The following is a 144,179-nucleotide window of genomic DNA, read 5'->3' on the forward strand; positions in this document are numbered from 1 at the left end:
CATATGTTTTTATTTTGCAAACTTGGAATAAAGTATTGTTAATTTCTGGGTTCTATGCCTCTGACCAGCTGACATAAAATCTAACACTGTAGAGCCTTTGAATGAGCGTATGGAAAGAGGCCCCTGATGCAGAGGGCAATGGGAAGTGACTAATGTTTTATGTGTTTGCCAGCGCTGGGACCAGCTTTTGCGTGAGCAGAGCCGAGCAAACTCAGGCAGGAGCAACACGAGACGGAGCCGCCACTAACTGTCCTCGGAAAACCCACACGGACAAGCCCGAGGAGGAGAAGAGGGTCATGAATCTGAAAAATTGCACTATTGTACTTTTTGTTGTTTGTTTTTCATTTTTTGGCTGAGACTGTTTTTTTTTAGTTGTTGCTTCAAGTTTTATTGTTGTTCTATTCTCATAAACAAAATGTTGCCTTTGCACAAACAAAATGTTGGTTTGACATTGCTTTGTATACTTGTTGGGAAAGGGTTGGCGAGTGTCGGGCAGCGTTTGCCCATCAAAGTGGGAAGGGGTGAACGGGAGGGAGGAATATTATTCTAGCGCCGTCGAGGTGGAGAGCCACGGAGATGCCAGTGTGCTTTGACATGATGCAGCGCTATGTTGAGCTCTCTGCGTTCAAAGGCAACAAACACACTCTCATCACGAAGAGCAGCTCCGCTGAATTTCCCCCTCAGGAGGTTTAAACGTTCTTCAGAAGAACAATGAACAGTGTGGTCGGAGAGAGAGAGAGAGAGAGAAAGAAAGAGAGAGAGAATCCTTTTGGCAGAAGCACAAAGACATCAAGATGATCCAAGACTAGGAGTGTAACATTATCGTGGACGACGAAAACAAGCTGTTGGGCTTTCTGAATGATGTTCATTTAAAAAAAAAGATAAAGCATTTTACGTGATAATTCCTGTAGTTCTGTTCTCTCTTAGATATGCTTGATCTTAAATGTCATTCATGGGAAGGCGTTGCATTTAAAGTATCATGCAATGGAAACTGCTACAAACTGTACATAATGCTTCAGAGTCCATTATTCAGTCTATAACTCTGTTGTTAAACACATCTGGCTGATGACATGTCTATGTTATATTTGTATGCATTGTTAATGTCATCTGTAAACAGACATTCTGTCTTCCAAGACAAACGAGAACAATTCTTCACTGTGTTTCGGTTCAAGTAAAGATGTTTAATCTTATTCGAGTGTGACATGTATTTATTTTTATTTATTTATTTCAGCATCCTTATTAAGAGGTTGCGAACTGCTCTGAAATCAAAACTGACCATTTTTACTTATTTAAGGTTAAAATGTGTCATTTCTACAACACATTTGGGAATTACAAAAAGACAATGACTGTTTTCAAGCGGGTTTCCTGACCTGAAAACTCCCCTCGTCTTCCTTTGGCCATTGGTCCCTGGATAGAGAGCAGACCTGGAGCCAGTCCAAACTAGATTTGTGAAGCATTCCTGCTGTCAGGGAAAGAGAGAGAGTCTCTGTTTATGCTTCTCGATGCTGCGGGTCAGTATAGGGCCCGTAATCTACAGTAATAGAGTCCTACAGACTCACTCCTGAGAGCTGCTGCTGACCCCACGTCCACCAGCACAGGTACAGACTGCGACAGAGCATGTTTAGTGCCCACAAATACCACAAAACATACTGTAAGAGAGTTTTAAAGAAACATGAAATGTATTTGATGCTACTTTTTGTAATGCATGTTCCTGCTCTTATTGTGCATGATTCATCAGTGCCCGTTATTCTATATAAAACGTATCTTTGTAGTCTTTACCATTTTTAAAGTTTAAAGTTGGCATCAAGGTAGTTGAAACAAAATGTTAACTGAATTAAAATAAAACCAAAAAAATATTTTTTTTTATTATTTTTATTTTATTTCAGCTAGCTGCCAAAGCAAAATTTCTCATTTTCTTTTAGTTTAACTTGAAGTACTAAAAACTAGTGCAAATTGATTAATCGCATCTAACATAAAAGTTTGTAATTTACATGCACACACACAGATATACACACACACACACACACACACATATATATATATATATATATATGTGTGTGTGTGTGTGTGTGTATATACAAATATTTAATATTAGATGATTAATTGTGATACTTAAACTAAATAAACTAAAACTGATTCATAAAAACTATTTAGATATATATATATATATATATATATATATTTAAAAAAAACAGTAAAAATGACACAAACACAACAAAATCAGTAAAACTTTAACTAGAATTCAAGTGAAAATATAAAAATAAATTCTATTTTAACATATTAACAAAAATAACAGCTTCAATGTATGACTATGAAAAGATATAAATCAATGAAATAACATTGGTTGGCATTAAATGAAATTCCACCCTCTAAATGCATGTTATTGATTTTACAGTGAACAAATCGTCCATGCAAATGTTTCAGTTTCTATTTATTCATTTATTTATTTATTGACCTCTTAATGTTTAATCAAAATATAAAATAGTTCTCTCTTGTGACTTATGCAGGACTTCCCCAATCATTTAGTCTCTGCAAGCTCATGTTCATCTTCCCCCATATTTCAACATCCAATCAATAACTGACACATAAAACCAAGTCCCCGCCCTACTTTTTTATAATAAACTGTAACACTCACATAACAATATGGAAGATAAGATCTGTCGCTACTTCCGTTTCATCGTATGACTTCCTCTGCCTGTTATATTATATTTTGTTAATATAAAATAATATATTTTAAAATATATTATAAATAAATAATATTAATTAATTATAAATTATATGGCTTGTTAATGGCTTTTGTGGTTGAGGTCGTGTCACACCTGTCCATGTTAGCTTTGATTGGATGCGTTGTTGATGTCAACAACATCAATCTTATGCATGATATATGGTTAGATGTATTATTCACAAATAGAAAGTTTTTTTCTTTTTCTTTTCCCTGCTGTCCTTGACTTTCTCAGAACAGACCTGCGACCCATGGTTTGAGAGCCACTGCTATAGGCAATCTATCCAGTGAGTGCTGACCCATGTTATGTCATGCTGTCGGATGCTGCTGGCCAAAGAAAAATTACTCTGCAACAAATTTATGTACGTGAAGGTTCGTCGTAATCACAGGCAGGGGGTTTATGGGAGAATTAACATGAAATGGATTATTTATTGTGACATAAATTGACCAGCCTGTCTTGGCTTGTGGATCTTATGGTAAGAGCCACTGTAACCGAGGCTAATGAAATGCTCCCACAATCAGTCTGTCCTGCTGCCCTCATATTTTAACTTGTTGAAATTATGCGACATGTGGGAGCCATCAAACAACATAGCGGCAATGTAAATCTCCTGTTTCCGTTTCTCTAGAGCTGCTGGGGGGGGGGGGGGGGGACGTCTCTGCTCATTCAGCATCTGGCCCTGCGTCAAACCGATGGCCAGTTTCCCCAAAACATATCACTGACTTCACAAAACAGGCCTGTAATGACTACCAGAGGAGCACTTCAATGAGGCCTGACTACAGTTTCTCCATTTAAAATCAGCTTACGCACCATTACTGAGCAGTTTGACATCCATTATTCATGAGAAGGGAAAGAATTGCTGATATATTCATTTTATGACGATGAGCAAAAGTGATCCCTCTAAGTTGATGATCTGATGTTGCTTCCATATAGACCAAAAGAAAATCTGACATTTTTTTTTTTTTTGTAAAATCTAGTTCTGAATGGATAGACAGGATTTAAATTCACTGTAAACCCTGATGTTCAAAATAATTATTTGGTTTGAGATGGGTAAACTTAAATTACACAAATTAGTTTAGTCAAATTAACTTTTATGAGTACTTAGAACTTTCTTCTTCTTTTGAGTTCACAAAACTGACACATTTTAGGTGATCTGAATTGTTTTATTGTTTTGAGTTTTATGAACTTGTTTATTTTAATTTAGACAAACTTAAACAGAACTGAAACTTGGCTTGGGTTTCTACAGTATTTCCCAGCATGCTTTGCCATGACACATTAAAGGGAGAGTAAATGCTAAAATTAAGTGTTATATAATGTTTTTTTTTGTGCAAGATTAATGTTAAGTTGGGAGATTAAGTAGGGGGAGGGGGGGGGGAGCATGAGTTTGGTTTGAGAACAGATATATATATATATATACATTCTATACTGAAGTACTCATTCAGCAATTGCTATGCTATGCTGCTATCAAAGCACTGTCACCAATTAGCAAGTTAGCATTTACTGAATTAGCAAGTAAAATATAGCCAAGTTTCCACTACTCAAAATATTTAAATTGAGATTACATGATAATTTTAGGTTAAATGTATGAATTTGCTTACTCTATACTCAAGTTAAGATCAATTAAAAGTACAAAATAAAATTCTACCAGTTCAGATTTTTTTTAACTTAAAAAATTGGATGTAACTGATTACCTCAATTTGTTTTGTTGAGTTTTGTCAACTTATTCGAGTTTACAGTGGACCATATTGCATTTTTATTTATTCTGAGTATAGAATTTAAGCTATGAGAAGTCTTATGTGGAGATACACAACACTTTGTGGCCCAAAACATACTCTACAAAACATACTCTACTCTATGCTTCTGGTTTTAACATATCGTTACTCGAGGGGGCGATAGAGCTACCTTCAAATGTTTACCATGTCTACCATTAAATATATGTGTATATATATATATATATATATATATATATATATATATATATATATATATATATATATAAAGAAACCAAATGAATGGTGGTAAGCATTTGCTTTCACATACTAAGCTGCGTAGAGAATGTTTTGGGTCTTATTCCAACACAAAATATTATTGTAACATATTATACAAATATAAATGCATTAACATTATATAAATCATTATAAGTAAAAATTATAAGAATATATAGATATTGTGTGTGTGTAATTATATATATATATATATATATGAAGATTTCAGATGCAAAAGTCTCTAAGTGCCATCTGAAATTTTCTATTTTCTTCTAGAATGATCATTTTTATCAAGCTTAATATTTAAGTGAAATTAGGCTACTTAACTTAAATATACAAGCTTTATAAAAATTATCATTCTAGAAGAAAATTTCAGATGGTACTTAGAGGCTTTTGCATCTGAACTCTTCATACATATATATATCATAGATATCATATCATCACATAGCCTTCACCATACCTAGAGATTGGCATGGGGTACTTTCCATAAGATCATCTCTCAATGCAAATCAAACTAGCTTTTAGGCTAACTGAAATAAAATCATGCCAATCTCTAGGTATGGTGAAGGCTATGTGATGATGTGGGGCTATTTTAATTCCAAAGGCCAAGGGAACTTTATCAGGATGCATAGTATCCTAAAAAAAAAAAAAAAAAAAATACTTAAAAATAAAAATCTGCCTGCCTCTATGGGAATTTAACATAGGGGTGTACTCACTTATGCACCATGTATTTTAAGGAAGAACATTTATTTATTTACGATACATTATTCATTCACAAAGAAAATTGGTGTCCTAAAAGGTTGGATTTTTCCTAATTTTTTAAATTAAGGCATTAAGTTCAATTTCCAAAATATGATTTTTTATTCCTCTTTTTAGTCAACTTTAGCATGGGTGTATTCACTTATGCATTGCACTGTATATATATATATATATATATATATATATATATATGTATAGTAGCAATAACTTAAAAAATAAGATCTCAGATATATACTATAGCCTATATTATGTTATACAAATATAAATAAAATACACAAATATTAAATACATAAAATTTTTCATATAATTAGTTGTTAAATAATACACATCTACACAATAATACATGAGTATATATATTTGAGATCTTTTTACAAAAGTTATTGCTCTGAAACTCTCCAAAAGTCTTTAGTTGGCACAGCACACACTGCTTGGGTCTGGTACTTAGAAGAGTACCAATAAAAATATGATTTGCTCAGCAAGAAAAAAAAAAAAAAAAAAAAAAAATTAGGGAACATTGCTGAGTAGAACAACTCTTAAAATTGATCTAGGCCTATTTGATGTGGGCAGTCTGTCCAGAACCGCTGACAATGAGAACTGTCCCTGGACCCTTCGACGGGACCTCCCTGCACTTCTGAATGGTGAGAAAGTATCAAAGACTTACTGACCTCCATATATCACACCATAAAGAACTGCTGACAAGAGAAACTGGCCTTTTGGGTCTCTTTTTCCCTTTTTAGACATTTCCTGTCACACCGTAGGGTCTGCATTCATGAATATGAACTGTGATCAGAAACACGTGTGTGAAAAATCTGGGAAATGTTTCAAATTTGAGTTGTGCAGTGCAGTCCAAGTCGCAATTACATGCTGATAATATTTCAAGGTCACGGTCATTCACATATAATGATAATTTTGTCCATTTAATGTGGAAATGAGTTACTGCCATACTAACTTAATATTTGTTATTCTACATTAAACCAAATTAACTGATTAACAAACATACCTTTTCATTCATTTTGTCATTCTATAAATCTGAAGTGTGTAATTTTTGGGATGTTAAATATTTTAATTGAAGCCAACGTCTGCATCATTCATATCTCATATGAGTGAACGTCATTATAATGGTATTAATCAAAAGTATTATTCATGCATTTATGTGTAAAACATTTTTAATGAGGAAAAAAAGTACTGAGTGCACCTTTAAACTGCTCCTTGATATTTTCTTCTGGTTTCTGTTTCTTCAGTGTTAACAGGGTAAAAGATATTCCAATGCTAATTAAGTTTTGCACGCAAAGGGAATGAAATGGGCACAGCAAAGCCAAGAGTCACTTAGCAATAACCTTTCTCAAACAAGGCAACAGTTATGCTTATACATAATTTGGACTTTTACAGCAGAGGAAACCCTTATTTTATATTTAACACATTTTGGGACTCAGTATCCCCTCTATATAATATATCTTTCAGACATTTGATGGCACAAAGTAGTTTTGAAAATATTAACATTTCTACTTTGAGATGATCCCTAGATTCTAATGTCTTCAGGCCTCTCAGTACTTCATATAGATTTAAGAAAAAGAAAAATTACTTTGGTGCCCTGACAGAAGGAAGAAGTTAATTTTACAAATGTAAAAAAGATTTCACACGTTCCTACTTCTGCCAGAAATTTCTGAAAACATTTTAAAAATCAGGCAAAATACAAAGTCAGCTGTCACTGAAGGTCCTCTTTGCTATTATTTCACCTGCTGTGAGAGAGTTTAACAACAGAACACAGACTTTGGTAAGTTTTGTTAAGTTTTTAATAGTAATTTGCTTTTATTTTATGTTATGAACATACAACTTCATCACACAATTAGTACGTTTGGGATTTTTTTTAGATACTGAGAAATTTTACCTCATTTGAAAGATAGGATGTAGATAGGATGCTAAAAAGCTGAGAGCTTTTTTCTATCTATCTATCTATCTATCTATCTATCTATCTATCTATCTATCTATCTATCTATCTATCTATCTATCTATCTATCTATCTATCTATCTATCTATCTATCTATCTATCTATCTTCATGAACTCAAAGCTAGTGGCTATTAGCTATTTTTTTAAACGATATGTCTCATTCAGACTTCTGTTTTCAATAGGAAATACATCAACACCACACTCTGGTTTGCTTGGCTCAATTATTCCCTGCTAGTCGAGGCTTGAACTTCACTGAGGTAAAAAGCATATAATATTCATAATTATTAAATAATTGCAAATATTTCATTATATTATCGGAGATTTATCAGATGGCCACCTGCAGATGAATGCTAATTATATCATGGGAAAGAAAACTGGACTCGTCAAGCCATTTCATGGGATATATTTAAATGTGGTAAATGTTATATACAGAGCTGAGAGGACTAAGTTACACTCTATTTGGTCTAGCTTAAAGCATGATAAAATTAGCCAGACTCTTTAATAAACAAACACACAAAGATATGGGTGTGTGTAGAAATTTGCCAGGAGTTCCAAATCTTTGGAAATCTGTGGAACTTTCTTTGGAGTTCTTATTCCATGTGGCCGTATAGATAACTGACTCAAAGCACTTTCATATGTGCCTGGACTGGAGCTCAGCTGTGTGATCGGCCTCGTTCTGATCACCCTTCTTTCGGGAACATGAATAGGCCTATTGCACAATGCAGCACTGCACTATTTTGTTGAAATCAAGCCTGTTGTTTCCACTTAAGCATCAAAAGAAATCCGTGACACAGAATCAGTAACACTTACTGTATGTTATCATTTATATTATGCACCCACACAGGTCTGTGTATATATGCGTGAGTCTCCTTCACAGGTGCGAAGCGGTGGATGATGAAGGGTTGTCTGAAGGCTAGAGATCCAGCTCAAATGCATTGCAGATGTCTGATTTAGCCTGCCTCACTGTTGCTGTTGCAGAACGTTAAAACATCTGTACCGCTCACATTTACGGCTTCTTTTCTTTGCCCTCTGCCACAGAAAAACAACTCTGCCCTTTAATGAGGCCAAAGACAAGTGGAGGCTTCCTGAGCCCCGTGTGGGCACTTACAGGAGAATGTCAAAACGTGAACAGCACCGATCTGGTGTGCGGACAGACTGCTATTTAGTCTTAAACGGTTAGTTCACAAACAGATGAACATTTTTGGTATCATTTACTCACCTTTGTGTTGTTCCAAACCTCTAGGACTTTATTGCTTTCGTGAAAACAAAAGGAGAAATTTTTTCATACAAATGCAATGAATGGAGAATTTTGAGCTTTACAGTGGACACAAATGCACCAAAACTACTACTCAAAATTGATTATTTTGTGGTATAGAAGAAAAAAGTCATCAGGTTTGAAACGGCATGAAGATAAGTAAATCAAAGTAAATAAAATAAATAATTATACAATTTTATAAAGATGAGTTAATACATTGATGTTTTTAACATGACTGTGGTATGAAGCAGGACGCGATTGCTAATGAGAGACAGATATCAGGATATAAAGGAATAAGGACATTTCATACCGAACTACCCGCAAGTGCTGAATAATACTCACACAGGTCAGTTTTTTTTTTTTTTCGCGTCTCTGTCAAGTCGAAGTTTGTCGCGGACTAGAGCTCTCGGCATCTCGAAAACGCCACGCTGGTACTGATCCTCGTTTTAGTTCTCCTTTTGTCCCAAAGTCTGCTTGCTATGGTCCTAATGTTTGAACGAAACAACAACAGCGTGAGCGTGCCGCTAGACGTAACGCAGTTGTCCACGTCTGTCACCATGGTTACTATGGCAGTGCGAGCGGAAACCAGGGATAACGCGGATATTACGTCATTGACAGGCGACAAGTGGGACAGGGCGACAGGGACGAGCCATTATTTTAAATTGGAATTTCTCTGAAATTAAAAATCTTTGGGAACTTTTGGGATATTGTAAGTACACAACTGCACGAAATATATCACACTGTGCAAGTGATTTTTGGATGTTTTATTACAACAATCTTACATATTGTAGCTTTAACTATGTAATATTATGCTATATATATATATTTAAAGTCTTGTGAGCCTTAAAGCCTTGTGAAGTCATGTGACAGCTTTGTGTGTAAAACAGACTGAAATTGAAATCATTATTCACTGATAACCATCCTCTAGTAAAGGGGTCTAACTCCCATGTCGAAAGGACTTTGTCATCGTTCGTGCAGCAGTGATTCTCGTCACACTAGATTCCCTCTGAGCACCACGTTCTCCATAACTTCCACAATTCCATTCTTCAGAGCTATTATGCTTTGTCTTGCGAACTTTGTGTACTAATTGATTCATTACTTGAAAAGATGCTTTTTTCCTCTCAAGGGAGAAGTCAATGCTAATTGCTCAAATACAACCTGCCGTGAGGTTTTGAGGACTGCATACGCTTACAGACGAATACGTTATGATAAGATCTCTGCAATGATAAGCAGCCGCATGCTGTTTTTGGATGGTCTGTAAAGCCAATCAGACGCACTGTAGAGCTGTTCACAAAGCCCCAATTATCACATTTACATTGTCTGGACAAATAGTTGCTTTACATGTTGGGCATTTTATTGACCTTATCATTAGCACCAAAGACTTCTTCACATCAAACAGAAGACACACACACACACAAAATTATTGGGTATATACCTGGTATATATTAGGCGTAATACCTGGTTTCACAGATACGATTGAAGCCTAGTCCCAGGCTAAAATGCATGTTTGAACTGTCTTATATTCTATTGTTTTGTCACAAGATGCAATCTAGTAATGTTTCTAATGCACGTTTAAAATAGCTATACTTAAATGTCCAATTTTACCTAAAGCCTACCCCTGGCTTAATGTAAGCCCTGCTGTGAAACCAGGCCTTAGAGTTCTTGTTTATTTCCCAAAGTGGAACATTCAGCTTTTAAAATGTTTTATTAATTTGGGCAAAAATTTAGCTTGTGGATCAGTGACCAATAAGAATGTCAAAGATATTTTAAAAAATGTAGTTTAAAACATGTACCATATATACTCTACTTTAAAATAGTTTAACAGTCAAGTCATATATTAAATATTAATGATAAAATATTTTCCTTGCACTTTGAATAAATATTACTTCACATCTTAACTACAAAGCATTTTGAGGTAAAACATAAACATCTTGAATTATGAATATATGAAAACCTGAACTAAATCTTTTTAAAATAATAATAATAATACGTTTTTAAATATTTAAAATCGTTTTAGGAAATAACGTCAAACTACTGTCAAAGTTTTTGACAATTTTTTTTTAAATCTGTGAAAAATTCTGTTTAAAATCTTTGTGAAGTCACACCCCCTAGACATTTTTACTTTAAAATATCACTAAAATATTAAAATGACTTTTAATTCAAGCATATTTACCATAACAGTGGTGCATTCATGTCCTTGTCTGTGTGAATTTCCGGAATACTATAACTTAGATGCAATAAATAAATAAAAATACGTATGATTGTAAATCAAGTCATCAACATCTACAAGACTTTCCCCTTGTCAGTATCTGCATCTGAATTTATAGTCATCAGGGAGATCTTTATAGTGGTTTTAGTTTGAGTTGTGCACCTGATGGAGAAAAACCATTACACTTGCCACTTGGGCTTCATAAAGCCTTTACCTCGATGTGTGCGAACGTCAACTGCATGAGACTACATGAACCGAAAGTCAATTAAAAAAAAAGAAAAAGAAAAAGTATTATTTTGGTGTGATATTTTAATTAAAAAAAGTATTAAATTATAATCAGGTTATAAATTTCACAACACATTTTTATGATTGTCCAAAATGACGTTGGTTTTTAAAAGCATATAGTGTGTGTTTTCCGTGAACTCTAGTGTTCCTCTCGTTAAAAACCACATTGTGGTTACAAGGTGCTACAACGCGCTGACGCCAGAACTGGGAAAAGCGCTGCCAGCTGAGAGAGCCTGTCCAGCGGCCCCAGGTGGGATTTTTCCACCTCAGAATGAAAGAAAATAAACACGTAGCGATCCCGCAGGGTCGCCCAGTTCCCCGGGAATCACCAGGGCAACCGCAGCTCTGGGAACACTGCCTCACCTGGGCAGGACGTTCACACGCTTCCCATGATTCCTTTCCAATGTTCTCTAATGGTCAAAATGACCTTGAACAATTATTACTGAACCTTGCTTTAATTTGGGGTGTGCTGCTTTTTTATGGGCTTCTCCCCACCCTGCGTGTTACCCATGATTTCATAAGCGCTGGATGGGACCCGTCGGTTAGGGGGGTACGGTGGGGTCACGCCGCTGAGGGATTTTCTTCCAGCGCCCGCATGCGAGAGGCCCGTGCGAGCTTTCATCCAAGGTAAGCAGCGTGTCCTTGGTGTCCGCGCGGGGGTGAGCCCTGTTCCAGCGCCCATGCCAGGACACACACTGCGCACTATGATGGGAGCTCCTCACACTGACAAGGGGAAGAAAAGAGTTTGATGTGTTGCCACAGCCCCTGGACATTTCATCCTCCGAACATCTGCCGCCAAGCCCTTTCTCTTCTCCCTTGCTAAAATGGAGGAAGTTCGGATGAACTTAGACCGGAGGCTGCGTCACGGGCTCGCACATGTCCCTGTAGAGATGGAAGAACAAATGGAGAGGTGCCGTTTTCAAGGTCTATAATACCTGGACAGAAATAACCCTTAGCATTCCCATTCCTTGTACAGTGCATGGCCTGCTTGATGCCATCTTTGCTCTTGTTCAGGCAGAGCCATCATGACTATACAGACACCGCAGACTAGCAACTACCATGAGCTAATAGCAAAGCCAGCAGACAGGGAAAAAAGAAAGTCCTCAGTCTAAAATTAATCAGGCACTGGCAAAACATTATTCACAACTCAATGTTTTTTGCTGAATATTTTTTCATCAGATTACATAGGTACTTTTGAATGGCTGCCAATGTCCACTTTAAACATTCTACTAACTATAAGTAACCTTGCAACTACCAGTCAGTAGAGAATTAGTACAGATTGCCTGCTTAATATCTGCTAACACTTTATTTTTATGGTCCCCATCTTATAGTTATTCTGTTTGTGAAGACTATAAGTAACTTTGCAACTACATGTCAACTATCATCAGTCATTAGAATATTAGTAGACTGTCTGCTTAATATCTGCCAACACTTTATTTTGATGGTTCCCAAACAGACATTCTACTGACTATAAGTAACTTAGCAAGTAAATGTCCACTAACCATAACCCAACAGTCTCTACTAATACTCTAATGCTGACATGTAGTTGCAGTTACTTATAGTTAGTAGAATGTCTAAACTGGACTATTGAAATAAAGTTAAATCATGAAAAAAATTGATTTTTGGCCCCATTATGCTGTAGGTGCAACATGTACCAGCTGACCATGCTAACCAGCCAAACCTTGAACCTGGTGCTCATTCATATCTTAATAAACCATTTACATAAATAAATGAACCACTTAATGGAATATGTGCAGATAGAAGGGGGATAAAGCTTGTATAATTCAAAGAGTTGGGACTTAAAACAATGGTTATAAAAACATTACTTTACTGGTAACATAAAGGGACCCACTTCACATACAACTTATTTTTAGAAATTAATTATTTAGCCATTTATCAGCAAATATTAGAAATATAGTTAATGTGTGCTATACAGAACTTGTTTAATTAAACCCCTATATTGAAAAACAACATTGTAACTCAGTCAAAACAGCCAGTAAAAAAATATCAGAAAGAACTATTTAACATAAACAGGGCATTGTGTCATGTTTATATAAGCTGTTGTTTCTACAAAACAATAGTGAATATCCCTCAATTCAATTCAATTCAATTCAACGGGCCTTTGAGAACTTGATGTTAAATCACTGCCTCCTAGTGGCCACCTGGAGAACATTCACACACCTTTAATAGAGAAATATCAGTAAACAAAGTTAAAATAACAACAACCAAAAAAAGTGTCTTCTACAAAGAATCTCTTCAAACAAATATAGCTGCTAGAAAATAAAATGGTTAAAAGAAGAACAAATAAAACAGACCATATCTATCGCCAGTGTAGTGATATGCTTTCTACAATAATTTGGTTTAACAACAAACTCCATGATAGTTCTAGAAGCACATTAAAATAAGTCTTCAAAAAAATTCAGAAATACCAAGTAAAATCAAACTCTCTTAAAATTCGTTACATTTTACCAGACCGTTTAATCACAGAAATCCAATAGAAAATGGAGAAGCTGTGAGAAAATACATCTATTGATACAGACTCTGTAAGGAAATGAAGACACTTTTTGACAGTACATTCATAGATTACAGAGGATCATAAATAATTGCACTGTGGTGACCTGTCCTTGAATCAGTAACACATTTAGAGGTGCATTTTGAATTCTGATTCGCTCCTCAAACCCTTCTCTGAAGCAGTCGAGGTGAGGTCCTTTCTACAGTCCATTTGGCAGTCAAAAACCTCAAACAAATCTCTCGCGCTCATCAAAGTGAGTTCATGAGTGTGCGTTTTCTCCCATCACTCTCACCATGCCACATACAACAGCTTCTGTGGATCGCAAGATGTGTCCTATAGTTCATCCTGTAGGGAAGGAATTGAAAAAGATGCTATGAATAAAAACGCTGCACGATTAATTGTACGTTCTTTTGAAATATGATTCTGGCTTTCAACGATTATGAAAACAGGATAATCGAGATAAAATTAGCTACATTTGTGTTGGGAAAAATCTGCTTATTCATTTGACACTGGACTTTTAATCACTTTACTTCCTGCCTAGAGGCTTGCTTCTCTGAATGGTGATTGGTCGAGCTCTCAAATGGGTGGGATTTTGTAACAAATGGCCAGTGATTGAAGGGGTAATGCATATAGTCAGTAGAAATGTGTTGTGATTTGGCATTTTAGTTGAACTCAATCAATATATTAATTTATTTTCTCACCCTTTACATTTATTTTTTAATTGTTTGTCAGTAAATCATATTTAAAGTTCAAGGAAATCCACTGTTAAAGTTTCTTTAAAAATCTTTTTTAATCAATGAGTAATCAGGTTCATTGTGATCTCAATACTGACCAAAATAATTGTGATTATGATTTGCCATAATCAGCAGCCCTATTTTGAATAATAATAATAATAACAATTATTATTGTTATTCAACATGAGGAGATTCATTTAAAAAATATTTTTGTGTGTTTTTCCATGTCAAATTATTCAGTTCGGATCATAGCAAAATTATTCCTAAACCAAAAGTAGTGAGAGCCAATAGGCAGCGAGTATCTTACTTTAAGTTTGGAGGACTTTCCCTGTGACGCTAGTTGCTTGAGTCTCTGTCGGAGAACGTCTGCGATGACGGTGGCATCTTTGCTGTTAATATGCTCTCCTCCATGATCTCGCTACAAGAGTTTGGGACACAAAGATAGAGAGGTTTGAGTAGGTACAGAAATAACCCAGAGAGCAACTGAAACAATACGATGGCCAGCGCTTGTGCCGTACCCGTGTGGTGCCCAGGTGGGGGTAGAAGCGGACAGTGGGGTAAGCCTTGATCCCAGCGCTCTGGCAGGTCTGGTAGTGTGCCTGGCAGTCCACTTTACCAGCTCGCACAGTTCCCTTCATCATCTGCAGACGGGAGGAATAGATGACTGATGCTTTGAATTATTCACGATCAGAGCACCTGCACTGATTGAAGCTAGTCAAGAGCCAGTGAAAATGTTCCTGTGCTGCATTTTTTAATTACAATTGCACTTTTTACTGCATTTTTAATTTTCTATTTGAGTGAAAAGTCTAAACTGAATCGGCCTTTTGCTTTAATGACTGCAGCACTGGAGCTGACATGAACAAAACCTGATGATCACGTTCTCCAGCATGATTTGAGAACGACAATCTTGAGATTACACAGTTACACAAAACTACAAAATAAGCAAGTGCAAACTTGGTTCAGGAAGTATCTTCCCCATAGGGATTTTAAAAAAAAGAAGCCATAAACCCAGCCAGCCATGTGGTGAATTACAATATTACAAACTTTGTCCATTTTTCAAATACTTTTTGCTTCAATCAAAGACAAAGGTAGAAGACGTGTACTTCAATCACATGAAGCGCTAAAAATAACAGTTTCAAATTAAAAATTGAGAAATAAAATGTGTGTGTGTGTGTGTGTGTGTATGTATGTGTGTGTATATATATATATATATATATATATATATATATATATATATATGTATGAAGAGTTCAGATGCAAAAAGTGCCATCTGAAATTTTCTTTTAGAATGATCATTTTTGTAAAACTTGTATATTTAAGTTCAGTAATTTCACTTAAATGACAATTAATAGGTAATTTGCATTGTCTTTTAAGTGAATTTACTGAACTTTAAATATACGAGCTTGATAAAAATGATCATTCTAGAAGAAAATTTCAGATGGCATTTAGAGGCTTTTGCATCTGAACTCTTCATATATATAAAAACTTTGTCAAACTTTAATCTTTCTTTAAAAACATTAAAAACAAACATAAGTATGAAGTTACAGATTGTATGTTAAGTTTTTATAGTTTAATTGTGAAAAGAAAAGCATACTATTTTAAATATGATTCTCACTTTGTGCGGAGTGTAAATGTTCTATATCAGATGTCTTCACAAATTAGTCTTACCCTGGCAAGAACTTCAAACTCAGGGGCAAATTGCTGGCATGGGCCACACCATGGGGCGTAGAAATCCAACACCCAGTGATCCTTCCCTCCCAAAACCTTTCTCTTAAAGTCCTCAGGTGACAGATCCACTGAGGCACGAGGCAGCGAGCTACGGACAGAAGACACCATGGGTTAGAGGTTATGTAATATAGCTCTGCCTACATAGACAGCTTTCTAACAGAAATGGAACCAAAAGTGACTGGTTTGTAACTCTGTATTAGGCAGCAACTTTAATTCAGCAGAGTTTTACGTTAGCATGTTGCTAAGGTAATGACACAATGCACTGCGTATAACAATAGCTAAGCTAATTAAAGGTGCTCTAAGCAATGTCACGTGTTTTTTAGGTTGTAAAGTTGTACTGAAATGAACTTAATCAAGTATCCCACATGCTTACCGAAAACTATCAATCAAATAGTATAAGCTGATTAAAACACTGGCGAATTTATGGATATTTTGTGATAATTAATCCAGCTCACCTCAAGGCCCAAGACTTGAGTGAAAAGGCATCCCGGTGCCATCCATTGTAGCTCCTGTTAACAATGGGAGAGAAACGCAGAACCTGTTGAACTGAGGTGTAATTGTATATGAGGTAGGGAATGTAAAGTACACTCACTGGTACTGGTCTCTGCGGTTGCTGTTCTGAGGGAACAGGCGGATCTCTGGGTAAGCTCGGACACTCTCGCTCTGGCAGAACGCGTGGTCTCTCTGGCAGTCGACTGTTCCCACGTTTACAATCCCACTCAGCATCTAGAACAGACACAGCAATAGGGTAGTTATGATCATGACATTTTTGCAAGCAATTACTTGTCAAATGACTGCAATAAATTGTCTTTTTTTTTATTCACGTGACGTGTAAGCTTAAAATGGATACATACACCTTAAGAAAAAGTCACACGGAACTTGGAAATATTAAAAATGACTACCTTTGAGGCTTTGCAAAACAAATATTGTACAGGTTAAAATTATATGAGTAATATTTCAAATACTAAATATATACAATTAAATATAATGCTTAAATCTAAATATTTCAAATATTTAAAACATTAAATAATAAAGAAAACAAAATATTTTAGGCAAATTTGACTTCTCAGATTTTTTAACCTAGTACAATTACAATTATTATTATTGGTTATACTGAACTTGAGAATAGTATTAAGCCAAGCTGATCTACTATTCAAACAGATGGAGTGCAGTTATAAAATCAAAGGGTACTTCAACTATAATAACTAATAATGTATTAGTTCAGGGGTGTGCATACTTATGCAGTTAGGTTATTATAAGTTTTTAGTTATTTGTTTAATATTTTAACATGGCAAAAACCAGCTATTTAACAGTGGTATGCAGACTAAATCATGTGCTTGATCAATATACAAGATATAACTATAATAATAAAACATAAGTATTACAATATAATAATAATATTAATGATTATGTTTTAATTGGTATAATAATATAGTTAATAATAGTAAACTAGATTTCATATGATCATTCAGGATCTTAAGACTGCTTTTAAACTTAAGATGAAGGAAGACCTTTTAGTTTTTGTTTGTATTTAAAAAAAAATTGTATTACCTTTTGGACAAAATCTCTGTGTCCTTTACACAGATCATTACACAAATGAGTGAAAGTGCACCCAAAATGCTTAATTACTTTCATGGCATTTCTAGTATTTGCATGAAATTTTGTGAAAATGTCAAAAATAAATGGCAAGAGCACAATGATTGTGGTTATCACAAATCACGATTAAATCGTGGACAGTTAAATTTGTGGACAAGTGCTTTAAAAGGGCTTTCACATCGAGATCACATACAACTGCAAAAAAAACGTAATAAAAAGTAAAAAAGTGTAATAGCCAGTATGATATTTGAGGGCAGATACCCGTGCCATTCTCCTCCACTCAGGCAGCAGGGCCTGGCAAGGGCCACACCACGGCGCGTAGAAATCCACCATCCATGTCTCTGAGGACTTGCGTCTCTTCACCAGCTCTTGGAATGACTCTGGGGTCAAAGTCACCACTACAGGGTTCACAAGGTCCTGCAATAGACACAATCTATTTCATCTAAACATATGCGTGTATGAATTATGAATGAGAGTATGAAGAAGTGTAACCGTAATCTGTGCCTCAGCCCTTTCTCACCTCTATGAACTCCAGGATGCCGTCTGCAGAGTGATGGCCCTCGTACTCATGAATGCTGGACTTGTTGAAGATTACAGTTGTTGGATATGCATGAATGTTGTACTGAAGAAGGGAAAGATGCAAGAGATGAGAACCGGCTGTCACCTGAACCTTCATACTCAGGTAAAATAAACATATTTATATACAATGAAAAGGTCTAAAATAATCATAAATGAAATATAAACAGTCAAAGGCAATGCGAGGCAGGAATATCTCAGGAAGTGCAGGAAGATAGGGAGTGTTTGAAACTGGTTCAAACAACAATTATAATAAAATTTAAATAAGTTATTATTACTAATTATAATTTATTATAATATATATAATATATTAATAATTACTAATATAATCAATAACAATAATGATAATAATACTAAATTATTATAAGTTAAATATTTTTGTAATTTTGCAACTTTACCGTATAAGAAACATTATTCATTTTTATAAAGTGTTTTGCGATTTAGCTGCTAGTGGCACAGAAATAGCACCCTTCACTTTTAAGCAATTTGAAGAGAAAGTAACACACAAGTCAAATGCTGTGGTTTCCTGAGGCAAAGATTCAACAGGTTTTACGATGATTCTATAAATAGATCTGTTAACTAAGACAGGAAGCCAATGAGAATCTCAATCCCTCAAACATGCTCTGCAAGAAACCACATTATTATGCTAGAAATACTGAGCACATAAGCCATCATGCCCAATCAACTGTCAAATTCTGCAATGTTTGAGCGAAGGCGAGTATCTCAGTACCATGTTGCAGAGCCCCTCGTGCACAGTACAGTCTAGAGTCCCAAACTTCAGCTGTCCAAAGAGCTGGACGGAGGCTTTTCTCAACTCAGGGAGAAGAGCTCGACATGGCGGACACCACTGTAGGACAGAATAATTGCGTGTAATAAAGAAGCGACATTTCAAACACAAATCCAAATGATGCTTTTAATGCATGAATTTCACACTGTGTCAGTAATGTTCACTGTGCTTGCCTCCGCAAAATCATTTCTCACCCTACTGGAGTTTGATGTATCAAGGAAGTTACCATGGTAATGTAAGTATGTGCTTAGCAGAAAATCAGTGTTCAGATGGAGGCTTCAGCAGAGGTTTAGATGTAATAACTCACAGGAGCGAAGAAATCAACCAGCCAGGGCTCCTTCTCATGGCTGGGGAAGTTCTCAGGCCTGAGGGTGGTGACGTGGGCATTCACGCTCTCTTTTGCAAAGGCCACAACGTTGTAAAGGGCATCCTTACCTGGAGATTTAACACAAAGTACAAAATATTTTAGACCAATACCAAACTAAATTTTTCCAATTTGGATGAATGTTTACAGGTTTTAATGTCTTTTAACCCTCTGATACAGGAAATCTTTAAAAGACAGTTTTAGCCATTCAGGAAGTGTAGTTACATATCCAAACCACCTTTGACCTTTACTAACTACATTACCATTTATGTTTGGGGGTTAGAATTTTTTAAAAGAAATTAATACTTTTATTCAGCAAGGATCAAAACTGACAGTTACAAAAAATTATATTTCAAATAAATGCTGATCTTTTGAACTTTCTATTCATCAAAGAATAAAAAAATAAAAAAATGTATCGCTGCTTCCACAAAAATATTAAGAATCACATCTTTTTTCAACACTGATGATAAATGTTTCTTAAGCAGCAAATCATTATAGTAGAATGATTTCTGAAGGATCATGTGACACTGAAGACTGGAGTAATGATGCCGAAAATTCAGCTTTGCATGGAAAAAATTACATTTTAAAATCTAGAAAACAGTTATTTTAAATTGGAATAATATTTCGCAATATTAGTGAACATAACGAGATGTCTTTCAAAAATATTTAAAAAAATATTATCCCAAAATTTTGAAAGGAAGTGTATATGATCGTCCTCTTCATGCGCCATTGTATATTTATGACAACAAATTCAACATGACTGCTCTCTTTCTCAATATCTGTGTGTGTGTGTGTGTGTGTGTGTGTGTGTGTAACTCAAAATACAAAAAGAGATTTGGAGTGATTATTTTTTTGTTTTAATGTATAAGCAAGCATTGAAATATTTGGTAACACTTTATTTTAAGGTGACATAGTTACACGTTACTACATGTACTTACTATAGTAAATTATGCATAATTACAAGTAACTAACCGTAACTGGTAAGTACATGTAGTTAAGTAATATTACTTACATATTACAGTATGTCACCTTAAAATAAAGTGTAACCCAATATTTACTTGAATAATTAATGCATCAGTGGGCTAAAACACACTTGTTTTTGTTATTTAGAACCAGAATATTAAGTCTTACTAAAACTCACCATGGTAAATCTCAAAATCATGAATTCCAACCCCTTTAAAAACAGCCACACAGGGCTTCTGTATATACAGAGAAGCACACAGCTCTAAATCTGAGACGCAGTCCACCTTCCCCACCTGTGCAAACAGATGAACGCAATGAATCCAACACAACAGCACCATATACCAGAACTCATGTGACCTATGTACTGCATAAAACAACAGTAAAAACAGCAAATGTTCTGTCACCATTTACTCGCTGCTCATGTTGTTCTAAACCTGTACGATTTTCTGCCTCAAAAAATGAGTGAAAGCACCATGAAAGTACTATATAGTAGTCCATACGACTTACCTAAAGTTGTTCAAAGCCATACGATAGCTTTATGTGAGAAACAGACTGAATCCTAGCTTCAAAACACTAGGATTATATTGCGCACAAGTCATACAAACGACTTTTATGGTGCTTTTGGGGTCCTTTTTGCAGCTTGATATGGTAACAAGCAGCATGACCACTCTTAAAAATTACTACTTTTATGGTTTGGAACAACATGAGCAGAAGAAATCATTTCATTTTTTAAGTTAACTCTAAATAAAATCATGAAAGTCAAGAAAAAAAAAGAAATCAAGAACCTGTATGTTAGAGTCCTTAAGAAGAGCTTTTAGTTTTTTATACTCGTGTGTTGCCAAATTGTTGTGTCCAAAGGAGAAACTGATGAGCCATCGATGATGAGCCAATTTATGCTGAAATTACAAAATCAGAAAAAAAAAAAACCCCTGATCATTAGTAGGGTATCTTTCATGACATTTCCAAACAGATGCACATAATTATGCCACGCAATCATATTTCATCGTTACTGTGTAAACAGTGATACGGCAGGTAGTTCAGGGTGCGGTACAGGACTACGTTCAGTTCAGTGCAAACAACTCTTCTCGTACAGCTTTCCCTTGTTCTTATGATCTTCATTAAAAATCACTTGCACACTTACCTCAAAGCTGCTCTTTGTAAGAATCTCCAGGTCAGGCAGATGCTGCAACACTTGTGCATATATATCTCTAGTATCCAAACTCTGGATAAACTGCAAAGTTAATAAAATCAAAATGAAAACCAGCCCATCAGATTGGCTCAATTAAGAACTACTACAACTGGACAGGATGCAATATTTAGGGTATGTTTACACAACAACAATGCAGTAAAAACGGAAACAAAAGTTTAGCGTACAGACGACAACGTTGTCAAAATGATCTCCGTCCACTCGGATCCACAAAAACGACTAAAAACACTGTATTATGCATGCCAGGTCAGTAGTTGGCAATGTCACTTTGTAAAGAAAAACTACACGGCTGCACACAGTTGCATTCTTCTACATAGCGGTGAATACAAGCAGTAAATCTACACTTTGCTGGAGAAGCGTTTATAAACCTCACTGAACATGTAATACACATGCGCGCATGACGTGACTGTTTTCACAAATTTGCGTTTTTGTAGTTTTAAACGGAGACAATAATGGTATTGTTTTCAAAAACGTGCACTTTGGAACCCGTTTTCATTTTCAGATCCCCAAAACTGTTGTTGTGTTAATGAATGGCCAAAAAGCATTAATATTTTTCTGTTTTTAGTTGAAAAGTGTCATGTAAACACCCCCTTAGAAAGAAGTTCCCTACCAATACACTGCCTTTCTGAGCAAGGGAACTGCCAGGGGGAAAGAGGACCGTTGTGCTAGTGGTGATCTCAAAGCTCTCACACAAATCTGCCTGTTTGGAGCAATCCATCCATCCTACATTGACCAGACCATCCTGCAGAGAGAAACATGTTCATTCGTGCTCACGAGACAAATGTTGATTGATACTTGAATTGAATCTGGTTAAACTTGATCAGCTCAACGCTTACCAACATTCCAGCTAGCTTCCGTCTTGTCTGAGGTTCCGGACAATCTATGAACATTTAATATTTTTTTAATTTTAGTGATATTTTAAGAAAACAAGGTTTTGAATTTGCATTTTTAACCTTAAGGTTTAGTAGCTGTCTCACCCCCAGTGTCTGCACAGAAACTTATCAACCAGCCGATTCTTTCAGCAAATGCCCGATCAAGCTCATTGGAAATGTTCCCTGAAAATGAAAATGAAAATTTTCAGCATAAATCAGTACAGGCAGTACAACATAAAAGACTAAACAAACCTAATGTTATATTAATACTTTATATAAAAATATAAGAGTTTTTTTTTTACATTACTGTAACAGGAATTGGGAGGAAACATGCTTACATTTTCATAAAAATAATTGCACAATGAAAAAAAAAATTATTTATACACAATATAATTTTTTTTAATTTTTTTTTATTTAAGGACAGACAGTAGTAAATACAGAGTGAAAAGGTATCTAAACACGCCAAATTGCACAAAAAGGAAAAGTATTAAAGGGGTCACGACATGGATTTTTAATAAATTATTTTAATGTGTTCCATGAGGTTCACTTATAATGTTAAGTTTTTTGCACAAAAAAACAAATATATAAAAGTGGGAAAACTATTATTTTCAACCCTCATTCTGACCCTGTTTGAAAGATCCATTTTTTAAAAGAATAGTTTTACTCACATAATTCCATAATTTCCCATAATTTCCTCACCCTCAAGCCATCCCATCTGACTTTCTTCTTTCAGCCGAATACAATCAGAATTATATTAAATAATATCCTGACTCTTCCCAGCTTTGTAATGGCATTTAATAGCGCACAAGTTTTTGAAGCTCCAAAAAGCTCATACATCCATCATAAAAGTAATCCATACCACTCCAGTGGGTTAATAAAAGCCTTCTGAAGCAAAGCGATGGGTTATTGTAAGAAAAATATCCATATTTAATACTTGGTTTTCACAGGAGGCATCTATTCTCACCTAAGCTTAAGCTATGCCTACGTCATACGTCGGGTCAAAGGTCACCCTTCCGTCGGGATTCGACTTTCTACTGAATGCGCATATGACCATTGCCAGAAGCCAGTGATTATAGTTTGTAAAGTTTCAAATATGGATATATTTCTCACAAAAATCCATCGCTTCACTTCAGAAGGCCTTTATTAACCCACTGAAGAATTACTTTTTTTGCATTACTGTAACAGGAATTGGAAGGAAACATGCTTACATTTTCGTAAAAATAATAATTTTCCACATAATTGGATACAGTGTATCTAGTGTCATTGATTATAATGGGTTCTATTTACTTTTGACATAACGCTCACATCCAGTGTAGGCAAATGTCAGTGACTGAATGCCAGTGGGCGGGGCCTATGGTGCGATGATGTATAAATATTCGTTGATGTCTTGCCCTGGAGGCAGGCATTCGCAAATGTATTTGTCCATGTGACGTCAAAATCCACAATATCCAAATGAGTCATTTTTGGAGACTGATTAAATAAATGCTTTGTTTATAATGAGGAGGATGCTTTAAAATTGCAGGATGTTTTAATGGAACAAAGAGCTCTTATTTGTCAAAAGATCAAAGGCAAATGTCATGACCCCTTTAACATACATTTATAATAATAAAAAATAAAAATAAAAGACCTTGCCATAGTTCCGTCACTTTGCTCTCCACAAACTGCATTGCAAATTTGGTGAGGCTTGATTTTGTTCTGTCGCCATAGTATTTCTCTGGATTCTGTTGGCATGATTACATTTATATTTCAGATTATACACATCTTATGTATCACATACTGATAGAGACAGAATGTCCTCACCATTCCCGTTCTGAACACATAGAGGCTGGGGTAGCTGCTGATGCCTTTGCTACGGCACAACATGCCATTATCACCGCAGTTCACGGCAGCGATCCGAATCACACCGTCCATTTCCTTAGCAAACTCCCGCCACTGTGGGGTGCGTTCACTTGTCAGTCAAATCAACTACAGTACCTAGAACAATTCTGAATTGTGTGCTCTGAGGAGGAAGTAGCTAAGAGGAGAAAATACAGTTACGCACCGTGGGGGCAAGCTCGTGACAGTGCGAGCAGCGTGGGAAATAGAAATTCACAAACCAGACCTCTCCAGAATTTACAGCTGCATCTGTGGAAAAAGACAAAACCGGTGTCACAACACTCTGCCATTTGCAAAAACAGGTTAGGCCTCTATTTGAATATCACAAGATCAGCTGAAAAGGGATTAAAAAAAAAACCTAACAAGAAATTTTCAGGTCATATCTCTCCCCAAATTCAAAATAAAAACAAATTTTGTATAAAGAAAATCTATTTTTAGCCTTTTCTGTATTATTTTCTTTATTATTATTTTAAACATAATACCTTTCCAATTCTTCAAGTAATAAAAAAACTCAAACTCATTAATACAATGTGAAATATAAATTAACAGCATTTAATTTGTGCTAAATTAAATACTTTTTCTGTAATACAGTATAAGATTATTAGTGATCTCTAGAGACTAATGACAATCACCATTCACCATTAACAATAATGAAAATTGCACAAATGAAAATATAAAGTAAATGTCTGAATGCATAATTTGAAAAACTGGGAAATGTCATGGAAATATTGTCACACTGCAGAAATTCACCAGAATATAACCGCATAATCAGCGTAATTTAAGATGATCACTTACCAAAGTCCCCTCTGTCTAGTGTAGTAATTTCTGGATCATCATCATAAATTCCTGAAAAACACAACTTTGTGGTTTTTCTCCAATGTAGAGACTAGTACGGCATATCTACACATTTACTTTTGTATTATAACACTATGAAATAACATCCACACAGAACATAACATAGAGAACTAAATTACCAAAATCATATCTGTAATAGTTCCAGCTTTCATATCTTCCTCCTTGCTGTTCATCTTGCAGGCCCTTCTCTCCATACTTGTCGTATTTCTTCCTCAAGTCCTCGTCCTTCAACACCTCATAGGCACGATTGATCTTCAAGAAATTGTCGTGGGCCGTTTCATCATTCTAAAAAGACAATAGCAGCGTTCTCAGAGTGTCACAAGAAAGGAGGACACAGTCTGGTTGGCATGCCATAATAAAACTACTCACAGGGTTTTTATCTGGATGCATTGTGAGAGCAAGCTTTTTGAAAGCCTGCCGAATCTCACGCGTACTGGCCTCTCTCGAGATACCTAACAACTTGTAGTAATCTTCATCGGAGGAAATGGAAACGAAAAGCCATACTGCGATGAAGGCAAACAGCAATGACTTCCTCGAAAGTCTCAAATGATTTTGGAATGACTCCATTGTTGAAAGTTGTTGTTGATGCAGATCTTCAGTGTTTCAAGGTGAACTGCTTACAGGAGTGTGATGATCATCCTGAATTGATAAGCCTTGTAAGTGAGAGTGAAGAAGAAAGAGAAAGAGAAGAGATCTCAAATGAACACGTAGCCTAGGTGTTTACAGAGGGCGGAGCCACTTTCTCATGCCATATGAAATAATTCACATCACTCTAACCATTCTTATATATATATATATATATATATATATATATATATATATATATATATATATATATATATATATATATATATATATATACATACATACCATAACTACATTATTAAATAAAATAATCTCAATCATCGTTACTGTAATAATAAAACATGATACAGTATATACATAATAATTAAAAGCAGTTCAATATAGACTTCAATGATCAATGATACAATACTTGTTTACAACTTAATACATACATATATACTTACAGTAGTCATGAAACATATATATATAAAACGTACATTACAAACATAATATTTTAATCGCCGTTGCCTGAAACTAATTTACAATCAGTAAATGAAAGCTTTAGGAGTGTGTAGTGATCAGCTCTGGTTAGGTGTGCAAAGTTAAAGCTGCAGACTAGTTTGAGACTAGTCGGTATAGTATAACAGTTCACATTTAGATCCATACTTAAATGGTTTTAATTCATTTATGTGTGTTAGTGAATGCTGATGTGAGATTACAGAGTCTGTTAGGTTGTATCAGCAGGCTAATTACCGCATTCCGGTCCTAAACTTTTGATCAAAAGCCACAAGTGACTCCTCGAGATAAATGTAAGTAACATTAGCACCTGTATTCCGATACGATGTGTATAGTCTCACCTGTTCTTAAATTCTCTTTATTACTCCACCAGTTCTGCCCTAATGCATGATCTTATTCGCCGAATCACCGGTGTGACTGCAGCAGTGTGAAGCAAGCGGCCGAAAGAGAACAACAAACCCCCGGAAGTACGTAATTTTTCAAAATAAAAGATGTTCTCAATTTCAGAATCAGAAAGAGCTTTGTTGCCAAGTGTGCTTGCACACATAAGGAATTTTTATTGGTACTGAAGCTTCCAGTGCACACATACAAATACAACAACAAGAAACATCGTAATAAAAAATAATAATACAATCTAAAAGTAAGACACAATCAGGTTTAATCATAATAAGATTATGAACATTACAATATTATGAATAATATGAATAAATATTAACTGAGTTTACAAAAATATTGCACTAAGCAGCAGGGTATGGCACTTACAGGCATTTTTCCTCGGGAGGCATTTAACTGTTTAAGAGGGAAATGGCCTGTGGGAAGAAGCTGTTCTTGTGCCCAGTGATCTGAATCACCATCCAGACGGCATCAGTTCAAACAGGTGGTGTTCAGGGGGAGTGGAGTCTGTGAGGATTTTACCTGCCCTCTTTCTCACTCTGGAAGAGTACAGGTCCTGGAGGGTGTGCACCAATAATCCTCTCAGCAGTCCAGACTGTCTGTTGTAGTCTCCGTATGTCTGATTTTGGTAGCTGAACCAAACCAGACAGTTATATCAGTGCATAACAGACTCAATGACAGCTGAGCTGAGAAGAACTGTGTCAGCAGCTCCTGTGGCAGGTTGAACTTCCTCAGCTGGCGAAGGAAGTACAACCTCTGCTGGGCCTTTTCACAATGGAGTCAATGGCTGAATCCGAAATCACCTAAATCCCCTAAATCCTCAATGTTAGTCCACTAATACAGTTCACTTGAAGGAGTGGATATCAAAACGAGTGAGTGAATTCGGACAGCCGTTGAGTGTGCATCGGCTGTACACACACTCGTTATTGTAGTGCAATGTGGGATAGAATGAGTGCATTCGATAACGTCCACTATATTTCGAACACCAATACAATTGGCTGTCCCCTAAAATAATACCCTATTTGAGGGTAAAGGGGGTGATTTCGGATTTAGCCAATGTGATTGTCTCGCTTCAGGTCCTGAGAGATGGTGGTGCCCAGGAACCTGAATGACTCCACTACTTCCACAGTGCTGCTCATAATGGTGAGTGCGTAATGCTGAGGTGTTTCTCACAATCATCTCCACAGTTTTGAGCATGTTCAGCTCTAGGTTATTATGACTGCACCAGACAGCCAGTTGTTTATCTAAAGGTTTTATGCTAAAATACTTTAAATTAGTTTTGAAGACGACTATAAACTGTGCCTATGTGTACATTTTACAATAACTAAAATCAGAATGGGTCATTTGGAGTGGATAGTTTAGAAAAAAATAAAAATATCCCAGGATGCACCTCATGAAATTGGTTGAGAGAATTAACACAATTTAAACACAGAGCTGGAATCTAGACAAAGAAGCTCAAATATAAGGCTATTTTTTTTTTAAAGAAACTTTATTGATCACAGCATATTCCCTAATCATCATATTCATCACATTTCACAGTTTTGATGACTTTACTATTATTCTAAACAATAATAAATAAAAGGGTATATATTAATAATAATGAATAAGTAGGAATGTGCAAACGTTTGACTAACGATGGATTATTATTTTAAATGACCAAACATAGATATTCCCGGCGAAATAATTTATTTAAGGCACTGTGGCATTGCAAAAGTCCCCCATATTGTATATTGATCTCTTTTTCTTTTTTTTCTTTTTTTAATTTTTAAGGCAATTTTAAAACAATTCAAGTGTAAATTTCCAGGATCATGCTGCATACCACTTGAAGGCACTGTATTTGTGCTGCAGTTTGTGAAGTATTTTTTAATATTTTTTAAATATTACAGTATTTACTTCAATTAAATTTTAGAAAATATTATTTAACATTGTTTGGCATGTGGGAAAGAATATTTCTCCATCAGAACTACACGTACAACACATTGGAGTTTAACAATTAACCAGACAGAGATATGCTTGGTTCAGTGATAACTTGGATGTAGGATTCTCTGTTTATCAGGCAGCCTTTGGGTCGTTTGAGCAAGTCTATAAAATGTTATGCACTCATAAAATGTAATCTTCATGAAATGCTAATGTATGTTGCCCTCTCTTTGGTACGGTATGTTCAATCAGCGTAATAGCTTATGAGTCTTTCTGCTTCTCTGATGCCTGTAATGTACGCTCCATGGGTCGTGGTGTAGAAGTTCACATGTGTAGCTTCACCAGCAAACAACACCTGAAGGTGCTTCAAAAACAGAGAGAAATAAAATCATTTTGTTGATAACTTCATCACTGCTTAATTTTGGAAAATGCAATCTGCAATCTTTTACACTATTGCAATTGACAGCAGAATATGTGGATATGAGTATTGTTAACTAAAGCTATAACTAAAGCTATACAATTAATATCACTTATTTACTTATTTTATTAACTAAAATAAAGTTGAAATAAAATAAAATATATATGTTACTAACTAACTGATGTAAAATAAGTTGAAGTACTAAAATTGCTCAAACTTAAACTAAAAATAAATGTATTACAAAAACTAATAAAATTGCTAAAAACAACAAAATTATTAAAATTTAAACTACTATTAAAATGAAAACTGAAAATATAAATATAAAAGCTAATTCAAAATATTAATAAATACAATTGTGGTATATAAACAATAGTAAAATAACACTGGCAGATACATAACAGTTTGTTTGTAAAGATAATGGTTATGAAAAACTTATGAGATATCAAACTCTACTTACAGTTTTGTTCTATATAGATAACAATTAAATATATGTATATACATAACCTAAATAATCGAACACTTATACAAGATATTAAGAGTTACCTTCCTGCCTCTGCATTTATTTTTAGGGGGAAGAGGTGACGCTAATGCCTTGTGTGCTTCCACTCCATTGACACCATCAGGAATAAATGTATAGGAGCCACGGACGTGGGAATCAGAACCCCATCTGGTGATCAGTGTCTTTGAGACTTCTGGCACTGACCAGCCTGTGAAAGACCTGAGCAACCTTTAAAGACAAAACAGAGTTTGTTATATATGACAGAGAGATATTTGACCATGGTAAAATGATCAAACATCATATATTCCATCATTTATGTCACCATACCTCACACAGATAGCTCCGATTTCACTGTCCTGAAGATTCTCCATATACAGAGCTTCTCTACCTGTGATCCAGCCACACAGAGCCGTGGGATGACGAGCCACTGTATCAAAACCAGTGATCTTCTTGAACCACGTCTTTTTCCAGGTTTCTCCTTCAGACAGAGACTCATAAACATCTTTATCTTCAGGCCCTTCTTTCCACACCAGCTGAACCCCGGAACAGTCGTCTGGCCAGAAACGTTCCTCAAAAAACAGGAAAATTTTGTCCACTATCCCAAAGCCAAGATTCTCAATTGCAGACAGCTTTTTTTCAGGTAAGGACGGTTCGAACATGGTTGTTGCTTTGTCTTTGAGAACCCCCAGAGATACGGTGACAATCACATGATCTGCCTCAAAGCTCTGTCCATTTTCACAGACGACCTTAACAGGATACCTTTGATCTTCACCACTACCTTTTTTGACCAAGTCCCATTGGATGCTCTTGACCGGTACACTACACTGGACAGTTCCCGAAGGCAGATCTTTCAGGAGAACATCCAATATTGCTTGATAACCACCAGGTCCCAATGTATTAAAAAATCCTCCCTCTAGAGCAGTGTAATGGCTAATCTGAGATGCAGAAAACTCATAGAGGCTAGAGCAAGCCTCATCTGTGCATTCCATTCTCTTGCACCATTCAAAAACTTGCCGGCCGTCTTCTGTCGCCGCTAAAGGAGCTTCACCAAAGGCATCATCCAGATAAGCACCTAGAGATAGTTTCCTGTGCCTGCTCTTGAGCTCATCATCAAAAGCTTTGTCGGTGAGCTTGCTGAAGCACGAAGTCACCTGATCTACAACTTTTGTGGAGACCTGCTTCCCATCTTCTTTGAAAAAGTAATCTTGAGGAGTTACAGAACGAGGCTGGCACATGTTTTTGCGTGCAGAAGGTCCCTCAGATAGCAGGTTCTCCTCTTTCGCAATCTTGAACAGGGGGTTTCCTTTCTGCCCGTGGATCCAGTTAGCTCCAACTTCAATGACATTCTCGCTGAACGGTTTAGTGGTGTGCACTCGACCTCCAACTCTTTCCTTTGCCTCAAGAACTAGGACATTTTCAAATCCTGCCTCCACTAACTTGGCGGCAGCAGCCAAACCTGCAAAACCTGAACCTACCACTACAACTTTGGCATTTTTTGGTCCCGAACAAGTACTCATTCTTGCTGCTTTGTTGAGCAGTTTAGAGAGAGAAAAGCAGGAAATGTAGTCACAAGAATTGAAAGCAACTCTTGCTTAGCAGTAAGTAGCAAATAACAGAGAGAACAGGTATATGAGTGTAGTGCACTATGCTAAAGGAGCTTCCTTTATGTGCCGGTGCTTAAACACCTGTAAAACCTGACCTTTGTAGTTAACTGAATCTTGAGATAAGGGACCAAACGTGTCCTACACACAAATGCCCTCTTTATGTTAAAAATGAAGAAGTTCATAAAATTAAAAATACTTAAAAGGTTACATCTAAAGGAAATATTTATGCTCAGGGCATTCGTTGCTATTTTTTAAATAAATTCCCTTAATTATCTCTCAAGAATCAGCGAGTCCATACAAATTTTTGTAGAGATCAGGCGGTCATGGGATATCCAATCAGATAAAGATGCAACATGACCTATCATCTCGTTTGCACTGAAACTACATGATACTAAAAAAAAAGAAGAAAAAAAAAGATTTATTTCCCAGTAAAACTACATGAACGAACATTCTTGTTTTCATAATGCTTCCTTGGTAATGACAGTGTGAAGACGGCGACATTAACGACGATGTTTTTTAAAACGAATTTCAAATTAAATGTCTTTGTAGAAAAATAAAACATAGAACTAAATATATTTTTAAAACGACACTTGGTCCAACCCCCAAACAAACAAAAATAAATTAATAAAATATTCATGACACATCCCCCATCTGCTCATGCAGAGATGGCGCTAGTAAACTATTCTTTTTGGCCACTTGTGCGTCTGGGGGTAAAGTGAAACCAAACTTAAGATCAACTGTTTATGAAATGACCTATATCAAAAACCTCCAAACAACGAATCCATATAGGCTACAACTCAAGCAGATAAACAAAAACGAGAAATAATCGAAGAAAAATATCCTTCACCAAATAATAATAATAACACGACGGGGTATATCGCTTATCCTCCTCACTCACATCGCCCTCTACAGTTTATTGCAGCTATTGCAATCATCTCAAGGTTTGTATTGTGTCTGTCTCTGCACTGTCTCGCGAATATACTTGAATCATACATTAGAAAAAATTATACGAATATTTAGTTATTAGAATTTATAATAGTAGCATTTATTCATAATCATTATGCTGTACCACGAGGTGTCTGAGTAACCTGTAGGCCTATGACTGCCTATGTTTTTCAAAGGCTTTTCAAGTTTGTTTAACGTGTCCCTGATAAAATCTTTGTGATAACTACAATCCTAGAACAACTTAAACCAGCCTAAGATCGTTTGCTGGTCTAGCTAGTTAGCTGGTATGATTTGCAGGTTTTAGAGAGGTTTTGGAGACCAGCAAACTATAGCATTGGGCCTTTTCTACCAGTTAGGATGACTAGCTTGAACATCTTTCCCGAGTAACTATAGGCTGCCATAATTTGCCTACCATTATCAAGCTTTTTTGATCTTTATGAACTGTGATGGATGCATACTATGGAGCTTAAAATATGACAATATGATTTGAATTGTGTAAATTTCAATTATTTACAAGTGAAATCTAACAAAATTGAATTTTAGGTGGTAGTTTAAATAGGTCTGAATTAGATTTTTTTTTAAACGAATATTGAGCATTTGAAATTTAACAAATTGCACTATACGTGTATTTTGGGACTCGACTGAAGTATGACTAAATCAGCGTCTTCACAGCAAGGGAAATGTTTGGAATAACAAGTACTGTGTGCGGCACAGCCTGCCCTTTATATTGTACAGCAGACCAATGTATGTATATACAGGTATGTATATTTCAGTTTGGAATGGATGGTTCCATTGTGATTATACTGTCTGGGTTTACAAAAGTTTATCAAATTAACAGCATTTGGAAACAAAGTTTGACTGATTGCAAGGCAAAGCAAGTTTATTTCTATAGCATATTTCATACACAATGGTAATTTAAAGTGCTTTACATAGAAAAGGATGTAAAATAATGATAAAATGATCACAACAGATGCATTAGAAAAAAATATCATATAATAATTAGGGCTGTCAAAAGATTAATTGCGATTAATCGCATCCAAAATAAAAGTTTGTGTTTAAATAATATATGTGAGTGTACTGTGTATAATTAAATTTGTATCTAGAAATACGCACACATGCATGTATATATTTAAGAAAAATGTGTTATTTATATATAAAAAAATTATATATATAATATAAATTATATATACAGTATACCGGTATGTATGCAAATATTTCTTAAATATATACATGCATGTGTGTGTATTTATATATACAAAATAATTATACACAGTACACACACATATATTATTTAAACACAAACTTTTATTTTGGATGTGATTAATCGCGATTAATCTTTGACAGCCCTAATAATAATATATAGCCTATTTTATAGCCTATATGATCCATACTATGGTCAATCCAAAGTGGTTTGGATAGTGGAACATCAAATGAGACTAAAAGAGGTGAAGAATATGAAAAATACAAAATGAGATTTGCTAATCACCTTTTTGACTGGGCTTATGTACACTTCCCCAAGCTGAAAGAGAAGGCAAATTTTGTCCTGTGTCATATTTGAGTCAGTCCCATCAACATGCACGGGCCGAGTGCCACGTATGGATCTATGCTGTCTGCAGAACACAATCTGGAGAGATACCAACCTCTGAACATTGCCAAGATCTTGATCACACCCATCAAGAACCTCTACCTGTCAGGTAATATTCCAAGTTTGAGTGTTTAGACATTAGATGAGCACAGCTATGTAGGAAATCAGCTGTCATTATTCAGAAATATTGGACTGCTTAATGCGGTGATAGACCAGTTATTCAGAGAACCTTACAATAATATTGCATATTTAATAGTGCATCAAAGGATTTAGACAGTCCCATGTTCTGTGTAATGTATTTATACATGTCTTTTCTTGTGTTTCATCTCAGGGCAATGTTTTTTCTGCTGGTTACCCTGGTGCTTTACATGGTGGTCTTCTCTGTGCTTCAAGTGTTGTACATTGTTTGTACATTGACCTTCTGCTCCTCTAAAAGAATCTGAAGAAGGCGGTCAAGACATTAGAGTGAGAAACTATGAAGTGAGTGGTTACTCCGATTAATGTATCAATTGTAAATCTATTTAATTCCCATTTTATTTTTTTTAAATAAAGCTGTGAATGATATACCATTCAAAAGGTGTTGTAAAATAATTTCATATTTGAGTTTCTCTGTTGCCCCCTCCTTTAAAAATGTACAAATGACCAGACAGCCATTGTTTGCCATTCTGTGTGCAATATGTGATCAGTAAATGGACTGTGGGCCTGCAATCTAAGACTGAGACTACTACATAAATGACTTTGTCAGCTGCCAGCTGCAAACACATTATTATAAACACATTTATTTAAATTAAATGTACTTAAGCCTTCCGAGACTAATTAATTATCTGCTATTTCATATCACCAGAACACAAAAGGAAGTCTACATATGCATAGGCCTGTAAAAATCTTGTTGTTTGATTTTTATGTTTATATTTTTATGTTTTATGATGTTTGGCGAAATAGGGTACAATAGGGCTAAAGGCACACCCTATGAAAAATTTGCTTTTCTGTATGATAGCAGAAAAAAAATGTTTTTATTGAACATTGATGTAGCAACAGATTTTATGTGAAAATAAATTATAAAAGTGGTTTATTTTGTTTAAAAATCTTATAAGTGTATGAGGTGGCGAGGTGGGCCTTTTAGCCCGCACATGGGGTAAAACCAGCATGGGGCAAAGGGCAAAGTATTGATACAAATATCATTGATTGTTCAAAATAATCACTTTAGCAAAGTTTGTACTATTTTTGGTTTATTTTGATAAATAAAATAATTAATTTTTGTTCAATAATTAGACTGTCATTAAAATGTCTGAAAGCATTGAATGAAATCCAATAATAATTTAATAAATCTTTACAGTAGTAACAAATATATTGTATTAAATTATATGATTAATATATTTTTATATAGTGGTTTCATTATAAATATGGTGATTATTTTTAAGGTGGATATCCAATTTGATATATTTTATATGAATCTAACCATGTCATGTGAACAAATGGAAAAGTCAGCCAGCTATTTATTATCATGTTAATTGTGCCTTTCACCCCAACAGCAGGGGTGCATTTTACCCCAAATACCAAATTTTACATATTCTTCCGTTATTGAAAACTGTCGCTTTAATTACCTTGAGCAAACCTGAAAATCATTAACAAGACCTGTGTCTCAAAATATAGACAATGTCGATTCTTGTTTGCTACATGAATATTACATTTTAATATTACATTACATTTTAAACATCAAATATTACATCAAATTAGTGCAGAATCAACTTTGCATTGCTGTCCACGATCGCGTCAAGGATCAGCAAAATTTCCAAGGGCATCATCAAAAACGTTTTTTAAGAAAAGTGCAGAGTTGAATTTTTGTGCCTAGTTGTTTAAAAGAGAATAATGTCAAATGCTTATTTTACCCTGGTAAGCCTTAAGCCTTACCTTATATTTTTGAGTGCCTAGTCAGGTCATAATGTGTTTTGATACCACCGACTCTGTGAATGACTCTCAACAACTAAATGCCATGAACTGGTATACCGGTAATTATGTAACCTAATTATGAAAGCCACATTGCAGATGTTATGGTGCTTTTGGTTTGCCCATCTCAGAGTTGATTATCAGTATGTGGAAGAGTCCGCTTTATAAGCATGATACTTGTCTTGCACTATCATCTCGGTCTCATTTTCCAAACAATTCAATGGTATCAGTTTATCTCCACAAACAATCAGGTCTTAAAATATGTTGAGTAAATCTAAGTAAATCAACAAACTGTTTGATCACCTATACAACTTACAAAAATTGATCTAAGTAAAGATGAAGTAACAATGAAGTAACATTAAAGAGACTGCATTAGAGTAAGCTTATAAGGAGGAAAACATTTCTCCATATCAATACAAAAGGTGGAGCTGATTTATTTAATTGACCAGATTATAAAAATACTTACATTCCCACATTGGTTCACATTTTATGCAAAACAGCAGTTAATAGTCATAAGCAACTAACTCAAAGCAATCAGTCTGCAAGTCTGATTGAATTAAGTGTCTTGTGGTGGCAACAATTTTCTATTACTGGATAAGAGACAAACATGTAGCAATTGTCTTTAAAGATTATTTATTCCCTTGCAAGGAAAGGTCAGCAACTAACTCAAAGTAATCAATCTGCAAGTCTGATTAAATCAAGTGTCTCCACCCACAATTTTGACTAATAAATAGGGCCCTAACTCAATCATCAGTACTAAACTGATGTCTGCAGTCTCTGGAAAGAGCTGTTGCTTCAGATTTTAATATCTTATAGAGGGTGAAATCTCCAGTGATCTCTCCAGAAACTGAAAACACCAGCTTCTCTTTTTCAGGATTTGAAGATGTGGTGGTTTCTGCTGTTTTTAGAATGGCTTGTGGACTGGGGTCGTGGTACGTTCTGGTATCTGTTTGGCAGGAGAAGTGGACTGTGCAAGGGGACTATCAGTCCTCCTGGTCCACTAGTTGTAGAGCAGAAGAAAAAGGACAGAGTGCTGCGGAAAGGTATGTAAACTTTAGAGGTGTTGCATGCTAGTGAAACAAGTTAATTGCGAATGACAGGTGTCCATTGGTAACTAATGTTACTTCTTGACCGACAGAATTTGATGAATTTGAAGTGCCCAGAAACTTGGACGTCATCGTGATTGGCAGTGGTATCGGTGGCTTGACTGCAGCTGCAGTTTTAGCCAAACTAGGAAAGAAAGTCCTGGTGTTGGAGCAAGACAAGCAGGCAGGAGGCCTGTGTAAGACCTTCACTGAGAAAGGCTTCGAGTTTGACTGTGGTAAGAACCTCAATGATGTTCATGGAGTTCTATGAGTTTTAAAATGGTGAATATCTCGACTTCTATCACTTACACAATGTGTATTTTGTCAAAGGCTTCCATTATCTTGGACAACTTCATGAGAACGGCTTCTTGAAAGTTGCATTGGATCTGATCACTGATGGCCAGGTGCATTTTGCTGAGCAAGGTTCCCATGTGGACACGGTTGTTATTGGTAAAGGAACACATTGTAAAAAATACACCATTTACAATGGCAAGAAGCAGATGGAGGCTCATCTTAAGAAGCAGTTTCCCAATGATACTAAAGCAGTAGAGGAGCTCTTTAAAATCATGAAGGTATTTGGTTGATGGTTCAACAGCTTATTTATCAGGCATTACGGAGTGATTTTGGTGTCACAAGTTGTCTCTTCCTTATAGATCTGTTCCAAGAAGATCCATCTGCTGTGTATGCTGAAGATGGTCCCACTCTGGTTTGCTCGCTTTATATTGTGGAGTGGAATCGCTGACTTGATCTCCCCAATTTTCCGTTACTCCCGCACCAGTACAACAGACATGGTCAAGTCTTTTACAAGCAACCGTGACCTCCTCACAGTGTTTTCTCAAATATTTTATGGTAAGAAACTTCTGGTGTTACCAATATTTGGCTTTTTAATGTATTTTAGAATAACTCATCGGTCCCACTTTATATTAAGTGGCTTTAAGTACTATGTACCTCCATTGAAAAATAAGTACAATGTACTTGTGTTCAGGTTGTATTATAAAACACTTCTGCTGCTATTGAGGTGTGACACAGGTAAGGTTAGAGACAGGTGTGGAGGTATGGGTAGGTTTAAGTGTGGGTTAAGGGGTAAAGGAAGGGTCAACGGTGTATTTCCAAATGTAATTACATGTAGGTATTTTCAAAATATAAGTACAATGTAAAAACGTGTACACAATGCGTCTATTGTATCAGATTATTAATTTCAGTGCAAGTACATAGTTCTTAAAGCCACTTAATATAAAGTGGGACCAATTCGTCTTTCTCTCTTGCTATTTCAAGGTGTCCCACCCAAGAACTCCAGCTGCATGATTGATGCCCTTTTCCTGCACCACTCCAAGCGTGGTGTTTACTATCCTAAGGGTGGTGCTAGTGAGATCCCATACCACATCATTCAGGTTTTGGAGAAGCATGGAGGAAAAGTCCTTGTCAATGCTCCTGTGTCCAGCATTCTAGTTGAAGGAAAACAAAATGCATATGGTGAGTTTTGAACTAGGGCCATGTCACATTGCTTTGTCTTGTTCTTATGGCAATAGGTTTCGTACTGAAAAAGGTGTCACAGATGTGGTGGCATCCATTACATATTTGGCTCCAGTAACTTTCAGATGTGTGAAACAAGGGCTATCTCTTTGCCTAGGAGTGGCTGTGAAGACGGGAGGTAAAGATGTTGAAATTCATGCTCCTGTAATCATCTCAAATGCTGGTATGTTTACCACCTTCAAGAAGCTTCTGACTCCAGAGATCCAGGCAAATCCAAGTAAGTGTCTTACTACAAGTGGTCTAATGTACTAATCTAATCAAGTGGTCATATGAAATGCTTGATTATTGGCCAGACTTTTTACTTACTTTTTTCTTTTTTTCTTCATCTGCACAGAGCTCCAGGATTATCTTCATACTCTAAAGCCAGGCAAAGGCTTTTTCCAGGTGTTTGCTGGGTTTAATGCCACTAATGAAGAACTGGGCATCTCCTCAACCAACATGCGACTCTATAAGAGCAACAACATGGATGAAGTGTAGGTGTCAGTCACTTTCTTCTTCAATGTTAAAAGCACATCTATACTCTCTATAAACTCAACTGACTTTCCTTAGCATGGAAGAGTACTTTGCTTCAGACAAGGAGGACGCACCTGACAGCATCCCCATGATGTACATTTCCTTCCCCTCTGCTAAGGATCCCACCTCATGCACTCGTTTCCCAGGTTAACTTCCTTTCTGTATTTAGTACACCCAGAACCATCAAAGTAAATTCACCAACTAAATTGTCATTTGTGGGTGGTTTGTTTTAGGGCAGTCACGCATGGTGATCCATACTATGGTCAATCCAAAGTGGTTTGGACAGTGGAACAATGTCAATGAGACTGAGAGAGGTGAAGAATATGAAAAATACAAGATGAGATTTGCTAATCATCTCTTTGACTGGGCTTGTGTCCATTTCCCCAAGCTGAAAGAGAAGGTACCTTTTTTTTTTTTTTTTTTTTTCTTCCGGTTTCATATTTGTGCTGCTTGATAATTAATAAAGTGACAAATGTAACTTGATTGTAACTTTTCCTGCCTTCCATAGGTGGCGCTGTTGCATGCAGTCAGTCCCATCAACATGCACGGGCTGGGTGCCACATCTGGATCTATGTTGTCTGCAGAACACTCTCTGGAGAGATACCAACCTCTGAACATTGCCAAGATCAGGTGCAACACACCCATCAAGAACCTCTACCTGTCAGGTAATATTCTGTATAACTTTGTTTAAAAGTAATTACTTTTGGTAGCTATGTTGGCCCATTACAGGCACGTCAGTTGTGTTGGTCTTGACTAATTTCCTATATGAAAATCTGTTTTGTTTTTTAAGGACAAGATGTGTTTTCTGCTGGTTACTCCGGTGCTCTGCATGGTGGTCTTCTCTGTGCTTCAAGTGTTGTGGATCACTGTCTGTATGTTGACCTTCTACTCCAACAAAAGAAACTTAAGGGCAAGGCAGTCAAGAAACTAGAGTGAGAATATATTACCTATATCTATACAGGACAAGTTTGTCTAATGGTAATATAATTTTCATACTGTTGTATCTTGTTTTGCTGCTCATTTGTCCCCTCTGCTGCAACTCTTAATAAAGCGGTGACCACTGCACAATGTGTTCCTGGTAGTTTTGCAGAAAACAATGTGTCAAATAATACTGCTACCTTGTACACTTCAAAGTTCTTAATTTACTAATTGGTTGGTAACTGTTCATGGTCTGTCACGATGGCAGCATTTTAAACTTTAGTTTGTTGAAAGGAGTTTCAGCCAACCAGACACCAGTTCCTGACTTTCACTTGTGAATGGGATGGGTATTTTCATTAGCAAGTGTACACCACATAGACTGCAGAATGACAATGATTACACACTTTTGGGCTGTTCATCCCTTCATTTTAATTGGGTGTTGTGAACTAATTTAGATTCAGTTTTTGTATTTCAAGGAACATCCTTTATCATATCTAAACCAAAATGGTGAGGGTTTTTTTTTTTTTTTTTTACATCAAAGAGCACTTTATTTAATGCCACTTACTATAGCTTAAAATACTATTTAAAAGTTGCAATATTCTGCAGAAAACACTTCTGGTGGACCTGGTGACTGAGTCTATAATTTGGAGCTCAAGTCTCATATTAAACAGCACTACAAAATCCAGTCATTTAAGTCTTCCTTGCATAAGAGTATGGCTGTTCATAATTGCAATGCTAACTTAGCCTACTATTATGCAATTGCATGTATCTGTGATTATAATATTGCCTGTGCTCACCATAGATATTCCCAGTGTAACAATTTATTTTAAACAAGGCAGAGTCTCATTGCAAAAGTCCTTTTTATATTGAGCAACTTTTCCACAAATTCAAGGCAATTTTTAGAAGAATTTATTGTGTAAATTTCCAGGATCATGCTGCATACCCCCCAAGGGTACTGTATATATCTCAATTTTGAGAACCACTAATTCATTAATATATTTGAATAAAAAAAAATAAAAAAAATTGAAAATGATTTAACATTGTTTGGTGTGTGGGAAATATTTCTCCATCATATAACACGGTTTAACAAATGACCAGAATTAACAAATGTTGGAGTAATAACATTTAACCAGACAGAGATATGCATAGAATGTGATCAGTTGGATGTAAGCATTTGGATTTATGCTGTTTGTCAGGCAGTTATAAACTACCTATGGGTCATTTAAACAAAACCTGTGGAAGGCTATAGGGTGTGAGAAGTCTATAAAATGTTATATGATCGTAAAATGTTATCTTCATGAAACCAAAGTGCATGTTCAATCAGCGTAATGGCTTATGAGTCTTTCTGCTTCTCTGACGCCTGTGAGGTACGCTCCATGGGTCGTGGTGTAGAATTTATCATGTGTAGCTTCACCAGCAAACAACACCTGAAGGTGCTTCAAAAACAGAGAAATAAAATCATTTTGTTAATCATTTTTAAAAATTAAAAATGATTTATCTTCATTGAAATAAAGTTGTAATAAAATAAAGGGAAATGAAACTAATTGATGTTAGTGATTTTAGAACTTAAAGTTATTTTACATGTAAAATGACAAAAAATATTAAAAAAAAACTAATAAAAATTATTTTAAAAAAAACTGAAACATTCATATAAAAGTTAATTATTACATTTTACAAATACAATGATGTATATAAATAATACTAAAATAACACTGGCTCATACTATATACTGTATATGCATAACCTAAATAATCGAATACTTATACAAGATATTAAGAGTTACCTTCCTGCCTCTGCATTTATATTTAGGGGGAAGAGGTGACGCTAATGCCTTGTGTGCTTCCACTCCATTGACACCATCAGGAATAAATGTATAGGAGCCACGGACGTGGGAATCAGAACCCCATCTGGTGATCAGTGTCTTTGAGACTTCTGGCACTGACCAGCCTGTGAAAGACCTGAGCAACCTTTAAAGACAAAACAGAGTTTGTTATATATGACAGAGAGATATTTGACCATGGTAAAATGATCAAACATCATATATTCCATCATTTATGTCACCATACCTCACACAGATAGCTCCGATTTCACTGTCCTGAAGATTCTCCATATACAGAGCTTCTCTACCTGTGATCCAGCCACACAGAGCCGTGGGATGACGAGCTACTGTATCAAAACCAGTGATCTTCTTGAACCACGTCTTTTTCCAGGTTTCTCCTTCAGACAGAGACTCATAAACATCTTTATCTTCAGGCCCTTCTTTCCACACCAGCTGAACCCCGGAACAGTCGTCTGGCCAGAAACGTTCCTCAAAAAACAGGAAAATTTTGTCCACTATCCCAAAGCCAAGATTCTCAATTGCAGACAGCTTTTTTTCCGGTAAGGACGGTTCGAACATGGTTGTCGCTTTGTCTTTGAGAACCCCCAGAGATACGGTGACAATCACATGATCTGCCTCAAAGCTCTGTCCATTTTCACAGACGACCTTAACAGGATACCTTTGATCTTCACCACTACCTTTTTTGACCAAGTCCCATTGGATGCTCTTGACCGGTACACTACACTGGACAGTTCCTGAAGGCAGATCTTTCCAGAGAACATCCAAAACTGCTCGATAGCCACCAGGTCCCAATGTATTAAAAAACTCTCCCTCTAGAGCAGTGTAATTGCTAATCTGAGATGCAGAAACTTCATAGAGGCTAGAGCAAGCCTCATCTGTACATTCATTCCTCTTGCACCATTCAAAAACTTGCCGGCCGTCTTCTGTCGCCGCTAAAGGAGCTTCACCAAAGGCATCATCCAGATAAGCACCTAGAGATAGTTTCCTGTGCCTGCTCTTGAGCTCATCATCAAAAGCTTTGTCGGTGAGCTTGCTGAAGCACGAAGTCACCTGATCTACAACTTTTGTGGAGACCTGCTTCCCATCTTCTTTGAAAAAGTAATCTTGAGGAGTTACAGAACGAGGCTGGCACATGTTTTTGCATGCAGAAGGTCCCTCAGATAGCAGGTTCTCCTCTTTCGCAATCTTGAACAGGGGGTTTCCTTTCTGCCCGTGGATCCAGTTAGCTCCAACTTCAATGACATTCTCGCTGAACGGTTTAGTGGTGTGAGCTCGACCTCCAACTCTTTCCTTTGCCTCAAGAACTAGGACATTTTCAAATCCTGCCTCCACTAACTTGGCGGCAGCAGTCAAACCTGCAAAACCTGAACCTACCACTACAACTTTGGAATTTTCTGGTCCTGAACAAGTACTCATTCTTGCTGCTTTGTTGAGCTGTTTAGAGAGAGAAAAGCAGAAAATGTAAGAACAAAAATCAACTCTTGCTCAGCAATAATAGCAAATAACAGAGAGTACAGATGATATGGGTGTAGTGCACGATGCTCTAAAGGAGTTTCCTTTATATACCAGTGCTTAAACACCTGTAACACCTGTAAAACCTGACCTTTGTAATCCATACAATACATAATATCATTGTTTACTTAGAGATCAGGTGACCATGGGACATCCAATGGCAAATACAGATTTAAATACTAAAGCATGCAGCATATGACCTCATCTCGTTTGCACTTCGGAGGCTATATGATACTTACAAAATGTATTTGCTGCCCAGTAAAACTACATGAGTGAACAAATTCTTGTTTTGATGGTAATGACAGTGTGAAAACCGCAAAAAAAACTTGCAGCACAATAAGTGTATTGTGATTGTCAAAACATTTGGTACAATATAACAGAATTTAGTTAAAAAAGTTTAGTTTAGTGTCAGCATGTTATAAATTTTACATGGTACAATGATTGGTTGGCCAATGTTTTTATGCTTAACAAAAATTTCATGATTTCAATTCATAAGCTTGCGATTTGATTCTGATAGGGATGCACCAAAATTAAAATTTTGGCCGATACCGAAAACCGATAATTCTTTATATTTGAAAGCCGATAACCGATAATATTGGCAGATAAATCTAAATCCAAATTTGTATATACTTTGAGAGCCTGATTACAAAAACAAAAGGCTCACCATTAAAAGCCATATCCCAAACACTTCAACACAAATCAAATGTATACAATACAGTAGCCTAGTTTGAACCAGTGTAAGATTCCTTAACTTGTTAAATTAATTTTACTCCCCTATGGCCTTTCTTTATAAACAAAAGGTAACTCTTAACAATAAGGTTTCAGTAGGATTAGTTAACATGAAGCAACAATGAATGAACAATACTTCTACTGGATTTATTAATCTTAATCTCAACATATCAATACATTTTTAAGATCCAAAGTTATGTATGTACATCAATTTTTTTGAAAAAAAAAAAATTAAGCATTTTTAATGTTTACTGTTTCAAATAGCATAATTGCTGTAAAAGTTGAAGAGCTGATGAACAACTGAAGCGCTTTGCTAGAAGGTTAATTAGCTCAATGAAACGCATCCTATATAAGATAAATCATATTTATACAAAATAAACATAATAAATCAACTTATATTTTCACAAAATCACGCACAGATGAACTTGAACTAAGTTACATAGTCAATATACGTAGTGAATGTAGCAACTCCTGTTGTGGATGCGCTCTTCATGTAACGCACTGAAAACATTACAATTTACAATGGCACAAAAGGCTGCAAATGCACAAGCGAACTTGACTGTGTAACTCTGTGGACGTGCTCTTTCCACAACAACGCACTGAAACACAGACACACAACAAATTCACAACATTCTTTTACAGTCGTGTTCTCATTATAATTGTATGTAGCCTATATGACAGATTTGGGCTGCACATGTTGGACTTAATGGCTAAAGAAATGGATGTGTGACGTGAGAACAGTGTCAGTTGCGTGAGAGTTGGCTTACTTATTTATGAATCATATTTTAGTTTATGTGTTAATGTGGCAGGGCTAATGAAATTCTTCCTGCCTGCATGTGGTTGGTTAGTCCACTCGTTGAGTTTCCTCCTATCAGTGGGCTGTAGCAGCATAAACGGGCTGGCTATGGTGTCACGAGTCACCGCCCCTTCCCGGGTCGTCATTCGGTCGCCATCCAGGTATGTTGTGTGATGTTAGTTGGGTTGTCATATAATGTAGCTAACATTAGCTTATTTTCAGAGTGGCGTGCGAGTTTCCTGCGGCTGGCAGTTTATTGAGGTTGTCCCTCCTCTGGTAGGTGAAGTCATATTGGTTTTACACTTTGTATCCACTTGTATTGTAGCGACATTTTTGTTGTGTACAGTCAAAGGTTGGAGTGAGAAGTACGGCCAGCTTAGTTTCCGCTGGCACACGCTGTCCTCCCGATCGACTGGACGTCTGGGTTGCCAGATTGGGCGGTTTTGCAATCTATTTTGCGGGCAAAAATGGGTTTGGGCGGGTGGATAAAAATTGGGCTAGTTTCGGATCAGTTCGGCGGGTTTTTATTGCCGAAACACCGGCACTTCAGATCCTTCTTCCTGCGACCCAGTGTTCAGCAGGCAGCAGTCTCACTCACTCACACACACACACACACACTCACTAACTACGTGCCCCCTAACCTCACAACAGACACTCCCTCCCACTACCTTCAGTGATGCACGCGCCCGCCCCTCAAACAACAACACACTAGATCGCGGGGTTTTCAAAGTTCAAAACTTACTTAGCTGACTGACATTGCGGTTTCATGACAACTCTCTCTGGGTCAGCGGCAGCGCCAACACCGATTTGAATGTTGCGATATGATTTTGTCAAAGGTTTAATAGACAGACGAAATGGAAGAAGATCGTGTGGGTGTTTGAATCGAGTCTTAAAGATGAATCGTGCAGCTCTATAACGACACATTTCATCCTGAAACGTTTTTGAAACGAAAGTGGCTAACTTCTGTCAACCTCATCTATAAGCAAGGGCAAAAATAAAGCAATTTAATTTGAATTAATATCTGTAATATTCTGTAATAAAAAAATATATATTTTAAAATCGTTAAAAAAAATTGTGATACCTAACGTTAGGTGAATCATTTTTTTTCTCACAGCCCTTATATGCATGTTTCATGTTGCCATTTGAAATAATTGAAATGTTAAAGTGGGTTATTTTTTATGTCCATATATCCACTCAATGTTTTTGTTACTGAATGCTTCCAAGCGACTTTTATTGACAATAAACAGACTCCGTGATCGCCTAAGTTGATCGCATTATTTTCCGTAACATAATAGAATAGTCTGACTGAGGTACAGCTTACTTTTGCGTTCATTTGATTGAATATTGTTTCTAAAATCGGATAGGCTAAGTCGAAAAATGGGTAATTTTAAAGCTTGTTAGTGATTTCAATGTGTTTAAACGAGAAACAAGCCGCAAAAAAAATTGGGAGGTTTTTTTGTGCATTCTCGCGGTTTTTTACGAGGTTTTGGGCTGGAAAACAATAGGTTACTTGCGTAACCCCGGTTCTCTGATAGCATTAAGTGAGGTGTCTCACTATGGGATACGCCCCTTCCGCGGATTCCACAGAAGTCCTATTACATTACGCCAGCCCCAATTGGCTGGCAGACATGACGCAGTGTCTGGGAGTGGCTACCCCACCCCTCAGTATAAGAGGAGCAGCACTGCGTCATTACGACATTCAAAACAAGCACACCTCTTCCTCGCTTCACACAGCAAGGAGGGTGATCTGGTGAGACACCTCACTTAATGCTATCAGAGAACCGGGGTTACGCAAGTAACCTATTGTTCTCTTTCAAGCATACGTTTCGGTGTCTCACTATGGGATATACTAACTCCCGTAATGCCAGATAGCCTGCCTCGAAGTCTCCTGCCAACCACAGCACCACCTCTAGGGCTGAATGAGTCCCATTTCATGACTCAACTCCAACGCTCAAAACTGCATGCGCCAAAGTTTGAGCTGTAACATCCAGTTTATAAAACCTTGCAAACGTATGCGGTGAGGACCAACTCGCCGCTTTACAAATATCCTGTATCGTGACTCCTTTAAAGAAAGCCCACGAAGTTGACATTCCCCGTGTTGAGTGCGCACGTAAACCAGTCGGGGGCGCATGGCCCTTACTGGAATACGCCAGTGAAATCGCCTCCACTATCCAGTGCGACAAGCGCTGCTTAGTAATCGGCTTCCCCATTCTTGGCTTCATCCAAGATACGAACAGCTGATCACTCTCCCTGAACCCTCTGGTTCTTTCTATGTAGATGCGTAAAGCACGCACAGGGCACAACTCATTTAGCTTTTGCTGTCTCGGTGAAGCAAAAGGTGGTGGATAGAAAGCTTTTAGCTCAAAAGGAGTGACAGAATCAACTACCTTGGGCATAAATGCAGGATTAGGCTTCAAAACTATCCCTGCATCCCGGGCATGAACTGCATACATGCTGAATGCACCGAAAGCGCATGAATCTCACTTACACGTTTCGCTGGAGCCAAAGCTAACAGCAGCGCCGTCTTAAACGACATTATTTTAAAATCAATCTTGTCCAGTGGCTCAAACGGGGACATTGAGAGCGCATCAAGTACCAGTGCTAAATCCCATGAAGGGGAAAGCGGTTTTGAAACTGGCAAAACGCGACGCGCGCCCTTCATGAACCTGCACACTAAAGGATGCTGCCCAACGGTTTTACTATCAAAACCTATGTGACAAGCAGAAATAGCGGCCAGATACACCTTAACGGTTGAAAACGCTTTTCCTTGGTCTATCAAATACTGTAGAAATGATAGAACTATTGCCACTGAGCATTGAAAAGGAATCTCATTCTTAGCCGCGCACCAGCGCTCAAACACGCCCCATTTGCAGTCGTAGAGAGACCTAGTCGACGAAGCTCTAGCATTCTGTATAGTTCTGATGACATTGTCAGACAGACCGGTTGTGTTCAAATTTAACCACTCACAGGCCAGGCCCATAGTGCCAAGCGTTCTGGATGGGGATGAAGGATTTCCCCCCCCGCCTGTGACAGTAGATCTCTGCGTAACGGGAGAGACCACGGGTCTTTGTATAGCATACGTATGATCTCCGCCAGCCAGTATTTCCCTGGCCACCTCGGAGCTATTAAAATCAGCTTTAGTCCCTCCTCCCTCACTCTGTAGAGTGTTGGGGATATTAATGCTATCGGTGGGAACGCATACAGAAGAGTGCGGGGCCAGTCGTGTGCCAGCGCATCTATCCCCAGAGGCGCGCTCTGATCTTTCAGGGAGAAAAACAGAGGACACTGAGCAGCATTGTCGTGGGACGCAAACAGGTCCACTGTCGCTCTGCCGTATAATTCCCAAATCTGTTCGACCACTTCCTTGTTCAATTTCCACTCTCCGTAGAGTGGATTTCCCCTGGATAGCAGATCCGCACCCTGGTTCATAACGCCCTGTACGTGCGTCGCTCTCAGGGATAAAAGATTGGCATGGCTCCACAAAATCAGTTTGCGTGCCAGCGTGTGTAAGGGAAGTGATCTTAGGCCCCCCTGCCGATTTATATATGCCACAACTGTGGTGTTGTCCGTTCTCACAAGAACATGATGTCCTTTCAGAAAAGGAAGAAAATGCTTCAACGTTAGAAACACGGCCAGCATTTCCAGATAGTTTATGTGAAGATCGGTCAGATGATGACCCCATCTTCCGTTCACTATCCTGCCCTCGTGAATGCCCCCCCAACCGGACAACGACGCGTCCGTCGTTATGACTTTTCTGGTTTGAACCACACCCATAGGAACCCCCTGAACCAAGAAGGTTGGGTATCTCCACTGGCGCAGTGCAAAGACCGCCTCTGACGTCACTCTCACTCTCCTTCGGGAGTGTCTTAGTGGGTCCAGTCTCAGAGATGCTACCCAGCGCTGAAATTCCCTCATAAATAGTCTGCCTAAGGGAATAACCATTAGGGCTGAGGCCATCAGACCCAGTAGTCTGAGGCATGTGCGGAAGGAAACAGTTTTCCCCCTCTGAAACTCGGCCAGGCATAGGGTGAATTTTCCCACCCTGTCCTCTGACAGTCGCGCTCTGAATGTCACAGAGTCCAGTAACAGCCCCAGATATTTTTATAGACTGTGCGGGAGTCAAAACACTCTTTTCGGTGTTTAGCTTTAAACCCAGTTTCTGAATGTGTTCCAGAAGCATAGTTGTGTGATTTTTCGCTTCTTGCTTTGACTGAGCTGTCACCAACCAATCGTCTATGTAGGTAGCGAGACGAATGCCCCTTTCCCTGAGCGGGGTCAGGGCCGCTTCTGTACATTTTATAAATACTCTCGGGCTGAGAGACATACCGAATGGTAAAACCAGGTACTCGTATGTTACTCCCAGGAAAGCAAACCTCAGGAATTTCCTGTGGGGTGGGTATATGTTTATGTGAAAGTATGCGTCTTTCAGGTCGATTGATGTGAACCAATCGCCCGGGCGCACCAGATTTAGGAGTGTGGCATGAGTGAGCATTCTGAACTTGTACTTCCTTAGGTATTTGTTCAGCGCACGTAGATCTAATATGGGACGAAGAGCACGAGTTCCTTTCTTTGGGACTAGGAAGTATCTCGAGTAAAACCCACTGCGGCTTTCCTCGGGTGGGACCACTCGTATCGCCCTTTTCTTCAACAGGGAGTTTATCTCGTCCTGAAGAACGTGCTTTAATTCTCCCCGCACCTGAGAATGAATTATCCCTTTGAAGTGCGGGGGGGATTTTGCAAACTGCAGCCTGTACCCGAATTGTATTGTCTTTAATACCCAGCGGGACTGTGTGCACTCTCGCCAGTAGTCTATTTGTAGCGTTCTGGCGCCATCGTGTGGCTGAGTCATGAACGAGTTTGTGGTCTGTACTGCGCATGTTTGTACACTTAGAGTTTGGACAGAGTCTGTGTGGCTCATCACCTCTAAGGGCTCGAACACTCCCCGAGGTGATGTTATACTGTGCTCTGTGAATATGTTTTGCAACATTCTTTGGGGGTACAGTGAAAACTTTATTGAGTTTTGAACATGAAAAGTGCTTGTGACTAGTGGGTGGGTGTGCACCACTGCACCGTGTCTTTTCCTTTTCACCGCTCTGTTTCCCCCGGCCCAACCGGGCGCTGTTTTCCCCACAGAACATCTGTGCACCGAGGAACTCGTCATGTGTTGAACGCTGAACAACTGAGGGTCGGGAGCTAGCAAACTGGGGGGCTGTTGACTCCCTCCCTTGGGGAAGACCGTGTCAAACAGCCTTCTTCTTCCTCCTCGCTCCCTGAAGATGGGGCTGGGGATGAGGCTGAGGGGCTGGCTGGACCGTCTGAGCTGCTGAGGGCGGATAGTTCTTCCTATGCCAGCCAGATCTCTGCTCTTGCACTCCACTCGGACCCGCTGCACTCACGATAGGTCTCTGCCGTTTCGGAATGCGAAAGCTGGGAGGTGGGCGGGCCGTAACCTGCGCAAAGGTCTGCCGGGGTGGCGGAGGGGGTTCAGTCTGTGTCTTTCTCGGCATACAGAGTTGCAAAGCCTCGTCGTCCCTCTTTTTCTCTTCGCATCGTTTTTGCATCAGTGTCAGAGCTGAGCCAAAAATGCCCTCTGGAACGACCGGTGCATCCAGGATGGCTTCTTTTTCCCTGTCAGAGAGATTAGCCAGATTAAGCCATCGCCCTCTCTCTTGGATAACCATTGTGGCCATGGCTTTCCCAGCAGCTTGAACCGCGCATCTCTGAAGACGCAGAGAGAGATCCGTGACAACACAGATCTCTTCCCAGATCTCATCATGAGCAGGGAGGGTGGTGGCCCGCCCGCCTCTTCCATGGATCCCGCCGCAGCGAGGAGCTGTGCCGGTTGTGCGGAGGTGAGGAATGGTGAGTCCTCGAAATCTTCCTCTTCGGAAAGAAGGAAGTCCGATTGCTCCTCTCCCTCGTAATTAAGCGCGTCCTCTTCCTCGTCCGAGCTCAGACTGGGTTCGGTAGGTAGAGGCATGCACACATCGAGCTGCTCACTCCAGGATAGAGCTGCTGTGGTGGGCAGCTCTACAGGGATGGATACCTGCGGGGTGGCAGCTGGCGCGGGGCTAGGTGTCATGAGGGGATCCATGCCAGACAGGCTAGCTTGGCGTGCTAGTCTGCGACGAAGGCTCTTCATGGTGAAGCGTGCGCAGTGTTCACATGAACCAGGATTCTCGATAGCCAATTGAGCATGTTTCAGCCCGAGACATGCAGAGCAGACCTGGTGTGTGTCTTTGCATGAAATTTTGTTCCCGCATGAACAGAGTCGCACAGAATCTCCCCCACTAGCCGGGACAGTCTGCATTGCTGCAGCCATCGTAGTGTCGAACAATCCTTGCAATCGGCTGGAATGCTAATCGAAGGAGCCAGGCGAAAAACGGCGTGGTGGCCAGTAATTCGTCCGGAGGTTCGTAGAAAGTTTGTAGGCTTCTGGTGTGAAGCGAGAAGAGGTTTTTGAATGTCGTAATGACGCAGTGCTGCTCCTCTTATACTGAGGGGTGGGGTAGCCACTCCCAGACACTGCGTCATGTCTGCCAGCCAATTGGGGCTGGCGTAATGTAATAGGACTTCTGTGGAATCCGCGGAAGGGGCGTATCCCATAGTGAGACACCGAAACGTATGCTTGAAAGAGAACCTTGCTGGCATCTGGCAACCCTGCTGGACGAGCCCTCAGTCTGCATGTATGCGTTTATCTGCCTAACTGGTTTGGTTCCCAGGGATCGTACCCATAAGGTATGTGATTTTTAAGTCATTCTTGCCTGTGTCGCGTGGCGCTCTTTTGTCGATTTTAGTAATTGTTCGTAGTTAATTTGTCTGATTGTTAACTTGTAATTTTATAGATGCATCAAGTACGGATTGGTGGCGTCTGCCTGGCCGATTAGCTTTCTTGCGGTTGGACTGCGTGGAACTACTGTCCGAAGGCGCTGTTGCTTTGCTGTTAACAATTGGACCTACATCGTTGTCTTTCGTGTTTGTGTATTACGTGTGTGTATGCGCGTGTGTGGTCGTGTTTTTTTTTTTGTATTTTGATTTAGAATTTGTAAGGTTTAAATTGAAAAGTGCGAACACCTCGATTCCATTGTCTCCGTAAAGTGACAATTTTTGAGTGCTTCAATTGTGACAATTCTGAGTGTTTCGACTGATAATTCTGAGTGTGTTTCCACTGACAATTCTGAGTGTTTCAACTGTGACAATTCTGAGTGTGTTTCAACTGTGACAATTCTGAGTGTGTTTCAACTGACAATTCTGAGTGTGTTTCCACTGACAATTCTGAGTGTTTCAACTGACAATTCTGTCGTTACAGGCGCTGAGTGCGTAAAGCAGGGGCGGATTGCTGGTGGTGGTCTTTCTCACGAGTGCTGTCATGAGTGGTGCCATGTGTGAGTGTGTGTACACAGGTGTACGGGAAAGGTGACTTGTCGTGGAGGCCTTATGCGCCCTTTATCCCCTGCTCTGCCTCGGCTCCTCTGTCGCTGACCTCTCAGGTTGCTCTGTGTCTTGTTGAATAGTGACATTGTCGTGTCTATGTGTTGTTGATTGTGTTTTGTGAATTTTATATGAAGTATTTATCTTGAATAAAATTTATATATATTTTCGTATCCACGTCTCCTGCCACTTTACTGTGAACGAACCTGTGTTGTCTTAACCCTTGTGTGGTGTTCATATTTTTGTTACTCAGCCAGTGTTCGTGGGTCTGGTGGACCCGCTGCATTTTTGGGTTTTTAATTCAACAAAATCAAAAATGTTATGTTAAAATACTCAACAGATGTTTACTTCATCCCAATTACAAGTAATATAAACAGCAGATATGGTTAATATTTTCTCTTTACCTTTGTTAGATCACATTTTAGAATTGCAACCTCGTGTGGGAATGGCAGGAGTAGAAACACAAAACTCACTCTTGCACTCTTTCACACTTACACACAATCTCTCTCTCACACGCACGCACACACACTCATGCACACACACACACACACCCACAACACACACACAGACACACACAAAACACCCCCCACACACACACCACACACACACACACACACCACACACCACACACCACACACCACACACACACTCACACTCACACACTCACACTCACTTGGATATGTGGTTTACGGGGACTCTCCATAGGTGTAATGGTTTTTCTAATGTACAAACTGTATAATCTATCCCCCTACACTAACCCTACCCCTAAACCTACCAATCACAGAAAACTTTTGCCATTTTTTGAATTTCAAAAAACACCATTTAGTATGTTTTAGTATGAGGACACAGATGTCGTCATAAACCATGTTTACGTTGTAACACCCATGTCATTATACACATTTGTGTCCTCATAAACCATATACAAGAACATACACACACTAACAGCAGGCCCTGACAGGAGGAGGACAGAGTAAAGGTACACAGGACCTACAATTTCCACACTTTTATTAGCCCCGGGTCCAGTGGACCCGAACATCCTGTGTGTAATATAAATGTGTAAGGGGGGTGTACAGTGTGTTTTCATTGAAAATGTGTTCTGATATATATTCCTCACAGAAAATGAGCCAAGGCCAATGAGTCTCAGTTTGAAAAAATAATCAATTGTATCATTTTTCTATTGATAAAAAATGAAAACGGGTCCAACAGACCCGAACACCATACAAGGGTTAAAGCAGAAATTCCATTGTATTGTCCCTGGCAAGATTCCAGGGTGGCGTAGTCGCTAGTCGATCTCCTCCGATTTCTCGCCCCGCTACATTCGAATGTTTATTTATATATTTAATCATTGTTCTGCTGTACTACGAGGTGTCTGAGGTAATCATATCAATGCTTTTCAAGTTACGTCCCTGATTAAACTCTTTGCGTTAACTACAATCCCATAACCACTTAAACCAGCCTTAAGTTCAGGTTTTCAAGAACCAGCAAACTAGCCTAGACTGAGCTTTTTCTCCTACCAGCTAGGATGACTTATACATCAGATAGCTTTCCTGAGTAACTAGTTGGCTTTCATAATTTGACTACCATTCTCAAGCTTTGATATCTATGCTATTTAAATAAGAACTGTACTTGTTACAAGTTTGCTGTTTTGTTAGATTAAGATGCAAATGCTTTGCTCAGGGCCACAAAAAGGGTTTTGCAGGACCCTATTGATATTGTGCATGAGTTAATGTATAATATTTGCATTGGCAAAGAGGCAACAAAAGATTTTCCATTTCAGTGAGGTCTTTTTCTGTTTATTGACTTTTCCATTAGACAGGTGGTGTGCCTCTTGTATACAGTAAATGATTAATACCAATGGAAATTACACATTAGACAGTATACAGTTTCCTCCAATAATTAACACTATACATGATTAACCTCACATAAAAACCTTTATCTTGGCTCAAATATATTAAATTTTATTGTAGTGCTTAAGCCACTTGTGTAAAAAGCAGCTTTTAGTCAGTGCTTGAAGGTATCCCATTGAGATGCATTAACGAAAGATTAAAATCGAAGTTCACAAAGCAGCTTCAAAAATTGCAGTGTAAAAAAGACCTACGAGCTTCATTTTCCCATATCTCCTATATTTTCTGTTGTAAAATTATAGGTACTAATTAATTCTGCTTTATAACATTAACTTCAAATACAGCAATTTCAAATAAATCAATTTGCATGTGCAAAAATATATTTAAATAAAGTAATCATATGTAAACATGTAAATCTAAAAACTCTAAAAAGAAATGATCCTGACTGTAGTGTTTTTGCATGGCACCATACAGTCTAGCAAGAGGAAGTCTGTTTTGTAGCACAGGAGTGTATTTGTGTACAATCTGTTCCATGTTTTCCATCCTAAAACAGGCCCTTTTGTTTCTTCACGTTCAGTTGCTTCCAGGACGGCATAGCATAGAAATCCATCCTAGAAATCCCCATGATCAGGACGAAGTCTTCATTTGAGAGATAGTCCTGCATAGAGGATGGAGGTGTGTGTTAGTTTCATCAAGAGATCATTCTTACCAAAACATGTCCAGGTCACATTAAAATGAGAATGGGGTTTTTCTGCATTGTCATGAAAATATGTCCATGATCTAAAAACCATAAAAGTCTTAAAATAAGCTTTATTTTCTTTTTAAAAAAGTGTGTATATACATATATACATTTTTATTTTTTATTTTCTTAGGTGCAATATGACCCATATTCTTTTGTCATTCTCCAAAAAGATAGTATTCACATTTATAGTGTTTATTTACTAATTTAGTTTGTAATAAAATGTTCTTATACCATAGGTGTAATTTGCGGGTGGGACATGTCCCCACCACTTTTTGCCAGGGTCGATATTGTCCCCACCACTTTTTAAAACATCTCGCGGCACGGATGTACCAATACAAATAAATAAAGCATCTCCAGTTAACTAGCATAGCATTCATTTCGTTCGTTTGTTAAATAAGAGGCGATCTAGCGCTGAAATGTGTTGTTTTTTTAAATCAAGTGATCAAAGTGCCCGTTGCCGCTGCGATCAGTGGATCGATACAGTGTTCTCTTGTTGCTCGCGCACAGTCTTCACACGTCACACTCTATTCGTTCCGGTGAAATCACAAAACAACTAGACTATTAGAGTACACACGTAAAGTAGTCGGATCTATGTATTTAGTCACGTAAAAATTCTCGGCACTCATCACATATATTAGATCTCATTAAATTAAATTAAACCCGAGTTTACCTCTTTTCTTGTGGGGTCGACTCCTTCAGGCAGGTCTTCTGTCTGAGTGTTCACCAGCTTCTCTGGAGGGAAGGTTTGCGTGACAGGACGGGGCATCATATTACCCCCTTGGCCTTGAGTTGAGTTACTTGAGTTGGTTTGGTTTGAGATTGGTTGGGTCAGATCCTGTGCACAAGATGTCAAAACATCTTCACATGTCACATTTATGCATTTTGCAGGTGCTTTTTGCCCTAAGCAATTTAAAGAGCATTCAAGTTATACTGTACATTTGTTATCAGTTCCTGCATTCCCTAGGTAATTCAACCTAGGACATTGATGTTGCTAGCATCACGCTTTACCATTTAAACCCTTAAAAACAATTCAGAACTTACCACAGTAATTTTGATAAGATCAGTTGCATCTCCAAGCTCTGATTTAAGCTGTTCGTAGGATTTCCCACCCTAAAAGACAATAAAAAACATTCATCACCTGTAACCATACACTTGTGAAATAAGTTGTCATGCCGAAAGAAAGTAAACTCATGTCAGCTACTTACACTCCACTTTTGTGGGTCCCAGGCATAGAACCAACCTGTAAAGGTGGGCGGCTCAAACCCTTGCTTGACCACTAGGATAGGTGTCTCCAGGTCACGCCCTGCAGGATGCGACTTCAGATATTCCTGTGCCGTAACCACTGCTTCCTGCTTCTCCTTGTCATTGGCACCTTTGCCGATCCACAGGTACACCTAACAGAACATAATTGTGCTGTGATTTCTAGTGGTATGAAAAAGATATGAACAAATGCACAGAGAGACAACCACCCTGACATTTACCTGATCCCAGATGTCCAGCAACATCACATCCTCCTCATCCAGGTCATCTTGGTTGAAGTTTGTAATCTCTGTCGCTATAAAGCGACCCGTCTGGTTGGAGCACTCAAACAACCGGGGCGTAACACTACTGTTCTCATCCTGAAGTCTGAGAATGGGAGAAACTTATTGGCTGTGTCCCAAAACTGTCTACGTGGAATCACATACTATACTATCCTTTCCTTCGCAATGAAAGCAATGGCAAAATGCATGCCATAATGCTAAACCCTATTGAAATCAATTGTCCAATTGCATCAGTGCAACAGTGCAACTTTTTCTGTGGCATTGGTTCCGGAAGTATTTTTTCCATTTCACTTTTCATTTTTTAAAAGTCTTTGTTAAAGCATTTTAAGCCATGAACCAAGTCAACCATTACACATTTGATAGCATATTCATATTTGAAGTACTTAACTGATTTAATAAGGGAAAGAACTACAATCCCATGAAGCATTGCGAATGATATAACCGAATTTAAAACGATGGAGAAATATATATTTTTTTTCAATTAACAGCTCAACAGATTTTGGAACAGAGCCATAATAATTTGTGCATTAACATGTGTGCAGTTTTTGCTGTACCTTTTGCTGCTAGCATACTGGGACTTTCCACCAAGGTTTACCCAGAAGTCAGCTGGTTCCTGACCCTCTGCAATAACATTTTTCTCCCTTTTGGAGATGATATCAGCCAGTGATTTGGCCATCTCTCTCTCATCCCCACTGCAGCCCTGCATGGTAATATTAAAGTCAAGTATTTAGGACAGACATGTAAGACATTACTGGTGCTCCCCTATACTTTTTCAGAAATATCTTTTGAAATATATAATGTTTTTAGCATTAAACTCTACCGACCTTGCCATACCACAGGTAGCAGCACTTATCTGTGCTGAGCACAAAGACATCATTGGAGTTCAGAGAGGATGAACGTGGAGGCACCTCAGTGGCACGCGTGTTGAACTCATTCGTTCCATGGACGTGAAACAATCTTACTGGCGGCTGAGAATGGGAGGAGCCTTCTCTGGAACTTCCTTCCTGGTATTCAATCATAACAACAAATGAGTTAGCATGCACTGTGAGAAATATATGATAAGTGGGTCATTTCTGCACTCCTAGCAGCAACAGTTGTTTCCAAAACACTCCTACTTCCCCATATTTACCTTTGACAGTCCCACATCAATTTTTTAGAAACAGAAACAGAAACATAATCATTCCTAAAACAGGAAGTGTGTTTGGGTTTTGGTTTTCCGTTGTTACAACCGATGACATGCCCAAGTGTTTCGTATAGAGAGGAACAGTTTGACAGACCTACCTCATAAACAATCATTTTGCCCTTGAAAATAGCCATTAAGTGCATGGGCTCCTTTCCCATGGGAACGCGGACCTGCACCGGTTCTCCATTGTACTTCTGGTCCAGAATCACAGCCTGATATGCAGAGGCTGTCAGCTCTGCCGTGCTTGCATGGCGCCCCTAAACATTTTAAAATATTCAAATATTATAGTTACTTTAAATGATTCTAATAATATTTCACAATATTACTGTTTTTTGGTTAAGTAAATGTAGCCTTGGTTAACATTAAAAAATCTTACCGACCCCAAACTTTTGAAAGGTAGTGTACAGGGAGTGAGAAAATGAGGGAGGAAGATACACCTACTTGCCACATGTACAGAATGTAGTATATTTTTCTGCTGACTTCATATTTGTAGAGAATAAGGTAACAGTCCCCCCCGTAGAAGTGGCCGAGCCACTTCCTTTCCACAGGGACAAGCTCATTGTCCTCAAGCCTCCATACCTGAGGGATGAACACACTTATGTAATGAGTTCTGTTTACTAAGATGCATGAAAGGCAATGAAAGGTCATTTCACTGACCTCGGCTTCACCTGACCCATCATCCACCATTTTCTGCTGTGCAGCCAAGTCAGGTCTTGCATGCATAGAGGTGGCGTCAAATTTGACTTGCTCAACCTTGGCTACAGAAAGCAATCATAAAATGAATAAAGTCAGAGTCATGTAGAATAAGATGAGTCTCTAAGGGGGTGTTTATACAGGATGCATTCTTGTGTTTTGTCTGTGCTATTTTTTAATGATTGGCCTAATGTTTTTTTTAATCAGCGTCTCACCACAGCGTTTTTTTATTTTATTTTAAACATGAGATCGCATCCTGTATTTGTAATTTCAGCAGTGCTGGAAAGATGACAACTAAAAGTAGCGATGCAGTGGTGGACAATTTTAAGCAATTTTAATACATATGGTTAGCACCTTTTTTTTTGTGCAAATTGTAGTATAGCTAACTACTATTTCAAAGGATGAGCTTGACTGTATTTAAACTTAAACTCTAGCTGGACAAGCTATGAGCTTTAAAGTAACTTCCCAAACACTGCATTGCAGAACTGTTAATTTTTTTGTCATTTTTAACTATTATAAAGATAACACATTTATATTTCACTATTTTTACAAGCTCCTGAACCTTTGTCTTTTTTATCTCCTGGACATCTGTTTTTACCAGTGCTTCTGCTTCTTTAGTAGTGTTCTTTAGTGTCGGTCTTTACACTAGTACACCATGCTCACCTATTTTCCCTGGACTGTGTGTGCTTCCCATTCCAGCTGTCTGTCCCTTGTCTGTCCACTTCTGGAAGAGTTGCTTGAACACTGATGATTCTGCTCCTTCGCTCACAGTCTCTACATTGGTGGATGCAGGATATGCTTTTGCCTTTATGTAGGCCTAGAACAATAGAATATTAAGTGAGATGATGAAGTGTGTCTTTCACAATAATTTGCTATGTGATTACATTACTATTTGGTGCGATATACTATGCTAAGATTAGAAATATTGGGCATTATTCACTAATAACTGTACAATTGTTCTAATGTGCGCATAAATGGTTCCCCAGCAAAATGAAAAAAATCCTTTCTCAAAATAGGATCACTTAAAGACTTGGCTTTTAAGGACTTGTACGATCAATTAGTTGACGATAAATCATAATTTCTGCTTGACGTTATTCACACATAAGTTTTTACGCACAAATACGTGTGTATACACAGTTGGTGAATGAGGCCCATTGTAAAAAAAATGATTTGATTAGTGCTTCAAGTGTATTTGAATGGTCTTTTCTCACCTCTGCTTTCTTCAGAGACTCTGCCCTTTCAGTTTTTGATGCCTTTTTGCCCTTCCAGACAAAGATCTTTATTCCACCTTGATCCAGCAGATAGCAGTCCTGCCACAGGAATCAGATTTCACTTGGCATACATTTATACTGTGTGCAACTTAGCAGTGTCTTTATGCTGTGTAACAACAGCCATGCCTCTTGTGTACCAAAATAACAATTATACACTCAATTTGCATTTGGATAGCAGGTCATCTTGCATACAGTACAAGTTTTTTGTCTTCTCCATTTCAAGTCATGAAATCAGATTTGATTCTATTTACTTTTTTAAGTCATGTTCTTGGTCTTATTGTGCACAATTCATTGGTGCATGCTATTTAAAAAAAAACCCAAAAAACTTTGTCTTCATTATCTTGTATCAAAATGCAATAATGTAATAACTTGCTATGCATCTGAAAAAAAAAAAAAAAAAAATCAGTTGACGTCATAAATTCCTCTTTCTTTTCAAACCATTTCCTCCAAATGCTCCTTCCTTGGCTCACTATTTCATGACCCTAACTATTTCATCACATGTGTCCCTCCCAGCTGTGATCAGTGAAATGCAACCTTACACTTTGACGAAGGTGTAAGTGTGACATTTGACTATAATATACATCACTGCTATCAACTTCCCCTTTGTACAGAATTGTTTATGCTGTGGTGTGAAGGTTGGTCAGGGTTAGTCATACCTCGGTTTTTAGTAGGTCTTGTGTGAGAGGTTTCACTGCCACTTCCTGCACTACAAGGTTCCCCTCAGCATCTGAAATACTTTTCACACAAGATTATTTTAGTTGCAGCGCATATTTTTCAACAAAATAATGCAGCAAGAGTATACTTAAAACAGGTTCAAATTTAACTCACTGAAAGAGTTTAATGGCAGTCTTCAGTTTCTCATCAACGATCTGATCTGGGATGGCATCTTTGATCTCTCTTCTCTCCCCCAATGCCTGCTTCATCATTTTCATGGCTTCCTCAGAAGATTTCTCATCATCTCCTTCCACTACAGTCACTTGTGCTCGTCCACCTCTCTCTCGGTCACGGATGTCCTTCGCTAGGTTCATTCCCTATAAAAAAAGCCTTCAGTATGCTGTGCATATGTGGTCATATAAACCTTCAGCATCAAGAATGTGATTCTTTACATTGCTAAATTGGGCTTTTTTTGCATAGCAAATGAGTTCTAATGGTTTACCCTTAACCTCTCCATTCGGTTACTCTTGGGCCCATTCCACTGAATGATCAGGCTCCCCAGGTCCAGCAGGAACACATCCCCTTTATTAAAACTGTTCCAGTTCATTTCCACCTGAACACAGAGGGATTGAGGCTCATTATTTACACTTTTTGGGGGATTACAAGTAACGCAAGTTATGTAATCAGATTACTTTTTTCAAGTAACGAGAAGTTTTCAAGTAACAAGAAATTAGCAACAAAAAAAATCTTACTTTTTCAAATAAGTAACGCAAGTTACTTTGTTTTCACATTTATTGACTGACACCTCTCATGTCCGTATGTTGAGAGAAATCAAGAGTAAAGTGAAGATGTGTTGTGTGTGCTGTTGCTTATTGTAGTTCTAGACTAAATGTGAGCTTACATTTACTCAACTCACTTGCTCAAAAATAGATTCAGTATAAAAATGAATATAAGTGAAATGCAAACATGGAATAATTAAGTATATTATAATACAAATATGCTTTCTGTATTTAATCTCACTTTATTAATCAATGTCTTTGCTGCTGACCTTCGCTGATCCACTGTAACCATACTAAGCAATAACGACTTGAGTTAAACATCACATTTTTTAACTTTTCTTTGTTTTTTATTGCTGAAATAAGAGTGCTGAACTTTCTTCTCCTGCGTCCTATTCTTCTGCAATCCAGAAGTAGTTCAAAAACAAACAAGCAAGCCCAGCCCAGGAGAGAAAATGTAACACAAAAGTAACGTAACATATTTCTTACCATAAAAAGTAACTAAGTAAGCCAATTAGTTATTTTTTAGGGAGTAACGCATTACTTTTAAAAGTAACTTTCCCCAACACTGCCTCTCAAGGTGGTACAGGAGACATAATCTTTATATAATACTAATACATTTAAATAATTAATTTAATAATTAATTATGTGCATGCATATTATGTTAATATTTATACAGATCTTATTCCTGAAGTCATTTAGATATTATGTAAATGACGAAAGTTTGCCTATGTTATTCCTTTCCTCTTCATCTTGAAATTAGTAAATAAAACAATGCATGGCATGCGGAGGCACTTAAATATGTTTAAAATCAACATGGACTGGATGATTTTAAACCTTTCTTAAGTGGGTGTTAATATTTTACACATGATGTTGGTGGTTGGTTTTTGTGTGTCTGACGCATGGAAAAAAGAAGTAGTTAAAAGTCACACAATTTTTTACACCACTGGCCAGCATGTATTGATGTAGTGCAGGGGTTTTCAAAGTGTGGGGTGCGCCTCCCCAGGGGGGCGCTAGAGCATGCCAGAGGAGGCGCGGAGAGTGCAAAAAAATATAGCCTAATAATTAGTTTAAATTAATAAATTAAAAAAAGTTAAATTGTTATTATTCTGAAAACATAACTGCACTTTTCAGCACTTTTCATGTTAACACAAACAATGATAAAAGTGAGGAGTTAAGAGTCTGACATTGTTGTGTTTGTGTGTGTGTGTGTGTGTGTGTGTGTGTGCGCGCGCGCGTGGGCCATTGGGTAAGTTGTGTCTTAGACTTTGAAAACCCCTGATGTAGTGGGTCTGAGTTCCTCTATTGTGTTCTGACTGAGGCTATTCTTACCTCTCCTGCAACCACATGCTTATTTCCCTTCACATGCAGCAGTCTGCGAATGTTGTATGTGTTAGTTTCCACTTGTTTCATCCCAGATGCGACTCCACCTTTTTTGTATCTAGAATAATGAGATTAACAGCATGATCAATTGTAACTCATTTTTACTCCCTCAGAGTTCATCACTTCTTGGAAACTATTCTATTTTTTGTAATCTTCCCCATTTTTTAATTCTTCGTGACTAAGAGAAGAGACGCATTCTAACGCATTCTTATCACGCTGCATCTTAAAATAAAGAGGCTCATTTTGCGGAAATTACTATTGAAGGAACATAAATGCACTGTGTATGAAGTCACATGATGAACACATTAGAACTCCCCTTGAAAATGTCATTTATACACCATATATAAACTACAGTAAGGGATGACTCCCAACAAGAACATGTTAGGGTCAGATTTCTCCACAAAAATAAGTATAAAATAAATTAAGGGTCTTTTTTTGGAACGTTACATTTTTTTCCATTATTTTCAGGACAATGAGTGTAATGTAACATACATACTATTTAAATGGTAAAGCCTTTAAAATATGCTGATTTAAACATAAAATCAATCTATAATCAGAAGAACATTTGGGAATAATTGGGGAATTACAAAAAAGCTCAAAAGTAAAACATCTAGAAACATAACAGTAATGAGAATTTTAAATTGTCTTTTTTTTAATGTCTTTAAGACTTTCGTTTGTCTTCGGAACACAAATGAAGATCTTTTTGATGAAATCTGTGAGCTTTCTGTCCCTTTAACCTCAAATTGATGAAGTGACGCATGTGCTTTATATGCGCAAAACAAAAACAACCCATAATTTACCACTTTCTTTACAAAATAATAATCTCCAACGAGTCTGCTCTTGCGTCAACACAACGTGCATGTATCGTGGAGATTAATATTTTGTAAAGAAAGTGGTCAATTATTTTTTTTTGTGCAAACAATGTACTCACTTCCCTTCAGAAAATTTAGGATAAATCACTGGTGTCACATGGATTACTTTTATGATATCTTTTGTTACAGGTCCCGTGCAGTCTGTAAGCAGTTAAAAATAATTAGCAGTAAATGAGAGAGAGAGACAATAGTTAGTGGTTGCTTAAAAGGTCCTCTTTGTTGTCTTTTAATGAACATTGTACTTCAGAGTCATTAAGACACTTTGAATCACAGGATTCATAAATAAGTTGAAATACATACAACATATAGATACTTAGATCAAATCACAATAAATAAGTAAATCAATAAATCAAGATAGATAGGAACCTTAACCATATGTACGGTGGTCACACTTTACTACCTTTCTGGGGCTTGAAAGTGGTAGTTACATAGACTGTCAATGGAGGGACCGAAAGCTCTCAGATTTCATCAAAAAGATCTTAGCTTGTGTTCCAAAGATAAACACAAGTCTTACTGGTTTGGAACGACATGAGGGTGAGTAATAATGACATCATTTTCATGTTTGGGTGAAATGTCAAAATAGAAAATTGGCTTCATTTGTTTTTGCAAAGTGTTATTTTTATTTATTTGCCATGAATTCTAATGGTCTTAAAGGGATAGTTCACCCAAAAATGAAAATTATATCATTGTTTACTCACCCTCAAGTTGTTCCAAAACTGTATGAGTTTCTTTGTTCTGCTGAACACAAAGGAAGATATTTGGAAGAATGTTTGTAACCAAACAGATCTCGGTCCCCATTGACTACCATAGTATATTTTTTTCCTACTATGGAAGTCAATGGGGACCGAGATCTGTTGATTACAAACATTCTTCCAAATATCTTCCTTTGTGTTCAGCAGAACAAAGAAACTCATACAGGTTTGGAACAACCTGAGGGTGAGTAAACAATGATATAATTTTCATTTTTGGGTGAACTATCCCTTTAAACATAAACGTATTTGATCAAAATAAAAGGTCTTCTTATTATTACTATCCTTATTATTTTATTTATTTAATTTTTTTTTGATTTTGGGGTGAATCATGTTTTGATTAGATTCATCCAAGGTAATCCAAGATGGCTTACATGATGCCCTGTTTGAAGTATCCTTGGAAGGTGGCGCTTTCGTGGCCCTGGGCCTCACGATGCTGCACAGCAGCACCCCCCAGGTGGTCATCCATCTGCGTGGTGTATATCGCTGCTGCTCCCTGCTCATCCTGGGAGGTGGACTTGCCCAGCCAATAATGAATGTCATAGGTGTAGTTGTTGCTGGTCTTGTGAGTCTGAAAATGCAAGTGCAACCATTTGTTCATTGACCTGTAAGGTTGTCAGCTCAAAAGCACTTGAGTTAATTATAGGGCACTTAGCACTGATACTTACGTAGAGTATTATATAGCTGTCTCCCTCAAAAAAATGTCCATATGTTTTAGATGGACAGGGCACGAGCTCCATGTTCTGACCATTGATTAAACAGAAGACTGATTAGTAATTTGCTAAAGATGTCAGTATCTGAGATATGAATGCACTGATTTGACAAAGTAGCGGTGCTGTCTATCGTTCCTGCTTACCTCCACTCTCCATATCTGAAGTCCTGGTGTGGTTTTATTGAGGGCTTTGGGAACATTGGTCTTGACTTGGTCCTGTGGCATGGTGCCAGCTTAAAGTCTCAGCGAAATACCTGGAAGAGAGAAAAAGGGAGGGTTGGATAGGAATAACTTGAATTCAGCGAGATGTGACTGTGAATGATTTCCTGATAAATGTGTGTGTGAATTTTACATTAAGTAGGATTCTCTAATACAAAGCTACAAGCTGTTTACACACCCATTTTTTTGTATCTACCCCTTTTCCTTGATCTGACCTCACCGTATAGCAAAGTATATAATAGTAAAAGTTACAGTTCCCAATAAAAAGAAAATTGTCATTATTTACTATATATGCAGTTTTTTCAAAAACATGCTGTATTACAGTACATAGACTTGCAAGGAAAGCAAAGATTTCCAATGAATTACTTTTTTAAACTAATAATGAAATATGTTAATCCCACAAAGCTATAATATGGCTTTGTTGTTTATGGCCATGGTCTCTATAAATGCTTGCTTAATGATTTATTTTCTGTTAGGCTTCTTCAGTGTCATTCAAAGGCAAAAGAGGGTGCGGCCTAAAGTTTCATGCATTTGTTTGCTCTTCAGTTTATAATGCATTATAAACCCAGACCCTAAAGCTAGCTGAAACCTTACTTGTGGAAGAAAGATAGTCAGCTGGCCCTTGGAAAGGAAATTAAAGCCTAATGTCATATATCATGCAAATGTGTAGTAAAATACGCCCCCACATCTAGAGCAGTTATCTTTAAGTGTGGCTGAGATGTCAGAGTGTGATCAAGACCTACGATACTTCACTTTATATGCTGAAGTGAGCACATACTTCGAACCCTGTTGACTGTAAATATTTTTTTCTTAACCAGTATGTCTGTTTTGTTTTCCATATAAACATCCTTATAACAAGATACATTTACTTGAGAATGAATTTTTTTTAAAATGCCATATTTTTTAGTTTAATTTGAGGATATGCTTTATTCTCTTTTAGTGTTTTTTTTCCTCATTTTTTCTTTTTTTATTTTTTAACGTATAAACCTCACTAAATATATTTAGATTTGTTTTGTGACATTTATGCATTAAATGTGGTATAAAAAACTTAATTCAAGATATATTCTTGGTGAATAAAAGGTGCTTAATTGTAATGAAAATAATGTCAAAATGCAAAAATCTTCCTAAAATAGGCTCAGTTTTTATGCAAAATATTTATTTAATTTTAATTCGTTTATTTATTTTTAACTTTAATTATAGATTATCTGAAAACAAATCTAAATGTATATTTTTGCTTTTCAAACAATTATATCTTATTTAAATATCTATATTTAAATATTTTACTGAAAAACATACAAAATACCTATTTTTTTGGACTGAACTGGATATTGATTTAATCAGCACAGATTTTAATAATTTTAACGATAAAGATTATAATACATTTTTTTGTGTTATCCAGTCCACTTTTATTATTTATTATATGAATATGTTTTACATTGGCCCAGGTAACACACACAATTTTTTGCAATATAAATTTGATTATATTGCGTTTGCTTTGTCTTTGTTGTGTGCATACTCCCCCTCTGTTTAAATATATTGCAAACTATGTGGCTAGTAAGGGATAGTGTCTGTTTCAAAGCCATTGCTTTTCATGTTAAAGTATCAACCAAATCCTCTCCATCCTATCCTCCCTTCCACTATCTCTGTCCTTTTTTCCATATCCTGGTTCCGTAATGATAAAAAAAAAAAAAAAAACTTGCCAATGCTTGATCGCTATCATTTTTTTTCGGACGACTGCATTTCTGTGGTGTTGTGTTTAACAAATGAGGCAGGAAGCTACTATCAGATCATGTGGGGGTCATCGAACCTGATGACAGCTCTTACATGAAACGCTGTTGTAATTTAATGATGTCTTTCAGCCAATGCAATGTGTATTCATCAATCATACAGTATATAGTTCAGTCATCTACAAGCAATCACATTATTACCACATGGCACAAGCTGATTGGCCTCTGCTGATCCTACAGCCAATAAGATTGCTTGCTCAACATTTAAATCTGGTTTAGTATTTGCTGTAGGCTTGTCCTCAACACGCTATCAGAGTTAGGGTTGCTATCAGAAACCCTCCACCTCCCCCAGCTCCACCTGCCTAAATTTGCTACATGATTTATATATCTCTATTTATGCTGCAGCAGCATATCTTACATACTGTATATATTAGCAATAGCAATTCCATAATTGCTCTGCAGCAGCAACAATAATCAAGCAGCTTAGCAGATCTAGTCCTCCAGGACCAAAGTGATGTAAAAAAAATCACGATTGTGTACAGCGAGCCAGTCATTATTGACAAATAATATACATACATACATGCATACAGTATACACCCTTTACGTATCTACACACACACCCTAGAGGATCATTTTCTGTTTGCATATCCCAAATTTATGAGCTTTCTTATCTACATCTTTTTATGTTTCCCTGATACCTTGCAGATGTTGATATGGTGTGATAATACAGATGACTCAATCTCCCTTGTTTGATTGGATGGTTGGGTTTTATTAGGGACTGTATCGCTGTCTCTAGCGTAAACAGATTGCACTGACCCTTAAGTCACTGATCACAAACCCTCTGCTCAGTGCAAAGGTTCATATTTCCTAACTAAATCTTAAAGTTATGTCGTTAGTACAGTAATGGGTCCTCTCTGCTGTTGCAATTACAACAGCATATCATGAATTATCTGCCCTCCATTATTAGATGCGGTGTGTCAGAACAAATAGGAAAGTGTGCAGAGTTTTTATGTAACCGCCCGTTGTTTGATCAGGCCTGACACAGTGCTGTGAACATGTCTCATCTCCACCTCCTTCCCTATAACCTTGATTAATATTCTTCCTGTAAACTGCCCACCACGGCCAATCCAACCTTCAGTCCAAAGCACATCAGATTATGCAATACAAACTTATAATGAACAATGTAATATAGGCAAAAATAGCATGTTGTCAAGTTATTCAAGCATAAAGCCAGAATAATGACGCTTTTGGTCACCAGATATTCATTGAGACATTGACTTCATTTGCTATGAACTTTTTGATATGTATTGTCCCTATATGTCAAATGCTTCAAATGAATCAGTTAATTGATTCAATAGATGGTAGCACTTTATTTTACAGTCCTGTTCCGCATGTACATACTACGTTCTTAGCAACTACAGTAACTGGGTTATAACTAGGTAACCCCTAAACCTAACCTTAACCCATGTAGTTGCTGTATATCCCAGTACTTTTTGGGGTAAGTACACTGTAAGTACACATACTGTAAAATAAAGTGTAACCCAATAGATATTATGAAATATATTTAATGTTATAAGACAGGAATATATTTTGCAGCTAATATTAGAAGGGTAATTAAAACCAATGATTAATGATAAATATTAAGGTAAAAAAATCTCTAAGTAAACTTAAATTTCAAATAAGAAGCACGGTTGTATTATTCCCCAAATTTACAACTGGTTTTCCTTTTTTCTTCTTTTGCAGGGTCAACTTTTACAGTCTGCTTGGCTAATGAATCACTTTAATGAGCATCGTCAAAGCTAAAGGTCTTTTCTGCAATGGAAAGAGTGAGAAAAAGAGGAACTCACCTGCCACCGGAGCAATGGAGAAGGACGCAGCCAGGTAAAGGTGCTGCTGGTTTACAGACAGTGCTGGAGACTGCGCAACTCCCTCTCTCTCTACTTTACAACCCTTGCACTTTTATCTCTCTCTATGTTCATTCACTCAGGGCCATATATGGCAAGAGCTGGTGATATGCATACAGGTGTGTCATATCTGTAGTTACATGAATGATGTGTTTATCTCACCCCCCTCCCCAGTAGATGTCTCTGAGCAATAAAACGAAACAAATGTATTGTTTACCTCTCCACCCCCAGCCCATCTGCTGCTGCACATACTTGTCCTCTGCATTTTACTTTGATGTGTTGACATGACTGTGGACTGTATACTGACCAATTCTTCCTTCTGACCAATGAGTTTATTTTCAAGTCGTTTTTTCACTCTCAATAAAAATAAATGTTTATTTAATGAACGTAACAAGAAAAAATTATAAGCACTATATAATATTTTCCAGGCATGATGTTTAAGGGCTTTATATTAAAACTTTAAAATCAACTTTACAATTCTCTGATATTCAAGGGATTTCCATATTCTTTTACTTTTTTTTTTTTTTTACAGGGGTTATATATAAAAATCACTATACGTTTGTTTGTTTATTTATTTAAAACAATTCTGGCCTGTCTTTAAATTTCATTTAGTTTTCTATATATTCCAGGGAATTCCATGTCTGTTGCCTGATTTTTTTTCCTGCTAAGTTTACCAAGCGAAGTCTGTATCTCTTCGCTAGAGCATGATAGGATTGTAATCCGGAAAGAATAAGACTTTTTTTAGAAATTCATCAGTTACACATTCCCTTTAGCTCTGCATACTACATATCTAATCTGCTCAGAATATATATATATATATCTATATATTTAAAGAGAAGGAGAGGCTCCAAAGCCTGAGGTCATATCTACCTATGAGATATTGGCAATTAGTAAGATGAGTCAACTTGTATGATTGTGAAATTTTAAAGGATATTTCACCTGTACCTGAAAACCCTGTCATCATGTAATGATATTTTGATGATGTTTTTTGTCCAGTTTTGTAATATGAGGGTGAGTAAATGATGACAGGATTTTAATTTTTGAGTGAAAAATAAACTAGAGACCTGTCATGGAGTTTTTATGCTAATACTACAAGCCCTCTTCTAATAGGAATTCCAGACAACAACAACAACAAAAATCTCCAACCAAAATAACCCTGATTTGAAGCTTAAATTCAAAGAGCTAGAAAACATGCACTAATCTGGACTGGAATGTATTACTGGTTAACTCTTTCGCTTTTGTGGTATTACATGCAACTAATAACCAGTCAAAGTCTGGAAACAATTGATGGAATTTATATTTCTCAAGATGTTATAACCCTTAATGCTGAAATACTTGCATTTACTTTAGTAGGCAAGTTGCCTACACATAATTTCTGTAAAAAAACTAATAGTTAATTTTTAAATGGCTGTATGGGAGCAGATAGAGAACGAAAAGCATGTCAACTTTAATGTTTAAAAAGCATCCCAGCATGGTTCAAAAGAAGATGCAATAAAATATAGCTTTGATTTGTTAAACATTTTTTGCATCATAATTCCATATTTCCAGTTGTGTTATTTTATAGGTTTGATATTTTAACTTCAATAATAAAATGAGGAAAAGGGTAACAATAAAAATTAGTAGGTGTGTCCAAACTTTTGACTGTTAGCTTATCTTACTACAATTCCAAAGTCCATGCATAATTACCGAATGAATCAAGTATGCCATGACAATTGCACAAAATGTTTAAAAATAAATGTGCAGCAATTATGTTAAATGTTTCTTGTGCTATGATCGAGTTAAAGCCTCTTTGGTCATGGGACCTCCTTGGTGAATCTCAGCAATCTCAGAATCTCTGAAGTTCCTTCAGTGCATCAATGCTGTCTATAGCATCAATACAGACCGTCTTTTCTTGGTTTATTTGACAAGTGAAGTATAGGATATAAAATGCCCTGGCAGCAAAGAGCTGGCTGGATCTTTCGAGAGTTAAATAGACCATCAAAAGTGGGAGGGGGTGATTATTACTGAGATGTACAGTGGCTCACTGTTAGTCTACTACAGTCGACCCAACAGTAGAGCCTTTGTGAATGAAATAATGAAGGATGCATGGGAAACAGGGCAAATTGAGAATGAAATTGCCGTGGATTTACTAATTTGACTTCCCTTAACCCGAAATGCACATTCCACCAAAAAATGCCACCACAAAGGAGTTGCACAAGCTCTTGCATAGATAAAGCATGACGTTTATACATAAAAAAATCATCTAAACTAGAAAATAGTTGTTCTGTTTTTATAGTTCAAAGTACTTTAATTGCCAGAGAATGTTGCCTACCTTCTTTAGGCAGTGTATTTCTGTCCTTGATAGCCAAGAGTTGGGCTTCGCTCCTATCTTTTCACCTCCAGATAGTCTCTAGGTGAACTTCAGCCTCCAGAATGCGGCCGCTCCCCTCTCCTTCCTCAAACTCATTAACAGAGAGAGCAGCCAGCCACCAGTGCTTCAGTTCGAACTCACCCCCTTCTCTTACATAATCCAGGACACACGTTAACATGGCGTTAGTTCAGCTCCATGAACCTGCTTTTGTGATTGTGCTGCAGAGTGTGCTAGGCCTCAGTGGAGGTTGGGCTTCAACCATGCGCTCTCAAATCTAAAACAAATGCTGCCTTTATAGGTAAACGGAGGTAGGACGGCATCAAGGCAGGTCCAAATGTTTGCATAATGTCTACATAATTGCCTTGATCTAGTTTGTTCTTAAGGGCAGCGGAGATATACAGTAGTTACAGTTGCTACCCAACCTGAGCCCTGCTGGACCCAGAACACTGTAGGGTTTCTGGTCGGGTTCAGTTCATTTTTTGGGGTCGGTAACATTTTTAAAAGAAGTCTCTTATGCTCACCGAGGCTGCATTTACACAAATGTATACAAATGCAGTAAAAAGAGTATTAGATATTGTGAAATATTAGTACAATATAAAAAAACGGTTACACTTTATTTTAAGCTGACGTAGTTACACTCTACTTACTCAAATAAGTACTTTGTAATATTACTTTAACATGTACTAGCTATGGAGTTAGAGTTTAGTTTACGGTTAGTTACTTGTAATTATGCATGAGTTACTGTTATAACGTCTAACTACGTCACCTTAAAATAAAGGGTTACCAAAATAACTGTTTTAGATTTTAATATATGTCCTTATATAGTTGCATAATGTGTTTTTATTTTTGCAAAGCTGAATTTTCAACTGTCATTACTTTTATTACAATCTTCAGTGACACATGATCCTTCAGAAATCATTCTAATATGCTGATTTGCTGCTCAAGAACCATTTCTTATTATTATCAATGTTGAAAACAGTTTATTTCAAGATTCTTTGATGAATAAAAAGTTCAAAAGAACAGCATTTATTTTAAATAGAAATCATTTCTTTACTGTCCCTTTTGATCAGTGTAATCAATGTTTTTTTTTGCGTCTTTACAAATTTTGCAACAATTCTGCATAGATGCTCACGACTGCCTATAATATCCCACTATTCTGTGCAGGAAAGAATACAAATGGCTTATCTGAGGGACTGTATGCACTTATGATGACTATGTACTGACTGTACTTGTAATTTTGTTTCTACTGAGAATAAAGCATTGCAGCCATTAAATATTTATTTGTTTGTGTCTAAAGGTTTTTTTTTTTTCTTTTTTTTTTTAGATCATGAAACATGACATTATGGGACCTTGCCAGTCTAAAGCCATAGGGTGTAACTTTTAAAGAAAAATGTTGCCTGTTGACTGACTGGGAAGCACTGCAGTTGCCTTTAGGTTTGGACACAATCATTTCTGAGTGTTGATTGTCAGTGCTTCTTAAACAGGAGTATTAGTCAAAAAACCTAAGGAGTATTCGTCCCTTTTGATTGCGGATTAAACCCCACCTGGAAAATATCAAAGTTGATTTAAATGTACTTAGCCAGACACAGTTTTGCAGTATTCCCCCATGGAATACCAAAAAAAAAAACCCATCATAATCATGGATCTAAGAAGAGCAAATCTCAAACTCATCCAAATGATTATACAAACAACTTTTAAGTATCCAAGTAAGTTTTCCATCATACACCCCAATATATACAGATGGAGGTCTGGAGATCATGATTCAGCTGGCTTTGTAGTCAACTGGTTCGAGTTCCTGTTCGGTGTCTTCGTGGTTCGTCTCGTCTGGATATTCACCTGCACTGGATTCACCGTCACCACTCTGCACCAGCACGCTGACCATCTAGTCCCTGCGCCACCAGCCCACCTGAGTTTCTGAACTGTTTGTGTCTTTTGACCAACCAAATAAAAGTTTACTTGCATCCTTGCTTCCGCTTTGTGTTTTATGACAGAACGATCTGACCAAGCGATGGAAGCAGCAAGCGAACCCTCTTCTCCTCTGGAGGAATTCATCAAGTCCAGCATTTCACGGATGGATACCCAGGAAAGGAACGTGAATGAGTCGGGTCGGGCTATTCAAGCTCTTGTGGCGCAGGTGTCCGAGCTCACCCAGCAATTACAACATCTGCGAGTTCCCACTGCGCCACCCACATCGTCCGCTCCCCCCGTACCACCAGAGAGCGTCTCCCAGTCAGAGCCCCGCCTACCTGTTCCTGAGCCATACAACGGTGAGCCAAACTATTGCAGAGCATTCCTAACACGCTGTTCGATGCATTTTTCTCTGCAGCCCAGGACCTTTGCCAGTGAACGAAGCAAGGTGGCGTTTGTGCTCACGCTACTGACTGGGAGGGCAGCGCTATGGGGGACGGCGGTGTGGGAGAACCAAGATCCATGCTGTGCCTCGTTCCAGACACTCTCTGCCGAAATGAAGAGAGTATTTGACCGCGCGGTCGCGGGAAGAGAAGCGGCACGGATTCTCGCGGACCTCGAGCAAGGCGAAAGATCTGTATCTGATTACTCTATCGAGTTCCGGACTTTGGCGGCAGAGTGTCAGTGGAACGAGGAGGCGCAGTGGGATATGTTCCTGCATGGGCTGGCTGACCGCGTCCAGAGAGAGATTTATGCTCTGGACTTACCCACTACACTCAATGAGTTGATCGACTGGCACTTCGTGTGGATTCCCGACTCTCCCGAGTCAAACGTCGGATGTTACCCGCTCGTGTTTCTGGAGCGGCTGAGACTTTGCGAGCCAGCGACGGGGACGCGGTCAGCCCCGTCTACGATCACGAGCCCATGCAGGTCAGGCAAGCTCGGCTTTCCCGGGAGGAGAAGGAAAGGCGGAGATCCCAGGGCCTTTGCCTTTACTGTGGCGTGGCAGGACATTTTGCTTTTAACTGCCCGGTAAAAGGGACAAGCCCGGCAGTAAATCTGAGTCTACTGTCGGGTGGGATCTCCGCTGAGAAGACCTCATCAACATCTACGCTCCTCCCGGTAAGACTAAGATGGTCAGCCCACACTCACGACTGTCGAGCACTACTGGACTCCGGGGCAGAGGGTAACTTCATGGACTACACATTCGCACTCAAGATTTAGGCTCCCCTTCTACCCCTTACCCATACCATCGCAGTTCACGCTCTCAACGGCCAAGCTCTTCCCACCATTTCATTCACCACTGGACCCATCACACTCAGCGTATCTGGCAACCACACCGAAACCACTTCCTTCTACATTCTGGACTCCCCCCTCGCACCCATCGTTTTAGGACACCCCTGGCTCATCAAACACAATCCCAAAATAGACTGGCAGCAGAGATCAGTGTTGGAGTGGAGCAGTAAATGTCATGAGTCCTGTCTTGTGTCTGCTTGTTCGTCTGTTTCTGTTTCTGCGTTTCAGGAGGAAGCAGTGGATTTGTCAAACGTGCCCACGGAGTATCAAGACCTGAAGGAGGTGTTCAGTAAGTCTCGTGCTGCTTCTCTCCCTCCGCATCGTCCCTATGACTGTGCTATAGAGTTACTGCCAGGTACGTCTCCGCCTAAGGGCAAGTTATATTCACTTTCTGTTCCAGAAAGAGAGGCTATGGAGAAATATATTTCTGATTCTCTAGCAGCAGGGTTCATCCATCCCTCCTCTTCTCCAGCGGGGGCGGGGTTCTTTTTTGTGGGGAAGAAGGACGGATCCCTGCGACCTTGTATTGACTACCGGGGGCTGAACAGCATCACGGTAAAGAATACTTATCCTTTGCCGCTGATGTCTTCAGCCTTCGAGAGGTTGCAGGGAGCGTCGATCTTCACTAAATTGGACTTGCGTAATGCTTATCATTTGGTCCGCATCAGGAAGGGGGATGAATGGAAGACTGCTTTTAACACCCCCAGGGGGCACTTTGAATACTTGGTCATGCCCTTCGGCTTGTCCAACTCCCCAGCAGTCTTCCAGGCACTCGTCAACGACGTGCTGTGAGATATGGTCGATCAGGTCATATATGTCTACCTGGATGACATATTGATTTTTTCTTCTTCTCTCCAGGAGCACGTGCAGCATGTTCGATGAGTGCTTCAGAGGCTGCTAGAGAATGGGCTTTTTGTCAAGGCGGAGAAATGCGCTTTTCATGCACAGTCTGTTCCTTTCTTAGGGTACATTGTGTCGTCTGAAGGAATGCGTATGGATCCTGAGAAGGTTAAGACTGTGGTGGATTGGCCAAGTCCAGATTCCTGTAAGGCCCTACAGAGGTTTCTGGGGTTCGCCAATTTCTACCGGCGGTTCATTCGCAATTTCGGCCAACTAGCCTCGCCTCTGACCGCCTTGACCTCCCCCAGAACTACGTTCAGGTGGTCAGACGCAGCTGAGGCTGCGTTTACCAAACTGAAAGGCCGCTTTGTTTCAGCCCCCATCTTAGTTACCCGTGATGGATCAGGGGTAACTAAGATGGGGGCTGAAACAAAGCGGCCCCCATCCCGGGTGGAACTCGACCCGGGTGGAACTCGTTCTGCCCGGGTTCCAAAAACATCAAACCCGATTCTTTATCGCACATTTTTGACTGTTCCGATCGCCCGTCTACTCCCGAGTGCATTTTTCCGGAGACCCTAATTATCTCCACACTCACATGGGAGGTCGAATCGAAGGCCAAAACGGCCTTACAAGGGGTAACGCCTCCGGTCGGTTGCCCACCGAACCGTTAATTTGTGCCAGAGGGATTACGGTCCGACGATATTCAGTGGGGGCATTGTTCCAATGTGGCTTGTCATCCAGGAGTCAGTCTCACTACATCTTTAGTCAAGCAACGATTTTGGTGGCCACGTATGGCTCACGACGTTCACAGTTTTGTTTTGGCTTGTTCAGTTTGTGCCACTGGTAAGACTTCCAATCGACCCCCAGATGGGCTCCTTCAACCGCTGCCGATCCCTTCGAGACCCTGGTCCCATATCGCACTAGATTTTGTCACCACCCTCTCAGGGTAACACGGTAGTTTTGACCGTGGTGGACCGGTTCTCGAAGGCGGTCCACTTCATTCCCTTGCCCAAATTGCCCTCAGCCAAGGAGTCAGCGTTAACAGTCGTTAACCACGTCTTTCGGTTACATGGCCTCCCGACGGACGTGGTTTCCGACAGAGGACCCCAATTCGTGTCCAAATTTTGGCAAGAGTTTTGTAGATTACTGGGTGCGACTGTTAGTCTGTCCTCAGGGTTTCATCCCCAGAGCAATGGCCAAACTGAGAGAGCCAACCAGGATTTGGAGAGAACGTTGCGATGTCTGGTCTCCAAGAATCCTTCCTCATGGAGCCAACAACTGTCAATGGTGGAGTACGCCCACAATTCGTTACCAGTGTCATCTACGGGCCTATCTCAGTTTGAGTGTAGTCTAGGTTACCAGCCACCAATTTTTCCTAGTCTGGAATCCGAAGTCGCGGTCCCCTCCGCTCACGCTTTCGTCCAGAGGTGTCATCGCTCTTGGACTAGAGCCCGCGAGACTCTACTCCAAGTGGGAGCGCGCACCAAGGCCAAGGCCGATCGTCATCGGTCTAGGCCTCCCGTATACGTCGTTGGTCAAAAAGTGTGGCTTTCTACCAAGAACATTCCTCTCCGTTCCGTCTCTAATAAACTTGCTCCCAAATTTATCGGCCCATTCACTGTCACCAAGATCATTAGCCCGGTGGCAGTCCGCCTCAAACTCCCTCCACTGTACAGGAGGATTCATCTCGCCTTCCATGTTTCCAAAATAAAACCCGTGTTTCGTTCTTGTATGAATCCGCCTGTCCTAGTTCCCCCCCCGCCTCGACTCGTAGAAGGGGAACCTACATATTCGGTTAATCGTATTCTGGACTCAAGGCGAAGGGGGCGCGGGTTCCAGTACTTGGTGGACTGGGAAGGTTACGGTCCGGAGGAGAGAAGTTGGGTGCCTGCTAGAGACATCCTGGATCACTCCCTTATTGATGATTATAATCGACAGGTAAGGGAGTCTGGGGACGCCAGGAGGCATTCCTAGGAGGGGGGGTACTGTCACGGTTCATGAATTCACTGTTTTCTTCGTGTCTCGTGTATTTGTTGTTCTGTGTGTGTGGGTGTGTGTGAGTGGGCGTTACCGCTCGTTACAGCTGATCAGCGCGCCAGCTGATCTCATTCCCCGCACCAGCTGCTGCCAATTCACTCACCTATAAGTTCTCATCGCACTCTCCTCTCTTTGTCAGATCGTTGTTTGGTGTCCTCAGTGTGTGTGTGTTAATCGTGTGCCCGTCTTCAGTCTTGTTCCTGGTTCGAGTTCCTGTTCGGTGTCTTCGTGGTTCGTCTCGTCTGGATATTCACCTGCACTGGATTCACCGTCACCACTCTGCACCAGCACGCTGACCATCTAGTCCCTGCGCCACCAGCCCACCCGAGTTTCTGAACTGTTTGTGACTTTTGACCAACCAAATAAAAGTTTACTTGCATCCTTGCTTCCGCTTTGTGTTTTATGACAGACATTTCCTATTAATGACAGACTCAAAATCCAGTCATCAGATTCTGGCATCTTCCAAAAATGACCCCCCAGCATTTGTGAACATTTTAAATAGTTTGCGGTCCTCGGAGGCACAGAATTTTAAAGTCATTTTTTGTTAGGTACCACTGCCAGAGCAAGAAATTCAAGGAAATGAACAAGCTGATGCAGTGGCTAAGGAAGCTTCATCTTTAGAGCTCAAAAAGTGCCCAATTCCACCCTTTCAGAATTATTATAACAAACAAACTTTACTAAATCAATCCTGTGGTTGGTGTAAAGCGCTGTGTCCATTTTGAAAATCGCTGGGATCATAGTACCTATACACGCTGTTGAATAGACTAACTCTTATGTTTCTGTTAATGGGCGAAGATCCTCCTTTATGCCCCTCGTTCCAAAATCCATTATTACTGAAGCATATTTTGATGGACTATGATAGTACGAACTCGTTATTTTTCAGTTGACTCTTATGAAAAGATTTTTAATGAAGTAAGACCAGGTCTAGCTTTAGAATAAAAACCTATTTTAATCATTCCTTTTTTATCTCTTTCTTGCCATGAATATAGCCGATGTAGCCGGCATGGTGTTAAACTATAAACAAACAAATTGGCAAAGATGGTACTCAAAACGACTATGACAAAAATATATCGATTTATTTAGTAATCTTCATTTATTTTTTCAATTCTCTAAAGTATAGAAATCAAAATTCATTCTGATTTAATATTTTCAGTGTTAAAATGGCGTTGTGCCATCAGAGATGCAAATGCATAGCCCACATTTATAAAGGAACAAGGCAAATCCTGCAAATTACAGTTGTAATTTATTTAAGACATTTATAGAGCTCTTATATACAAACATATTCTATATAACCTAAATTGAATGTTATTAACATTGAAGAACCATTAGACATGTTACAATGCAAAGCTAAGCAAATTTTCAGCTCACAAGTCTATTATCTTAACAATGTGGCAAACCAGCATTTGTTCACTGCTCATGTTTCAAAACAGAGAATCCGTGAAATGCAGTATTACATAGTGATCTCATTAATTTTGATAGCGATTTGCATCTGGACTTTATACAATATAAAGGCACTGAGAGCTTCTAAAGTATAAATGTTTTTACAAATGCACAACATTAGAGACAGAAATGCTTGAGATGCCTTTGTGAATTGAAATTGCCAAAATCTTTCCAAAGATCTTTCCCACACATTGAATGTTCTTGTTTATCACTAAGCGATACAGAAATATGACACATTTATTTATAAATTAATTCCAGATGGGACTTGTAGTAAAAGTAATGTTTGGACTTTTTAAATGACTGAATTTCATTGTAATCAAAGCTCAAAAAATATCAAATTTGATTTTGCTGTATATATTTCTCTGTACAAAATTTGAAAGAAAAACTAAAACATTTGAATGACACAAAAGAAAAAAAAGAAAAAATATATTTTTTTAGTATGTAAAATATAATGTATTTTAAGCAGTTGAACATATTTAAACTAAATTATTGCAAATAGAATAAAAACAATGTAGAAATTTTATGAAGTCACATAAAGATCGCAATGGACATTTTAAGCTATTTTATTTTATTGCATGATCATGCATCAGACCTGTAGATTAATTAATACACATCCACTCTCTGCTTCTTGTGCGTCAGCTCCAACAAGTTTTCAAGAATCTCCAGAAAATGTTGGGTTCTGAACTGTGGTCGTAGCATTCTGGAATAATGGGTTGGTGCCCTGTGGGAGGAGAGGAAAACAATCTGCTTAATTAAAAAAAGCAGAAGCGTGAATGATGAACAGCTTTCGGCAGTTTGACTGAATATGAAGAGTAGGGGGGTTATTTTATGTATAAAGAAAACAGAACTTACAGATGTTTTTTCATGTTTTCTGTCTTTTTCAAATCTCCTCCATTCTCTAAGGTCGCTTGCATAGATAACTGCCTTGATGATGAGGAGGATTAGGAGACCAATCAACGCCACAGCTGCCAGAGATCCTCCTACGATGGCTGCTATGTTCGGCCCCTCAGGACATTCTAACACAAGAAACATAAAGGTAGAACACTTTTCTTTTTGCAGTTTCAAACAAGATATTTCCAGTAGCTCAAACAGTAGAGCACTGGCGCTTGCAACGCCAAGTTCATGGGTTCGATTCCCAGGGAATACAAGAACTGATAAGAATGTAAATGTGAACCTTGAAATGCAACGTAAGTCGCTTTGGATAAAAGCGTCTGCCAAATGCATAAATGTAAATATTTGTTTAAAATGGAATATTTGTCCAAATATGAAAAATCTGCCATTTACACACCCTCACATTGTTGCGAACCTACTGTTACTTATGCTCCAAAAAAGACAAAAAGCATTATAAAAAGTCCATATGACTACTTTTACAGCTTTGACTTTTTTCATTATAAACTACTGTTGTATAGAAAAGAATATTAGTATAAAGATTCTTCAGAAATTCTTCACACACACACTCACACCCCATGTTTTCCTCATGGGGACCAAAAGATTTCCCCACAAGGATTTTGGATATTGGCATATTTGTGGGGACATTTTTTGTCCCCGAAACATGGGTATACCTAAAACACACACATGCACAATCTTGTACATCTAGCTTTATGAGGACATTAATTGACACAATTCAATCTCTAGCCTCTCACCCTAACCTTACCCATCACAACTAAGTGCCTAACCCGAACCCTTACCCTAAACCTACCCTTAACCTAATTATAACCTTATCCCTAAAACCAAGTCTTGACCCTCAAACAGGCCTTTAAAGGGCTCTCAGAAAGTGAGGACCGGCCAAAATGTCCTCACTTTACTCTCTTTGTCTTCACTCCAATGGTCTAAAACTCAAACTGGTCCTCACAAAGATAGTTGTACAAGTACACACACACACACACACACACACACACACACAGATCTACAGGGTTTGAAATGACATGAGGGTCAATAATGAAAGAACCCAATTAACTAGTACATGTTTCAATATTTCAGGAATGGTGTCAGGGACTATACCTCTGTCTTTGAGGACATTCATATCGTACTTGTCAAACCCAAGCTGTTCTTTCATTGTGAATGACATCCAGCAGCCCGCGCTATCTTTGACTCGACAGTCGCTCTTGAGTAATTTTTCAGCCATCGCATGTTTCAGATGTTTACAGGCTAAAGAGCAGTTCTTTTCAAACGGACCGGTCCCAAAGGCCATACATTCAACACAACTCCTGCAATAGGTCAGGAATATTTTAATAATTAAATGCATATTAAAATATAAAACATAACATTTAATAAATAGAGTTGTATTTATATTTTATATTATATTTAATATATGTATATTATTGATATATTGCAATTAAATACAACTAATTGAAATACAACTAGAAAATAACATCATTTATATAACTGAGAAAACGTGAAATGGATCATTTAAATAAATCGTCCATATTAACTGATTTACTAAATGAATCAGAATTCTGTAGCTAAATTAGTATGAAATTAAGGAAGAACGTGTATTTAAAGTAATCATTTGTATTTATAGGGTGGCTTTGTAAAGGTCAAGGTCACACAAGTTTTCTTACCCTGACTGTTGACATGGACGTTGACAAGTAGAACACGTTTCGCAGTAGGGCCCCTTGTATCCTCTCTCACATTCACACTGGTTACATACACATTTACCACGTTTAAAACAAACACTCCCGTCCCTCTGGCAAGCCTCATCGGATTTTGCACAGTGACACGCTGTTCCCTCGTAGCCATCTTTACACTGACATTCACCACATTTGCATGCGCCATGACCTGTAAAAGGTAAAAACATTACACGGAAATTATTTAAAAAAAATTAAAAAAAATAAACTGTGAAGCACTAAAATATGAGCCTTTCCACACAAATCACCTGCACACAGTGTATTGTTAAATTTTTCGCAGTGCTCATCGTCACATTCGCAGTATGTGCCATAGAAATTGCCACCGGCCTCTGTGATATGGCACTGACACTGTCCACAAACACAATCTCCTTTTCCTTCGCATTCCGTCCCGTTTTCTTTCCGGCACTGTTGTTTCAGTGAAGCCTCGTCCTTTTCGCCTAGTTTGCACTCACAGCGCTGTCCTAAGAAACCAGTATTACACCTGCGGACATGGGGAGGTCGCTTATGTTAGTCATATGTAATAGACTGTCTGTCAGTTTGTGTGTACTGGAAAAAGTTTTTTTGGATGTCAATGTATGCATCTGCATCTTTGCATCTTCACTTTGTAAAACACACACACACGCATGCATGCACATTGGGTTTCCATGTTTTATGGGGACTTTCCAAAGACATAATGATTTTAATAATGTACAAACTCCTAACCCTAAAACTGACCATCACAGAAAATTTTCAGCATTCATTTTTACATTTTCAAGCCATTTTCCAAAAATGTCTGGTATTACTATCCTTGTGGGGAAACTTGTTCCCCATAACGCAGGGAGTACCAGGTGTACACACACACACACGTGTATATAAAGATTTTTAATGTTTTTAAAATAAGTCTCTTATGCTTGCCAAGGCTGCATTTATTTGATTAAAAATACTACAACAAAAAAATATTTTGACAATTTAAAAGAACTATTTTCTACGTTAAAATGTAATTTATTCCTGTGATCAAAGCTGAATTTTCAGCATCATTACTCCAGTCTTCAGTGTCACATGTTCCTTCAGAAATCCTTCTGATATGCGAATTTAATGTGCAAAAAACATTAATTATTATTATCAATCTTGAAAACAGTTGCAAATCAGCATATTAGAATGATTTCTGAAGGATCATGTGACACTGAAGACTGCTGAAAATTCAGCTTTGCATCACAGGATTAAATTATATTTAAAAATACATTCAAATTGAAAAGTTATTTTAAATTGTAATAATATGCTCTAAGAAAAAAATTAGGAAGCCTTTGTTGGGACAAATAGTATTTTTTTAATGCAACTAAAGCATAAATAAATACTGTATAAAGACTAATTAGACTAAATACTTAATGGTAATTTGTTTTGCTATCTTTACTTTTGTTGTATTATTATAACTACAGTACTTTGCAATGAGAATCTAACGAGATTCACCATTAAGACTATTTGGATTTAAGAATTCGTGGGAGAAAATATTATTATTTGTCATGAAAATTATCAAAATTATTATAAAAAAATTATTTTTAGGTATTTATTTTTATTGATATATGACCTAGATGTTGTTGGCATGTTTAATATCAGTAAAACGTGATGAAAAAAGACATTTAGAGTAAATTATAATTTTCTGTTACCTGCAGCTGCCACAGACGACTTTACCGTTTCCCCCGCAGTGAATATGATTTTCATTCTTATCATCACATTCACATTTGCATCGAGTCTGAACGGTCACTTTCAGTTTTTCATTAAAGCCTAATGGCCCAATGAGGAAGCTCTGACTGTCAGTGCATTGGTCTACTGTTACTGTCACGTTAAAAGTCACCTGAAAGGATTAAAGTAGGAGTAAGGTCATTTACAAAGTTTAAAGTCATGTATTATTGCATTTGCTAAATCTGCAGAAAGGATAAATCAAGATTTGCATCTGCACTAGCATTAATGATCTGTCTACCTATAGGTTGTGTGTGCTAGAGTCTAATCTTACTCACAACTTGTCCGATGTTCACATTATCACACTTCCCCCTGTCACTGGGTTTTCCTCCACCTACACAGTTTGATGTGTATTTCACAGATACGAAATTTGGGAGGGCATCATGAGCCATGATCACTTCAGAGGTTAAGTTCTGTTCAAACCACATAGGACATTGATAAGGGTGTTAAACACAGACAAGCTCTCTCATTATAATGTTTTATTTCTTTAGCCTTTAAAAAGACAAGGATTGTGCAGATTGGAAATGAACTCACATTGTATGCATCCACAATTAATCTGACAACGTTGCTGGAGTCATCAGAAAGCACTCCTACAGCAGATTTAGGGATCAGTCTGCTCAGCTCCTATTAAAGAACATACAACTGTGGTCAGGTACACCAATTTACTTCTTCTACTTCTATTACTACTACTAATATTAGGAATATTAATGTGGATTGTGCTTAAATGACACAAAGTAAAAGGAGAAGGTGTTATAATTTATTCACTAAATGTAACTACAAAAATAATCACTCTCAGACACTCCCAATCTGACAATAATGGCTGGGCAATGTTTTTAAAGTGCTGCTGAGTCACTTGTTTACACTTTTGACAACTTATTATAGCCTTTTCCCCCCAGAAAATATATTTTCTCATTTTAGATATAAGCATGTTTTACTTACTGTGTACACAGGTTCCATTTTTTTAGTGACAGCAAAAATTGGTTGTATGTTTTGCTCCTCCAGCTTGCGAGCTATCTGTCCTACAGATGGGTAGTCCTGAAAACATAGATCATATAATAGTTGGTGATACAAGGTGATACTGTAGCATCTAAAACATACATACCTTTTTACATATGTAGAGATGCACACGTTTACAAATTCGGTGAGGTATTTACTGTAGATACCGAATTAGTGGAATTCAAAGATTGATTGTCTAGTATATACATAATTTGTCGGTGTCTATCCAAATGTACAAAATTGAAATTTAAACTTGCCTTGGAGCAGTGTTATTTTAGTATCATTGATAAACTTTTTTTTTGTTATGTCTATATACTATATACTGTATATTTCAGTTAATGTTTATTTTATTTCAAGTTATGAAATGATTAAATATTTTTGTTTTAATTTTAGATTATAACCCCACTGTGGAACTTTCTGGTGTAGTTCAAATGTTTTTCAGAATTAAAGTTATTCAGAAGTATTAAATCATACCCAGATTTTGCTCATGCTGTACTTGTTATCGACCAGCTGACAGGTTTCTTTGTTTGGTTCCAGAATGGCAGCGAGTTTTCCATCCCCTGCCATGTGGAAGCCGTCATCAGTAGCCAGCACCAGCAGCCGAGTGCTGTTTCCCCAACCAATCTCATTCTGTGCACAGGTAACACATTTACTTTATTTACTCACATGATATAGAACGTCATGCATGAATCAGGCTTCATATAACGTTATGCTCATTTGCATTATATATAATGAACACTCTCAGAAAAAAAGGTACAAAAGCTGTCACTGGGACAGTACCCTTCAAAAGGGTTCTAATATGTACCATTTAGGTACTAATATGTACACGTTTGGTACCAATATGTACCTTTGAGGGACTTATATGCACTCTTTAGGTACAAAGGTGTACCTTTTTAAAAGGTACCGCCACAGTGACAGCTTTTGTACCTTTTTTTCTGAGAGTGAAGCACAAAGAAATTCTCTACAGGTTTCATGTACTGTAAGTATTTAAGCCTGTTTCTCACAGCAGGACATGTATTTCCCATTCTTTTGCACACAGCGTGGATGATGCAATCTGTTAAAATGGCTGCCAAAATAAATTTCTACCACTTATGCATGCTTATGTGGTGTGAAACGTTTTAAGTCTCACCACGCAGACCGCGGCTTGCATGATGGCATCCAGGCTTCCCTCCGGAGGGTCCAGGTTTCCAGATATATGCTGCTTGTCTACCATATCTTTAAAGTGACTCCCATCTTTTGTCAGTGAAAGCACATGCTGAAAGCCAAATGCTGGCTGGCATGGTTCAGTTTTAATCGCGCATGGCTGTTGGAGCTTCACTTCATTGGTGTCGGTGTATGGAAGAACAGTTTTGTCGACAAACGAACCGAATCCTGCATCAGGAAAGTTGGTTAATGAAGCCGTTGCCATAACAATTCAACTCTGATTGAGATATACATGCTTACCTATTCTGGCATTGCCCGTAATTTTATTGAGCTCTTTGAGTAAATTATTTCCCAGATTTTTCACATTCATCAAATCATCTTTCATAGAGTAGGAGAGATCCATTAGGTAGTAAAGATCTACAGGATAGCCTTCAGCCCTTTTGAATTGTATTTGAAAAATGTAGGGCATCCCTAAGAAAACAACACAATTAGTCATCTGTATTCTTTGAAAGTCAGTCTCAAACTTACATTAAAAAAGTCATTGTTTTGGTCAGTACAGTAGTTTGTAAGTATATAACATACCTGGTCTAAGTTCTAGACGTATTTCTTGTGGTTGGATTTGCACTGGATCTGGACCAGTAGTCAGGGGCTTGTTTAAAACCTTATCCATATTATTTTGAGGATTTATTATGCTATTGGGTGAACATCCTCTATTTTTAAGAAAGGTTACAGTGTCACAACGTGCTGCTTCCTGCTCCCCAGTCTTGGTGAAATTCTGTTGTTTGAATAAGACAAACAGCAGGATTTGAAGAAGATGCAATGTGAAATTCAATATGCTCTGAATTGAAAAAGCTGTTGAGAATTAGACAGACCAGCATTTCATTACTAATGTTGGAGATCAAATAGTTGACCATCTGAGACATATTGCACACAAAAGTTGAAGGCACTTATGACATTTCCTGGCATTGTCTGACAACAATGAAACTTTGAGAGTTTGACTTTTTATCAATAAAAATAATTGATTTTTAAAAGGTATTGGGTTGATATTATGAGTGCTTGTGATGAAGTATTGATCGAGTTCTGTTTGAGGCACTTAGTAGCAATAAATTCATGAGCAGAACTTTGCTTTTATCTCTGAAATTATCATCACTTGTTACTTTCAAACTACTGTGCCATATTTTGGAAGTATTTTCTATGCTAATCAATTAGTGTTTTTGTTTTTTTTTGGGGTTAACATGCACCTAAACAGGATGTAAAAACTGGCCACTTTACATAGCCTATCATCTAAATACATGATTCTCGGTCAGAATAAACTAGACCAGACTTTATACCGTAAGTCAAATTATGACTTTGTGAGAGAGACTAGGGATTGAAATTGTTGAAACTACTTTAAATTACATTATATTAGCATGAGTAGTGTTAATACATTTGGACTGAGTTCAGACAGTCAGTTATTTTCTGAAGGGTAATTAAATTGAACCATAAAGCAGGGCTTACCAAGTCTTTACACCAGGCACAGCCGGGCCCGGACTTGATACAGTCATCACATGTGTTTACTGAAGCTTTTAAGCATTGCTCCTGAGTGTAGACTGCAACAAACAGTTTTAACTTCAGTTATGTCTTTAAACAGTCTATTTTGTTTGCATGATTCAGCATTCTGGATATTTGATATGTTATGGTTGATGTAGTTAAACGGTTAGTCCACCCAAAAATGAAAATAAACATTCTGTCATTGATTACTCACCCTCATGTCGTTCCAAACCCTTAAGACTTTCGTTCATTTTCTGAACACAAATGAAGATCTTTTTGATGAAATCTGAGAGCTTTCTGTCCCTCCATTGACAGCTGCGCAACTACCACTTTGACGCTTCAAAAAGAGATCGTAATCCACTAATCCATATTTATTGAACGGTTTAGTCCAAATTTTCTGAAGAGACACGATCGCTTTATATGATGAACTGATTGAATTTAGGCTTTTATTCACATATACACATTGATCAGCGAACATAAACAAAAGCTCAACCGAACATGCTTGACGTGTGAGAACAAACCTCATTGGTTCTTGCAGAAGCTCAAACGTCCTGTTAACACACGAGAATGAACCTCATTGGTTCTCGCACGTCAAGCGCACATACTTTAGATTCCGTTTACCACAACTGAAGTGTGAGTTGATGAATGTTTATATGTGAATAAAAGCCTAAATTCAATCTGTTCATCATATAAAGCGATTGAGTCTCCTCAGAATTTTTTTTACTAAACCGCTCAATTCACATGGATTAGTTTTACGGTCTCTTTATGAACTTTTTGAGGTGTCAAAGTGGTAGTTATGGAGCTGTCAATGGAGAGACAGAAAGAGACAATCTTCATTTGTGTTCCGAAGGTGAACAAAGATTTTACAGGTTTGAAACGACATGAGGGTGAGTAATTAATGACAGAATTTAAATTTTTGGGTGAAATTAACCTTTTAACAGACACAAATACAAATTTCATTTATTTGTGAGACACAGGCTTTGTTCCAAAACCTAGTGTAGGCAGCATTTTATAGCATTTGACTGAAAACTTTTCCAAAAGGTATAGGCTATTAATATACCTTCTTTGACACATTCTTCAAATTCTAAAGAGAAATTACAATAAGTACACCATTGTTTAAAAGTTTGTAGTTGGTACGATTTTGTTTTAATGCCTTTAATCAAAAAAATCCAGTAAAAACAGAAATATTGTCAAATGCTATAACAATTTAACTGTTTTCTATTTTTATATATTATAAAATGTAATTTATTCCTATGATGGCAAAGCAACCATTACTCCAGTCTTCAGTGTCACATGATCCTTGAGAAATCGAATGCTTATTTGCTGCTCAAGAAACATTTCTTATTATTATTAATGTCGAAAACAGTTTGCTGCTTACTTTTTTTGTGGAAACCGTGATACTTTTGTCAGAATTCTAAGAGGAATAGGAAGTTCAAGAGTACAGCATTTATTTGAAATAGAAATCTTTTGTAACATTTTAAATTTCTTTACTGCCACTTTGAATCATTTTAACGTGTCCTTGCTAAATAAAAAAGTATCTTTCAAAAATAAAAACAATAAAATCTTACTGACCCCAAACTTTTAATGCCAAACTATAGAAATCACTTGTTCTCTGCAGCTCACTAGGTTTTGGAACAGTGGCGCAGTTCTTTAAAAGAGGCAGGCCGAGATAGACAGCTGTGTCCAAATCTGAAGGTAGCTGCCCTGTACTCTCTTTGTTTTTGTATGAACTGCAGGCACAGGATCATGGGATATTATAGGCAGGAAATGAGGCTTTGCAAACATTGGCATAATGCCTTCCCACCTCCTTATGCTACCTGTATTGTTCAGGTTTCAAACACAGCTGTGAATCCAGTTTAAGGACATTTGCACATGTTACCTACCCTGTCTTCCCACCAACAGCAGGAGAAGTCCCCTCAGACACACCGACTGAAGCATTTCCTAATTTAAAACAGCATTCTTTATTATCATAGTTCCTTATTTTCAGCATCCCAAACAACTATTGAAAATGAGACGAGAAATGAGACTGCAGTTGCTATATGTGACCCTGGATCACAAAACCAGTTACGTCACACGGGTATATTTGTGGCAATAGCCAACAATACATTGTATGGGTCAAAATGATCTATTTTTCTTTTATGCCAAAAATCATTAGGCTATTAAGTATAGATCATGTTTCATGAAGATATTTTGTAAATTTCCTACTGTAAATATATAAAACATTTTTTTTTTTTTTTGTGAGTGAATGCAGCATAATCGCAAACATAAATGGACAACTTTAAAGGCGATTTTCTCAATGTTTAGATTTTTTTGCACCCTCAGATTCCAGATTTTGGCCAAAAAAGAATCTTGGCCAAATATTAGTCCTATGCTAACAAACCATGCATCAATGGAAAGCTTATTTATTATTTATTACTTCAGCTTTCAGAAGATGTATAAATCTAATTTTCAAAAAAATTGACCCATGTGACTGGTTTTGTGGTCCAGGTTCATATTTGTTAAATAATGAAAACTTTTCTATGCCTGTGCAGTTTTGCAGCAGCTGTGCAAGGTGCTGCACAGAAAGTGTGAACTTGAAAAATGTTTTTAGTCGCCAATATGATGTGTGGGTGACACATCTCAGAAGGGGAAGACATTGACGGTCTATAGACTGCCATACACGGTTAAGGGATCTGTGTGCTTGCTATTTGTTCATCATGGTTTTATCGCATCACCCAATGAAACATGCGTACTTTCTCACACATAGCTATATTTAGATTCAAAGTGAGAAGTTATACGCCACTTTACGTGTTGTGAATGCTTAAAAGGATAGCTTGTTTAAAAATGTTCCTGCTTGACTTTGTTTCTTCTGTGAAAAACAAAAGAAAAGTTATTAGAAAGAATGGCTTTCTGATTACTACACAATGGAAGTTTGGATGTTTATTGACTGTATAGGTCTACTGTCAAGCTCAAATCATATAATGCACACTGTACAACTTTATGATAGCCTACTTTTATTATGTTTTTTGTCCTTTTTTGAACTTGACAGTGTAAATAACCATTCATTTTGTTTTATGGTAAAAAGCAGCATGGTGATTTTACCAATCATCTTATTTTGTGTTTCACAGAAGAAAGAAAATAATACTCTGTTGAATGACATAATGACAGAATATTATTTTCTCTTGTTTGTTACCTATTCCTTTAATATAGTGTCTTAATTATTTTTGTTTTCAATATGTGTCCTCCACGAATTTAGCATATGCAGTTGATATAGCCATTATAGTTATTTAGGGAAATTCTCTTTACTGTAAAGTGATAAAATGTAGTAAAATCTCTGTGTTTACTGATTCCAAATATGCATTTGAATTAGAGTGCGAATGTCTGAGATCTCTGTAAACCCAAATAAAACACTTTTCATTTAAAATGTTGTAAATCATCATCAAGAATATATTTAGTTTGAGTGGATTATTTAACTAACGGTTAAGCGGCTCAAAACTAGCTGTTCCTTATAGCTACAGCAACTGTTGTCCAAAAAACTGATAAGAATAAGAATTATAATACAATTATTTAGTCATGCACATTCTTTGTTAAAACTAGTAAAAACGTAAAGTATTTGACAAGCCTTAGCCTACTTACTTTTGTCGAAATGCAACGCCCTAGAGACATACAACCGTTATGTGGAGATGTTTTTGGTTTCCTCAAACCTTGCCTCAAAATGAACAGAAAGTTAGCAAACTTCTGCTCATGACAGGAAAGCAGAGAGGAAGTACAGTGATGTAAGTCTCAGGGCTGTGCCGATAAGCTTGATAACTGCAGCAACGCCTTTGTGAAGGGCCATGCGGTGGTTCGCCAAAAATGTTAAATTTTTTTATTATTTTTAATTTTTGTACGTTAATGCTGTTTTACATGAATATTATGAGAAATGGGGCAATGGGGAGATGAGACGATGCAAATCAAAACCACAAGTTCAACAAGAGTTGGAAGTAACTAGTTTAATTCACAATAAAAGTTTTACAGGAATGTTACTGAGCGCATTACTATAACCATTTTTGATGCAAGAAACTGCCATAATTTACTTTCTCGTATCCATTTTCTACCTTCTCTTTACACTTGCTGTTGTGCATTTTCGACATATATATAAAAACCCTTTTCTGCTACTTCTACTTTTGCTCTAACTTACTACTTTGTGGTCCTGCGAGTATCGTTGGCTCTTGCGATGTTCCTCATTTGTAATATGCTTTGAATAAAACCACCTCCTAGTCATTAGTCTGAATAGCTACAGTAACATACATAGTTGATCATAACTGTGGATGCACTAAAACTGTGGTACCAGTGCTACTATGTGGTGGTATGCAACATAACTCTGGAAATTCATCAAAATAAAAATATAGGCTACATCTCATTCAAAATGTTATGTTATTTTTGCATGTTTTATTTCTAATGCCTGATTTTAATTTTAATATTAATACAACTTTATGCACCAATTAGACTTTTGCAAAGACCACATTTTAACATTGACAGTGCCGGATCTGAATAGGTAATACTTTCTTTAAGTTGCAGCAATATGGTCTTCAAGACTATGCACCAATTTTAATTTTAATTTTAATTTTTATGCCCTTAAACAGGGCCTTGCACAGGGTGGTGGCCCGGTGGCTAGAGCCACTGCCCTTCTGCCCTCATCAGCTGAGGTGCCCCTCTCGCCCCCCTCCCTACCCCTCCAGAAGATTCCCATAAAAACGTTCTGTTATCGCTCCGCTAAAGATCCACTGATTCCGCTAATCCGCTCCGTGTTTTCCTGCTCGCTCCGCAGCGTCACTCGTAGACAAGCATGTGCCCGCTCTCTGATGACAGTTTCAGAATATATATTTAGATAATATATAGTATTTTACCTTTTTATTATGTATAATGTTAATATGGTCTCATTAAAATATTATAAATATGATGTATGTTATAGATAGATACTATATCAACTAAGGCAACTGATTATAATGGGAAATATATTTACAGGAGTTAAAGTGTGAAAAACTGTCTGCTAAATATTCTATACATAATGATTTACCCTCTGGCTTTCTAGAACTTTGATTCAATTTTTGCCATGTTGAATAGGCTTTGTCTTTGCTCTTTCTCACTCTGTTCTTCTAATTTTGTGAAGGCATTGTTTTTTTGTCTACAAAATCTGCAAACAACAGAAAATGTTATTTATTTATTTGTGATTTATTTATTAGTGTTATTTATATTAGATTAGATCAGGTTAAATAATTTGATTGAACAAGAATTCTAATTTTCACTACTCCCAGTGTATGATTGCAGAACAATATATGTTTGAAAATTTATGGAGCAACAGATTTTGTGTGAAAATAAATCAGAAAGGTGGTTTGTTTAAAAATCTTATTAATGTATGAGGTGGCAAGGAGGTACACACGGGGTAAAACCAGCACGGTAAGACGCACAGTATTGATAAAAATACTTAAGCTAAATTAATATGCTTTTAATAATGTCTAAGTTGATACTTGTTCAAACCAATCACTTTAGTAAAGTTTATAACAATTTTGGAGTTATTTTGATAAATTAAATAATAAATGTTTGTTCAATAAATATAGGCTATATATCTGTCATAATTTTCATTTTAAAAATACAGAAACAAGATTCTTGAGATCTTTGTATTTAAATTGCTACATAAGTCTAAAACATTAAAATATATATATATAAAATAGTAGATTAAATTAGCACAGAATCAACTTTGATCAAGTCAATGATCAGCCAAATTTCCAAGTCCATCATCAAAAGCGTTTATGAAAAAAAGTGCTGAGCAGAATTTGTGCCATTGAGTGGTATAAAAGAGAATTAAGTCAAATGCGCATTTTACCCCGGTGTGACTTTATAACTGTTGTAACCTGTATATCATTTCAATTTATACTTTAAGTGTATAATATTAAATTAAATGTCTATACTACTTCCATAGGATGAGGCAGCTCAGAGAGTGAGAGCCCACTGAGCATCAGACAGTTAAACTGGCATTGACATTGAATTATTTAATTGGAAGAGTAATTATAACAACATAACTTGATTTTGCACTAAATCCTAATTGTAATCTTATTGCCCATATAAAAGAGTTGTTTTTAATTTTCTGTATTAAGATGATACTGCCTCATTCAAACTCCTTATAGTGCCCCCTTTTTTGGTTTAAGCCACTGCCCCTCAAAATGTCTGTGCACGGCCCTGCCCTTAAATTATTTGAGCTTGATTTCCTGAAGACGAGTGGTTTGTGTTTGATGCTTAAATATAATCAATACTCTGTTTAGAAAATAAAATAAAATAAAATAAAGAAAAAAAAAAAAAAAATCAGAAAGATCAGTTTTAAAACTGGAGTGCAATATTTGAAATAATATGTCTCATCTCTCTGTGCTCATATTAGATGCTGCTTTGGTAAGATCCTTTCACAGATCTGCAAAGGGCCAATAGAGGAACTCAGCAGCAGTGCGATTTATACTTCCTTGATGAGTACTGGAAGAATATTGGTAATCAAAATATTGTGTGTTGTAAAATGTCCTTAAAGTCACCATGAAATCAAAATTGTTGCACAATGTTGCAGTGCTTATTATTAATGATTAATCCGTGCACATCATTATTTATTTTTTTATTCATATGCCCTAATAAACTTTAATCAAAAACTTTAACCTCCCCTCCCCCTTGAAATTATGTCTATTCTCTTCATGACGTGTCTCGATGGAAGGTGGGTCTATATATCCTCCCCTACTGACTACAAACTGTCATCTTTCTTCATTTAGCCAGCAAACTTTAACTTCCTATGATCCGATCAATTCCTGAAGGACAAAATCAAATCCTGCCCTAAAATCAAAACTTATTCCAGAAGCAGTTTCACACAGATATACATAACAATAGGGAATAAAAGACTATCAAAATTTCTACAATTTGTTAGAAAATTGTGGAGGATCGTTACTTGACAATCTTTGCAGCTTATGGCCTTTTTGGTCTATGAAGTTTTTCCCTCTTACATTTTTTCCCCATAGTACTGGAAAATACTAGTGAATTTTGAATGACAAAATTTTCAGCAGGCCAATGCAAGATAAAAATAACAATCATTCAGTGCTGAGTGCTGACTTCCTGTGACGGTTATAACACCTCAGAGTAAAACGATGGATGAACATGATACTGAACATGTAAAAGTTGATACTACCATCATCCTAAACTAGAACACTTTCTGTCTCCTTGTGTTTTGGATAGAAAATAATGATTACTAGTTTCTGAACAAGGAAGTTAAACCACAAAGAGGGAAGTAACTGGTGTTCTCTTTAAATATTTTTTAAAAAGTGGGTGGAGTGCTGTTGACAGTCACCAGTCATATCTTTTGCAACATTTTCTGTGAAAGTACTTTTATAAATGTATTTTTGAGTAAACCATACAATGGTTTCATACAAGAAAAAAAGGATTAAAAAAAAGAATCCTGCAACAGTAGATGGAAGAGTTTTTGAAAGTTAGTTGACAACAGTCATTTTTTTATTGTTAATGTCAGACTTCACAGTTTTTGTTTTATATATTTGTAGTGTATCATTATCAACTAACAATCTGCCTTGTCAAGCACAAAACAGGACACTTCTTCACAGAATTTGCAAAGTTGTCCTAATAAGCAAACCACAGACAACAGTTTGCCATAAGGAGCTGTGAAAAAAAATTAGGCCACATGAAGGGTGTAGCCTAATGTTTTTTTCTGCATGTTTCTGAATCGTGGAAATAGCACCATCTAGTGAGAAGTGTGGACAATCTGGGCATTACTTCTGAAAAAATAAAGCCATTCATTCATAATGTTTCTGCAACTAAAACTCTTTAAGAATTTGAAGATGATTCCCATCATACTTGTGTTGATGACTGAGTGCAAGTGCTTTAAGTAATAGTTTGGAAAATGTCCTCTACAACACTGAGACTTTATGATACTCTTGTCTTTGCATAGTCAGCTCTGTCCCGTTTCCCAAACAATGAGTGCCCTTACGAAAAAAAAGTATACTTCAAGTTCATTTTATGAAGTATACTTGAGTAATGTTCAAGTATATTTTTAAGTATACTTTATGTAGTAAGTATACTAATGTCAATATGTACTAGTAGTAAACTTGTAAGTGTACTATTTTAATACCGCTTGGGACTAAATTGGCCCACTTGAAGTATATAAAAGTATATGTTTAAGTGTACTATAAGTGTAACAGTAGTAAACTTTAAGTGCACAACTAGTTCATAATTATGTTTCTCATTTGTACTGCAAGTGAACTTATGGGTATACTAGTAGTTCACTATTGTAATACTTGTAGCAACTTTGAAGTATACTCTCAGTTTTCTTTTAATGTACTCTCAGTAAACTACCAGTTTAGTAGTTTTATACTACAAGTTTTCTTTTAATGTACTCTGAGTAAACTACTAGTTTAGTAGTTTTATACTACAAGTTTTCTTTAAGTGAACTTAACATCATGTTTATAGTTTACCATTTATATATTATTTTTACTCTTTTAGTGTACTCTCAGTAAACTTGTAGTATAAAACTACTAAACTAGTAGTTTTCTTTAAGTGAACTTAACATCATACTTATAGTTTACCATTTATATATTATTTTTACTCTTTTAGTGTACTCTCAGTAAACTACTAGTTTAGTAGTTTTATTCTACAAGTTTTCTTTAAGTGAACTTAACATTATACTTATAGTTTACTATTTATATACAATTTTTGCAGTTGCAGTAGGCCTACAGTATACTACTATGTTCAAATGTTATTTTTTATACTTGAAAAATACCTTTAACTCTACTTTAATTTTAAAAACATTTTATTAGCTTCATGCATCCTTTTTTATCAACACTCGAATGTCAGTAAGTTTCATAAAGAAAGGCAACATTTTGTTAAAATTTTGAGAAAATAGTTGAGAAAATCACATTTTTGTCAAAGACTAGCTGCTACGCCTTGATCAGATCCAGAACGATGATCAAAACACAGGTGGAGTAGATCGAGTCCAACACCCCCAAAGCTTCACAGTCGTTTTCTCTTCATGGGTTAGGCCTACGCTTCATTTCATTTGGAAACATTTAGCAGTTTTGATTTACAAGCTGTTTAATGTTTGATGATCACATTATTTTACATTTGAGTGAGGATTCTTCTATCACATGGTTCAGCTTCTTCTTCTCCTTTGTTTTGATCCAGAGATTCTGTACTAGAACTGTCATAGCGCCCCCTACCGTATAACAGTGAAAACATGGATAGCTGGAAAATTCAGTCAATGGTGGGGAAAAGTTTAATTAAAGTAAATATGTACACTACCAGTGGACTAGCCTACACAAAAATTCAGATACGCAGAATTAGAAACATATCTGTTTTATATCAACATTTTAATCAATATTTTCAAACAAAGTTTCATAAGACTGTATATGAAAAACAATGTAAAAAAAGTATATTTAATAGGCTACTCGATCAAAAGAGTTAACACAACTACAAGCCAAGTATACTTTGAATAATTAAAATTTTAAGTATATCTCGATCAAAAGATTGAGTACAAGTATAGGCCAAATATACTTAGACGTTTCTGTCAGTATAAGTCAAGTATACTTAAGTGCAATTTGAAGTATATTTCTGAGAAGTACATAAAGTATATTTCTGAGAAGTTAGATGGATAAATAGGGTCTGCACTCAACCATCATAGGGTTAGACTCCTGGCTTTGAAATAACCTCTGCTGGAGCTTCTATCACCTTAAAACACTCCAACTGAAAGCACCAGCTGCTCTTCTTCTTCCAGCAACTAAAAATGAGGTGGTTTCTGCTCTTCCCTGAATGACTTGTGGACTGGGCTCGTGGCACATACTGGTACCTGTTCGGAAGGAGAAGTGGACTGTGCAAGATGTCCATCAGTCCTCAAAGCTCACTAGATATTGATGAAAAAAAGAAGAAGAACAGAGTGCTTTGAAAAGGTAAGTCAGCTTAAGTTCAGAAGGATTGAATGGTAAAACAACTTAAATACAGCTATCAATGCTACTAACTAATTATCCAGTTACAGAACTGCGACAGCAACAGAACTGAATGAATTTGAAGTGCCCAGAAACTTGGACGTCATCGTGATTGGCAGTGGTATCGGTGGTTTGACTGCAGCGGCAACTTTAGCCAAACTAGGAAAGAAAGTTCTGGTGTTGGAGCAAGACAAGCAGGCAGGAGGCCACTTGGTACTTAAGCCATCTGGGATGACTTCACTGCTAGAGGCCTGTGAGTGTGAATTAAAATTTCAGAACATTTTAATGAATCCAGTTCTGTTTCTTTTGTTGCATTCTCAAAATCCCCCTTTTTTTTTTTTTTTTTTTTCTGACCAGGAGTGGCTGTGAAGACAGAGGGTGAAGATATTGAAGTTCAGGCTCCTGTCATCATTTCAAATGTTGGCATGTTCACCACATTCAAGAAGCTTCTGCCACCAGAACTCCAGGCAAATCCGGATAAGTGAGTGAACATCTTCAACTACTAACAGAGTTTTGAACCATTCAGCACATGAAATGGTAATGTGATGATCTGTGTTGGTAACACATGCATCTCCTGCTCCTTACAGAGATCCAGGACTATCTTCATGAAACCAGGCAAAGGCTTTTTCTGGGTGTTTGCTGGGTTTAATGCCACTAATGAAGAACTGGGCATCTCCTCAACCAACATGCGACTCTATAAGAGCAACAACATGGATGAAGCGTAGGTGTTCAAGTCAATCACTTTCTTCAATGTTAAAAGCACATCTATACTCCATAAACTCAATTGACTTCCCTTAGCATGGAAGAGTACTTTGCTTCAGACAAGGAGGACGCACCTGACAGCATCCCCATGATGTACATTTCCTTCCCCTCTGCTAAGGATCCCACCTCATGCACTCGTTTCCCAGGTTAACTTCCTCTGTATTTAGTACACCCAGAACCATCAAAGTAAATTCACCAACTAAAGTGTCATTTGTGGGTGGTTTGTTTTAGGGCAGTCATGCATGGTGATCCATACTATGGTCAATCCAAAGTGGTTTGGACAGTGGAACAATGTCAATGAGACTGAAAGAGGTGAAGATTATGAAAAATATAAGATGAGATTTGCTAATCATCTCTTTGACTGGGCTTGTGTCCACTTCCCCAATCTGAAAGAGGAGGTACATATTCTTCCTGTTTCATATTTGTGCTGCTTGATAACTAATAAAGTGACAAATGTAACTTGAGTGATTGTAACTTTTCCTGCCTTCCATAGGTGGCGCTGTTGCATGCAGTCAGTCCCATCAACATGCACGGGCTGGGTGCCACATCTGGATCTATGTTGTCTGCAGAACACTCTCTGGAGAGATACCAACCTCTGAACATTGCCAAGATCAGGTGCAACACACCCATCAAGAACCTCTACCTGTCAGGTAATATTCTGTATAACTTTGTTTAAAAGTTACTACTTTAGGCAGTTATTTTGGCCCATTACAGGCACGTCAGTTGTGTTGGTCTTGACTAATTTCCTATATGAAAATCTGTCCTTTTTTCAAGACAAGATGTGTTTTCTGCTGGTTACTCTGGTGCTCTGCATGGTGGTCTTCTCTGTGCTTCAAGTGTTGTGGATCACTGTCTGTATGTTGACCTTCTAATCTAACAAAATAAACTTCAGAGAAAGGTGGTCAAGAAACTAAAGTGAGAATATATTTCCTGTATCTATACAGACAAGTTTGCCTAATGGTAATATAATTTTCATACTGTTGTATCTTGTTTTGCTACTCATTTGTCCCCTCTGCTGCAACTCTGTATAAAGCTGTGACCACTGCACAATGTGTTCCTGGTTTTGCAGAAACCCAATTTGTGTCCAAAAAAATACTGCTACCTTGTATACTTCACTCAAAGTTCTTAAAATGTACTAATTGGTTGGTAACTGTTCATGGTCTGTCACTAGATGGCAGCATTTTAAACTTTAGTTTGTTGAAAGGAGTTTCAGCCAACCAGACACCACAGTTCCTGACTTTCATTTGTGAATGGGAGGGGTATTTTCATTAGCAAGTGTACACAACATAGACTGCAGCCTATTACACTGCAGAATGACAATGATTACACACTTTTGGGCTGTTCATCCCTTCATTTTGAATAGGTGGGTTGTGAACAATTTTTTTATTTTTATTTCAAGGAACATCCTTTATCATATCTAAAGGGGAATGGTGAGATTTTACATGAAAAAGCACCCTTTATATTTAATGCCGCTCAAAAATACTATATTTTAAAAGTTGCAATATTCTGCAGAAAATACTTCTGGTGGACCTGGTGACTGAGTCTATAATTTGGAGCTCAAGTCTCATATTGGACAGCACTACAAAAATCCAGTCATTCAAGTCTGCCGTACATAAGAGTATGGCTGTTCATAATTGAAATACTAACTAATATTTGGTGATCCATTCTATGGTCAGTTCAAAGTGGTTTGGATAGTGGAACATCAATGAGACTGAAAGAGGTGAAGAATATGAAAAATACAAAATGAGATTAAAAATTGAGTCAATACAATGAAAGAGATTGGTTTAATCATCAGAATTTGTTAATCGTCAGATTTGACAAAAGAAAAAAAAAATTGTGATTACAAATCATGGAAATATTTTTTTACAGTGCAAACACACAACTGCCATTGACTGACTGGACTGCAAGGCAATTCCTTTGTTGTCAAATGCAGCCAGTGTATGTAGTTGTGCAGCGGTCATATCCCATAAGATCAACCATTGAATTTTAATATCTGTATTTACGCATATTTGCATGATGAAATGTAATGCACAAAATAAACATATTTGCCCATCTCAGAGTTGATTATCAGTATGTGGAAGAGTCCGCTTTATAAGCATGATACTTGTCTTGCACAATCATCTCGGTCTCATTTTCCAAACAATTCAATGGTATCAGTTTATCACTACAAAACATCAGGTCTTAAAATATGTTGAGTAAATCTAAGTAAATAAATGAACTGTTTGATCACCTATACAACTTACAAAAATTGATCTAAGTCAAGCTGATTTATTAACTTAATTTGATTATAAAATATACCAGATTATAAAAATACTTACATTCCCACATTGGTTCACATTTTATGCAAATCAGCAGTTAATCGTCATAAGCAACTAACTCAAAGCAATCAGTCTGCAAGTCTGATTGAATCAAGTGTCTCCACCCACAATTTGGACTAATAAATAGGGCCTTAACTCAGTCACCTGTCTTAAACTGCTGTCTGTATTCTCTGGAAAGAGCTGTTGCTTCAGCTTTAATTATTTTATAGAGGGTGAAATCTCCAGAAACTGAAAACACCAGCTCCTCTTTTTCAGGATTTGAAGATGTGGTGGTTTCTGCTGTTTTTAGAATGGCTTGTGGACTGGGGTCGTGGCACGTTCTGGTATCTGTTTGGTAGGAGAAGTGGACTGTGCAAGGGGACTATCAGTCCTCCTGGTCCACTAGTTGTAGAGCAGAAGAAAAAGGACAGAGTGCTCCGGAAAGGTATGCAAACTTTAGAGGTGTTGCAAGCCAGTGAAACAAGCTGACTGCAAATGGCAGGTGTCCACTGGTAACTAATGTTACTTCTTGACCGACAGAATTTGATGAATTTGAAGTGCCCAGAAACTTGGACGTCATCGTGATTGGCAGTGGTATCGGTGGCTTGACTGCAGCTGCAGTTTTAGCCAAACTAGGAAAGAAAGTCCTGGTGTTGGAGCAAGACAAGCAGGCAGGAGGCCTGTGTAAGACCTTCACTGAGAAAGGCTTCGAGTTTGACTGTGGTAAGAACCTCAATGATGTTAATGGAGTTGTATGAGTTTTCAAATGGTGAATATCTCGACTATCACTTACACAATGTGCATTTTGTCAAAGGCTTCCATTATCTTGGACAACTTCATGAGAACAGCTTCTTGAAAATTGCTTTGGATCTGATCACTGATGGCCAGGTGCATTTTGCTGAGCAAGGTTCCCATGTGGACACGGTTGTTATTGGTAAAGGAGCTCATTGTAAAAAATACACCATTTACAATGGCAAGAAGCAGATGGAGGCTCATCTTAAGAAGCAGTTTCCCAATGATACTAAAGCAGTAGAGGAGCTCTTTAAAATCATGAAGGTATTTTGTTGATGGCTTTTTTTAAAAATCTGGCATTATGGAGTGGATTTTTTTTTTTTTTTTTTTTTTTGTCACAAGTTGTCCTTTCCTTATAGATCTGTTCCAAGAAGATCCATCTGCTGTGTGTGCTGAAGATGGTCCCACTCTGGTTTGCTCGCTTTATATTGTGGAGTGGAATCGCTGACTTGATCTCCCCAATTTTCAGATACTCCCGCACCAGTACAACAGACATGGTCAAGTCTTTTACAAGCAACCGTGACCTCCTCACGGTGTTTTCTCAAATATTTTATGGTAAGACTCTTTGTTGTGTTACCAACATTTAGCCTTTTAATGCATATGAGAACTAGATTTTTCTCTCAAGGTGTCCCACCCAAAAACTCCAGCTGCATGATTGATGCCCTTTTCCTGCACCACTCCAAGCGTGGTGTTTACTATCCTAAGGGTGGTGCTAGTGAGATCCCATACCACATAATTCAGGTTTTGGAGAAGCATGGAGGAAAAGTCCTGGTCAATGCTCCTGTGTCCAGCATTCTAGTTGAAGGAAAACGAAGTGCATATGGTGAGTTTTGAACTAGGGCCATGTCACATTGCTTTGTCTTACTCTTATGGCAATAGGTTTCGTACTGAAAAAGGTGTCACAGATGTGGTGGCATCCATTAAATGGTAACTTTCAGATGCATGAAACCATTGCTTAGTGAAATGTCTTTTCTTAGGAGTGGCTGTGAAGACGGGAGGTAAAGATGTTGAAGTTCAGGCCCCTGTGATAATTTCAAATGTTGGTATGTTCACCACCTTCAAGACGCTTCTGACTCCAGAGATCCAGGCAAATCCAAGTTCGTGACTGAATGTCTTCAATACAAGTGGTCCAATATACTCTTATGAAATGCTTGATTTACATGGCCAGTTTTTTTTTTTTTCTTCGCTGGGTTAATATGCGCATCTCCTGTTTCTCACAGAGATCCAGGATTATCTTCATACTCTAAAGCCAGGCAAAGGATTTTTCCAGGTGTTTGCTGGGTTTAATGCCACTAATGAAGAACTGGGCATCTCCTCAACCAACATGCAACTCTATAAGAGCAACAACATGGATGAAGCGTAGGTGTTCAAGTCAATCACTTTCTTCAATGTTAAAAGCACATCTATACTCCATAAACTCAATTGACTTCCCTTAGCATGGAAGAGTACTTTGCTTCAGACAAGGAGGATGCACCTGACAGCATCCCCATGATGTACATTTCCTTCCCCTCTGCTAAGGATCCCACCTCATGCACTCGTTTCCCAGGTTAACTTCCTTTCTGTATTTAGTACACCCAGAACCATCAAAGTAAATTCACCAACTAAAGTGTCATTTGTGGGTGGTTTGTTTTAGGGCAGTCACGCATGGTGATCCATACTATGGTCAATCCAAAGTGGTTTGGACAGTGGAACAATGTCAATGAGACTGAAAGAGGTGAAGAATATGAAAAATATAAGATGAGATTTGCTAATCATCTCTTTGACTGGGCTTGTGTCCATTTCCCCAAGCTGAAAGAGGAGGTAGGCCTACATATTCTTTTTCATATTTGTGCTGCTTGATAACTAAAGTGACATATGTAACGTAAGTAACTTTTCCTGCCTTCCATAGGTGATGCTGTTGCATGCAGTCAGTCCCATCAACATGCACGGGCTGGGTGCCACATATGGATCTATGTTGTCTGCAGAACACAATCTGGAGAGATACCAACCTCTGAACATTGCCAAGATCAGGTGCAACACACCCATCAAGAACCTCTACCTGTCAGGTAATATTCTGTATAACTTTGTTTAAAAGTAACTACTTTAGGCAGTTATTTTGGCCCATTAAAGGCATGTCGGTTGTGTTGGTCTTGATTTAATTGCCCATGTGACAATCTGTCTTTCACTTCAGGACAAGATGTGTTTTCTGCTGGTTACTCTGGTGCTCTGCATGGTGGTCTTCTCTGTGCTTCAAGTGTTGTGGATCACTGTCTGTATGTTGACCTTCTACTCCAACAAAAGAAACTTAAGGGGAAGGCGGTCAAGAAACTAGAGTGAGAATATATTACCTGCATCTATATAGGAAAAATTTGCCTAATGGTAATATCATTTTCATACTGTTGTATCTTGTTTTGCTGTGCATTTGTCCCCTCTGCTGCAACTCTGAATAAAGCTGACTACTGCACAATGTGTTCCTGGTAATATACAGTATTGGTACTTGAGTTTACATCATGCTGCCAGAACTAGGTCTAGTGTAGTTGGACTTTCCTAAAATTGTTTAGCAGAAAATTTGTTGTCCCAAAATACGTGTTACCTGTGGAAATCTAGTTTACTTGCTAATAAGGCTCTTTCAGGGTTGTTTCTACCCTGGCAAACTTTCACTTGCAAAAGCAATTCATCCACCTACCTTTGTATACATAAGTTCATAAACTGGTAACTGTTCATGGTCTGTCCCTAGATGGCTTTTTTTTACTTTAGTTTACTGTAAGGAGTTGGAGTGAAGGAGTTTAGCCAACAGGACACTGTTCCTAAGTTTCTTTGTGGATGGGAGGCTTTACTTTATTACATTAGCAAGATACAAATTGTGTACACAATAGATTGCAACCTATTACACTGTGGAATGACAATGGATTAAACCAGGGGTTCCCAAACTTTTCCATGCCAAGGCCCCCCAAATACCACTAGGTTCTGGCCAAGGCCCCCCGTATTGAACCCATCGACAATACTATGGCACGGCACATGTAGAAATAAATAAAACATCTAGGACTAGGTGAACATCAGATTATGTGATGGTGTTTGATACCAGCCAATCAGAAAGATGAGATGCACCGATTACAATTTTCAAGGCAGATTCCGATTTTTCATTGAGTTTGACCTGCCGATACAGATTTAAGCCGATTCTGATTTCATTTTTTCTAACCACTTTACAGCACACACAAATATTTATTATATATATATATAATAAAACACCACTTTTACCCAAACTGGTTAATAAAAACAAGTTTAAATGGATACATTCTCTATAAATATTTTTGTCTTCATTTTCTTTTCTGACATAGCCTACTCCTTGTTAAAACACTATACATGCAAATTATGTGCATTTTTTTGAGTGAAATATTTATTTTGTCCATCAAAAGTGTGCTTTCACTTTAACTGAGCGTGAGCAGCGCTACAAAAATAGACTCGGTGTCGAAACCCTCCGCTTCACTGCTGCTCATGCGACGCTCCTGCTTGACGCTCACGCGCTGCTCCAGCTCGCGGTGTGAATGCACTCACTGAACATGCACGCTGAAAAAAATTTGCGCTGCTCACGCGCCGCTCGCGATCTGAAACGGCCGTAATTCACAAGGTTTCCTACATGTGCGTTCTGTGTGCATGTGTGATGTTGATGTTGCGCGATGTTATTCATGCGGCGCCCGAGTGCAATTGAATCGCATGCATCACCGAGTGCATTTGAAAATCACGTGAAAATCGGCCAATTCTTGTCACTAGCCGATCAATCAGATATCAGATAGGCTATGCAACAAATTATTATAATGTTTTTTCATAACAATACTCATATTAGCAAATATTTATTTTTTAACGTTTTTTAACTTTTTTTTTTCAACTTGCTGCGGCCCCCCTGGCGCCCTCTGGCGGCCCCCCACTTTGAAAACCCCTGGATTAAACTACTTTGGGATGTTCATGCTTTCATTTTGATTAGGCATTATGTTGTGAACTAGCTTCTATGGAGCTTAGTTTGCCTAAAGATGAGCTGGAAGCCAAATCTTCTGATGTGCTTTTAAACCATGTGATCTGAAACTGTTGTACAGATGTTTGCTAGTGTTCATTTGTCTTAGCATCTTGTTCAGACAAGAGGGAATCTCACATCTTTGATCTACCTAGACAATGAATGCAAGGGTTTATAGACCTAAGTGTGCTTGAGTAGATTTGGCTTTTCCAATTTCTGTTATGATTTCAAAAACAATACATTCTTGGCGCAGATTTCAAGACTCAATCTGTCTCTGATTCCTTCAGTTTAAATGTGCTGCCAGTTAGTTTTATTAAACATTTTTGCAGGATAATTTGTTCAGTTAATTTTTTTACAAATTTAAGGAACCTCCTTTATCTTATCTAAAAGAAAATGGTGAGATTTTTTTACTTGAATCAAAAGCTCATTTTTATCTTTAATGCCACTTACTAATTTTTTAGTTAAAGCTATCAAACTTTAGCTTTCTTGAATACTATTGAATATTCAGTAGAGGGCTGCCGTGGAAAACCATGAACCGTATTAGCTTTTTAGCACTTCTGTCTCCATTGTCCCAAAGTCAATGAGTTTTTTTGGTCAAATTCCTGAAATAAGGCTTGTGGTTAAGATATTTTCACATTTTATTCTACATAAGATACATCAGTAATACTGCCTTGTGAATTTTTTTTGTTTGTTTTAAATCTTATATTTAGAGCTTTTACTTGTCTTGTTAAATAGGACAAGTAAAAGCATTTTAAAAGCACAAGTAAAAATTGTCAGGGACATTAAATATCATCACGCCAAACAGGTAACTTTCAGAGAAAATGTTTTTTGTTTTTTTTAAATGAGTTGGTGGAACTTAGAAGGTTAGTGATGGTGACGTTGAAGTGTAGAAGTCCGTTTATAACATGCATTTAGCTTTTTGCTTCTGCAGATTGAAGTTAGGCTTCCAAATTTTGGGAACCAGGGCAATACTAACTTTCAGGTTGGCCTACAAAAATGCGTCATCCCTGCAGCACTCTCTTGGTCTTCCGGATATTTTTAAATTCAGAAATTTGCATAATGTACATAGTACACATACTTTAAATGACAGAAACCGTATATTAGTATGCTATTCCGAATATGGCCTATATTTCTATAGCACTTGATTTTTCTCCATTCATGTTCACGCTTTAAATAGAACCGTCAATTCGACTGCGTTGCATTGTGGGATACAGTGAGTGCTCTGATCTGTTGAATGCCGCCATAGCTGCACTGTATACTATATACCGCAAAAACAGTTGAATGCAACGTTTTGTCTCCGAAACAGTCTTCTGTGTTTCTCTCTTCATCTTTTTCAGTGAGCTGAGTATAGATCACTGCAGTAGTGTGTATGAGTGCAGCAGCAGGATGGTGTGCAGGGGCGAATCGAGCTATTAAAAGCTGCTGCTGCTGTATAAATAGCCCAAGCGTACAAACGTTGGCAGTATTAGATGCTGTGGCCAGCTCCCTACAGGAAGCTGTTGATGTAAGAAAGCACGCTATCCATCTAAACCACAGGTGAATGGAGCCTTCTGCTTAAATCTAAATGTAATATTTAATAATAACACTGCAGTATAACTGAACATTGTTATTCATGCTCTTTTATTATCAGGATCGGCTCCCGCTGCTATTTCAGAAGCCGTGTGGATACCAGTCGTGAGTATTCGGTGGAATTTTGGGCTCTGAATTTGCCTGGTTTATGCAGATGGTGGCTGTTCCCTGTAGCTACTGAAGGGGATATAAATAGCAGCAGTTTCTGCCTCATCCCTCAGTGCGTCTCACACACACACTCATATACACACAGTACAAACACACTCTCAGTGTGTCTTTCGCTGTCTCCTTCATACATATACTCTCACCCCTTGCTCGTCAGTTTGACATCTAGCTTAAAATATCATTTCTTCTCTGCATCTATAGCTCAGGAATGACAAATCACAAAGTAGATCTTGCTAATATCTTATTTGTTTCTTCTAGACAGTAATAAGATTAAATGGAGAGCAAAAGGGCATGCAGGGTTTTTATGTCAAATACTTTCTTCTATCCTAGTTTAATTTGCAGGGACAACCATATCATAAATTAGTTAATTCCCCCCCACCCCAAAAAGTAAACACTTGTCTCTGTGGTGCTATCAACAGATCGCTCTGTTTGTTTGAGCATCCCAACCAGCAATGACACAGCAGCATCTTTGGTGAGTGTGGGACAGGACTGTTTGTCCAACCAAAAACACTCGGGGTGAGTGTTCAGGATTTCACATTGTTTTTGCAATTCCATGTGGTGCCTACAGTTATGCAGAAATATAGTGAGTCTGTTGTCTTTTAAAGAATGTGATTTCAATTATTTATAAGTACATATCTATTTTAATTTTATTGATAAGCCATTTTATATAATATTTAGCAAGCTGACAATGTTGTGCTCGAGTCCTGGTCCAGTTAACAACCTGTTCTTTATGATGGAGTACAAAGAAATCAATTAATTTTGGCTACAAAACATATTTGCAGAAGTGTTTTTTTATATACAGTATATATATATATATATAATAACGTCTATACATGTGTGACTTGGACATTGATTGAAAAGCTAGTAAGCTACTTCAAAGGCTGTCTGTCAATACAACACACAGCTGCTGGATTGATCTGTTAATATGTGCACAATCACTATGAGATCTAGTTGAATTGCTCCTGTAATGCATCTGTAGTCCTTGATATTTCATTCAAATTGACATGCAGTTTATGAACTTTTTCTCTATGTTGGGGAATGCATAGATGCTTGACTTGCATCTTGGCACGAGGCACACTCTACTTCAAAAACTGTTTGCAATAATAAGAGATTTTCCCACTTAGAAACATAATTTTAAATATATGAAGAAGAGTCCAAATGTCTGAGACCACTAATGAAAATGCTTACATTTTGCAAACTATTTCATCATAAAATTATTCATATATATCAGTCAGAAGGCTTGAGTAAAAAGTTTATTTGATCAGTGACTGTGTTTCTTGTTTTAAAGTGTTCACCATCCATATTTTTCCAGGTTAAATTAGATTTTGAATGATTTTGAATGTGGTCTCAGACCTCTCAGATCCATCCAATTCATCCATCCAATCAGTCCATCCAATCAATCAATCCATCCATCCATCATCATGTTGTATGAGGGCTGTGATTAAAACCTAACATTCACTGAGTAAAAACTTTCTCAGCTGAAATTTGGACCCAACTGTTCTACATTTTGCGATAATTGACAACATTTCACTGCTCATTCCACCCCCCTGCTGGGCTTATTATTCTCAGAATGATTTAGCACAAGCCTGCCTGCTTGTTTTGACTTGAACAGGAATAGAAATGCATGTAGGATGCAGGAGTGTGTGGCTATTAGGAATTCTTTTTTTGAACAGCAATGAGACTTATAACATTGTTTTTCTTTAAGTCATTTTGTTATGTCATATTTATATGTTCAATGTATTTACAGTTCAGTTTAAACTTATCATTTTAAAAGTATCAACATAAACAATATACAGCATGTGAAAACTCTTGAAATAATAGCATGTAATGAATATGTATTACCTAGGGTTTAGTAAATTATTCATGTATTTGAAGTTTGTTTTTAGCAAAAATGCGGTTCAGAGCTGTCTAGTGAAATCTCCTCCTCGCTGTGTCCATTCACACAGTTTTTATCGCCACGTTGTTTTGCAGTAAATCAGACAGTCCGATTCTGCATGGTACTCAGTAGTTTATTATCCAGCTGTGCATACAATATGCCCCTTCTCGGAAATCTTTTGCATTTAGGAGGAGGAATAGGTTTTTTTCTCTGTATGTACACCACCGTGAAATGGATGGACACTCCATCACCGCCCTCTCATGATTGTTTTTCCATTTTAATGGACTGCTCTAAACTTTACCTTGGAGAGTGTCCCCGCTGTGCTGGAGTCCTTTGTATTGGCACAGTGCCGTTGTCTCTGGATGGACCATCCTGTCTGCAGGCAGTGTGCGTGTTTGTGAGCAATTCATCTCTCGGAATTGAGTCTGTCCCATTATTCCCATTCCAATTCCCCACCCTGAGATTCTCTCCGCAAACATTCACGACATTCCGACAGGTGCGAGCTTAGCTTGGGAATTCACATTAAAATATCTCACGGGTCATTAACACTCACCGGACTTTCTAGAAATTAATAACAATGGTTATTTTAGATCTCACAGTGAAGACAGATTTGCTGGTTTACCAACTGAATCCCAGACAACTTTACCAAAGTCTGTGTATTTGATTGATGATTCTCCCGGTGCGCAGTATTTTGAACAGACTGATGAAAAAAGCAGTGTACAGAGTGTCCCCGTCCTTGGGCTATATTGGTAAGACACTGAGTGCATTCAGGAATAGCTGAGACATTGTCAAATGAATTGTGAAGGCTTCCTATGCTACTGACATGGGCCGAGACGGACCACTTGTAAAAAAGGAATACGAGACCTTGCAATGATGAATATGGAATAGTTAAAGAAAAGGAAGATGTTTTTTGTTTTTTTGGTAAAGGCAGCACACCTTTTTATAGCTCATGATATATAATGTGTCATGACTCATGATCAAATGTAGTGCATGCAAATTATGTCTGATTTGAAGTAGCCCAAATTATGATTTTATTTGATAATTGTAATGCTGTTGGTTTGGAAGCTGTTTTGAAGATTTTGGTCTATTCAAGCAGTCAGAAGCTTGCATTCCTATTACTTTCTGGCCAAGAACTGCCCACAGGAAGAGACTGTCTGACCCACATGTAAAGACCAGACACTTTACATGACACAGTTTTGCAGGGTTCTATATATACTGTACACAACCCTGCAAAACTCATGTAAAGTGTAAAGTGAAATTGTATTACTTTTATTTTTACTTCCTTGATTCACATTTCATTTAGTTCCTGCTTGCTGCCTTAACTATGTATCATTCAAAAGTTTGGGGTCAAATGTTTTTTTTGTTTTTTTTTAAGAAATTGATACTTTTATTCAGCAAGGATGCAGTAAATTAATCAAAAGGGACAGTTGAGATAATGTTACAATGTTTTAAATAAATGCTACTTTATGAAATTTTCTATTCATCAAACAATCCTGAAAATTAAAAAAAGTATTACGGTTCCCACAAAAATATTTGAGCACCAAATCAGTAAGATTTCTGAAGGATCATGTGACACTGAAGCCTGGAGTAATGGCTGGTAAAAACTTAGATTTGACATCACAGAAAATACTTTTTTTTTTTCTTTTTTTTATATATATTAAAATAGAAAACAGCTGTTTTGTGTTGAAATAATATCACAATATTACTATTTTATTGTATTTTGGATCAAATAAATGCAGGAGGGTGAGTAGGCTATAAGAGACTTAACATATAAACATAAAAAAATCTTACCTCCCCCAAACCTTAGTGTATAGTGTATTTCACTGATACAACACTCGTACAACAAAATGGAATATGCAGTTCTGTTCATGGATATCTTTTTAACATGCTTCTAAGTTCCTCAAACAAAACAATATTTAGTATCTTTCAAAACCCATTGGCTATTCCTGTGATTAGTTTTTTCAGAAGTGCTTGCTGTATTAACTTTGTTTCCAGGAAGATTGATAAAATCGTGTAAAGCCAACCAATCAGATTAGAGCTTGCCAGATGCTCCAGACAGTCACTGAAGAACTGTGGGCGGCTCTGCAGTCTAAGGCTGAGACTAATATGACAGCATCCACAGTGATAAACCAAATACACGCCACCCCAGCTCCAAACACAAAATCCCGTACAGAGATGGCATGCACAAGGACTGTCATCAGGGCTGCCGTCGCTGAGCTCTCCTGGGAAGTGGAGCTGCTAAACTAGGTCACACACAAGGTAAAAAAAAGTTTGAAATAGACTTTTTGGCAGAATAAGGAAGGGGCCAAGGGGGAGGAAAGAAAGAAAACATTCCATTTTGCTTCAGGACCTGGTTAGGATGAGAGATGGTCCCAATTGAATTTGAACTGTGACACGTACAGATGGACTGGGACTGAACAACAGTCTGGGCCTAATACACACTATTGCCTCCTGTATTATCTAGTTTAGTCTGTATTATCTATTTTATTTAGCTTTTCACTGTATTTTGATTTGTATTGCAATGGCAAAATACAATACTTTTATTCAGTGAGGATGCATTAAATTGATCATAATTAACAGTATAGACATTTATAATGTTACAAAATAATTATTAATGAATCCTAAAAACATGTATCACGGTTTTCACAGTTTCCAACATAGATAATAATAAGAACCATTATTATTAATTCTAACAATAATGTATATGATGACCTTTGCCAGAATTGTAATATCTGGTAAATTCTGCTTTGCATTCTGTAAACTTTTTTTTTTACTTTCATTGTATTCATTTCAATCCCTTTTTTATTAATTTCATATTGATGTGTAAAATCAGCCCGTTCTCATCCCAAGTCGTCATATACTGACGCTTTCAAAATTTCTTCAGTATCTGACGCACAAAGCACCCTTTAGCGTCCATATGAGACGCATAACCCTAACACAGACCTAAACCTACTCATAACCGAAGCGTCTCATATGGACGCTAAAGGGTGCTTTGTGCGTCGGATATTGAAGAATGTCTGAAAGTGACGATTTGGGGATGAGAATGCGTTGGTAAAATTAGTTGTTGTTTTTTTATAACAAACCACTAACTCCACAATCTAACATGCTAATAAGAATTTTAATGAATAATTAAATTTTTTGAAAAAAGTGTTTAAAAAAAATGGTGACATCCCAGTCATGTTTAGTCGAAGGTGCAAAAGCTCTCTGTGCTCTTTAAATGAAATGCTTGCCTGACAGAGTGCAGGAAAAAAAACCTGTTCCATTTTTTTCTTTCCCTTGTATCTTGTTTCATGTCCCTTGGGTGCTTGTTACTGGCGAAGAGATAAACTCCTATCAAGAGAGTTTTAATTGGATCAATTTAATTACTGAGAGCAGCTTCATGTGATGCACAGCATATTTATTGGCACTAAAGTACATTTGTACCTCACAGCAATACATTTTTTTTCCTCTTACAGTGTTTCAGAAGAACAGTGGGAGTTGTCTTCAGCTTAATGCTCTTTTGGCGTTAACACAGGTCATGTTCTTTACTAGTAGTTCCACTTATATTATATTATATTATATTATATTATATTATATTATATTATTACAAATTATATTTATATAATATTTAATTTTTTTATTTTATTTCTTTTTTTGAGCAGGGCTTAATTTGTGCAGGACCAAGTCAGAGACCAATTTGATCTATTTTAGTGGATCCTATAATGCCTCATATACAGAGCGATCCTGTGGCATTATGGGATAACCTCAGTGGATGCAGTAGATTATCCAGGGATTGTTCACCTACCATTTCAGGCTGCACAGTAATACATTTCATTTGATGTACAGATTTCTGCATACTACATACTTGGGAAGCGCACATTTGTTTACAGGTTCGCTGGATCTGTTACAAGTTCTTGTTCAGAGACATCATAGTTGACATAAAACGATATGTAAGAACATGGCTAAAAATATCTCAGTCTTTGAATGACGTCCTTTCACAGTCCAGAGGGACTCCAAACTTGATAATGTGAGCATGTAGAAATGGATTAAAACTCTCAATGGACAGCTTTGGCCCTACTTTTATGCTGGAAAGCGATGCTGAAAAATCTCTCTCCAGTACATTACACCGCTCTCTCTCATTTCCTCTTAATGCCCTGTCTGTCTCTTGCTGTCTTTCTCTCTCCTCTCAGGGTGTTTGTGGTCCAGCAGTGATTGGCGTTGTGAGTGGGCATGTAATCCCTTTTTATACTCCTTTTTTGAGTTACGGAGAGGTCAGCTGTAGTGTAAAGCAGGCCTTTTTATACTTCTCCTTCCTGTAGTTTAGCCTGGACCTGCAGTGATTTGAACCACACGAGGAGTAGGAGTGGCTGACGGAGCAGAAAGTGGCACTGCAGCCAGAGAGCTGCATAAAATGGAATATATTTCTTTGAGACCGATCCAAGTGGTGTTTATAGTGTTTTTCTTTCATTTAAGTCTGTTGCCTTTGGCTCTTACAAATCACACAATGTGAAAAGCATCCAATGAGGATGTATTCAAAATAAAATGCAACATGGTTTCATTATATAACATCTTTAAAGTTCCATATGGTTGTTTTTTTATTTTTTTATTTTATTGGAGAATAAGACTTTTTCAGTAGCTTTTTGTTTTATGTCAAGTCAAGTCAAGTCACCTTCATTTATGTAGTGCTTTTAACAATGTAGATTGTTCCAAAGCGGCTTTACATTGATACAATGTATGTATGTATGTATACTACATTGAAACAATGTATGTTATGTCAATGGAAAAAAACATTTTTACTTCTATTATAAGCTATTATAGTTAACATTTTACATTTATGCATTTAGCAAACACTTTTATCCAAAGTGACTTAAAAAAGATTCAACAATTCTTCAAAGAGCCAACAATATTCGTAACGATGCCAGGTTTATCATACAACTAGATTAGGAAGGCAGTTTTCTGTATGTTAAGTGCTCATGATATTCAACATGAAACAATTGTTTTATTATAATATCTATATACTAGAACTGATTTGTGACATCAGCTGAGATGAGCTTTTCACGGCCACATGTGGGACTGGCACCATGCGTGTAATTGCATCTGTTCATCCACATCAGAGCATTACCAGTAAACACACTTTTGTTTGTTTGGTGTTTACGATGCCACCTTATTGCTCTGAATGGAGAGATTTGAAATATGCGGTGCATAACACATTTCAGGACAAAGCTGTCGGCAGACAGCAACGGTTTGAAAGAGCCTGGTAATGCATCCATGTGCTGGAGTCTTCCATGATGCATTTCACGCACAGACACTGCCCCAGTCCATCCATCCCTCCCTCCGCTTACACGCCGATGTCTTCTGACAGATGACATTTTGCTAGTGAAAAGGAAAGCATGTTTGTCCCATTATGAGCTCAGAAAAAAGCAGTGTAGACAGTGTGAAAATCATTTAGTCTAATATAGGTCATATCATTCTCTGCACACAGCTCCTCTGATTAACATGCGTCTAAGAAGCCAATGTTTTGTTGGCACTGATGCCATTTGACATCAAGTGGTAGATTGCAGGCGTCGTCTTGGCAGCACGACCAACAGGAAATGACTTGGGACTGATTACTATAGGTGTCACCATAGGAGCTCAACCTCTTTAAATAAAAATGCAAGCATACTGTCATAGATTTTAGTTTGAATATTAACAAAAGCTGTTTTTCCCAGCTGCTGTTCCCAGAGATTTTTGACCAGATTTGCAGTCTAGACGAGTTGACGCTATAGTTGCTGAAGGTCAGAGCCAGTCTGCAGATTTTGGGCAGTTGGAGTTGACGTATTTCACAGAAAATCGTGTCTGATGGGCACAGACTCAGATATTTAAATATATATTTTTTTGCTTCATCAAACATGCTTGATATTTTGAGCCGATTTTAGAACACTTAGGGCCAGATTTACTAACAACTTGCGCCAAAGCAAACCCTCTTTTGGCATTAAAAGAAACTACTGTCAGGATTTACTAAAGACACACAGTGAAAAATTAGCACTGAAAAGGCATGGACAGGGTTATTTTTGCGGCTGACCTTTATTGAATATGCATTTGTAGGAGTTTCCCTTTCAGAGTATTTAAATGAATCATGCAAGGTTATTTAATAAAGTTTGCGCTAGTCAATTTACTGGTATTTGCACCATTACTGCATGCCCTATAAAAGTTTTAAACCAGACGCTAATTGGTAGATTGCGTTGGTCATTATGGAAATGATCTGCGTCTGTTCTTTCATTTGTGTGTCGTAAGTAGATCACACGCAGAACTTTCCTCTTCCTACGGCACTATTTTGGAATTACGGTCTCGCGCTAATTTGCCCTGTTTAGTAAATCTGGCACTTATTGTTTTTAATAACAAATTAAATATGTCGCCTAGCAACGAGCGAAGAGTTTGTTGTATGCGGTACAGCTTGAAAATCTGGTAGTGTGTGATGCTCAGTTTTTCTCAGTAACCTAGCATTTACAAACTCAGCAAGTGTATGTTTCCTAGTGTTTTAAAATCTATTCAGATTATGCAATTTTTTGTTTAGATTGGGAGTTGAATGATACCCAAATGTTCTTTGGTCAGCAATATTGCCTGTTGAACATTGTAAAATGTATTTGCCATTGCTTTGGTGTATTGAAACTAAAATTAATAGTGAAACTTAAAAGAAATCTTCAGAGTCATACGGAATACGATGATACCCTTCTTTCCGAGGTCAGCCATAATGCCATACTTTGAATTGTATAGAAATTATTCAGATGTGACCATTTCTCCCAGGATCCTGAAGATGTATATGGTAATAAGAAAAATGGTATATACTTAAAAAAAAAAAAAAAAAAAATGTAATATACTTGTTGTAAGGGATTCTCTGTGTTCTGTTTTATGTTTGGGTGGGTTTTGTCTTGTATTTGGGATCTGTGTCCCAGTTTCGTGAGTTTTGGTTAGTTTATATGGTTATTCATGGCTTGAATAGTGTTTGCACCTGTCATTGATTATTTGATTAGTTTGGTCTGTCTGTTTAAATCCTGTGTTTCTTTCATTTCATTGTCAGTTCTTTAAAACGTTCTTTAAAAAGTAAAACGTTATTTGCTGCACTTAGATCCGCTTTCTCCTCACCATTATTTGAAACCTCACAGGACAGGCATAATGATATAAGTTTTATTATTCATGCATTCCCTGGAAACCAAACCCATAACCTTGGTGTTTTTAGCACCGTGCTCTACTGTTTGAGCTACAGAAATGCATGCATAACCTTTGAACTGCTATTCTTTAGACATGTTCACTTGGCGTGTCATACTACAGTTATTGTGCTTGGCCCTGTAATTGCTACTTGCACCTATGGCTATGAAATATTATATTGTCTATTAAATAATTGCATACTCAGGAGATCATTTAAAATGAACATTCAGCTTCTTTATAAGCAGTTCTCAAGCTCATTGCACATTTACAATTAAAGTGGACAAACATAATACAGTCCATTGCTTCCCACTGAGAATATTGTGTTCAATTAAACATGGCCTTTAAATATTAGTTTGTCAGGTTTGTATTGTGTTTGCTTGCAAAGCTTACTTTGGAGGTGGTTAATTAGACAAATATAACACATTTAATCTGTGTATTTGCTAAAACTGCCTCGGTTTGTTTTTTTGAATATTGGTTCTTTCAACATTGCAGCTTGAGGCTGTGTTCACACTTGGCATATTTGATTTGATTAAAACGAACCCTGGTGCGAATTATTTATTTATTTTTTATAATATTTTTTTTCTGTTTGTGCGGTTCATTTGAATAAGGCAAGGCAAGGCAAGTTTATTTATATAGCATATTTCATACACAATGGTAATTCAAAGTGCTTTACATAGAATAAATTCAAATAATCAAAATAAATAAGAATAATTAAAACAGTTTAGAATAAAAAATAAAATAAAATACAGTACATACAGTCGGACGAACAGTGGCACAGTGCTCATTCATTAAATGCACAGCTAAACAGAAGTGTTCTGAGTCTGGATTTGGAAGTGACTACTGTAGGAGCACATCTGATCTCTTCTGGAAGCTGGTTCCAGCTGCGACTGGCATAATAGTTAAAAGCGGACTCTCCTGGCTTTGAGTGAACCCTTGGTATTTCCAGTTGATGTGACCCTAATGATCTGAGTGATCTGTTAGGTTTATATTCAGTGAGCATATCTGCAATGTATTGAGGTCCTAGGCCATTGAATGATTTATATACCAGTAATAATACTTTAAAATAAATCCTAAATGTAACTGGGAGCCAGTGTTTTTCTGGTTCTGCTCAGAATCCTGGCGGCAGCGTTCTGTATAAGCTGCATCTTATGGTCTTTTTGGGAAGGCCAGTGAGGAGTCCATTACAATAATCCACTCTGCTGGTGATGAAGCATGAACAAGTTTCTCTAAGTCTTGACTGGAAACAGAGCATCTGATTCTTGCAATATTTTTCAGATGATAGTATGCTGATTTAGTTATTGCTTTGACATGACTACTGAAACTAAGGTCTGACTCTAGTGTCACACCAAGATTCCTAGATTTGGTTTTTAGTTGTTTGACTAAATAAGAGTGAACGCTGCCATCCGAACCATGGTGGGCACCAAACAAGCGGACCGAGACCCCTGAAAAGATGGTACGGTTCGAATTAAATATGAACGCAACACAGACATTTAAACCAACCAAAAACAGGACATGATATCACAAGATACAACCCTAAAAAGTATACCCTCAAGCATACCTGTTTTTTCTTGTCATAGTCGTGATGTTGCCCATCACACCGCGTCTCCTCCCAGCAGATCTTTGTTTGTGTGTGTGACGGAGGGATTTCTGCCGCTGTTTTGACTCCTTTACACATTTTATAAGCTCTTCACGAGTTCTCAGCTGGTCAAAATATCATCATATGTAGGCTACGCACATACAAGCGCATTTAGCACAGCACACAGCATTGTTTTGGATGTTTCGGTAAGTTAGTCGCGAAATATACATAATAAAAGCCAACTAATCAGGTTGTGAACATCCCTAAGACTTTAGGTTTGGTATCTTTAGGTTCGGTGTTAAAATGCCAATGTGAACGCTAAGAGGACCAGGACTAAATTTGTTTTGTCCAGACTAAACGAACTAAGCGAACCGAACTACAAGTGTGTGAACACAGCCTAACTTTATAAGACTAATATGAACCTTAGGGTATCAAAACACAGACAAATTGCCCCATTTCTTAATGTAGTATAAGTCTTCTACCACTAGGGGAAACAGTGTGTGGAGCACTTTTCAAATCTATCAGCCATTACGTAGTCCATATGTCCATATGTTTTCGTTTTTCCTTTCATGCCGTGCTTTGTAATGTTAACTGGTCTGAGGATTGGATCTAGTATTTTATCTGTAATAACACTCTCATGTTTTTGATTACAGAGATCCTTTTTTCCATTTCCTCTAATTTGATCCACGTATAAGCGGATGATCAGCTCACCATGCCTTTCCATACCAGTGTTGTTATTGTAAAATAAAAGACAAAAAGTTTATTTATTGAAACAAAGTTGGTTACACTTTATTTGAACATTGTGTCCATGTTACAGTGTACAATAATAATTAGCATGTGCTTTATTAATTGCATGTAATTATGCATAATGTGTAGTTATTACTACAGTAACTACATGTAATGTGTAACAAAGACACTGTAAAATAAAGTGTTAGCAAAATATTTATATTAGATGAAAAACAAACTTAAAAACGAAAATTGGAAATGCTGTCTTGGCAACTAACTGAAATAAAATAAGTTGAAGTTGAAGTACTAAAATTACTAAAACTTCTTTTTTCTTTTTTTTTACGAAGAAGGAATATGGGCAAATATGACAAAAGCACAAAATTACTACTTTTTCATTAAAATGAAAACTAAAACATATGAAAACACAAGCTAATTCAAAATATTAATAAATGCTATAATAGTATTATAATAAATTATACTAAAATAACTGTTCTTGATATTAGGTTTGTGTTTGGAATAGGATCCTACCATACTACTCTTACTATTTTTGTGATATATATACACTGACTGACTGGCCAAAAAGATGCTTAAGAGTCTATGATTGGATCATTATTGCAGTGATGATTATGTTTCTAATATGTTATATGTTTGAAATAAACATTTATTTCCATCAAGAGGTGCATCAATTTTTGGTCAAAATCTTGTATTGACAATGCAAGAGTCCAGCACTCTGTAAAGTCTCCTCCAGCACATCCCAAAGACATTCAATGAATTTAAAGTCCTGACTCAGAGGTGCCAATTCATGTTTGAAAATGATTCTTCATGCTCCTCCCAACCATTCTTTCACTATCTGAGCCTGATGAATCTTCACTGTCATCCTGGAATATGGCCATGATTTGTCTTCCAACATGGTTGTTTAAGAAATGAACACTCCATCAATTGGGTTAGAAGAACAATATTTGAAACAGAATTATCACTGCAATTATGAACCAATCATAGACTCTTATGAATTTGCCTATTTAAATCCAAACAGCAACTCTTTTTTTTTTTTTTTTTTGGCCAGGCAGTGTATATACATGGAGAGAAATAGAAATAAAAGCATGCTATAGCATGTTATTCTTAAGAACTATAATAATAATAGACTCCTGCTTATGGAAGTGTTGTGAGCAATTCAAATCAAATACTTTTCTTGCACTGTAATTATGAGAATGAACTTCTCCTAAATAACATTCCCACAGTCCCTCCTCTTAACCCCAGGTCTGGCTGCCTTTATGCTTGACAGTCTGTGATGAGAGGAACATTGACAGGGAAAATGACAAGTGGCTTCAAACTAGAGGATGCTGATCTGTAAATAGAGAACTATCATTTTTCTCAGTGTGCCGCAGGACAGATCCTCAGTGAGCGGAGGAAACATGATCAAGGCAAACACGGACCCACCTGTGCTCTGGATCGGGTTCTGTGCTCTCCACTGGTGGCAGGGAGGTATGATAACAGCTTTGTCTTGATCTCTATCGTTCCTGCTCTACTCTGTAATGGCAGTCCCACAGATGTGCTGTTTGTGCTGTGGTGGTATAGATAACAAACGGCTGCAGTCTGCTTGTTGGTGGTCCAGACCTTTCTTGACTCTTCCCTGGAAACATGCCACCATCCGATGCCCGATTGTGGCAGAAAAAGTTTACCTACTTTAAATGGCAAAGAGAGTTTGGCTAACAAATTGGAAAATGCATAGCCTACAATTACATGGCCAAAAGGGTTCCTGATTAAACAGCTTAAATTTTGGTCTCTTTCTTAAAAAAGGCAATATAGCGCACATGTCATGGACTAGTTATAGTGTCTTAAGCCCTATTCGCACGGGATTAGTATTACCTAGGGACCTCCGGTAATTTGTAATAATCGCAGAGGTCGTCTGTGATTTTTATCCCGTGCGAATCTGCCATGTCTGTAAAAATGTCTGTCAAAATTCCCCCGAAAATTACCTAGGGGAGAGTGGGGTGATTTGTGCCAGGGGGGGAAGTAGTTCCACCCTTGTTTCTGGAAAACCATAGAAGAAATTGGTCATGTGACCACATAATTTTGAAAAGCAATCACTTTTACTCGTCCTCCAAAGAAGAGAGACACATGGCATGAGAGTTAAGCACATTTTAGTGCAAAAAACTTTTTTTTCCCTTTCAAAGTAAAATTTCTATGATTAAGGTTTTTTGATTGTAGTGTCTGAACAATTATAGACAAGTTTGAAAACATTTCACACATGTTTTAGTGCTTTAGTAGGCTACACAATGAGTCTATACAGTTAGCATGATGTTAGCTCTTAACTGCTGGATCATGCTAGTTTTTCAAACTTGTGGGTCTGGGGTGATTTGTGCCAAAGGGCCTGGGTTAAGTTGTGCCAGATCCAGACCACCTAGACCTACATACTCACAGGGGATAATCTTGAGAAGTGAGGAGATGGGCATGCCTCATCATTGTTTGACTTAGGCCTGCCTGCTATTTGTTTAATTTAGCTAACACTGATTTCAGTTTTCAGTTTGCACTATGTTATTAAAGAGAAGTTTTATTCCGTTTTTAAGTGGCCTATGTCACAATAGGATGTTTAGAAATTAGCCTAGTCACTTTATTCTTATATGTTACATAATTGACAGACAGCGCTATGTCAACAGGCATCTATTGCCAAAGCATTTTTGCCTGAAATGATTCACAAATATCATATATTGTGTTGCTATGGTGCTCTAAATGGTTGCTAGGGTGTAGCTTGATAGCTTCACAATGATCCTGAGAGACTGATTGGTCGTCTGAGTAAAATGAGCCCGCCCCCTTGTCTCTATGACACTGTGATCCAGAGTTATGTTCAATACAAAATCCCTATGCAATTGACCATAGTAGGAAAAACGCATGCTATGGTATTCCAGGGTGACAATATCTAAATAAACCTTAAATTAGTAATTTTGTATTGAATTTATCTTGCTTTCATATAGCATTACGGTTCATAACATTAAAATGTTCTGTTTTACTTCAGAAATCACTGGCACAATTTACCCCCAATGTATTTCCCCAAAGGCACAACTTCCCCCGCACCAGGGGCAAGTTGTGCCATGATACCACTTTTTTCCCAAGAGCTATATTTCTGAAACAATTTATATCAGATCCAAAGTTATTGTTCTCAGGGATGCACCACATCCTGAAATATATGTACATCCCTAAGTTGAAGGCATTACTGCCATGGCCTCACTTTAAAGTCACTTTGAGTAAAAACTGGCACAACTCACCCCACTTTCCCCTACCGTATTTTGGCCAACACATGGGTCCTCTGATAATACCAGTCCCGTGCGAATCCCCATGTCTGTGATTTGGGCTGTTTTTCTGTGAGCCTATCGTTTTCTAAAGAACGTAATAACCATTATGGGCCGTTTAACAGTCCATTTTACGTCTGTATTAAAACTATATTAACAATAAAATCTCTCGATATGATCTACTCCAATCCGATTATAGTTTTTCTCCAATAAAAACTATGAAGTGCTGCAAAAGAGAAAACAAACTACAGTAAAGACGTGATCAGGAAGCTCAACTCGGACCGTTGTCATGGAAACGTCAAATTAAGTATTTTGGCGCAACATGGATCAGCTCTTTTGGAAAGTTTGGACGCTTTTTGTGGTAGTGTAACTTAGTAGTCTGTATCGTGGAGCATTTCTTTGTCTCCAGAGCCGCCTTAACCTAATGTTAGGCCCTGGGGCTGAGAGGTTTTGTAGGCCCCCCATCCCCTCGATTTATAGAGTCTCATTTTAAAAAAGTGTAATATCTAGGAAATCTACATCACAGAATGCATTAATTTCTTTCGAGACCTACAACAGTGAGTTTTTTAATATTGTTTTCAATTTTAATATTGTTATTAACATATCACTGAGCACATAAACACAAGACACTTTATTTAACAACCACACACAGCAACTCAATTTCAACTTTATAAAATGAGAAGCGATTTTCGCGAGCGACAACCAATAGGAAAGAAGCCTTTCAGTGGAGCTCAGCTCCCGTCACCGTCTCGAGTGCAGGAGACAGAAGAGTTCGAGGGCGATTTCACTGTTTTATATGTAACTAATCACAAACATGGATATAATAAAATGATGCATGGAAAAGAAACTGTCGACAGTCTCAGTGAGTTTATGCTGGATTTAGTGCGTAAATCATTTTGTTTACAAATTAGACGCTTTGCAGTTGTTATATACGTTAAAGATTTTATTTTGGATGTGTTCATTGTGATTATATTGGCTGGGTTTGTAAAAGTTTATAAAATTGAAAGGATCATTGCTTGGTGCATTTGGAAACAAAGCTTGTCTATTTCTAAATGTAATCGCGTGCATCGCTGCTGATTTTATACGTTGAAAAAAACTTAGATTAAACACACTCGCAACAGACACACCCCAAAGCGGAGACGGAGACGTTACAGCGTTGCCAGCGGCACTGAGCGGACTTTTGCCGCTGTAGTGGACACGCACCGTCCGCCTCATTCGCGCCGCGGGACCTCTAGACGCGCGTAAACGCGTCTTTACATTGACTTAACATTGAAATCACTCGCGCCAGACGCTCTATTCGCGTTTGGTGTGAACGCACCATAACAATAACATTATAGCGACAGCAACGTCCACAAGCGACTAGCGACATACAGCGACAAAATCTGACAAGTTAAAACAATATGACCTTTTCAGCTCATCATGAACCTGAACATGGGAGGCCCCTGAACTTGGGAGGCCCCTGGGCTTCAGCCCAGGTAAGCCCGTGCATTAATGCGGCCTTGTTTGTCTCACACGGCCTCTATAAAGACGTCCATCCTGTAAGTAGGCTATCTCAAGAAATCAAAGTGTGAAAGAGTAAAAATTATATAAAATGAAATAAACCAAATAAAATGAATAGAAAAACAAGCCTATCGCGACGTTTCGGTATTCATAATACCTTCTTCAGGCAGGCTTGTTGTAAATAATATGGCGTCGGCACAACTTGAAGGCAAGTAAATTGACACAACTTTCCTTTAGGGGTGAACTATTCCTTTAGAAAGCAAATATGTTTTTAGAGAGATAAAGTCTGTTGATTAAGAATGTATCATTGAAAAGTTTGGGGTCAATCTTTTTTCTTTTTTTTTCTTTTTTCTTCCAAAGAATTCCAAAGAATCCTATAAAATAAAAAAAATCTCAAAAATATCAAGCAGCACAACTACGTCGCATTACTGGCATAAGTTGCGCTTTACAGTTAAGTCGAATCCGTATGTTCGTTTGACCGGAGTCTAGTTATTTTACTTTATAAAGTTTTAAATATGGATATTTTTCTTACACAAACGCATCGCTACACTTCAGAAGGCCTTTATTAACCCTCCGGAGCCGTGTGGAGCACTTTTTTGATGGATAGACGCACTTTTATGGACTTCAAAATAGAAACGGCCATTCACTGTCATTATAAAGCTCAGATTGTATTCATCTGAAAGAAGAATGACTTGAGGGTGAGTAAATCATGGGCTAATTTTCATTTTTGGGTGAACTATTCCTTTAAGCTGGATTATGACGCTATATTTTCTTCTAGATCTGCTGTACAGCAGAAACATACACTGTTGCGTTATTTTCCTGTTATCACTGTAAAGCTGCTTTGAAACAATCTTGTAAAAAGCGCTATATAAATAAAGATGACTTGACTTGACTAAAATCTCAATGCATCATTGACTTAATTTTTCTTCAGTTGCTTTTGTACAGTGCGACAAATGTCTTGATGCAGCAGTGAGCTGAAAGTCTCACCTCAAAGGTTATTTCCGAAATTTTATGAACTTGTATCGCACATATACCCAGAGTCCTCCGACTCTCTCCAGGACTTTTACATGTTTTCTTTGCTGAAGTCTCTTCTGGGCTCTGACTTGCACCTGTCTGCAGTGGCAGCTTGTCAAGGTCACAGCTGAGCAGAACACTGAGGCCTAACTTATGTCCAGAAACTCTCTGCCCCTCCACCGTTCATTATTCAGTAGCACAGACACGCTTCAACAGCTCCACAGAATGATTGCCCCGTCTCCTTAACTGGACTATTAATTTGAAAACCCACCGCAAGGAATTCCTGTTAGCTTTATTGAAATCTGTCGGCACAGCTACTTCCTTGCCATCTCCGCTGTTAACCGCTAGCCTCTCTCCCTCCGCGGCAGTAAGTGGCTCTCCAGACCCGTGTCGGATTCTTATTCCAGGTCCACAGAGTATAAACCCAACATATTTTATTCCAAAGGCATTATAATCTGCATGAGGATGATCTTTCATTTGTATTTATTTATTTATTTATCTTTTATTTAACCAGGATATTACTATCTCTTCTTCCAGCCCTGGTCAAGACAGCAGTTTGAAAAAGACATTTAAAAAGTGATCAAAAGTGGAAGGTTTATCTAGACTGAGTACATTTTGTAGTTCATTCCAAACCCAAGGAGCATAAAAAAAACTAATTTATTAAATGGTTTTTACAACAACAAAAAAGTGTCTCCTCGCAATAAATAAAAACATATGCAATCATCTCCATTATACAGCATGATGGGAAGCTAATGTCCTCATATTTTCACAGCATGATGTTTATTTGTTAATATTGTCTTCTGCTTTAGCATCTGTTCAGGTTCTCTGGGGTCGTATTTTTCCTGTATACGGTGTTTAAATGACTCATAACATTGCATGGAAGCGCCTCTCAGAAAATATTGCTCAATGTGGTCTCTCTTGAATGATTAACACAGGCAAAGTGCTTTTTTATATAAATTACACAATATAAGGTTACACAAAAACTGTCAACTTATGGGTCACATATGAATTTCAAATTTCACACCTTAATCAAAAGAAGAAAAATAAGAAATGATCTTTCATGACTTTTGCATTGTTAAATAATTTACGTAATTAGCGTTTAATAATTTAAGTTAAGCTTACTTTTTTATTTTAATCAGAATGAGAATGAAAGAATACAATAAATACTATCATGCTGTATTAATACTTTACATTTGAAATAATGTAAATACAATTGCCTGGGAGTGTTTTTGATGGGTTTGATGAGATTTACTTTCACAAGAAGAGATATTAAATTAGCTTATATCTCGGTAACACTTTACAATAAGGTCCCATTAGTTAACATTGGTTAATGCATTACCTAAATTGAACTAACAATGAGCAATACAATGAGTTACAATATGTATTAATCTTTGTTAAAGCTAGTTAATAAAAATACAATTGTAGTTCATGTTAGCTCAGGCCCATTACATCATATTAGGGGTCAGCATCAAAGACATTGGTTAATAAAGTGAGATACATAAAGTATATATTTTTATTTAAAATAATAGTTGCAGGTTTGCATAATATTTTGAGTTTGTATTTCACTGTTTTTATTAATTTTGAGGAATACTGCATCAGTTTTTTTAGTCTAGAACTACAATAAGCATCATGTTTACACGGCGCACACAACGCATCTTCACTTTACTCTTGATTTCTCTCAACATACTTGCGTTACTTATTTGAAAAAATTTGTTGCAAATTTAAAAATAATGCATTACTTTATATACTTAATCTTTAGATACTTACTTAATTTAGAAAAAGTAATCTGATTACGCAACTTGTTACCCAACACTGGTCATCATCATTTTATGCTAACTAATGTAGTGAAATGAAACCTTATTGTAAAGTATTACCCACCTCTCTCTCTTTCTCTTCTCTATTTCTCACTCTTAAACCTATTAATCTCTCTCTTTATTTTCAGTGTGTTGTTAAAACAGGCCCACAGAATAAGCTATATTGATTGAAATGACCTCTGAGCATAATGAGAGCTCATATGCTAATGGTGCTTATCATTTCTGTCAGTACCCTGCAGACAGTTACAATTAAGTGCAGAGTCAATGCTTTCCATTACAGAGAATGTTACTGTTCCTCATAGCTATTTAAACATTATGTAAATCCACATATTGTCATTCAGTTTGTCTCCCTTGCACGAATTTCAGTCTGGGCTGCCATAATTACTGTGTTTAATTTGGAGAGTATACAACTGATGCTGAGTTTATTTTACAAAATGAAATCGTTATTTTTCCTGTGGAATTCAAAAGGAGAAATATGAGTGCTTCTCAAACAGAAGGCTGTATCCGAGGCTGTGTCCTTCTAGTCCAGTCCTTCAGAGGCCTGCAGGCAAGAGTCCTCCTCAGCATTAAACACTAAAATGAAACTAGTGAGTGCACATGACTATGTCAAAAATAAAACCTTTATTTCAACTGTCTTTCTATTAATGCCGTACAAGTAATGACAACTGTATGTGTTCTCCCAGTTACATTATGCAGTTTATGCCTTTATCTCCAAAAAACATTTTGTCTTGCATTATGTAGTGATATTGGACAAGCTCAGTGGCGATTAATTTTTTTGAGAATTTGAAAGTGTGCAAAGGATTGTGGGTGATTGGAGGATACACTTAATGCAAAACAGGCCGAATGAAGGACATAAAATGAAGGCGAGATATGCAATCTCAGCAGCCTTCCATTTGAGAATGTTTGCGAATGAGAACTGATCAAGCATTGATCTGTTTGTTACCGCAACTATTTGTGTGGCCTCTTTTTAATTCCTATAAAAATACCACAGCACACTGGGCACACTATAATTAGGGTTGCACTGAAATTACAATTCTGGTCAATTCAGATCAGGGGGTTGGTTGCATAAACCGCTAAGACTAGTCTTACTGTACAAGTTAGACATCAATTTTATTTTTCTTTAAAGTCCCACTGAAATGCCTTGAAACGAGCAGAATTATTCAATGTGTTGATGTAATTTCCACTGAAACAGGAAGACAGGGTGGGACATATTGAAACGCTCCTCCCCTTTTTTTTTTAAATAGCCAATAGCGTTTTGTTTATATCACAGATCGGCTAGACTAGAGCCATTGAGCTCGGCAAAGCCACAGTTTCCTCCTAATCTCCAACTGTTTCTTCTCTTAATCTCCTCCATATCACTTTAAAATATAGCATTCTGTGCAGAATTCAAATGGATCCGATACCTTTTCTGGTATATGCTCCAACTCGCACATATGATCCGCTCTGTGCGTGTGAAAATCTGATGAAAAGCTGAAGTGTAGAGTGATCATCAAAATCATTGATCTACTGTATATTGGTTGAGGTGAGAGACTGTAAGTTTTGAACGCGTATATCTTCTAAATGCGAATTTTGTCATTGTTTTGGAGCACACTAGCTTATATATAACAGTAAGGCTAACATATTCATTCTAAAAGCCAAAAAACTTATGAAAGGCTGTTCATAACTTTTTTAAATCAGTTACATAAAAACGTAGATGTGCCTAATTTGATCATTTATCATGGGTTACAACTTTTCAACATTGATAATAATAATAAATGTTTCTTGAGCAGCAAATCAGCATATCAGAATGATTTCTGAAGGATCTTGTGACACTGAAGACTGGAGTAATGATGCTGAAAATTCAGCTTTGCATCACATGAATAAAATAAATGTTTATATATTTTCAAATAGAAATCATTTCACAATACTATGTTGCTACTGTATTTTTTATCAAATATGCGGCCTTGGTGCGCATAAGAGACTTCTTTAAAAACTTTACAAAATCTTACCGACCCAAAACTTCTAAGTCTAAATTCAATTTCACTGTATATGCATAAATGGCTTTAAACCATTTTCCTTTTACCAGTTTTTCCCGGTTTAATACCATTTTACAATCAGGAATAATTGTCTTTTAATGTGTTGAATAGGTGTGACCCCTGGGTTCAAGGGCCCTTAGGATGCCTGGTCTTCCTTCCTCCTCTCCACTATGTTTATCTTTATGCTCTATTCTACACTCTTTATCTGTTATATAATGTGTTTTCTAATCAGTCCTTGAGAATGTATCTTTGTTCTGTGCTTCAGTGAGAAGATTGCATTGCATTATGATATGATTGTTTTTCCTTCTAAGTAGGATTTTGTTATTGAATAACCCTTATGCCAGCATATCAATGAAATGGAGAAAGATTGCACTAAAATTGTATTATTTCTCTCTCTCTCTCTATCTCTCTCGTATCTCTATTTGTTCCTTTCATTTTAGTGTGCATGGGCTTTCCCCAAAAGGATAACTTGGAAACTTTGAGGTCCATTGAGCGGCCAGCATTAGATAATCAATCAATGCAGCCCACGTCCCCCAAATGAGCATTCTGATGTCACTGATGTGGAACAACATGGTCTGAATTCACCATTGAGATTCCAGGGAGAAATGAGGTCATCTTCACTGGGGCTCACGCACACGAGAGCACAGCAATCCATAATCACACCAGGATATGATGCTTAAAACATAACACACGGATGTTAATGAAACGAATACGACCATAGATTCTCATTAAATTATGCGATAATGCACCACTTATCTGCTCAAGGCCAGACGTAATCTGCTGAATTTTATTGCATTTTATCACACTGTTTTTATTTGAAACATGTTACATTGATCTAAGAGCACTATACCTGTACTGATAGCTGAAATGATAATCATACAGTATTATTGAGGAATACTTAAAACACACACGAAGGTCTTTTCAGTTTTGTGGAAATCTGCTGGGCACATATTTCATCTCATTATCAAGGTTTTTGTGGACAGAAAATAAGATCCAGATATCTACATTATTTCATGTCCACAAGTGCAGAAACAAATGCTATCAGGAGAATTTAAATGTTTTCTTTCCCCATCCTGGCTTTTGAATGTCTGTCTGTACAAGGCAGCTGGTCGTTCAGCTGGTGTCAATTACTCAGTGAAAATGGTATTTGTATTGTCTGCTAAAGAGAATATGGTGCCTCAGTGGGGGGAAAAAAGGTTTGATGAAAATCATTAAACCGAGTCCATGTTCCTCTTGTTTTAGAGTTTCATTGGGTGAAATTCATGCTGAGAAAGCTGTAATTTCAAGCAAATCTATCTTGTAACCCAATGTTTGAAATATTTAGCTGTGCGCCACAGACAAGAAACTGCAATCCACATTTGTTTCCTTAGCATTGCAGATGTAGACAGATTTTAGTCTGTGTTGCCATGCATGTCCTCTAATTTGTGCTTGCGTAGTTACAATTGTTGAGGGGTTTATTTCCAGAATGCAGTCTCGCTTTATCCCCTTTGTGACCAACTGCTATTTGCAGCTGTCAAATCGTCCCACCTGATATAGTTTGTCATTATTTTATCACTGTAATTTGTTTCACTCTTTTTCTCCCATGTTCCCTTTCATTATAGGTCTATGCACAAGTTTAAACTTTCTTCAAGGTTACACTTTATTAAAACGTCACTTTAATCAGTTTATGAATTGATTTAGATGACCAGTTGTATATGTGAAACATTTAATTAATTTTGTGAAATGATAGAATTATTGAAAACAACATGTTATAATCTGGCTTTGTTTTAATGCATATATTTTTTTACATTAAATGTGCTGTATCATTTTTTTTGACCAAAGCATACCATAGTATGTTTGCAAAGATTTAGGAAACATGCTAAGTTCAAACACTTTCTCAGAAAAACAAAGCAACAGTTATTCTACTTTGAAATGTGCTTTCCGGTCAGAATGTCTGTTTTTGTTTTGGACTGTTTGATCCCGCCCACTGCCAATTTACCCAATAGTATTTCGACACCCCGAGTTGCCAGTTGGTGGAAAACACAGCATATTGCAGTCACGGATACCAGCAAACAAACTGGGTCTGACATTGCAGATTTTACCCGACCTAAAAAGCCTTACCAATAAAAACATTTCAAATGTCTACATTAGCTGATCAACTTACAGTGTAAGGCTCGTTGCTTTTCATTTTTAATTGCGCTTTTTCCTGTTGCGTGTCGTCAATCTGGCATCCTATGTGAGCGTTCTCCTTAAAAATGCAATGTACCAAAGACAGTCTCAAAAACACGATTTGAAACCGCCCGTGTTTCCTATTACCACAAACATGTAACCAATCCAGTCAACGTGTGGGGACATATATGGCTGAATTAAACCAATATTTCCACTTGCCATTGTGTAGCATTTAGCCTACTAGGCCTACAGTTAACCCAGTAGATCAGGTATTCTGAGTGGGTGTGATTGAGTGGAGGCAGGGCTAATTTGCATATTCATGGTTCTGTATGCTAAATGAAGCAAGGGTGTTGAGTTACATTCAAGCTATTTTAAGCCATGGAGAAATTATTTTCACAAGAAAAAAAAAGTTTAAACATGTAATTTTGATTATCAAAGATGAGTTTTAAGGTATACAATTATTGATTGCAAGAAATTAATGTATTTACAAACTATTACTTTTTATATGAATAAATCAGATCAAATAAATGCAATTTTGCCCTTTTTCCAATAATCCCAAACCTTATTTTGCACTACTTTTTTTTCAGATCAGGTTACTTGTGAGATCTGGCAATGCTGTGGCAATTTTAGTGGCTGTGAAGGAGAGACAATGCAGAAGTCGTGTCCTGTTCCTAAGAGGGACGTGTTTGTGCTGTCTCTGCATCCCATAAGAGTTCCCTGCTCTGAATTATTGAGAGGAAGAACTGGGCAATCCATCACAAGAGAGGAGACATGAAGACGCCTGTCATAGCTGCTGGAAGGCGGTGTGGATGAAGAGTCACCTCACAGCTCATCAACACAGTGAGAAGCATCTACACTCCCTTCTTTCACAAACCATCAAAATCAACCCTCCGATTGAAATGACTCGATCTATTCACAGTTTTCGCTGTGAAAATCAAAATTCCATACAGGGACGTCACAGCAATGATTTGAATCAGAATTTTTTTTTTGTTATTATATATTAACTTGCATTAAACTCTTTAGATCGAGTGTCTGCATAAACTGATGCACAATGTTTTAGGAGAGGTATAGCATATATTGTGTCAGCTCACTTCACTATAAAGCTGCAGGCACAATAGAATTTTGCATAGTTTTTAGCATTTTTGTTTCACCACATCTGCTACTTGAAAAAGTAGCTTGATGGAAAAAGTTTAGCCTTTTTTATATGAACTACTACTGAAAACCACAGTAAAGTCACTAAAATGATTCGCTCCTTTTGAGTTATTCTCCGACACTGGGCAGCTCAATATTTGCAAAACTGAAGCTTATGTTTGATTCTGATTTTGTCCTCCTGGGAAGTTTTTTATTTACGAGTTGGGAAGTCGTGTTTTTAAAAAAGCCTGACAGTGTTACTGCTAAATACCTGTATTGTGGTATTCCGCCACTAACACACCCCCAACTCGTAAACTCTGGGCTTTAAGAAAATCTCAAGCTTCCCACTCGTATTTACGAATTTGTAGTGGTGTTCATGTGCATTAAACTCGTAAAAAATCTGTAAAATTAATCTGTAAATTCAAATCAGACAATCCATGGCAAAGATGCACTCACCCTTTCTGAAAGTATTGTTTTCGTATTTACAAATCTTTCCCAGATGATATTTCCTGGGAATTGAGGATGAAGATTAATCTCAGCGTTTCGTTTTATTTGTGCATTGCATGCATCATTTAATTGCGCTCATCCGTCCTGGCAGAGCCGGCTCTGGACACAGTAATGGAAAAGGTGTGTTATAGAAGCGTACATTTTTGGCACAGCTTTGTAAAATCGTGGACAGTTCATAAAATGACGATACATCATAAATAATGTGCCCATTTCTTAATTTGCAGTCTTTCCATGTCTGCTTCCTCCATAAGATTTCAATTTGAAATAAATTGGGATGCTGGATCTAGAGCCATCAGCATTTCATTATGGCACCAACCAGTCCATCATCCCATTATTGGTCCATTATGCCATCAAACCGGATAATAAATAATAAAAATACACATAGCTACTGTCAATGTATGGTAGACAGATCCCACAGTGTTCCTGAACTACATGCAGCTTCCTTCTACATATAGGAAACAGCTTCTTGTGTCATAAAATAGTGCTCTGAATGTGAAGAATCATGATTTTATTACAGCAGAGTATGATGTTAACATCTTGCTAAGTTCATGAAACAAATAGGTAAATTCTGAAGAAAAAAAAGGCACCGTATGCTCTCAATGGACTTTTCTTTTCCTTCGCAACCTTTTGTCCTGCTGCAGATGAACTATGCAGACTTAATGGGTGTAGGTGAAATGTGCAAATCAGTAAGTCATTGCACCTTGGCCTTATTTGTCCTAATTACCTCAGGCTTCACAGTGTCCTGCTTTAAATTGTTTCCGAATGAAGTCCTGGAGGAATCTTGTGGCACTATCAATATGTTTGCGATAGAAGATCCACAGTGAATTACCTCACCGCCTGCTGCTTCTGATTGTTTCTGAGAGATAAAACTGCTACTTAATTGCTGGTTTAAAGGATCAGCTTCTCGTACACAGACTTAAATCTAATATGTGCTATAAGTGACGTTTTCTAATCAACAGAATTAGACCTCTTTTCCCAAATTCCCACCCTCCAAAGACATATTAGCAAGTTCACTCTTAAAAATAATAAGGTTCCCTAAAATAACCTTATATTAAACTTTTTTTTCTTAGTCTGAAGAACATTTTAATAATCTAAAGAACCTTTTTGCACTTTAAAGAATCTTTTTAGCAAACAATGTAATCTTGATTTTTCAATGTCAATCTTTTTTTCCTAACCCAACTGAGGCTGTTTGAAAAGCAGAAAAGTAAACTCTTTTTGCCCTCCAGTACATCATCTTTTGATTCAGCTCTGCATCATTGCCAACCTTGTTGCTAACTGCACTGATTAACATCTGTCAGTATGTGAGCCAGTGCTGGTGTAACGTATAAGAAATGTTTCTGGCAATGCCATTGAAAGCTAACGAGTAGCCTACAGTATCTGCTCATCTTGTAGTCATAATTAGTCTGTGAATGTGACGGAGGCTGAGCCCACTTGGAGGTGCTGGCATGCTAGTGTCCACACAGCTCAGTTTCTCTACAGCTCACGGAGCCAGACGTCCTGCATTGCCCTCGCTGCGCCAAAGGACAGATTGAGGCAAGTGACGACAGATGCCTCTCAGTATGTGTGTGATAGAGTTAGAGCCCTTACACTGGAGAAAGGCTAAGTTGCACTCATGTAGCTATATGGTGTTGAGACAGTAAAGGCATTTTATGCGATTTTCAGAATGAAAAACTAGCTTACAGCTTGATGAAATATGTAGATGAAATAGATGTTTCAAACAGTATGCTTCATTGTTCCTGTTTTAGAGCACGTTTACACGACAACGATGTACTAAAAATGGAAAAGTTTTTCTTTTGCATTTTTTGCATACGGACGACAACATTGTCAGAACGATCCCTGTTCACACATATTAATACTAATACACACTAAAAGAGCTGTTTTTGCTGTCAGGCCAGTATTTGCCGATGTCACTTTGTAACACTACACGCCTATAGACTGAACACATAATACACATGCACGGGATATCACCTTTTTCATAAATCCGTGTTTTTGTAGTTCACACGGCGACTGTAACTAATGTTTTCAAAAACTTGCACTTTGAAACCAGTTTTCAAAAGTTTGCATTTTCAGGAACCCAAAACGCTGTTGTCGTGTAAATGAATGGCCAAAATGCATAGAGTTTTTCATAAAAAACTCTGAAAATTTTTTCATTTTCAACTTTTCATAAAGTTTTCCGTTTTTAATTGAAAATGAACCCCTCAGTTTGGTTTTGTTTCCTTAGTTTCCATGGTTGGTAATGAGTTGCGCACATGTTTCTGGTTCTGTTGATTAGCTTACCTTTGTATTTAAGTCCTTAGTTTTCATCAGTTCCTTGGTTCGGTGTCGTTCGGTTTAGTTTATGTGGTTGTGTTATATTATTATTCCTGTTATCTCCTGCATGTTCCTTGTTGGATTTATTAAAGAATGTTTGTGTTATTACGGAGTATGCCTAAGGGGACATGGGGATGCAACAAAATATATGAGATTGGAGGAAAAATAATATTTCGATTATTTTGCGTTCCAAAGAAACTGTTCTCTCGCAAAACGATTGCATTCCCCCAAGAAACTTTGCAACTTGCAAAAGCACTGAAATATAGTTTTTCCTCAATGCAAAGTTTCACAGGGGAATGCAAAAGTTTTGCGAGCAAATGCAAAGTTTCACAGGGGAAAGCAAAAGTGTTGTGAGAACGCAAAAGCATTGAAATGTAATATTTCCTCCCATTTAACTTTTTTATCATCAATGTCCCTTTAGGGGCTCTGTAGAAATCAGATCAAATAATAATGCATAATGCATAATGCAAATCGCAGCTGATGTTACTCCCAAGAATATTACTTCCACTGTAATATCCGGTCAAGTCAGAGGCATTGCATTATGAGATACAGCAGCCACCTAGCAACACCCTGGCAACCACTCATAACACCTTAGCATTTGTGGGATCAACCACTTTTTAATTTTATTTATAGAAAATAGTTGCTTATTAAAAATTATTAGATTATTAAAACCTTAAGACCTTAAGTTACAAAACATAACTTAACAGAACATAAATGAATGACACACACACACACAAACACTAAAAAACAAACAATACATTTTGAAATAACATTATGAAGGTGGCAAAACAGAATATTGAAAATGATCTTCATAATCAAATAAGAGTTCAGCTCAAGTGAATGCTGAATGAGATTCAGTCTATAGGTCAGACAATAAAACATGTTCTCGAATCCATTGTGTAAAATTTGGTTTATTAGCCCATAATCGATGACATACATATGAAAATAAGAGAGTAGCACAGTGAAAGTGACTTCACCGAAGGAGAGCAGAGAGGGATGAGAATGCCATGCGGATACTTGAGCGTGACTCTCAGCCACCCACACTGCCAGGCGTGGGAGGCAGAGGTAATTCTCCTGTGCCAGCCACACACTAATGGCAGTAACGCTGCGCAACACCAAATGCCAGTGCTTTCTTTTTTTTGGCTGTGCCTTGAACGTATTAACTGTCTTTCTCCGGTGTATTCGGAGATAATGTGCCCCTTGGAGCGACTATCCTCTGGTTTCCTTTTAACTGTAGCGTATTTCTGCTATGTCAGCTTTGTGTTTTTGTAACACAGCTCTGGAATAAAGTGTTAAAACCTTATAAAATATTAGCCTGGCTAACGTCAGACCTCGTCTCATTGAGACGTGGTCTGGGAACCACATGTTCATTTTCTCGTATTTGAGGCGTGGTTTACAAATGCCCAGAGCCGTTTATTGGGTGCTACGAATGTCTATCAAATGCGCCTGTACGTAGCTCATAGCCAGTCGTTTCAATTATACCAGAAGACGTATGTAGAGCGACAGAAATTCGACGAGGAAGAAGACGAAATAAACTTGCGTTCTAAACTACTTACAACACTATCTAAGGCTGCATCGAAAGGTAACTTCGCGTCTGCTGCCATGTTGGATCCATAGATATAAACAAACTGCTTCGGTGTGTCGCATAGACGTCGTCATCGTCTTGCTGCTCCCTCCCCGTTCTGTGATTGGTTCCCTTTTTGAGGGGAAAATCTGGTCCATGGTGTCCAGGCTGCCTAGCAGCGTGAATAAAATTGCGCTGCGCGTAAGGCAGCATAGGGAAACCCAGGCTAATAAAATATATTGGTTTAGTAAAACATCCAGCATCCAGATGAATTGCATTTTTGTTGATAAATCCAAAGGGACAATTAAAGTCACCATGAAATCAAAATGGGCAATTCGCAACCTACATTTTTCCGTTTCACTCAGATATACAGTATGTCACAATACTATCGCAACTTCTGTTTCATGTCAACTTTATATAACAGTGGAACAGACATAGTCTTGTCCTACACTGTAAAAAAAAAAAACGTTGCTGCCTTAAATTTTTAAGTACAAATAACTTGGATGTTTAAGTCATTTCAACTTAAATTACATTAAACTGACCTCAAAAATTGTTGAATCTTGTATAACTTGTATAACAAAAAGTTTAAATGAGTTTAAGCAATGTGAAAACATATGTTGTAAGGTCTCATTCACTAACCGTGTGCACAGTAAAAAACACATTCATATTCGTAAATTTGTCAAACAGAAATCAATACATTTGTGCTAAATTTATTGTTAAGAAAATTAACACTGTATATTAAGAATTTGGAATGTGTTAAACAGAGAATGTTTATTTTTTTAATATAATAATCTTGATAAAAAATTGAAGATGATAAAATAATATGAAACAAAATCATATTTTAATAGCTCGATATATGATAGTTTAGGCATTAAAATGCAACTGATCATGTGTAGCTTATAGTCTATGCCTGTGTAAATGTGTTTGATTTAACTGGTTTTGACAAAACTTTCATCCGAAATCTTGAAGCACATCTTTATAGAGCATAAGGATACTTCTGAATTGTGATTAATGACTGTACAAGAGAAATTGTTACGGAGGCCCTTATATGGAGACGGTTTGGGCGTGTCTTATGGTAATTAGTAATGACAGACTCATATTCCCTATAAACTGGATTCATTAACCAGAGAACAAATGTGCAGGCACACCTGTTGTGAATCTGGTGGAAGTTTTCCATGAGAGGTAAGAACACTTGTAGCAGTCTGCAAAAAAGTAATTGTTGTTTAGATTGTCTTGTTACATTAACAAGCCCATGCATATCAACATGATGGCTGAATTCTCTTTTCCCCCTTATTATCTGTCATTGTTTAATACTCCGCTGATTTTCACACAACACAAGCATAAATCATTATCAGCATCCATGGACATATTGCCCATAGTTAATCTAAAAAGGCAATTTGGCAATTTATTCAAGCATATCTCACTCTTATAGGATTATTCAAACCAGCCTCAGCATCTGGTCAATATCCACATGATAAATATAATCTTCCTTCTGCAGTCTTTTTACCTCATATGAACATTTCCTTTAGTGTTCTACTAGCCTGTTTAGGAAAAGCCTACAAATTCCAGCCATGTTGTTGCTGGACGGCTTCTGTGGGATGGATATTCTGTGCGTGTCACAATCTGTAATTACTCGTGGACAGGATATGAATTGATCTGAGGGTTTAATTCCCGAGGGCTGTGACCGCGGTGTCACTCGGGTGGGGTGCAATGCTATCTCTCAGAAATTCACTGGCTTTTGTCTAGACTTGCATGTTCCAGTGAGAATGAAAAGGGCAGAGGATGAGTAAAAAGAAAATCTGATTCACTAGTTTATTAAACCGTTTTCCACAAATCCACAGGGGAAAATGAGGATAGAAGAGGATGTCAAAGAGGAAGGGGAGTGGCTAATCTGAGTCCACTAAAAGAGCAGACAGATGCCCTAATCCCATTCGCATAGGAAAGATGACTTTGATAAACTGTTAGCCTGTGCTGATCTTTGGAAATGAGGAGGCAAAATCCCGTTTTTGGGTTTGGATTTATCTATTCCAATGTTACAATTCCATTTGGTGTTTATATATTTTTTGGGCTTAAAAGTACATGAAACATAATTTTATCTTCCAGTACATGACCTGCTTCATAGTTTTAAGTCACTTGACCCATTTTGAGGTCTGTGCACTATAAAGTAAAAAAGTAAGAACCATTAAACCAATAAACAAAAAGGACATAAACAAGTAGCCTACTGTTTTATTTAGGATTTTAAAGATTTTACATAGCTTATTTTGTGTATCTTATTTTACTGAGAGTTAGTCAACAAGGCCCAGTTTCCCAAAACGTTCTTATCGCTAAGTAGTTCTTAACCTATTCCTTAACCTCTCTCTTAACGTTATGGCATGATTCCCGACACATTCGTACGCTAAGTATATCTTCTGTAAGTCACACTTTCGTAAGGTTGGTCTGGACCACTCTTAGCTTTACCTTATCACTGTTGCAGGTCTATACGAATATCATTCTGGGCTGGGTTTCCCGAAACCTTCTTAACGCTACGTCGTTCTTAAGCTACACCTTAAGCTGTACCTTATCGTTAATACGTGTTTCCCGAAACGTTCTTAGTTAAGTATACCTTCTGTAAGTCATACTTTCGGAAGGTTGGTCTGGACCACTCTTAGCTTTACCTTATCACTGTTGCAAGTTTTAATACACCCAGACATTGTTCAGTTAGGCTAATTCAAGTGTTTTCATGCAAAGAATAAAATTGTCATTACACTGATTGTTGTTAGAATTTTAATTATAATTATTATATAATACAATTTTATAAATTTATTTTAATTAAACAGCGCTTTTAAAGGCCAGTGAAAGCATAGGCTACTGTCAGTTAAGTCCTATTCGGACGTTAATATTGTTTCTCATGGGCTCGTACGGTATTTTAAACATTTACAGGGGTAAGTCGGTGATTTTAGTGCCGTCCGAATCCATATCAGTGTTTTTTCTCACCCAACCCACGTAAAAATCCCTGGCCAAAGTAGTACCTGTTTTTTGACAAACAGGTCGTGTGGTAATTGCCGTCTGAATCCACATCTCTGAGTTTACAAGAAGAGATTCAAAATCCACTGTTTAAACCCTTTTTGATCACTGCCGAGCACCGTACGTAACGTACACTTTTATTTACTGAAATGCTGGAAAGTATTTACAAGAACAATATTTCATCGCAGCTCCACCTCAGCGAACAAAAATGGGAAAGAGAAGAAAGCACATAAAAAATTAAAATGGTTATTATGGCAGCAATATATATGATAGCCTACAACTTTAAAATATGTAGGCAAGGCTATTATAGGCTATTATTGTTTGGATTATTTTTTTAAATATCCCATGAGTCCTAATAAATGCAATTTAAACTATTTCTGAAGTGCTTCTTTTATAAAGAACACCGCTTTCTCACATAAACAGTGCCTGCACGAGAGAATAATTGATTCTCGAGTCATCGATATCAACCAATTCAGCACCATCGCCACGGACAGCACCGGGTAACGTCGCACGTAAGAAGGTATATCTTAAGCAGCTTCCTAAGGTATAGTTCGGGGAACAAGCCTAGAAATGGTATACCTTCAGTTAAGTTATACCTTAAGAGTCTTCGTAGCGCGCTAAGAGACAACGTTATCGGGAAACTCAGCCCTGAAGTTTTAATACACCCAGTCCCAGACAGTATTCAATTAGGCTAATTCAAGTGTTTTCATGCAAAGAATAAAATTGTCATTACACTGATTGTTGTTAGATTTTTAATTATATTATTATACAATATTATTAATTTAATTAAAAAGCGCTTTTAAAGGCCAGTGAAAACATAGGCTACTGTCAGTTAAGTCCTATTCAGAGGCTAATATTGTTTCTCATGGGCTTGTATGGTATTTTAAACATTTATAGGGGTGAGTCGGTGATTTTAGTGCCGTCCGAATCCATAATATCAGTGTTTTTTCTCACCCAGCCCACGTAAAAATCCCTGGCCAAATTAGCACCTACTGTTTTTTGACAAACAGGTCGTGTGGTAATTTAATTGCCGTCTGAATCCACATCTCTGAGTTTACAAGAAGAGATTCAAAATCCACTGTTTAAACCCTTTTTGATCATTGCCGAGCACCGTACGTAAGATGTACACTTTTATTACTGAAATGCTGGAAAGTATTACCAAGAACAATATTTCATCGCAGCTCCACCTCAGCGAACAAAAATGGGAAAGAGAAGAAAGCACGTACACATTTTAAATAGTTATTATGGCAGCAATTTAAAAATATGTAGGCTAGGCTATTATAGGCTATTATAGTTTGGATTATTTTTTATAATATCCCATGAGTCCTAATAAATGCAATTTCAACTATTTCTGAAGTGTTTCTTTTATAAAGAACACCGTTTTCTCACATAAACAGTGCCTGGACAAGAGAATAATTGATTCTCGAGCCATCGATATCAAATAATTCAGCACCATCGCCACGGACAGCACCTGGTAACGTCGCATGTAGAAGGTATATCTTAAGCAGCTTCCTAAGGTATGGTTCGGGGAACACACTTAGGAACATAAACAACTTTGGTAAGATATATCTTTCGAGTCTTCTTAGCGTGCTAAGAGTGAGCGTTATCGGGGAACCGGGCCCAAATCTTCAGTAAACACAGCAACTATAATGATTTGTTTAATTTAACCTAGCTGAGCAGTCACTAAAATCTGGTTTAAATTCATTTCAAGTTGATGAGTTGTTTACTCTATAATTATTCTAAGTCCTCATGGGACTGGATAATTTCACATTTCTCTGTCTTTTGTATTGACAAAGCATGCATAATGGGTGTGTTATTGTTGCTGGATGTGTTGTCATTCTTTTGCTGCCACAGAGAATTATGGAAAATGTTGTTTGGTTATGCATGATATTCTTCATCAACGATAAAACTAAAAGACGTAAATGACATTTGTATGTATTCTAAATAAAAGATATACATTGTACTGAATGTCAGCTTGCTTATTTGGCTCAAGATAAGGATTTATTGAGTCCACATGTCATGCAAACGAGAAACTAATGTTCTAACCACAGTTTAAGAGCTGTCATTATCAAATCTGCGATGCTGTTTGCGAATGTTCGTTAGAACTATGTTTTCGGAGCCCCTAAGGGGACATGGTGGTAAAAAAAAAAAAAAAAAAAGGCAATGTTTTTGCGTTCTCTCACAAATGTTTTGCGTTCTCCCGAGAAACTTTTCATTTACTTGCAAAAGGTTTGCGTTCCCCTGAGAAACGTAGTGTTTGCTCTCAAAGCTTTTGAAGTCCCTCGCAAAAAAGTTTCTCGTGTTAACGCAAACGCAAAATTTCTCAGGAGAATGCAAAATATTTGCGAGAGAACGCAAAAGCATTGCCAAATAATTTTTCCACCCTTCTCAGTTTTTTCTTCACCATGTCCCTTTAGGGGCTCAGTACCAACTTAAAAAGTCTGGGCTTAAAGAAAATCGTTTCCCACTCATAATTTTCCACTTTGTTAAACACTCTTAAAAATAAAGGTTCCATTGGTTTCCCATCTCAAAGCGCTTTTGAGGCCTGATTGTTTTTATATATCAACCACATTCAATCTCTTCTCTTCCTTGACGTTATGTTCTTTGCTACCTTGTCTTGTAAAAATAGCATGCGCATCAATTATTCATTATGTAGGCTAGCATCTCTCCATTACATCCATCAGTTTGTTGCTTTATGGCTTTTATCCGTGGCATCTTCTGATAAACACACTTTTCGTTTTATCTTCTGGTGCACCCCTCTGAAAGCCCCATGTGGTGTTATTTTTGAGAGATTTTGAGAAGAGTAGAGTGTGGGTTTAAGTGCTTCTTGCTTTGCAAATGCAAAATCTGTTGTTATACAACATGTTCTCACACAGCTACTGCAAAGTAATATCCAGAGACATCCTGACTCTATTTATAACCACTTTCGTTGTCTCATCATGGACAGAATGTGTGTATCATGACATTTGGCAGCCCTTATTTAGTTCCATTCCAAAATCTAGCAAATCTATTGATTAATTCTCCTTCTAAAAGAACGCATGGCAGTCTGTATCTTGTAAACCAACTTTGGTTCCAGGTTGACCCGTGATGAAGTGTGTCTGACATTAAATATTTCCTTGTTTGTTTGTTTGTTTGTTTGTAACAGCTGTTGTTGTTATTTAATCACTCACCCATGGAGTCAGTCTAGGTCTGTTAATTGCAATAATTACAGCCACTGTTCATTTGTCTGTGATTACATGTGTTACAGGGTTCCCCCTTCTTTAGTCCTGTAATTTGTGAATCAGTGGTAGTTAACCTTCAATCTAGTAGGATTTCAGCATTTTTATATTTAGGTAAATGTCATGAGAAAATATTCAAGCCACTTTTTAATTCAGGATGAAGCCTGCATAAATAAATAAATAAATACAATTCTTTTCCCCATCAGAAAAGGGCAGACCGTTTCAGGAATCAGACGAATAACTTAGCTTTTATTTCTTTTTTAAAAAATCTTCCAGTAATTATAATGCTAACGAGATTCCATTACCACTTCATAATTTAGCCAGAGGCTATCGAAGACTCATTCTGAAGTCCTACTTTAAAGCAGTTTTTTAATTAGGCTACCAACAGTGTCTTCCCAGTAAACGCTCAAAAACTGCCCATAGCAGGTGCTCTTCAAAATCACTCTAAATAGAATTTTCACACCAAGGAGTGGAAATTGCATTAACACATTATAGTAGACGATATCCAAGTATATTTAGAGAGTGTGATGGTGTGGCTCACGGGAGGGTGTGTGCAGAGACCGTAGTTTTCCAAAGCTGTGAGTGTGACTTTGACACATTCATCCTCTGTGAATCTCATTAAACAGGCTGGTAAGGGTTTAAGGGGCATATTCCTTAATACAGCTGAGCTCCCTCTGTCCAGATGCCTACCTGGGACCAGGGGTGCTATTACATCCCATTCCATAAATCAAAATAGCCTGGATTATGACATGAACATCGAGCAATTAAAGCTGTTCTTTCGATTCCACCCCTCCCATGCAGATCTTTTCACTTTTGGATCCAAACCACAGTTTAATTTTGCATTATAAATGTAGCAATGAATGAGTAGGCTACATACTAACTGTATTTAGGGTAAAGAATCAGAAGAAAACATAAGTTTGTAACTTCAGTTCAATTTCTATTTCAAAACTTTACATGATACTTGAGATTGTGATGTACGGTGGCTTTAACATATTTACTTCACAACAAAAATGCTTTGCAATGAGCTGCGGGAAATTAATTGATCTTTGATTTGATTAATCTGATTAATCGTTTTGGAGTTCATTGAAATGAGCCGCTCAAACAAATTGACTCGCTAAAATGAATCAAACTAGATGGATGGATGGATGGATGGATGGATGGATGGATGGATAGATAGATAGATAGATAGATAGATAGATAGATAGATAGATAGATAGATAGATAGATAGATAGATAGATAGATAGATAGATAGATGAAAGGCCAAAAGTTAATAAATAAATTATCTTTAGTGGACAAGGGTGGAAGAACACTAATTCCCATTTAGTAAATTCCTCTTTCTGTCATTCCAATTTAACTTCTGTCATGCTACTGAAAAGTTATTTAAGTTATAGTGTTGCTAGTTATTTGCTTAGTCCCCAACACTGCCACTTCAAGTTCACTCGTTGGTGCACATTTTCACACCAACTAAATTAACTGAACACGCCTGAAGCCCATAGTGTGAGGATTAGGAGACCAAAGCAGCATAGGCACTCTTTACTAAAACCTGAAGACAGGAGCACAGGAGAGCTGTGATGCAGTTTTTTTTTTTAAATGCCCAAAAAGGCCTCACAGTCCCCGAGGATGAACAGAGTGCAGTAATTAAAAAAGAAGAATTAAGGGAGTGCACTTGCTGTTCTAATTGCTTCACTGTTTTATCCATGACAGGGGAGAGTTGGCACCAAACGGCCAGTCAGTATTCATTACTTCAATGGTTTGATAGTTTGCCCACCATTTTAGAAAACCCCAGAGGCTTGCATAAGACCTGCACCTGGTCTACTTGATCTCATTAAAAGGATTTGCTCTAAAATCGCATTTCATGCTGGTGAAAACTGATGGTAAAGCTAATTTCATCCCTATACCTCCTTTACTTGCCACATATGGTTTCCTCATATCCTTTGTGTTTTAGATTACCATCACCTCTGTAATTGCAATATCCTTCCTGCTTTCACTTCTAATAGCTGTAATTTCACTATCTTCCCAGTTTGAGCCCCTACATGCCACCACTTCCAGAGTCCATGCTTGTTTTTGTTTCATATTGGTTTGTTGTGCTTGGTTTCTATCCAGCTCACTGGTGGCATCTGCCCAGCCCGTCCGTTGCATTGCGCAACGACAGATGGTACACCCAGCTGGTGTTCCCTCTCAGCCCCTCTTTTCATGGGTCATTCATCCGTGACCCAGGAAATATAGTATAAAACTTGACTCAAACTGCCTTCCTGCACTGCATCCAATGCTTAGAGAGGGTCTGAATATGAATTGAATTCCAGTTGAAGTAGCAAACAGGATGAAGATTAAAAAAGGAATGACATTCTGGTGGTGCTGTAGGTGTAGTTTTGCATTTCATTTTTCTTATGTGTGAATTAGGGTATCCATTTTTTTAGATTTTAGTAACCAATGATTGAAATGCCACATATAGAACGTTTTTATATTTTAATTTCTATAAAAAATATGCATTTCTGTATAATTATATTATATTTAAAGGAGTTTTATGTAATTCATAAACCGTTGTTATTAGCGACAACGTTGGGCCGTTAAGTGAACTGCAGCCAGCAACTTACTACTCGTTCTCGCACTCATACAAGAGACTGATGTTGAATGTGATTCATCAATGCGCCGATATACTCACGAGTCATGACGAAGTTCTGCGAAGAATTTGGAAAGCGAATAAGCGATGTTGACGAGCATCCAGACGCCGCTCACTCAGCTGAGAATGACGTTTAGATGAATATTTCCTCTCAAAAACAAAATCTCACAACAAAAAAATGACAGCAGTGAGAAAACAGCAGTCATAGCGATGATGATATGTTTGCACCAGCAATTAACCTGCAGGCTGCATCGTGTGGACAGATGAGGTAATTAAATTACACTGTTGTTATAGTTTCTTTAGAGAGAGACTCCCGGAACCACGTGTAAACTTTTGATTTTCCCTCTAAATATGTCCCAATTTATCTACACAAAAAACTGTCTACAGGCTTTCATAGACAACCTAGGAAGTCGGGAAAGGTTTCATTTTTAAGTTTTGTTACAAGCTGTTCACACAAATTAGCAATAAAAAGCAGTCAATATTAGGCCTACATGAAAATTCTTACATAGCCCCTTTAATGTAATATGTTATTTATATTTGATATATCGTATTCAATGATTCCCAACAACGAAATATGTTTTTTTTAAATAATAATAAAAAAAATTAAAAGCATTGTGACTTGCAGTGAGCTATTAGGATTAAACTATTAAAGATGAACCTTTTAAGGTCAAACTGACAGTTTTTTTTGCTTGTATTTTTATTTAGGCTATACATAGGCTACTTTTCAATATACAATTATAATCATAAACAAATTATATCATTGTTTTAATGAAAATAATTTGATGTTACTCTTTATTCTATGATGGTGGTTGTGAAACCTATACAAATTGTGACCTAAGAATAAAAATATTAAATATTAAATATTAATATTAAATGTTAAGTGTTGAAATAATAAATCACAATTTTATGATTTTTGTAGTGTATATCCTACCAGGTTTTTAAGGAAGTCTAGTGTAATATGAGCTAAAAGAAATACAACAGGTTATTTTGTTGATGAAGCCTTGTTGAGACTTGAGCTTTACTGCTAGGG

At 37.4% G+C, this 144,179-nt stretch overlaps 8 protein-coding genes across 10 annotated transcripts in view; 3 read left to right on the forward strand and 5 right to left on the reverse strand.

Annotated features, from left to right (window-relative positions):
* Positions 1-1,190, forward strand: part of frzb (frizzled related protein) — a 4,680-nt gene extending 3,490 nt beyond the window's left edge. The window contains exon 7 of the mRNA XM_084121639.1: positions 173-1,190. Coding sequence (XP_083977765.1) covers positions 173-247 — 75 coding nt within the window. The 3' untranslated portion in view covers positions 248-1,190. The remainder of the gene's footprint in view (positions 1-172) is intronic.
* An 11,779-nt stretch (positions 1,191-12,969) lies between these two features.
* Positions 12,970-26,762, reverse strand: dnajc10 (DnaJ (Hsp40) homolog, subfamily C, member 10). 2 transcript variants are annotated; one of them, XM_084122352.1, is made up of 23 exons: positions 26,652-26,762; positions 25,600-25,883; positions 25,350-25,515; positions 25,171-25,221; positions 24,542-24,624; positions 24,301-24,432; positions 24,128-24,221; positions 22,606-22,683; positions 22,465-22,508; positions 22,239-22,370; positions 21,563-21,652; positions 21,207-21,317; positions 20,600-20,714; positions 19,402-19,529; positions 19,038-19,154; positions 18,252-18,353; positions 17,993-18,148; positions 16,728-16,861; positions 16,591-16,644; positions 16,076-16,223; positions 14,926-15,048; positions 14,715-14,825; positions 12,970-14,018 (listed from the first exon to the last, which is right to left on the reverse strand). In XM_084122352.1, exons 2-23 carry the CDS (start codon positions 25,795-25,797, stop codon positions 14,007-14,009), a joined length of 2,379 nt encoding a protein of 792 aa, XP_083978478.1. In that variant the 5' UTR covers positions 25,798-25,883; positions 26,652-26,762; the 3' UTR covers positions 12,970-14,006. The 2 variants fall into 2 exon arrangements, with proteins under 2 accessions (XP_083978478.1, XP_083978479.1); XM_084122353.1 differs by having other exon boundaries at positions 25,600-25,869; positions 26,652-26,731.
* Positions 26,763-28,173: 1,411 nt separating this feature from the next.
* Positions 28,174-31,652, reverse strand: LOC311088533 (spermine oxidase-like). Its single transcript, XM_084122725.1, has 3 exons — positions 29,865-31,652; positions 29,582-29,765; positions 28,174-28,984 (listed from the first exon to the last, which is right to left on the reverse strand). Exons 1-3 carry the CDS (start codon positions 31,052-31,054, stop codon positions 28,865-28,867), a joined length of 1,494 nt encoding a protein of 497 aa, XP_083978851.1. The 5' UTR covers positions 31,055-31,652; the 3' UTR covers positions 28,174-28,864.
* Positions 31,653-36,373: 4,721 nt separating this feature from the next.
* LOC311087974 (inactive all-trans-retinol 13,14-reductase) lies at positions 36,374-40,669 on the forward strand. Its single transcript, XM_084121534.1, has 11 exons — positions 36,374-36,661; positions 36,757-36,939; positions 37,034-37,275; positions 37,357-37,552; positions 37,979-38,176; positions 38,334-38,453; positions 38,571-38,709; positions 38,786-38,895; positions 38,983-39,149; positions 39,258-39,414; positions 39,540-40,669. Exons 1-11 carry the CDS (start codon positions 36,502-36,504, stop codon positions 39,683-39,685), a joined length of 1,818 nt encoding a protein of 605 aa, XP_083977660.1. The 5' UTR covers positions 36,374-36,501; the 3' UTR covers positions 39,686-40,669.
* On the reverse strand, positions 40,560-43,042 carry LOC311087975 (spermine oxidase-like). The gene is made up of 3 exons (XM_084121535.1): positions 41,734-43,042; positions 41,451-41,634; positions 40,560-41,103 (listed from the first exon to the last, which is right to left on the reverse strand). Exons 1-3 carry the CDS (start codon positions 42,921-42,923, stop codon positions 40,984-40,986), a joined length of 1,494 nt encoding a protein of 497 aa, XP_083977661.1. The 5' UTR covers positions 42,924-43,042; the 3' UTR covers positions 40,560-40,983.
* Positions 43,043-53,749: 10,707 nt separating this feature from the next.
* vil1 (villin 1) lies at positions 53,750-70,859 on the reverse strand. Of its 2 annotated transcripts, none has more exons than XM_084122521.1 (20): positions 70,557-70,859; positions 64,540-64,649; positions 64,352-64,426; positions 64,058-64,254; positions 62,012-62,120; positions 60,406-60,516; positions 60,078-60,280; positions 59,906-59,984; positions 59,190-59,288; positions 58,642-58,795; positions 57,943-58,043; positions 57,727-57,864; positions 57,384-57,542; positions 56,927-57,106; positions 56,657-56,802; positions 56,043-56,187; positions 55,767-55,955; positions 55,603-55,671; positions 55,232-55,396; positions 53,750-54,477 (listed from the first exon to the last, which is right to left on the reverse strand). In XM_084122521.1, the coding sequence occupies exons 2-20, from the start codon at positions 64,618-64,620 to the stop codon at positions 54,364-54,366; spliced, it is 2,514 nt and encodes an 837-aa protein (XP_083978647.1). In that variant the 5' UTR covers positions 64,621-64,649; positions 70,557-70,859; the 3' UTR covers positions 53,750-54,363. The 2 variants fall into 2 exon arrangements, with proteins under 2 accessions (XP_083978647.1, XP_083978648.1); XM_084122522.1 differs by lacking the exon at positions 70,557-70,859 and adding an exon at positions 68,189-68,275.
* Positions 70,860-77,900: 7,041 nt separating this feature from the next.
* itgb2 (integrin, beta 2) lies at positions 77,901-89,875 on the reverse strand. The gene is made up of 16 exons (XM_084123184.1): positions 89,744-89,875; positions 88,012-88,069; positions 86,096-86,187; positions 85,181-85,373; positions 84,899-85,069; positions 84,585-84,826; positions 83,930-84,085; positions 83,399-83,494; positions 82,994-83,083; positions 82,738-82,872; positions 82,387-82,574; positions 80,992-81,224; positions 80,678-80,894; positions 80,118-80,323; positions 78,969-79,132; positions 77,901-78,837 (listed from the first exon to the last, which is right to left on the reverse strand). Exons 1-16 carry the CDS (start codon positions 89,771-89,773, stop codon positions 78,769-78,771), a joined length of 2,340 nt encoding a protein of 779 aa, XP_083979310.1. The 5' UTR covers positions 89,774-89,875; the 3' UTR covers positions 77,901-78,768.
* A 9,455-nt stretch (positions 89,876-99,330) lies between these two features.
* On the forward strand, positions 99,331-102,393 carry LOC311087750 (inactive all-trans-retinol 13,14-reductase-like). The gene is made up of 11 exons (XM_084121148.1): positions 99,331-99,606; positions 99,702-99,884; positions 99,976-100,217; positions 100,313-100,508; positions 100,579-100,776; positions 100,931-101,050; positions 101,174-101,312; positions 101,390-101,499; positions 101,587-101,753; positions 101,842-101,998; positions 102,124-102,393. Exons 1-11 carry the CDS (start codon positions 99,447-99,449, stop codon positions 102,267-102,269), a joined length of 1,818 nt encoding a protein of 605 aa, XP_083977274.1. The 5' UTR covers positions 99,331-99,446; the 3' UTR covers positions 102,270-102,393.
* Positions 102,394-144,179: the final 41,786 nt, after the last annotated feature.

Source organism: Abramis brama (assembly GCF_963993115.1).
Source record: "Abramis brama genome assembly, chromosome: 8".
Taxonomy (NCBI): Eukaryota; Metazoa; Chordata; class Actinopteri; order Cypriniformes; family Leuciscidae; genus Abramis; species Abramis brama.

Coding starts and splice junctions, on each gene's coding strand:
- dnajc10 (XM_084122352.1), bottom strand. CDS start 25,797: ATGGAGTCATTCCAAAATCATTTGAGACTTTCGAGGAAGTCATTGCTG. Junction 16,645..16,727: donor AACCGCAGAGACCAGTACCA/GTGAGTGTACTT, acceptor CATTGTTAACAG/GAGCTACAATGGATGGCACC. Junction 14,826..14,925: donor CCCACCTGGGCACCACACGG/GTACGGCACAAG, acceptor AAACTCTTGTAG/CGAGATCATGGAGGAGAGCA.
- LOC311088533 (XM_084122725.1), bottom strand. CDS start 31,054: ATGAGTACTTGTTCGGGACCAAAAAATGCCAAAGTTGTAGTGGTAGGT. Junction 29,766..29,864: donor ATCGGAGCTATCTGTGTGAG/GTATGGTGACAT, acceptor TTGTCTTTAAAG/GTTGCTCAGGTCTTTCACAG. Junction 28,985..29,581: donor ATAAATGCAGAGGCAGGAAG/GTAACTCTTAAT, acceptor CTGTTTTTGAAG/CACCTTCAGGTGTTGTTTGC.
- LOC311087974 (XM_084121534.1), top strand. CDS start 36,502: ATGTGGTGGTTTCTGCTGTTTTTAGAATGGCTTGTGGACTGGGGTCGT. Junction 37,276..37,356: donor AGCTCTTTAAAATCATGAAG/GTATTTGGTTGA, acceptor TCTTCCTTATAG/ATCTGTTCCAAGAAGATCCA. Junction 38,454..38,570: donor AGAGATCCAGGCAAATCCAA/GTAAGTGTCTTA, acceptor TCATCTGCACAG/AGCTCCAGGATTATCTTCAT.
- LOC311087975 (XM_084121535.1), bottom strand. CDS start 42,923: ATGAGTACTTGTTCAGGACCAGAAAATTCCAAAGTTGTAGTGGTAGGT. Junction 41,635..41,733: donor ATCGGAGCTATCTGTGTGAG/GTATGGTGACAT, acceptor TTGTCTTTAAAG/GTTGCTCAGGTCTTTCACAG. Junction 41,104..41,450: donor ATAAATGCAGAGGCAGGAAG/GTAACTCTTAAT, acceptor CTGTTTTTGAAG/CACCTTCAGGTGTTGTTTGC.
- vil1 (XM_084122521.1), bottom strand. CDS start 64,620: ATGCCACAGGACCAAGTCAAGACCAATGTTCCCAAAGCCCTCAATAAA. Junction 59,289..59,905: donor AAGACCTACTAAAAACCGAG/GTATGACTAACC, acceptor TTCCTGTGGCAG/GACTGCTATCTGCTGGATCA. Junction 55,956..56,042: donor TGCTGGACATCTGGGATCAG/GTAAATGTCAGG, acceptor ATGTTCTGTTAG/GTGTACCTGTGGATCGGCAA.
- itgb2 (XM_084123184.1), bottom strand. CDS start 89,773: ATGTCTCTAGGGCGTTGCATTTCGACAAAA. Junction 85,070..85,180: donor ACGTCTAGAACTTAGACCAG/GTATGTTATATA, acceptor TTGTTTTCTTAG/GGATGCCCTACATTTTTCAA. Junction 78,838..78,968: donor GAAAACATGAAAAAACATCT/GTAAGTTCTGTT, acceptor CTCCTCCCACAG/GGCACCAACCCATTATTCCA.
- LOC311087750 (XM_084121148.1), top strand. CDS start 99,447: ATGTGGTGGTTTCTGCTGTTTTTAGAATGGCTTGTGGACTGGGGTCGT. Junction 101,500..101,586: donor CTCATGCACTCGTTTCCCAG/GTTAACTTCCTT, acceptor GGTTTGTTTTAG/GGCAGTCACGCATGGTGATC. Junction 101,999..102,123: donor CAAGAACCTCTACCTGTCAG/GTAATATTCTGT, acceptor CTTTCACTTCAG/GACAAGATGTGTTTTCTGCT.